A 140951-nucleotide genomic window follows, 5' to 3' on the forward strand; every position below is an offset into this window, starting at 1 on the left:
AAACATGGCCAAAGTGGGCTGCCCTTGTAGCCAGGGCTGTGGGTTGGGGGAGGCGTTGTGACTGGTGTCCAGGACAAGGGGCAGTGGTCCTAGGGCGGGGGGGGGGCCGGGAAGACTTTGGAGAAGAGGACGCGATGGAGTTGAGACTGAGAGGTGGGTGTGGATTTGCCGGACGGGTGGCAGAGGGCTGGGATGCCCCGGGCGCTGAGGCTTAGGCGAGCAGGGCCATCTGAGGGCAGCCTGCTTGGTATTGCTGGAGTAAAACCTGTGGCGGGAAAGGGGCGGAGGGACAGCAGCCAGGTTTCTGAGGGGCAGGCCTTTACCGGTGTGGGTTGGTGAGTGGAGAGGGACATTGAGGGTGGAGGTGGAGGATTGACAGCGCTTTAGCGGGTGGGCTGCACAGGTTTGAAGCTGGACAATAGGAGACAATACTTGACCCTCCCCTTGGCTCTGGATCCCCTGAGGCCGGAGTCTGGACTTAAGCCTTGCCTGGAAGAAGGGGGGAAATGGAGAAATGAGGGAGAGAGGATTCCAGAGAAGTCTGGATGCACGTTAGACAGTTGGGTGAGGGGTTTTAATTGGAGAACTCTCTGGAAAAGGATCTTTTTTTTGAGGTCTTCTCATCTTTGGCAGGCCTTAGAAAGCAAATTCTGAGAATTATCCACGTCTGAGTAAGCTCACTGGTGTCTCAAAATACTGAAATTACAAGAGTTAAAATAAAAATACCAAATTGCGTAATAAGCATAAGAAAGTCCAGCAAAGCTCTGATGTTGCCATTTTTAAAAATACCAGATTCTTTCTAGAGAAACTTTTTGTGCTGAGCTTGGCCTGTCTATGGTGTAGAAAGAGGCCTGGGAGGCTGCCACTTGGCCTGCCACTGGGATTTGCGACTGAGGCCCAGCAAGTAGCCAGCAGGGACTGTCCCCACGTGCAGCAACCCCCACCCCTACACACACACACACCGGGAACCTGCGAAACGGAAAGGGAACAGTGGGAACAGAGGCCAGTGCCGGGCACCAAGGCCTGGGCCCCGGGAGCAGAGTGAGGCACCTTCATGTACAGGAGCTGGATCTGGGTCTGCACCACTTCAGGTCAGGGAAAGTAGGACACCTGACAGACCCACGGGTGACCTGGCAGTGGCCACGCTGAAGGATCTCCAGCCATGCACGGAGGTCCAGGCTGTAGCTGCTGAAGAAGGACCCAGACCCCTCCCAGCTATGCCAGCTGAGGCCCCTCAGAGTTAGCTAAGAAAAAACTCTAAGTAGGAAGGGTTTTGGTCTATAACAACTTTTCTTTGGAAAAGGAGGGTCGATTCATCTTGTTCTGTGGAAACCCAGGATTGCCATGGCAAGAGTGAGGGTGATGACATTAGTGGTGATGCTTTGGACAATTTGAGAAATGAGGAGACTGCCTTGTATGGGTCTCTTCCCCTTTCCTAATTTTAACACAAAGCAAGGAGGAGAAATGATTCCAGCATGAGTGCCTAAGGGGAACAACACTCTTCCCCGACCCTTAGTATTTGCTTAAATAAATGTTTAACGTTTTGGGGATTTTGTTGTTGTTGTTGTTGTTGTTTTGGCTGAGTTGGGTCTTCGTTGCTGCGTGCAGGCTTTCTCTAGTTGTGGTGAGCAGGGGCTACTCTTCATTGCGGTGCGCGGGCTTCTCACTGCAGTGGCTTGTCTTGTTGCAGAGCACGGGCTCTAGGTGCGCGGGCTTCAGTAGTTGCAGCTCACGGGCTCAGTAATTGCGGCACGCAGGCCCTAGAGTGCGCAGGCTTCAGTAGTTGTGGCTCGTGGGCTCTAGAGCGCAGGCTCAGTAGTTGTGACGCATGGGCTTAGTTGCTCCGCGGCATGTGGGATCTTCCTGGACCAGGGCTCGAATCCGTGTCCCCTGCGTTGGCAGGCGGATTCTTAACTGCTGTGCCACCAGGGAAGTCCCGTTTAATGTTTTTAATAAGATTTCAGCTAAACCCAGCCAAGGGAGGGATGGTTGTGTTAAGATATTATGTTTCATTTCCTCATGAGTGACACTGATGCATTATAAATAGTTCTTTATTATGAGTTTATATACTGCCTGATACATGAAATACATTTCCTGTAAAATATTTAAAATAATTTCTGCTTATAAGCAACTTATTCGGATTATTGTTAAAATAACGTTCACATTCAAACCTTTCAATCTCAGGAAACCACTACACACACTCGGGAGGAACGGTCAGTAGTGCTGTTTACCATAGCAGTGTAAACGTTTTTCAGAATAAGGGAATGATTCTAGATTATCCGTGGTGAACAATAACTACCATTTTCTTATGCCAGCGGTGCTCACCGGGGGTTCTTAGATGCGTGAAAGGCACCACGTCTCTCCTTCCTTCCCTGACTTTAAGAGCTGCAGCGTTAAATAAAGCTGCAACGTCACACGCCCAGCCCTGCTGATCTTTCGGGGCGTTATGTGGCCAGTCTGCCAGCACCCCATTCACATGCTTTTCCAGAACGAGCCTTGGGCCTTGGCGGAGAGGCTAACGGTCCCACTCGCTAGGGTTCTGCTCATCACGATCGTCCTCCTCCTCCGAGTCAGCAGATACTCTCTTAATTCTCTGAAGCGCCGCCTTGATGCTCCTCTCCAGGTCGCTGGTGGGTTTATTGCTGGGGCTCGGGCCAAGGTCAGGGTGAACTTTCTTCAGTTTGACCCCTTGCCTTATGGCAGCCAGAATGTGCTCATTGACTGAGGCACGGGGAGGGGACAATGTGGGCGCTTGCACCTTCTGGAGAGGGGCCCTGTCATGCCTTAAGGAGGCCAGCACTTCGTCCATCGACCCTGAAATTGAGTAAACAGAGCAAGGAGTCACGAAATCAAACTCTTTCTCCCTGAGATGCCGAGACATTTTTGTACTCGTTAACAGGGTTAAGTCACCCATAAGTTAATGCCATGATGTAAACAAATCATCATCATTCCATTAAACAAATGCTTTGATTATCTGCTAGAGAGGTCAACCATCAGCTCCCTTTCTGAATCCAGGATAGTCTAATTGCTAATATTTTACCTTGACCACTTATTTTCCAGTACTTCTTCAAATCCATAGCAACTCCCAGGCACAGTCAAAAGTCAACACACCTTCTGTTAGGGTGGCTGTTTCTCAAGACACAGGTGTTATCATCCTTTTGTGTAACCCTGAAGATAGTTATGAATTCCTGGGGTGTTAAGTAATCCGACCCAATGTGCATTGACAGCTCTAAAATTGTATCTCCTCCATTTCCCTTCCCACTTAACAAAATTTTTTAACGTACCCCACTGTATTTCTCCAACTTCAGTCTTGGATATTAGTCAGTGATGACTCGTTCTGTGATAATGAAGCGAGTAGGTTTCCACACATGAAAAGGCTTAAAGCAAAACTTTAATCACTAGCTCAATGAACCCAGAGTGGGTGGCACTGGCACATTTCTCTGTATATAGTGTGTTTAATTCCACCTACATTACCCTGACGTAACTTACGTGCTCTACTTTTGAGGGTGTAAAATGCTGTCAAAACACAGATTAGATCAGAGTTTCAAGGCCTTGGTGAAGAGAAGCTATTTTTCACTCTGGCACCTTGAGACCCCTGCGGGGGTAAAATCTTTTACCTCCTGCTGGAGACCGGGGCATGACTGTAGCCACTCATCTAGGGATCTTCCATGTGAGACTTCAAGGTGAATAGTCATTTCTAGTTCAGAATTGAAAGGCCATGCCATGGCTAACAAAACACTTTGGATTTTAACCTATAACTTGTTATTACATTTCCCTTCTAGGAGTAACAAGACAGAGTTTCACCATCGAGGGCATTTTATTATTCTTTCCAGTGAACTGAGGCAGTGTGTGTGAGCTGATCAGGGCTTCCCACACTGTGTGGGCTACACCAGGCCGGGAACAGGGCTCCCCCCGCAAAGCCCTGCCACGTCCCATCTCTCGTCTAGGCCCAGGCACGTGAGCTCTCGCTTTCATTTACACGATGTTGCCACAGACCCCATGGAAATGGGCCTCCGGTCTCTACCTAAGAGTGTGCACATTTTCATTTGTACCTGGCTCCAGGTGCAAAGAAACCTTGAACTCAGAATAACTAGATACGCATTACCAGAACCACAGTTTGGAACTGTTCTGTTTGTATAATTCACATCACCTTTCACAGTCCCCTTGTATGTTCTAGGCAGAGGTACTCAGGCATAATCTTTAAAACAAGTGTACACAGCATTTCGATAGAATTTAAACACAGACACAAATACACTCCAGAGCAGTGGGCTCTGAGTCTGGGCAGATTTCAGCCCATCTCCTCCATAATCAATGTCTAAATCATAATTAGAATAATGAGTAGAACTATAGCCCTCATTAGACAGAGAAATATTCAAGTGTATTCAGTGTGCTATACTTGCAAATGCAAAAAGTGGTCTACTATTTTTTTGACTGCTTCATTTTAGAAAGATTTCCCACAGCATTTATCAAACTCAGATTTAGTCTATGCTAACTTTGCAATAAAAGAGTGATAAGGCAAAAAATACTGAAATATTTTAAGATTGTAGAGAGTTCTAAAAAAAGGTTTTGATTTGAAGATGAAGGTTCCTAAAGCTAGAACGCTCCAACCACCTAACCACCCCTGGTGAGCAGGGACACTTCGGCAGATTACCTGGGCAGGTAAAACTGTCTGAGGAACCACACGGGCTCTCAGCGGGCGATTCACACACTAGAGGATGCGGCTGATCATCTTTCGCTGAAGTCCTGAAGTGTAAATTCCGACGATTTGCAGATTGAGAAGAAAAGGGCGGAGCAGGGAGGGGCAGCGGTGGTGGTGGTGGTGGTGGTGGTGGTGGTGGAGGAGGAGGAGGAGGAGGAGGAGGAGGAGGAGGGGGAGGCAGTGGCAACTCCTCACTTGATTTGGAGTGTGTTTGGGCACCAACTGGAACAAAAGTCTGAACAGGGATGTTTCTAGCACAGTCTTCATGCTCAGGGGTTATCACGTTACTAACTTCAGATAAGGGAGCGCTTCTGGTTTTCCTAGAGGACGGATGGATCACCGCCGTCATCTGAGAAGTCGGCGGGGATGTCTGCCGGGGAAGTCCACTCGGCCGGTGTGGAGCCACAGGTTGTGGGCGAGAGCTCTTTAGGACAGAGCGACTTGGACATCTCTGAAAATGAAAAACTGTTGTGAGAAACTTGCTACAAACGCAAACTGTCAAAATGCTGAAGCTTTCTATAAGTGAACACTGAAGCATTTCTGTGCGTGGATTATTCTAATTCACAAAGTGGCTCCTTCTCACTTTGTACAGCCACCCTTGCTACTAAATCTATATATTAAGAAATAAGCATTTATATCCTTTCATAGAATACTTTCTCTGTAATAAAGATATGAAAGGATATATACAGATGAAAACATTCACCACATTTTTAGTATGAAAAATCAGAAACTTAGTATCAACAATAGATAGTTGAAAAAATTATGGTGAATTTAAAGTATTAGGCAGCCATGAAAAATCATAAGTAGTGCAAAGTCTGAAACATCCTTAAAAAGTGCAGATGATCTGGTGTTGAATGTATAACCAGGTAAAAAAACAGAGGTATGAAAAATACCAGCAGGGTGGACCTCAAAGTGACAGTTAAAACAGGAATTATGGATGTTTCTCTAATTTTTATGTTTAAATTTTATAATTTAAAAATGTGAATTAAAGAAGTTCTGATTAACGCATATATGTGAAATCTAGACAAGCGGTATAGTTGACTTTATTTGCAAAGCAGAAATAGAGACACAGACAAAGCAGAAATAGAGAACAAATGTATGGATACCAAAGGGGAAGGGGGTGGGGTGGGAGGAATTGGGAGATTGGGACTGACACATATACCCTATTGATGCTATGTATAAAATAGACAACTGATGGGAACATACTGTATAGCGCAGGGAACTCTTTAATTCACTGTGGTGTCCTAAATGGGAGGGAAACCCAAAAGGGAGGGGATATATGTATATGTATGGCTGATTCATTTTGCTGTGCAGTGGAAGCTAACACAACATTGTAAAGCAACTATACTCCAATAAAAATTAATTAATAAAAAAAAATAAAGAAGTTCTGGTCTCGCAGGTATAGTTTACTAAAGAAAAACCTAACCTTACAAAGACCTAATCTTGAGGGATGTATACTTCCATGGACCAAAAAAACTGCAACTTTTACCAATTTGAGGTCAACTCGTTCCAGTTTGTTGAGAGCTTAGGCAGTCTGATTCTGTCACCTGCATACCATCTTCACACTGTCTACATTTGAAAGTTCATCGCTGCTCTGACTAGTTCAGGGCGACGGAGCTGGACTTGCATCCCTGGAATCCCTTCCTCCACGCTGATCAATACCCTCGGGTGACAGCTGACCAGCAAGTTACTGTCCACCTGGCTCATCTGTGTTCATGTAGCCCCCCGCATTCATGCCCAGGCTCTCACCCAGGACAATCAGACTCTCTGGAGGTGGGGTCTGGGCATGAGTATGCTTTAGAAGCTCCAGAGGTGCTTCCGATGTGCTGCCCGGGTTGGAGAATCTCTGCTGTGGCTCTGACTCTGTATATCCCTGAGCTAAGTTGTGTAATCACCCTGAGCATCAGTTACTCATCTTAAAAGTGGTGATGATATCGCACAAGGTTGTTTTAAGAATTAAATAAGAATGAATGTAAGTGCCTAGCACATGCCTGGTATATGGCAGTGATCAGAGTAGAAAGCATATCAGGAAACAAGATGAAGTTGTAGGACGTGATTGATTCACTCCGGTGGCCCCTATTTTTCTTGTTGGTGTCACACAGTGCACCTTCAATACCTCATCCCAGACTTATGTCTGGGAGTGGGTGGTTTTCTCTTTTGGGTCATTATGAAGGTGTGTGTTGCAGGTGTGTGATGAGAACAGGTTTATGTTTTACATTCAACAAGTTTAATGTTACTTTAAAATAAGTATTTACTTTTTTTTTTTTTTTAAACCTATTCACTTTTAATAGGGCACAAAATTATACTTATATCACAGTGTTTCCTTGACCAAATTTTAAAGACTTCTTTATTACAAATGAGGAAACAACCAGCTAAATCTAAGGGCAATTTAACTATTTTCAGTTTTCCCTGCCAGCTGACACCATGGTGAGCAGAGTCACACCACCTGGTCAGGGGGGAGAGCAGCAACCCTAGTGTGCGGCAAGGTCAAAAACATCTTGATATTTCTAATATTTTTGTTTTTTATTTATAGACTACAAATAATGGCATTTGGGAAACATTTTATGTCCCAAATTATCTATTCCTAATACCTTATACTTTTCTCCTAGGATGGGTGATCTTCGTTTATTTCCCCAGACAATGCAGGCGAAGTGATTATTTCTAGAACTCACCTCTTTAAATGCTCTCAATCGTTGGAGTGTTTTTTGGCGTTCTTGGTTTATCCATTCTTTTTTCTTTTGCTCCTCCTCTTTTTTCTGGTCTCTTTTCTGTATTTAAACAAACACATATTTGTAAACTTCTCAGAAGTCCTGAGAAAGAGGGGGACCGTCACCTGACATTATTGCCTCCTCCAGCCCCCACGTCTGCTCCCCATGCTGCAGGGCCGGACTGCGCTGTCCCCTCAGGATCAAGGCTGACGGGGCAGTGGAGCTCCACTTTGTACAAACTTAAGCCCACGTGTCATGTTATGCAAATATAAAACATTTTTCTTCAACCACTCACCCTCTGAACGCTATGATGCTGATGCAAATATTTTATGCTTTCTTCAGCCTGTTGCAATCTGAGTCGATGATTTTCTTTGCAGTGATCCTGGGGGAATAATATAATTTCATAGATCTGTTTTTTACCTGGTTATAAATTGAACGCCACATGGTTTTTAATATTACCATGGGCTATAGCATAAAAGGTTAAAAGAAAAAAGCACTGCATTTGGGCTGCAGTATAAGGCATTTATTAATAGGAGTTATGGTGTGGCTCGGTGCTTCTGCCTTCTCCTCGGTCACGTGATACGGGGCGATGGGCTGCTTACGGGAATCCCTCCTTCCCGGTAGGAGGGCCATGGCTGGGATTTAGTGCTTTGAGAGATGAAAAAGCAAATCCTCCAACCAAGTGGAAATGAGAGGACATACAGGCAGTCCCACATTCCTAAGTGGGATGTGTCCTAAGGACCTGTTTCAATGCAATTATTTTAAACACATTTCCCCATAATGTTCTAAGTAATATCTCCAAATATACCTACATAACACATCCAACCTACAATACCTGAAAATTAAAAACTACATTTCAATTATGCTTAGCCTTTCTTACTATGTTACATTTTTTTATTTTTTAATTAATTAATTTATTTATTTATTTATTTTTGGCTGTGTTGGGTCTTCGTTTCTGTGCGAGGGCTTTCTCTAGTAGCGGCAAGCGGGGGCCACCCTTCATCGCGGTGCGCGGGCCTCCCACCGTCGCGGCCTCTCCCGCTGCAGAGCACAGGCTCCAGACGCGCAGGCTCAGTAGTTGTGGCTCACGGGCTTAGTCGCTCCACGGCATGTGGGATCCCCCCAGACCAGGGCTCGAACCCACGTCCCCCGCATTGGCAGGCAGTTTCTCAACCACTGCGCCACCAGGGAAGCCCCTATGTTACTTTTTTATGTAATCATGGAGTGTTTAAAAATTAAGAAAAAAAATCACTCACCACATATAAGGACTGAAATGAGCTGAATATTATCTGACTGATATTTTATAATCAACAATTCACAATAAAATTAATTTTAGCATTTATTATAGCTGATTAGAAGTTTCTACCTTTTGTGGTTTTTAAAATACCTGTATAAGTAATAGGCATTCAATAAATAGTTGCTGAAAGACTTAATTAAAATCTAAAGATGATGGCAAATGCTTAAATCCAAAAGGAAAAAGAATCTTTTTAAGAAAAACATTTTAAATGTATTTTAATTGTAGCCACTGATAGCTACATAAACACACACAAAATTTATCATTGATAAAAGCCTTATTTTCAGTACCTCTTTATCTTTCATAAAAGAAGAAACCCCCAGAAGGGGTAAGAAAAGAAGGCTGCCCTGGGCGCTCCTACCTTTCTGTTCCTGAGACGGGCTCTTCTGGCACAGATCCTGCCCCGTTTAGATTCCAGCTGCTGGCACTGCCGGCTGAGTTCCTTCACCTCCAAATTCTTATCATCCTGCAGCCCCATTACACGATCCATGACTTTAAGTTCCTCTGGATTTTCACACGGATCGTAATAGATAACTTCATCCTGTTTATCTAGAAACATATTAATGATTTTTTAAAAACATGTCTTATTATTAAAAATAATGCATACTTTTTTAATGTAAGGAAAGTTAAATATCCTTGTAATTATGAATAACATTTATGTATATATATGTCTATGTGTACACACATACACATACACACAACTTATATAGCTACACATATCAATAAACAGAATTCTTAGAGAAACTTTTCCATGTGATGGAAATATAATTTTAATGGCAACACAGTATTCTCAAATTTAAGCACTCTCTGTTGTTAGAATGTTCCAATGTTCTATTATTATCAATTTCACTGTGATGAACATCTGAATATAAATCTTTGTGTACATTTTTTATTACTTCCTTAGCAGATGAATATTTAAGGCTCTTGATGACTCCTGTCAAATCACCCTCCTCCAGAAAGGCAACTTACATTCTACCAGCAGTATATCATTAAGGTGCCTTAATGATATTTAATCTTAATTACATATTGATTTTTTAAAAATACATGCTAACTGTAACAAATTCAAGCCCTACAGAAGTACACAAAATAAAAAGTGAAATTTTCCTCTTCCTTCACCAACTCTTTGGCATCTTATTCCTGGAGGAAAACATGAACAGTTTGGCATGCATCCTTCCAGATTAACTTTTTTCTAATAGAAGTTTTTCCTAAATATGTAAAGTGCTTATAACGTGAAGCTACTGTAAAGTTTTTTGAATACCTAGGATTAAATTAAATGTTCAGGATCTATATGAAGAAAATAACTAAACTTGGAGGAACTTTAGGAAAAAAAAGACTTAAGTAAATGGAGAGACATACCATGTTCTTGGATGGGAAGATTCAAAATTGAAAAGACGACAATTCTCCCCAAATTATCTCTAATGTTAAGTGCAATCCCAATAAAAATTCCGAGTTTTTTGGGTTTTTTTGTTTTGAACTTGCCAAAATGATTCTAAAGTTCATCTGGAAGAATAAAGGAGTGAGAAAAGTCAGAAAATTTTTGGAAAAGTAGAGTAATGAGGGAAGTACTTGCTTTACCTGATACTAAAATGTACCTCCAAGGTACAATAATAGGAACAGCATGGTACTGGCACCAGAAGCCACTCACAAATCAGTGAAAGAAAATAACAATTCATAAATAGATCAAAACAAATATGATAATTCTGGATATGAGACAGGTAAAAGTCAAAGCAACAGGGCAAAATGTTTTTAAAAACCAGTGATTGGGACTGCTAACAATTTGGGGGAAAAAGTTAGATTCCTACCCCACATCAAAATAAATTTCACCTGGATTAAAGAGCCAAAGGTTTTTAAAAACAAAATCATAAGAATACTGAAACAAAACATAAGTAAATACTGATATAATTTTGGGGTAAGGAGGTATAACACCAAAGCAGAAGACTGATAGAGGTGACTTCATAAAAATTAAATATTCCTACAAGGCAAGAAAAAGCAAATGACAGAGAAATTATTTGCAACTTATGACAGATAATAGAATAACATCTCTAATATAGAAAGGGAATGTTCCAAAGAAAAATGGGCAAAGGCCATGAATAGGCCGTGAATAAAAGACATACAAATGGCCAGTAAACATACAAAATTGTGTTCAACATCACTTGTGATTAAATAAATGAAAATTAGAAGATGCCATTTTTTGCTCTCAAGTAGGCGAGAATTTAAGGAATAAGTATCGGGAAACAGCTATTTTCATAATCAGCTGATGGGAGCATCATTTTGTACAACCTATCTAGAGGGCCATTATGTAGAATGAAATTTAGAAATTTAGAAAATAATAGAGGTACAGAAAATTGCATATCAAATGATTCTTGTAGTGTTTTTTTTTAACAAGTACGTGTCAAAATGTAAAATATGCATTGTCCTTGACCTGATTCCATCTTTAGAAATTTATTCCAAGGAAATAATCTGTCATATACACAAAGACATGTGTAAAGGAAGGTTCTTCACTACAATGCTGTTCACAACAGTGAAAAACTGGTAATCCCGGCATGTCTATACAATGGAATACTATGCAGCCATTAAAATTTTTGATGGTTTTCTTACTTACTGAAATGGAAGAATGATTATTATGTATTAAGTGAAAAAGAGGTTACTGAACAGGATACATAGTTTTGGTTTAAGAAACTGAAAGATATTTATAAACATCAGCATACAAAAAAGGCTACAAAGCTATAGAGCCTAAGTATCTCTAAATGATTTAACTGGGGTAATAAATAGTTTCCCTTTGTTTTGCTGTGTGTTTACCAATGAATATATTATTTGAATAATAAAGTACTAAAGGGAAACTTTGTTAGAAAATTTCAGATATATTAGACAATATACAAGAAATAATTGATAATATGATCTGTATTTCCTTGAATGTGTAATTTAAACATATACATTTAAATATATATTTTACCTTTTATAAGTCTTTTAATAGAGTCCAACTGTGTAACAAGCAGTATTTCTTCATATTTTAATATCTCAAATTTAACCTCGTATAGTTCTAACTGAACTTCATAATATTGTATTTCTAATTCGTCTACAACATTTATTTTTTTTTCTTGTTCTGGAAGATCTTCCATCTTGTTTTCATGAAAAAAATAAGAGCAAGTTAAAATAATTAGTACATTAAAGGCAAACTTTACAAGCATTCAAGTTATTTTCTATTCCTTGTTCAATATCAAATATAAAAAAGCAAATAGAGAAGAAACACTTTTCCATTTCATTTAATGGGATAAAAATGCCTTCTTCAATGTTTGTCACAAATACCTTATCGCATCCCTGAAACATATGAAAACATTTAGGTTTTGAGAAAAAGAAATGGCAATGAGGTATTTACAAATGTTTTCTGCTTTAAAGTCATACTGTTACAGGAAAAAAATTAAGTGACTACGCTTCTAGGATGAAGCACCTCTTTGATTATTCTAAAATTGTGCTGAAAACACAGCTTGATTGATTTTAAAGTACTGAGTACTTGATTGATTTTAAAGTACTACATCAGTACTGAGCTTGATGTTATCATCAAGTGAATCCTACAATATAATATTTCACAAACAGGGACTTCCCTGGTGGTGCAGTGGTTAAGAATCCGCCTGCCAGTGCAGGGGACACAGGTTCGATCCTGGTCCAGGAAGATCCCACATGCCGCGGAGCAACTAAGCCCATGCCCCACAACTACTGAGCCTGTGCTCTAGAGCCCGTGAGCCACAACTACTGAGCCCACGTGCCTAGAGCCCATGCTCCGCAACAAGAGAAGCCACGGCAATGAGAAGCCCACGCACCGCAAGGAAGAGTAGCCCCCGCTCGCCACCACTAGAAAAAGCCCGCGCGCACCAACGAAGACCCAACAAAGCCAAAAACAAACAAATAAATATATATATATTTTAAAAAAATAATATTTCACAAACATTTTGACCAAAGGGAAACTTCATGGCCAACTTTCCACAGTCTGCAAATTCTTATCTACTGGAAGATGGTGTTGGAATAAGCGAAGAAAGGAAGCTCTTTCACAATGCCTGGAAAGAAAGATTCTACCTAAAATAAAAGTGTATTTTTAAAACAAAGTTTCACTTATCTTTGTCTCACCTTTCCCTGAATTTCAGCTCTTTTGTGATTTAAACACAACTCTTTGGCTCTCATGAGTTGCAGAGTCTCCCGAGCTAACATCAGCTTGAGTTTTTCTAACCTGGGAGTTGCTGTGGCCCAGGCAGCCTGACCAAATCTCTTCTCATCCTGTGCCATTTGTTTCTGCATTCCTGTTGTATTGTAATTAATAAAATAAAACATAATTACAACTCATTAAAAACAGAAAAATTTATCCTGAACTAATTCGTTGTTTATTGCCTCCCATGTTACCTGCAAAACATCCCTTTTAAAAGAAAAATTCTTGTATTTTAGTGACTTTTTATTGTCACAAAAATAATGCATGGTTATTGGTATAAAATTTTAGATAACTTCATTTAAAAAAAGAAAATAATAAATCATGAATCTCACTTACTTAAAGCAATTGCTTCTTACATTTTGGTGCGTATACTTCTAGACTATTTCTATGTTTAGCTAGACAGACAGGAAGATATAGTTTGACCAAAACAAACAAACAAAAAACCCCCCACAGGATCATCATTCTGCTTTATATCTTTTTTATTTCACTTAATATATCAGGGAACTCTTGCTATTCATAAAAATAGTTATAGAGAATCATGCTTACTGCTACACGGCGTTCCATTTTATAATGTACTACAGTTAACAAACTGACAGACAATAAGTTGTTGCTATTTGGGGCTACTATCAACAAATGATTTAAGATAAAAAGTCTTCACCCCAGCCCACAGATCATATGGTCTCATCCCTGCCTGTCTGCTGGCATTCTCTCCAACCACATTCTCCATTCAGGCATACCTCAGAGATAATGCAGGTTCAGTTCTCCAGACCACCACAATAAAGCTAATGTCACAATAAAGTGAATCACATGAATTTTTTGGTTTCCCATTGCATATAACAGTTATGTTTACACTGTACTTTGTGGTTTATAAGTGTACAGTAGCATTATGTCCTAAAAAAACATGTATATTTGAGGCAGGAGATAGATGGGCCCAGGCTAAACAGTTTCTCCCTGTGGACAGAAACTCTGTAATAGGAGAAACCTCCATAAAAGCAGGGATAATGGGGACTTCCCTGGTGGCGCATTGGGTTAAGAATCCACCTGCCAATGCAGGAGGCACACGGGTTCGATCCCTGGTCCGGGAAGATCCCCCATGCCATGGAGCACTAAGCCCGTGCGCCACAACTACTAAGCCCACGTGCCACAACTACTGAAGCCCGCATGCCTAGAGCCCATGCTCCGCAACAAGAGAAGCCACTGCAATGAGAAGCCCGTGCACCACAACTAAGAGTAGCCCCTGTTCGCCGCAACTAGAGAAAGCCCGTGCATAGCAACAAAGGCCCAACACAGCCAAAAAAAAAAAAAAAAAAAAAAAAAAAGAGCAGGATGATGGAGGAGGCTGGGCCCTGCCCAGATAAGAGATAAAAGACCACATATTCCTCATTCTCGAAGTCAAGGAGAACTTCCTGACTACACATGCACAGAAAGGCTCCTTGGAGGTCAAAAAGGGAGGGGGCGCCACCTCATAGTAAGTGATGTCAACCTACCCTAGGCCTCTAGAATCCATCTTGGCTAAGAGATGCGCACACACACAGGAGGATCCTGAGATATACCAAATACGGACTCAGAACCAGGCAAAGCAAGATGATCGGTCAAAGGAAACCCGGAAGAAAGGCCCCGTAAAAAGTTATCAGACTACCATGAGGGTGCGACTCTCTCTGAGCCCACCCGTGTGGTCTATCCACAGTCACTGTACTCTTTTTCCTCCTAATAACACTTTTACTTGCTTCACTACTTTCTGTCTCTATGTGGAAATTCATTTCTACACAGCTGACAGGCCAGGCCTTGTCACGGCCACTGGTCCCTGGTGGTCTGTGGCTAGGATTCAGCGTCCTCACTGACCACGGCCTGATCTCAATCTCTGGCCAGGGAACCGAAATCCTGCTTCAAGCTGCTGCAGGCTGAGGCCATCCGAGATCACATACATACCTTAATTTAAAAATACTTTATTACTAAAAAATGCTAACCACCATCTAAGCCTTCAGTGAGTTGTAATCTTTTTGGAATAATAACATCAAAGACTCACTAATCAACATATCACCATAAAAAATATAATAATAATGAAAAAGTTTGAACATATGAGGAGAATTACCAAAAACGTGACAGAGACATGAAGCGCAACTGCTGTTGGAAAATAGCACTTGCTGTTTTACAACAGACTTGCTCAATGCAGGACTGTCACAGACCTTCAATCTGTACAAAACATAATACCTGTGAAGTGCAGTAAAGTGCAGTGCAATGAAATGAGCTATGACATGAGGTGAGCCTGTACTGTGCTCCAGCCCGTGGCTTCCTCGTACTTGGCATACTTCCCAAGTTCCTCAGACTTGTCAAGCTCCCAAAAACCAGAGGGCCTTTGCAAATGCTACTCCTGCCTGGAACACTCTTCCCTCACTTTTTTGCTTTCTCCACTTCCATCTACCCTTCAGATATCAGGGCAAGTGCCACTTCTCAGAAGCCTTCATCGGCCACTCTGATTGGGCCTAATTTCTCTCTCCTAAGCTCTCAGAGCCCCATGTTTCTCTCCTTTATGTGGCTTGTTGCCACTGCCATTTTCCATGTGTTTGAATGAATATATAATTGATATAATTAAGATTTCTCTCCCTTCACCTGACTGTACAGTGGCTGTTTATGCTTATCCTTATATTGAATCCCCAGTACCTAAAAAATACAGAACCTGGTGCTTAAGAGGCACTCAAATGTTTTCCGAATAAAATGAAAATTACATGTATCTTAGTACAGCATTTTAAATTATTACCTGCTAATGCTTCTACTGTTTTTTCAAAATAATTCACTGTAATATCTTGAATCGAGACTATAGCTTCTTCAGCCCGTCTGGTCCATTCTTGGGCTTCCTTCTGCAGGGCAACTATCCTTTTAGGACCCAGACCATCCTCATCCAAGGACTTCTATAGAAAGAAGGGAAAGTTGTATTAGTAAAAGAGAATAGTAATGTAGAGCCATTAGGAAATCGAAAGGAAATTGGTCACATGGATTATTTCAGCTACTTTTATTACTACTACATAGTCAATTAAATTTCATTCATTCCTCAGTTCCTTACTGAGTATGAATAAGGCTCTAAGTGGTGCATCCTTTGGACGACAAAGGGATACTCTGGAGTATAAAGGAAAAAAAACCCTACTTTTACTTTGTATTACTCGAATAACTTTTCTAGAAGGGAATGCTGTCAAGTTATGTTTCTCTATTAATAATAACACACGATTGTTTGAATGAGATCTGTATTGTTAAGCACTCAGCAAACAGCCTGGTACATGACACTCAAGTGTTAGCTGTTGCTGTGGTTTCTTTTAGGGACATGGCAGGAAGCTTTTCAATAGTGTGATTCTTTTCTGAAGGGCAAAAGTAATACAATAACCTAAAACATGAATGATTGTGACATATACTATGTCATCTAGTATCTAATTCTTCTACCAAGCATGATTTAGTGACATAAGAAATATACCCAGGTTAGCCATCAGGGAAATGTAAATTAAAACCACAATGAGATACCACTTCACATCTACTAGGATGGCTATAATCAAAAAGACAGACAATAACAAGTGTTGGCGATGATGTGGTCAAATCGGAACCCTCATTTACTGCCGGTAGGAGTGTAAAATGGTGCATTTCTGGAAAACAGTCTGGCAGTTCTTCAAAAGGTTAAACAGAGTTACTGTAGGGTCCAGCATATCCATATATCCAAGAAAAATGAATACATATGTCCACATAGAAACTTGTACACAAATATTCATAGCAACATTATTCATAATAGCCCCAAAGTGGAAAGTTCCAAATGTCCATCAATCACTAAGTGGATATGTAAATGTGCTATGTGCATATAATGAACATTATTTGGCAATGAAAAAAATGAAGTTCTAATACACACTACAACATGGATGGAACTGGAAAACCTGATGCTACATGAAAGGAGCCAGACACAAATCATTCCATACGATATGAAATGTCAAGAAAAGGGAGATCTAGAGGCAGAAAGCAGATGGGTGGTTGCCTGGAGTTGGGGGGGAATGGGGAATGCGTATGGGGTTTCTTTTCAGGGAGATGAAAATGTTCTGGAATTAGACAGTGCTGGTGGTTGCAAAACTGAATATACTAAAAACCACTGAATTGTACACTTTAAATAGGTGAATTATATGGTCTGTGAATTATATCTCAGTACAGCTGTTATTTAGAGAAAGAAAAAATATACACAGGAAGTAAGACAATCCAAGTAATAGATTTGCAAAATAAGGAACAGAACAACTTTCTCCACAGGTTAGGCTGGCATGAGTTTCATCTAAACATGATACCACTTTTACGGTAGCCCGGCAGTGGCCATGAGTGCATGTGTGGAAGGATGGCCCAGTGCAGGGGGCAGAGATCAAGAGATCTCTCTGTTGTCTTCTGATTCCAGCTGGTTTAGAACCAGAGAAAGCTATTGAACCTCTCCACCAACCTTGGTTCCAGATTCATTTATAACACTGGAATGATAATGCTTATTCTAACTAGTGTTCCATGGCTCAATGAAATAAGAGCAATGACAGCATTTACTAAAGTTTAATTTACTGAATTACAATCCAGGGCCTTGCTATTTAAATTTTCATCCTATTTCTCATAAGTCTGCATGTGTCCTTAGAGGCTGAAAATAAGCTAAAGTAAATAAGCAACACATCAAAAACAAGTCATCACTTCCCTGGTGGCACAGTGGTTAAGAATCCACCTGCCAAGTGCAGGGGACACAGGTTCGATCCCTGGTCCAGAAAGATCCCACATGCCGCGGAGCAACTAAGCCCATGTGCCACAACTACTGAGCCTGCGCTCTAGAGCCCACGAGCCACAACTACTGAGCCCATGCACCACAGCTACTGAAGCCCGCGTGCCTAGAGCCGGTGCTCCGCAACAAGAGAAGCCATTGCAATGAGAAGCCCACACACCACAACGAAGAGTAGCCCCTGCTTGCTGCAACTACAGAAAGCCTGCGTGCAGCAATGAAGACCCAACGCAGCCAAACAATTAAAATTAAAATTTAAAAAAAAAGTCATCAGCAAAGAAAGTGTGTAACCCTTGAAAATATGCAGAAATCTTAATGTATTAAGACGACCGATGTAAAATGTCTTCAACTGAAATCAATTTAAAAAATAATAAATTCGATATATCTACAATGTATCTAAATATAGGGTAAACCCAAAGTGGAAACACAGATTGAATCTTCAATGCGACTGAAGAAATAGTATACGATAAAGGATAAATCTCATAAAGTAAAAATATAAAGAAAACGTACCAAAACAGCAAGCTTACATGAAGTTGCAAGTTCTCGCATATCCCTGAATGGCTGCAGTAAATACTGGAAGAACAGGGTTGCCGCAGTAACTAATTCCTGGTATGCTTCATCTTCCTCTCGATACACTTTCATTAATGCTACCATGGTGTTGGCTTTTTCATGCCCTTGAAGCACCTAGAAGGCAAAATGTAAATAAAGCTCACGTATGGACAGTATTTATAAGATCATACCAAACCAACAAAGCTAAAGAAACCTGAATGTTCTAAACTTTAATGCATCAATTTAAAATACTGATTAAACATGAAAATGCTATTGTTCTCCAACCAAAATGCCCAGTAAGAATGGTTAAATAAATCATGGTATATCCACAGTAGACTATTATTACTATAATCAATCATTCAGCACTGTGCTTTTGAAGACTGTTTAGTAACTGGGGACTTTTATAATAATAAATGGGAGGTGGAGGAGAACGCAGAGTTGAAAATTTTATCTCAACTATGTTTTCTCTAAGTACTCAGAGAAAAGGACCTGAAAAAGGCATCAAATAGGGTGTAGACTGAGGATATTTTTCATCACTTCTCCGACCATAAAGGTTTTGTGAGGATGTACTCCTTTTTTAAAAGCTCATAAGGACACAGAAATGCCTCCAAGTACTTCTCCAGCATGTCAACTCTCTTAATTCCCCCAGGTTAATATTGCCACCAAACCCCCAGCAGACTCATTTAGCATCACAAATGTGGCTCTAGCCTCTGCAGAGCGCTTCTTCTGAGGCAGGATAGAAAATAAACTGAGCATTTATAATCTAGATAAACTCATTTGGTAAGAAATTACCTTACCCCCCAGGAGAAGAGAAATAAAATCAAGTAATAGTATAGACTTTTTTTTTCCCAGTCAATATCCTTAAATTCTTCTATTTCCTTCCCTCCACTTAAGGATAAAGTGATCTATGTTCAGCTGACATTTTATCCAGGTGATAATACTAGGATTAAAAAAAAGTTTCCCTGAAAAATATTAAAACACATGAAAAAGTAAACTTAAGACAACTGATACTCTTCAGTCTTATTGCTTAGACTATTCAGAATTCAAAACATTCAGCTTCACTTTACATATACTAGCAATCTTGGCAACTGGTTTAATTCTAGAATTAATTGCTTTCCTGTTCTAAATATGAGCTGAGTATTAAGATGATCACATACACTTCCATGGATGCACTATATTTTGTATTTAAGCCCTCCCCGCCCACCTGTTCCACGTAAACAGGTGAACCACACAAGTGTCAATAGCTAGCCTAACAGTATGAACTATACTAGTGCCATAATACCTCTGAATGAACTTCAAATTGGGTAAAGTATAACTTTTACAATAGTAACATATATGTCAGTTTAAGGAAAAACCACTTCTGTCAGAAACCGGCTGTCTAAAAAATAAAAGTGTCTGATTCAAAATGATAAAGTTGGGCTTCCCTGGTGGCGCAGTGGTTAAGAATCTGCCTGCCAATGCAGCGGACACAGGTTCGAGCCGTGGTCCTGGAAGATCCCACATGCCACGGAGCAACTAAGCCCGTGTGCTACAACTACTGAGCCTGCGCTCTAGAGCCAGTGAGTCGCAACTCCTGAAGCCTGGGCGCTTAGAGCCTGTGCTCTGCAACAAGAGAAGCCACTGCAATGAGAAGCCCTCGCACCGCAGCGGAAGAGCAGCCCCGGCTCGCGGTAACTAGAGAAAGCCCGCGTGCAGCAACAAAGACCCAACGCAGCCAAAAATAAACTGAAAAAAGATAAAGTTGACTGACCTGAAACTGCCCTGTGTTTTCCTCACATTATAAAGTGAAATTGACCCATGAGAAGTGGGTGTATAAAAAGCTCATTCTGTATTTAGCTTGAGAGGATAAAATTAAGATTTTGAAATGTACCTGGATTGTTCTCTTACACCTCCCCTTCCTCAAATGAAGGCAGAGAAAAATCACTCAGATTAAGTACGGCGTATAATGAGAAAGGGCAAGCAAGAGGCATGTCGGGGTGTGGGATAGAGCACTAAATCTAGACTCAGGAGAGTCAGCTGGTTGTGGATATATGAGCCATATTTTTCTCTTAAACCCTTTTGTGCATTTGTTAATCCCCTTCAGTTCTGTAAGCTTACCACTCAAAAAATGAATTGTTCCATCTCTCTAATTACCTCTTTCAAGCTTAAAATTGCACTCATGTTGCTGCTGTTCCACACTGATGAAGACAGCTCACATCCTGTCGGCTGTCCACTTGACCGAGTCTTTATCACCTAAGAAACCTGTGTCCTAGAAGCACCTTCATCCTCTAAAATATTTTGTCTCCATTATCGGTCTTCCCTCATACACAGAACCTGTCACTGTTTACCTTCAGTCTGTGTTGTCATTTCCTACACGGATGGGATATTTCTAGTTTTGCTTTCAGTATTCTCTGGCACTTCCTGTCACAACAGCCAGCTCCACCAGCATCTTCAGGGGAAAGGTTTAAGGGCCTACCCTGGCTCCTAACTGCGATTAAACTTTGATTTAACTTAGTCCTCTCGCTATAGGCCCCGCGGGGCTTCCGCGGAATTCCCCTCGCTGCTCCCCGACAGGTGAAGAGCACCTGCGAGGCTGCGCGGCCCTTCCGCGCATCACGCTGTTAACCTGCTCCTTCCCCGCGCTGGTCTGCAGAAGGACCCCCCTCTTGCACTCGTCCCACCCTGGAAAAGGGCCCGAGGCTGAACCGAGAGGGAGAAGGACCGGGCGACGGCCCGGCGGGCGCGTACCTGGCGCAGCCGCGCCCCCGCCTCGTCCCGCCGCGCGCGCAGGGCCCGCTCCCGGAACTCGCGCGGGCTCTCGCAGTCGGCCGCGCAGCCCTCGGCAGGGAAGAGCGCGTCGCGCACCGCGGCGCCGCCGCAGCCGTCGGCCGCCTGGCCCAGGTAGCGCTCCAGCTGCCCGCACAGCTCCTGCAGCGCCGCCTCGCCGGGGTCCGTGCGCGCCGGCCATACCAGCGTCCACAGCCCGAGCCCCAGGCCCCAGGCCCCGCCGCCGCCCGCGTCCAGCTCCGGCGGCAGCCGCGGGAAGCAGCGCTCCAGCGGCGGCCACAGCGCCGCCAGCTGCTGGTGCGCGCCGCGGAGCCCGGCGGCCGAGAGCAGGCCTGCCCAGCTGGGCGGGGGCGCGGCGGCCTCGGACACGGGCTCGGACACCAGCTCGGGCCCGGGCTGGCTCCCCTCGCGCCGCCGCCGCTGCGCCGTGCGGTCGTGACAAGTCACAGCGAACTTGCCCTCCACGTCGTTCCAGGCCACGAGGAAGCGCAGCTGGTGCCGCTCGGGGTCGGCGAAGAGGTCCTCGCGGACCGGTACCCAGCCGTCCAAGCTGTCGGGTTGCTCGTCCTCCATGACCGCCGGCGGTCAGCGCCCGGAGGGCTCGGCTCGCCGGAGCCTGGTCTCCCTGCACCCCCAGCCACTGGACGGTCCGGGCCGCGTCATTTTTCGCTGAACTGAAATCGGCGTCAGCACCCCAGCTGCCACCACCCTCGGCACTTTTGATTGGCTGCCCACAGCCTGGGAGGCGTCCAGCACGCTTCCGGGATTGGTTGGGTGATAGAAGGGAGGGTTCGCGACAACCAATGAAAAGGTCAGAAGGTCGCCGCTCCGAATCAATCAATGTCTCAACCTCATCTGGAGCCGGGAATGATCACTCTTGCCTCACCTTTTCCACCTGTGTACACACTGACGTTAAAAAAAATATTTGTTAAATGAACGAGTTATTGTCTTAGCCTCCTACACTAAACTGTGAACCTCTTGAGAACGCAAACCCAGCTAGCTGACTTGGTCTTCTATTACCGGGGCCCTAGTGAATACATGGTTCCTGTGCTCAAGAATGGTGAGATCAAACATTCAATTAAACTTAATAATTATTTGTTGAGGGCCTCTAAGCGCCAAGCACTGGGTAGAAGCTTATTGGTATCAATTCAACAAGCTTTTATGGAATGTATGCTGTGGCCCTGTTTTGGGAGGCTGGGCGCGGAGGGGGCATACAAAAAACGTACAGTCCCTCCGTCTTCAAAGCATCCCAGCTCCCAACCAACATGTTTAAATACAATCTGTGTTCTAACACGTCATTTTAGAGATAAGGAAACTGAGACCCAGAAAAGAAACGTTTCTTAAGATACACAGACACTTAGGCAATTCAGACACTTCAGACCACCTGGCTATTGAAGACCTGTTTACGGAGATCAGGAGATGTAGTTTGCAGACAGGGATAGAGTGTGGGTTGGAGCTGAACCTGTTCATACAACAGGGTATAAGACAGCACTGGGCTCTACCTAGGAAATGTACAGTGTAGACTGAGAAATACAGTACATGTCAGCTCCCATCCTGTGAGAGCACTGCTAGAGGGTTAGTGGGGTTGGAGGACCGAGGGGGAGGAGCGAGAAGCCCAGGGAGCGGGGAAGGAGCCCTTCATCAAAACACGGTTTGTGAGGGCTTGATTCAGGAACTAGTGAAAGGGCTTCTGAAGTTTTTGAGCTGGGAACGCCAGGAATCAGATTTGTACTTGCTATTATGCCCAGGGTAAAACAACAACAACCCCCCTCGCCCCCCCCCCAAAAGAAAAAAAACAGGGCCAGGCTAAAGCTTTGGTTAGGGGCATCTCCACCCACCCACCCCAAGATAATCCCAAGGCATCTAGTAGCCTCTATGGAATGTAGCTTGAAGGTCTAAAGGTGCCTCTATCTGAAGGTTCCTCCCTTTAATGTCGAGGAGAGGTGGGGCTATGGGTTCTTGGATTCCCAATAGCTACTCTGGCTGTCACCCAGTCCTCTTGGAGAGATAACCTTCTAGCTGAAGTGATTTATTTTTCCTCAAACTATTTTTTAATATATCATTTTATCTAATATGATTTCTTATAATTCTTTAATAGTCTATTTTAATATCTTTGAATATTCTTTACAGTATGTCTTTACTGGTTTTGTTTTATAATCTTATCATTTCTATTAGTCTTTCTAAATTATTTGCTTTTTCAAAATGAAACTAGCAGGCTTTCTAATTATAAAAGAAATTTTTATTTCTTGTGAAAGGGGAATAAATGTATATATTCTTAGAAAAAATATGGAAAAGTATACGCCAAACCTAATAATTGTTGTTACCAGGATGCATGACTGGTTTACATTCACTTTATGGTTCTTTTGTAGTATTTGCTTTTTTCTAAGCCAAGTATTATATATTATTTTACAATAAAAAATAATTTTAAAAAGTAATAAAAGGTATATATAATTATTATAAAATGGGCATTTCAAAGATATAAAGATATAAGTAAAATAACTCAAAAAAGATAAACCCTGCTTTCATTTTGTGTGTGTGTGTGTATATGTATAAAATTATACTGTAATAATATTTTGCATACTCTTTCTACTTACAAATATATTGTGGACATTTTCCACATTAAAAAAATAGGCATTGGGCTTCCCTGGTGGCGCAGTGGTTGAGAATCTGCCTGCCAATGCAGGGGACACGGGTTCGAGCCCTGGTCTGGGAAGATCCCACATGCCGCGGAGCAACTGGGCCCGTGAGCCACAACTACTGAGCCTGCGCATCTGGAGCCTGTGCTCCGCAACGAAAGGCCATGACAGTGAGAGGCCTGCGCACCGCGATGAAGAGTGGCCCCAGCTCGCCGCAACTAAAGAAAGCCCTCACACAGAAACGAAGACCCAACAAAGCCAAAAAAAAAAAGTAATAATAATAATAATAAATAAGTAAATAAAATTTATAAAAAAAAAAAAAAAAAAAAAAAAAAAGAAAAAATATGGAAAAGTATACGCCAAACCTAATAATTGTTGTTACCAGGATGCATGACTGGTTTACATTCACTTTATGGTTCTTTTGTAGTATTTGCTTTTTTCTAAGCCAAGTATTATATATTATTTTACAATAAAAAATAATTTTAAAAAGTAATAAAAGGTATATATAATTATTATAAAATGGGCATTTCAAAGATATAAAGATATAAGTAAAATAACTCAAAAAAGATAAACCCTGCTTTCATTTTGTGTGTGTGTGTGTATATGTATAAAATTATACTGTAATAATATTTTGCATACTCTTTCTACTTACAAATATATTGTGGACATTTTCCACATTAAAAAAATAGGCATTGGGCTTCCCTGGTGGCGCAGTGGTTGAGAATCCGCCTGCCAATAACAGGGGGCACGGGTTCGAGCCCTGGGCTGGGAAGATCCCACATGCTGCGGAGCAACTAAGCCTGTGCGCCACAACTACTGAGCCTGCGCTCTAGAACCCGCGAGCCACAATTACTGAAGCCTGCGTGCCACAACTACTGAAGCCCACGCGTCTAGAGCCCATGCTCTGCAACAAGAGAAGCCACCGCAATGAGAAGCCCGCGTACCACAACAAAGGGTAGCCCCTGCTCACCACAACTGGAGAAAGCCCGCGCACAGCGACGAAGACCCAATGCAGCCAAAAATAAATAAATTAATTAATTTAAAAAATAAGTATCTACATCATTATTTTTAATACTTGCCAAAACTGAGCTGACAGTATTGTGATTTATTTAAAGAATTCTGTAGTGGTAGGAATAGATTAATTTCAATTTTCTGCCAGTATAGATAATGCTGTGGTGAACATTCTTGTACATATATCTTTGCATAATTTATTCTTTCAAATTGTTTGCTTTTGATATTTTATTTGGCTTCCAGTATGTTTATTGTATAGATACCTGGCAGTAACAGTATTTTAAAAATGAAATTTTGATTAAAGTTTCAAAAAACAATAGATGTAAAATTCTGAGATCAAATCACCACATGCAGACTTTTAAAGGAAATGGTCCAGAACCCAATTCATGCCCTCCACCAGTGGAAGAAAATAAAAAGAGATCAGAGTGAAGAAAAGAGGGTGTTTGAGAGGGAGACTGGTGGAGCGATTTTTCTGGAGAGAGCTATTGTTGGACTGGGGGGGAGAGTTGGAAGCCCCACCCTCTATCCCCAAGCCCAGTGTGGGGTCTTCAAAGGGACCCTTCAGGTAGCTCGCTGTATTTCCTGCAAGTGGGCCAATGGTGGCCTGAGGAGAAAGGATTGGCTGCTTTGGTGGCAGAGCCAGGGGGAGTGGCTGCATTGGAATTGTCTGCACCCCAGAGTTTGCCAGGACCAAGGATGGAGCCTACATCCCAATATCCAGATGTGGGCCAGCAGGACGACAGAGCCAGCAAGGAGTCACCTAGATCCTGCCTGAGAGAACCAGCTGCAAGGGTGAGGAGACCTCATTTGAGAAATCTCAGAGGTGGCCCACCAGGGCCTGGAGGAGGAGTGCAAGGGACCCCCTGGAATAGAGGGGTTCTCAGCCTGGTCATGGGAACTCCAGGGGAAAGGGCTCATCATGGTAAACCCCAGAGATATACAAAAGCTCAGAGAGACAGAGAGTGCTCTAAGCATCTGCCTGCCCCAGAGAGCCAGAAGCTAGCCCACCCTCTGTGGCATCAACTCAGATAGGAGCTGTCTTATCACCTTAGCGCCTCCTGCCCCTGGCAAACAAAACAGCAGCTCAGGGAGGAGGTGTGGGAACAAGAGGCCGACCTCATCCCCTCCTTTCCCAGGGCAGACTTCCAGCTACAGAGGCCTCAGCTGGGGAGGGGAGAAGATTTTGATGCTGGCTAAACTAAGTTTGACTTTGTTTTTAATTCATTAATTAATTAATTAACTTATTTTCGGCTGCGTTGGGTCTTCGTTGCTGTGCGTGCGTGCTTTCTCTAGTTGCGGCGAAGGGGGGCAACTCTTTGTTGCGGTGCGCGGGCTTCTCATTGCGGTGGCTTCTCTTGTTGCGGAGCACAGGGAGTAGGCGCGCGGGCTTCAGTAGTTGTGGTGCACGGGCCCAGTTGCTCCGCAGCATGTGGGATCTTCCTGGACCAGGGCTAGAACCCGTGTCCCCTGCATTGGCAGGCGTATTCTTAACCGCTGCACCACCAGGGAAGTCCCCTAAGTTTGACTTTTTAATTAACGTATTGGACTGTACATTCCCTTACTGAATGGAGACTATGCCTTCAAGTGACCCCAGGACTCTGTGTTATTACCTAAGAGGGAGCAGGAAGTCATGGGTGTGCTGGATTTTTATCCAGAGAGGGGAATAAATGAGTAAATGTTCAAGGAATAGTGGGAGAAAAAAAATTAAGTTGCATTTGATTACCTTCAGAGTTGTGCTTATTCAAAAGACTCTGGGAAAAGCCCCTCAGGCCAGGTGGAAGGTGCACAGCCTGGGGACTCTCAGAAGTCCTCCTTCTCTGCGTGGCCTGCAGCCACCCTCCTGCCCTTGCTGTGACAGCCCCCAGCCCTCTATTCATGACCATACATCAGGCCCTCGGTGGAGCCACCGGACTCCAATCCCCACAGTAAATGAAGTAACTCAGGGGACAGCATGTAACCTCTCCTGGTGACACTTGAGCAGTCAGCAGTGGGCAGGTCTATATTTGGGCTTTCACTCATGAAAGGCCTGTTGCTATTTGCAGCCGGAGCCAGCTCATGTTACCCTTGCCTTTGCTGCCCCACTTGTAGAACCCTGGGCTAAAACAGGCAGGGGTAGCCCGCAGGGCACACAGAGGTCACCGGGAGGGAAAGCCTGCTGAACGCGGATGCAGTTTTCTAGCAGTTATCCAGAGCCTCCGGGTTAAAAGAAGAATTTATGGATCCTTAAATTAACAGGCAAGTTTTTGGATAGGCATTCTTCGAATGCAAATTGTATATTAGAAGCTCAGTAACTTAGTACCAGAGTGTCAATGCAGTATCTTTCCTTTAGGTGAGAAGAGATATCATCTTAAATTACAGATGTGTACATTGCAATAAACAGTGCGAACATTTCCTGTGCCTTCTTGGAGCAAGGATTCAAGAATGTGGTGTTGGTACAGGACGTGAAAGCCTCAGATGCACATAGAGAGAGGCTGGTGATTCTTGCAGTGTGTCTTTAGGGTATTTTTAGTGCAGGGGTCCATTTGTTCGAACAGTTTGGAACCCTAAATGTTGATACCATTTGGCTATGGTATCGGGCTGATAAATACCTTTTATTTTAATCTGCGTGTGCATGCTGACAAATGATAATTTTATGCTTTGATTCAAATACTGAAAAACAGCTTTGTAATCATTTTTCATTTGTTATGCATACCCCCTCCTCCTATAGAAAGTTTTCAGGTGTGGGCTGTGCTGATTTGAACCATCTTGCAAAACTATACAGCTAATACTTTAAAGCAAGTTTCTTTAGCTGTGGCTCAGAAATTGCCAGGGGCTACATTGGTGAGCTTCTAAAATTGTAAGCAAAATTATGTTTGTGCCCTTATGGGCTCACTTTTGGGGAGAGAATTCACAGCTTTCAGTAGATTCTCAGGGATATCCATGACCCGTAAAAGGTTAAAAAACTTTTTTGGGGGGTGACTTTTCTAATTAAAGCACAGGAACACACCTCCCATATAAGACTTAGGCAAAAGTCTTTTTTTTTTTTAAACTATGGATCAACTGCATAGAGTAGAAGCTACCCAGCTAATATATTCGTTAGACTGTGATTTATTACTGTCTTTCTCTAAGCCTTGGCTTTACATTTATAAAATGACAATTTATTGTTAATATTCCTTTCTCCCCCAATTGTGAACATTTTTTTAAGACATGGAAAGAGTCTGGATGTTGAGGGGAAAAGGGAGTGTCAACTGTGGGGTATGTTGCAATACTCCTCCTTTGCTACCCAGGTCCCAGACCAGTTTGTGTTGGTTTATTCACAGGGAAAATGCTGGCGTGGAAGAATTTGTTCTTATTAGCATCTGTGCTCAGTGGTTTCCAGTCTTGTTGCCTGTTTAACGCTTTGATTTAGTGTTTCACATTCCAGCAACAGGCTGAAAGAGCTTCTCAGGATGATTTACTGCTAACACAGAATTCTGGTTTTCTCCCTTTTGGAAGCACATGGAAATGTGAGTGTTATTTTTAGCTGGGCTGCTCCTCAGCCCATAGGTGGTATGGTTTTGTGGGAAAATGGGTCCAGATGCAACTCTTTACCTGCCTGGGTTGAGTCCAGCACTCAGAACGGTGCTGGATACTGAGGAGCCCCAGATCAATCCTTGTTAAATGACATCGGCCACAGTAAGCCATTTTTCCTCACAGGGACTCAGTTTTGACATCGTAAATTCAGGAAATTGAGTTATATGCTTTCCAAGGGACCCTCCATCCTTAGAATTCACATCTCTGCCCAGGTCCCTTGGAAACTCTTGCTGTAAGAAGGGGTGATCTCATAGCCAGTGCCCGTGTCTGGATGTGAGGCTGCTCTGCTTTGGTGCCTTCTCGCATTTTCAGCTGTCTTCAAGGGACAGAATGATCCCACTGTGGCCACAGGTGACTCTACACTGCTCTGGTCGCTGTGAGTTTTCCCTTTCTGGCCCCAGCCCTCCCCCTCCATGAGTGATCAGGTGGGAGACTTCTAACCTAGCCCAGGTGGGAGATGCTGAGGTCCTAGTAATAATAGCAGTAATAGTAACAGTAACAACAATAACAGCAGCTAACGTTTATTGAAGACTTACTTTGAGCCATGTACTGTGCTGAGCATTGTACACACGTGTTGTTTCCTCTGAATGCCAACTTTATGAGGTAGAAACTATTAATAAACCCATTTCACGGACTCATGAAAGTAAGGCCTAGAGAGAGGATTTTCCCAGGGTTACACTGCTAGGAAGTAGCAGAGACAATGCAAACACAGGACTTTCTGAATCCAGAGCAAAGTGACCTCAAGGAGAGGTAAGGGGAGGGTGTAGAGGGATGTTACCTGGAGATTGAGGAGACAGAACCAGAATCAGAGTTAACTGGACATTAGTTAGATTTCGGGATGTCAAGGATGAGCTCCCGGTCTCTGATTTGGGTGCTGACGAGAGTGGGTTACTAATGGATATTAGGAACGCAGTGGTCCTCGTGAGGCTGTGACAGGCATGGGCCATGGTGGATGGGCGGGGAGCTCTCAGCAGGAAGAACAGCCTGAGCCAGGGCCTTGTGTGGGACTTACATGAAAGGATACTGAAGGAGGTCAGAAGGAACAGCAATGTCCACTGGAGAAGGCCAGGCTGTGTGGGGAGGTAGAGCTAGGATATGAGGGGTGGGGGATAACTTCCCTGATACCCAGGGGAGTTGGGACTTGCCAGCAGTGGAGCCCTCAGAATGCAGGACATGTAGACTTTCCACGTCCTCCTGAGCGAAGCAGCATGATGCTATGCTTACACTGGGCAGGGACTCTCCTGAGGAGAGCCATGGGACGTACAGCCAGTGGACCATAGAGACAAAATGGTTTCAAGGAGGATTCCTGCCTACAAGGTGACACTCAGGTGTGATACTGGAGCCACAGAGGGAAACTGTGTGATTTTGGCCCATGTGACCAGAGCCTGTGCTTTAAGAGGGGGAGGTATCCTGGGGTCCCAGGACAGAGGGAAGTGGTGTCTCTGAGAAGCTGTGCACCAGCCCAGATGGGTCAATCACTTATTCACTTGTCTGGGGCCTCTTTTCCACCAGGAATCATGTCTCGTTCATTGGACCCCCAGCACCCAGCAGTCCTGTTCTCTCTCTTTTTTCAAAAAAATATTTATTTTATTATTTATTTAATTTATTTTTGGCTGCATCAGCTCTTAGGTGCGGCACACAGGATCTTTGTTGAGGCATGCAGGATCTTTTCTCTCTCTAGTTGTGGCACGCGGGCTCCAAAGCATGTGGGCTCTGTAGTTTGCTGCATGCGGGCTCTCTAGTTGAGGCGTGCAAGCTCAGTAGTTGTGGAGTGAGGGCTTAGTTGCTCCACGGCGTGTGGGATCTTGGTTCCCTGACCAGGGATCGAACCCGCATCCCCTGCATTGGAAGGTGGATTCTTTACCATTGGACCACCAGGGAAGTTCCATTCCTGTTCTCTTGAATCCACCTGAATCCACACCCCTCCAGGCCCATGAATAGTCAGGGCCGGTGTCAAGGATGATGCCCAGCGCCACAGCCTCTGAACATGGTGGGGGTCACCTGTGATCTCTGTGTGGGTACAGACTCCCAGGTCACTCCGTGTTGCCCCACAGCGTGCTGGGGCAGGACTTCTGAGACTCTGGCCTGACCAGGTGGGGCCTGTAACACCCCTGGAGCAGAGAGAGCAGCCAGGAGCCAGGAGTGAATACAGGAGAAGTGCTCCTAAGCTCAGAAGACCTGCTGCTGCTGCAGGCCTGTAAGAAGCCCCTGGAAGCGTGACCCTCTCATCCTCTCAGCTTCTATTTCCAGATCTAATTGCCCTCCACCTCATTCCCCTCCCCTGCCCCCATGATGCCGTGCCAGAGCTCAAAGCAAATGTTCGTGGTGAGACACTACTTCTATGCAATGGGGTTCTTCTTCCCCCACCCCCAGCTTTATTGAGATATAGTTGGCATATAACTTTAAGTAAGATTAAGGTGTACATGTGATGATGTGATGCACATATTTATTGCGAAATGATTACCACAATAAGGTTAGTTACAGCCTCCATCACCTCACATAATTACCTTTCTTTTATGTGTGTGGTGAGAACGTTTAAGATCTACTCTCTTAATAAACAAATGGGACCTGATGAAACTTAAAAGCTTTTGCACAGCAAAGGAAACCATAAACAAGATGAAAAGACAACCCTCAGAATGGGAGAAAATATTTGCAAATGAAGCAACTGACAAAGGATTAATCTCCAAAATTTACAAGCAGCTCATGCAGCTCAATATCAAAAAAACAAACAACCCAATCCAAAAATGGGCAGAAGACCTAAATAGACATTTCTCCAAAGAAGATATACAGATTGACAGCAAACACATGAAAGGATGCTCAACATCACTAATCAATAGAGAAATGCAAATCAAAACTACAATGAGGTATCACCTCACACCAGTCAGAATGGCCATCATCAAAAAATCTACAAACAATAAACGCTGGAGAGGTTGTGGAGAAAAGGGAACCCTCTTGCACTGTTGGTGGGAATGTAAATTGATACAGCCACTATGGAGAACAGTATGGAGGTTCCTTAAAAAACTAAAAATAGAACTACCATACGACCCAGCAATCTCACTACTGGGCGTATACCCTGAGAAAACCATAATTCAAAAAGAGTCATGTACCACAATGTTCACTGCAGCTCTATTGACAATAGTCAGGACATGGAAGCAACCTAAGTGTCCATCGACAGATGAATGGATAAAGAAGATGTGGCACATATATACAATGCAACATTACTCAGCCATAAAAAGAAATGAAATGGAGTTATTTGTAGTGAGGTGGATGGACCTAGAGTCTGTCATACAGAGGGAAGTAAGTCAGAAAGAGAAAAACAAATACCGTATGCTAACACATATATATGGAATTTAAAAAAAAAGTTCTGAAGAACCTAGGGGCAGGACAAGAATAAAGACACAGATGTAGAGAATGGACTTGAGGACACAGGGAGGGGGAAGGGTAAGCTGGGACGAAGTGAGAGAGTGGCATGGACATATGTACACTACCAAATGTAAAACAGATATCTAGTGGGAAGCAGCCACATAGCACAGGGAGATCAGCTCGGTGCTTTGTGACCACCTAGAGGGGTGGGATAGGGAGGGTGGGAGGGAGACGCAAGAGGGAGGAGATATGGGGATATATATATATATGTATAGCAGATTCACTTTGTTATAAAGCAGAAACTAATACACCATTGTAAAGCAATTATACTCCAACAAAGATGTTTAAAAAAAAAAAAAAGATCTACTCTCTTAGCAACTTTCGAGGATATAGTACAGTATTGTTAACTATAGTTACCATGCTGTATATTAGATCCCCAGAACTTATTCATCGTATAACTGGAAGTTTGTATCCTTTGGCCAATATCTCCCCATTCCCCCCACCCCCCAGATCCTGGCAACCACCAGTTTACTTTCTGTATCTATGAGTTCAGCTTTTTCAGGTTCCACACATAAGTGAGTTCATACGGTATTTGTCTTTCTCTGTCTGATTCATCTCACTTAGCATAGTGCCCTCAAAGTTCATCTATGTTGTTGGAAATGGCAGGATTGCCTTCTTTTTACGGCTGAATAATATTCCATTGCGTGTGTGTGTGTGTGTGTGTGTGTGTGTGTGTGTGTGTGTGTGTATTTCTTTACACGTTCATCCATTGATGGACATATCTTGACTATTGTGACTAAAGCTGCAATGAACATAGGAGTACAGATATCTCTTCAAGATAATGATTTCATTTCCTTCAGATATGTACCCAGAAGTGGGATTGCTGGATCATATGATAGTTCTATTTTTAATTTTTTGAGGAACCTCCATACTGTTTTCCATAGTGGCTGCACCAATGTACATTTAGACCAACAGTGAACAAGAGTTCCCCTTTCCACATCCTTATCCACACTTATCTCTTGTCTTTTTTATAATAGCCATGCTAACAGGTGTGAGATGATAGTTTTTGATTTGATTTGCATTTCCCAAATGATTAGTGATGTTGAGCATCTTTCTATGCACCTGTTGGCCATCTCAATCTCTTCTTTAGAAAAAAGAGGTCTATTCAGGTCCTCTGCCCATTTTAAAATCAGATTATTGGGGGTTTTTGCTATTGGGTTGTATGAGTTCCTTATATATTTTGGAGATTAATATCTTATCATATAGATAGGTTGCAAATAGGTTACCTTTTCATTTTATTGATTGTTTCTTTTGTTGTGCAAAAGCTTTTTAGTTTGGTGTAGTCCTGCTTGTTTATTTTTGCTTTTGTTGCTTGTGCTTTTGGTGTTATATGGAGTTTTCCCCTATGTTTTCTTCTAGGACTTTTACGGTTTCAGTTCTTACATTTAAGTCTTTAATCCATTTTGAGTTAATTTTGATGAGTGGCGTAGGATAGAGGTCCAAGATCATTCTTTTGCATGTGATTATCCAGTTTTCCCAGCACTATCTATTGAAGAGACTATCCTTTCCCACAATGGAGTAATTCTGATTAGTTACACAATCAGACACACAGGAGAGTAGAGGCAGTATTCAGAGCCCCTTCGGACAGTAGGCTCTGATTGATCAATAAAGGATGTGGGGGCCTAGGATGGATCATAATCGGGGAGAAGGCAAAGTGGTGCTTCCACAGTTGTACCGTCCATTTGGCCTTGGGAACCATTTAAGGGAGACCTTGGCTAAAGTAAGGGCAATGTACATGCTACCCAGGAAGAATTAAGGATGCTTTGGGTCTGTTGTGTGTATTTGTGTGTTGTGTGTATTTGTGTGTATGTGTGTGTGTGTATAGAGGGGCTTCTTGGTCTAGCTCAGTATTAGTTTGTTTTTTTTGGATACAGACTCATAGTAAGGAGATGTGTCCTACTTCACTTGAAGCATCCCTAAAACAGGCTATGTTGGTGAGGACATTCCAGGACCGCCCAGCCAGGGTCTAATGGTGAGCAGGGTTCTTACCCGAAAGAACATCCAGGCTCTAGCCATCGTCATAAGTCCTGGATGCTGGGGGTAGGGGGCAAAGCACTAGTCCCAGAGCCTCTTGCTTTGTGATGCTGCCTCTGGGAGCAACCTTCATTCCTCCCTTCCCTCCTCCCAGGAAGTGGCCAGGTGTCCATGGACCTAGTGGTGGTCCAGGACACAGTGGAGCTAGTATCTTGTGCATCAGTCCTGCATCACCATCATACTCGGCCTCAGCAGACATGGCTGAAGCGATGTTTACCATTCTCTTCCACAGGAAGAGTTTGGGGGCATTAGAGAATGGGACTGAAGTTTTTCGGAACCCCAAGTGTGATGTGCCCGTCTTGGGGTTTCAGGAGTAAAGTTTCCTTATGGAGATCCAGACCCCAGAAACCAGTTTCAAGCAGGATGGGGTTAGGATAGCATCGTCTTTGTCCCCTAATAGCTGCTGGAAGTCTGCCTCTCTGTGTGGTGGTAATAGGGGAAATGGAAAAACAGCATCCTGTGGGAACTTCAGAGTGAAGGAGGGAAGAGATAAGATCCATGGGAGCTCAGCAGGGCCAGGTCCGTGTAGTCACTTGGCCACTGTCCCTGCCATGGTCAGAGAAAGCCATTCAGTTCTTGCGTTTTTGTCTTGTCATTGGCAAGAGCCAGGATGAGCCCACTGAGGGATGTGTGAGGGGCTTCCAAGGAGGGTCATGGCCATGATTAAATTGGGGGAGTGATATTTGGTGCAGAGCCCCAGAAGAAGAGATACAGCCGGGGACTCCTCCAAGTTAACGGCAGTGCAGGTCTCCACCACTGGGATCCAGAACCTCCTATTCTTGGGTTAAGCCTTCCTAAAATGGAGCCAGGTGTGGGACTGGTCAGTCCTCTGCTCTCCTCATCACCACCCTTAGCCTTTCCTTGTGGCTCACAGGACAGAACTCGGAGTGCCTGGGGGCAGGCAGCAAGAGGAGCCTGGCTGGCTGTCTCCAGGAGTGAGGACGGAGGTCTGGGCCAACAGGGCAAAGTGTCGTTTCTGACCAGCCTTGGATGCACGGCCAAGTTCTTTTCCCAAAGGGCATGGGTAGAAAAGCTGAGTCTCTGCAGACAGAGGCTGAGAAACAAGGATGAAACTGAAGGCCTATAGCAGGAATGTCCAAGGAGGGGACTGGAACCCAGAGAATCAGTTCAGGACCTCACAGACACTAAAGGCCAGTGTGCAGAGAGGCTGAAGAAAGTGGGCTCTCTGGACGTCTACCAAGGCAACGGGGTCTCCAGACATCTTCTAGAGTGGTCTATAGAGATGGTCACAGGTGTGTGGCTTGAGAGGGTGGATATCACACCGCACATCAAAGTAGAAAGAAGAGAACGTGACAGGCAACAACACCTGGGGGTGTCAAGTTTGAGGTGACGGGCTGTTCAGGAAGGCAGCTGCAGGACTTCCCTGACGGTCCAGTGGTTCAGGCTCCACGCTTCCAATACAGGGGGTGTAGGCTCGATCCCGGGTAGGGGACTAAGATCCCACATGCTGCACGCCGACCAACACCCCCAAAAAAAGGAAGACAGCTGCTCCTCTAGAGCTCTGCCTCCACCTGGGGGAAGATGAGGGCCAGAGACAAGGGTTTGGAGCCATTTTCAGAGAAGGGGACGTGGAAGCTGTGAGCGTGGCTGAGATCACCCGGAGCAGGTGGAGAGTGAGAGGAGGAACTAGATGGAAGCCTGGGGAATATCAGCGTGTGAGGAGCAGCTGAGGGAGGGAGTCAGCAAAGATTCCAGCAGGCAGTGGCCTGGGAGGAGATCACAGCTGAGCCAGGGGAGAAGGGAGGGCAAATAGGATTGAATGACACAGAGCAGTCAAGAGAGCTCAGGGCAGTGTCCATGGATTTCACAATTAGGCTGTCAGAAAATGTTATATTGAAAAGGCAATCAGGACTATCATGGCGGTACAGTAGTTAAGACTCCATGCTTCCAGTGCAGGGGGCACAGGTTTGATCCCTGGTCGGGGAAATAAGATACATGCTGCACGGCATGGCCTAAATAAATAAATAAATAAAACCCAGAACTTAGAAATAAATTAATTAATTAAAAGCAATCAAAAGTGGAAATAATGGAAAGAAAAATGAATGGCATTTTTTTATTATATAGCTTTAGAATGGTTATTGAAAGGACAGTCTCTCAGCGAAGGTCACAAAGTCCCTCATTGCAGAAAGATAAGCAAAGTCGTTAGGGGCAGCCACTGAACCTGACTTCTGTGCACAACTGCAGAGCAAGTAGTTAGACAAACAGCTGGCTGCTGGCTTTGACCCCAGAAATGGAAATTAAGAGAAGCTGTTTGGATCATAAAAGTTATGGCTAGGGAGAAAAAGTGCTGAACTGTAGCTTTAAAAATGTTTTTGCTGGGCTTCCCTGGTGGCGCAGTGGTTAAGAATCCGCCTGCCAATGCAGGGGACACAGGTTCGATCCCTGGTCCGGGAAGATCCCACATGCCGCGGAGCAACTAAGCCCGTGGGCCACAACTACTAGAGCCTACGCAACTAGAGCCCATGCTCTGCAACAAGAGAAGCCACCACAGTGAGAAGCCCGCGAACCACAACGAAGAGTAGCCGCCGCTCTCTGCAACTAGAGAAAGACCGCAAGCAGCAACGAAGACCCAATGCAGCCAAAAATAAATAAATAAATAATTTTAAAATTTTATTTTATTGAAGTATAATTGATTTACAATGTTGTGTTAATGTCTACTGTACAGCAAAATGGTTCATTATACATATATATTCTTTTTCATATTCATTTCCATTATGGTTTTTTTATAACATCTTTATTGGAGTATAATTGCTTTACAATGGTGTGTTTCTGCTTTATAACAAAGTGAATCAGATTCCTTTTAAAAAAAAGTTTTTTCTTTTGTTCTTTTCCTCAAAACCTTATTGCATATGTGTTGTGTTGGAAGAGTTTAGTAATATTAATGTTTGACCAAATATCTAGATATGGTGACTCAGCCAAGTTGACACATAAAATCACCCATCACAATGGACAATGGATTTAAATAGACATTTCTCCAAAGAAGATATACAAATGGCAGTATATGCATGAAAAATGCCCTACATGATTAGGCATCTGGGAAATGCAGATCAAAACCACAATGAGATACTACTTTATGTCTACTAGAATGGCGTAATCCAAAAGATAGACAAAACAAGTATTGATGAGGACATGGAGAAAGTGAAACCCTCATACACTGGTGATAAGAATGCAAAAACGGTGCAGCCACTTTGGACAAGACTTTGGCAGTTTCTCAAAAGGTTAATCATAGAGTTACCATATTACCCAGCAATTCCACTCCTCAGAATATACCCAAGAGAAATGAAAACATATGTCCACACAAAAACTTGTACATGGATGTTAAGAGCAGCATTTTTCATAATAGCCAAAAAAGTGGAAACAACCCATGTATCCATCAATTGATGAATGGATAAACAAAATATGGTATATTCCTACAATGGAATACTATTCAGGTATTAAAAGAATATGTTCTACAACATGGATGAACCTGGAAAACATTAAACTCAATGAAAAAAGCCAGATACCAAAATCACATATTATAGGATTCCATTTATATGAAATGTCCAGAACAGGCAAATGCTGGAGACAAAAAGTAGATTACTAGTTATCAGGGGCTGAAGGAGTAGGTAATGGGGAGTGACTGCTGGTTATGGGGTTTCGTTTGGGGTGATGAAAGTGTTCTGGAATTAGTGGTGATGGATGCACAACTCTGTAAGTATACTAAAAATACTAAATTATAAACTTCAAAAGGGTGAACTCTATGGTAACTTAATTATGTCTTAATAAAGCTATTATTTTATAAAGTATAAATGATTGCAAAAGATATCCTTTGTGGCATATTATAAATATTCACATATTCAAATAAAACTATTTTATAGCCTTTTTAAATTTATTCAGTGGAGTCTTAAATGCTATAGCAATTTGATATCCTTCCTCAACTACCTTTAAAAATGCAAGACCTCTTCTAAAACATTAGAAATTTTACATTGTTCTTTTTCCTCCTGAGCTAGTATTTCCATTTCACTTCTCAGAAGAATTTTGTCCTAATGTATTATTTCTCTATGCTTAGAAAGTCTTTAATTGATCATCTGTGATATTTCTCTACAAAAAAAATATACATCTATGACCTGAGATTTACATTTTTTTCCTTATTTTTCCTAGAATTATAAGTCTCTAAATAGCAACCTCTTTTTTCTTCTGGATTAATTTATCAATACAACTTTTAGTTGTATGTAAGCAAAATAACATAATACATTACACATTTTGACAAATAATTATTAAACAAAAAAAAGTAAAATGGAAATGCATTTCTTGATGAAGCAGATGGGGCTTTTTCCTTTTTTTTTTTAAGTTAATTTGTGTATCCGTGGATGAAAATGGTATATTCTAAAATGCAACAGGAATTAGTGTCAATTGTCTTTCTATTTTTCATATTGTAGATGTAAGCACTGAGCAGACTTGCTCACCTACAGAAGTAGATGGAAAAGGAAACTGCTTTTTTATAGCAATGCCACTCAGTTCTTTGAAATCTTTCTGAAATGCATGCCAAAAATTACATAGTAATATATCACGAAAAATCACTTTTAATCATGCATCAGCTGACACTTGATTAGATCGTCCTTCAATTTTGTTGAAAGCAAAGAACTGGAAACCACTCAGCTTAACAAAAAAATTTCTTACCCGTTCGATAATGTCATTCACTCTCTCAACATCGATACCAACATTTCAAATTGTCCCTTCATTTAGCCCACTGGAGGTTTTAAAATTCCAAAGCAATGAAATCTTACAGTGTAATGTAATATTCAGGATGAGTGAGAGGTATAGTTTTACCTTTCTAATAAAAAGAAGGGCTATTGGGTGGCGCAGTGGTTAAGAAGCCGCCTGCCAATGCAAGGGACACGGGTTCCAGCCCTGGTCCAGGAAGATCCCACATGCCGCAGAGCAACTGAGCCTCTGCGCCACAACTACTGAGCCTGCGCTCTAGAGCCCGTGAGCCACAACAACTGAAGCCCGCGCGCCTCGAGCCCGTGCTCCGCAACAAGAGAAGCCACTGCAGTGAGAAGCCTGCGCACCGCAATGAAGAGTAGCCCTCGCTCGCTGCAACTAGAGAAAGTGTGTGTGCAGCAACGAAGACCCAACGCAGCCAAAAATAACTAAATTAAAAAAATTATTAAAAAAAAAAAAGAAGGGCTATTGTGAAAAGATAACCAGCAGGAAGCCTCGACTGCTGGCTTATTTCCAGGCAGAGCAGCTCTGGGAAAGATTAAATATTATGCTGGACATCTGGAAACTGATACTCTTAAAACTATCCATGTCCGTGTAACCCCTGGAAAGTTTTTATGTACAGATGCCATAGTCTGAAGATCAATAGTTTAACTGCTACCCTTTGGAGAAGCCCAAATGTGGAAAAAAAAAAAAAAAAAAAAAGGAGGGAGAGAATGGAAAAAAGGTTATTTTAGGCTGGGACAGTGTATTGGTTGTCTATTGCTGCATAACAATTTATTCCAAAATTTAGTAGCTTAACACAATAAACATTTATTGTCTTGCATGGTTTCTGAGGGTCAAGAATCTGAGAGCAGCTCATCTGAATGATTCTGGCTGAGGGTCTCTCATGAGGCCTGGTGACCACTTTCTGCTGGTCCTCCTTATGCCTGCATAATGCTTCCAACTCTCTTTGCTCACCTGCTTGACAACCTGGCTCACCTGTGCCTTCACGATATAATAAAAAAAAAATCGATAATAAGTGTTGACAGGGATGTGGAGAAGTCAGAGCCTTCATACAATGCTGGTAGGAATGTAAAATGGTACAGCCACTTTGGAAAACAGTTTGGCAATTCCTCAGAACATTAAACAGAGTTACCGTTTGACCCAGCAATCCCACTCCTAGGTATATACCCAAGGGAGATGAAAACATATATGCACACAAAAACTTGTACACAAATATTTTAGCAGCATTATTTATAATAACCAAAAGGTGAAATCAACCCAAATGAAATGGGAAACAGTGCAAATCACCTGATGAATAAACAAAATATGATATATCCATACAGTAGAATATTATTCAGCCCTAAGAAGAAATGAAGTACTGACATATGCTACAAACTGGATGGACCTTGAAAACATTACGCTAAGAAAGAAGCTGGTCACAAAAGACCACATATCATACAATTCCATTTATATGAAATGTCCAAATAGGAAAATCAGTAGAGACAGAAAATAGATTCGTGGTTGCTTAGGGCTAGTGGAAATGAGGGAGTGTGGGTGGTGATAGCTAACGGATGCAGAGTTTCTTTTTGAGGTGATGAAAATGGTCTAAAATTGACTGTGGTGATCATTGCTCATTTTTGTGACTATACTAAAAAAACCATTGATTTATACACTTTAAACAGGTGAGTTGTATGTTATGTGAGTTATGTGTCAGTTGAACTATTACCAAAAAATAATATAACATAATGGCAGTTCTGTGCCGAGAAGCAAGCAAGGACTTTATAGTCCAACAGACAGTGTTCATCAAGGTCCTCCAAGAAGCAGGCACCAGATGAGATTAGATATACAATAATTTGATTAGGGGAAACTCTTGTATGAGATAAAAACGGGAGGAAGATGGGAAAGGCTGAGAGAGCTGTCAGACCATGATGCAAGTCTGACCCCGAGTGAAGGAGAGAAGGAATGAGGGTTTTGAGGAATCATCCTAACCTGCCATGTCCTCTAAGAAAGGTTTGGCAAGACTGTCAAGGAGTCCTCCAGCCAAGATTTGCCTCCAGAGTAGTTTTGTGTCAATCAGAAATGGATCTGCCTTAGTGTCCCTGCTACACTTTGTCATTGGATGGAAGACGCCCACAGGAAGCATGTCCTCCGTGCAAATGTGACGATGGCTTTCAGAGTGTAGCCAAAGCCCCTGGTCAGTTGGATATCTGTGGCCTCTATAGTTGGATATCTGCGAGGCACAGTCTTATGGCCGCCACACACACTAAGGTTCAAATCCCAGTTCAACAACTAACTAGCCATTGACCTTGCATAAGATACCCTCTCGGAGCCACTGTTTCCTCATCTGTAAAATGGGGATAACAGTAGTGCCTACCACATAGAAGAATGTATATAAACTGCCTAGCACAGGGACTTCCCTGGTGGTCCAGGGGTTAAATGCATGGGGTGCAGGTGCGAACCCTGGTCTGGGAACTAAGATCCCACATGCTGTGTGGCCAAAAAAAAAAAAAAAAGCTAAAAAATAAAATAAAGTAAAATAAACTGCCTATCACAGAAAAAGCACACAGTAAGTGCTCAATATGTGGTAGCTACTACTAATATTGTATTTACTGCTACTATTATTATTTCTTTCTAGATTTTGTGTACCTCCATTAAAATAGTGGACCTCATAGTCTATACATAGAGTACTCTGTTTATTTTACTTAGTATCATATAGTAAGTCTTTTTCCAAGCTATCATTTGCTCTCCCTAGTATTTTAAAGGCTACATTATATTCTACAGGGTGCACATATCCTACTTTACTTAACCATTCTCCTAATCGTTAGGGCTTTACAATTTTTTTTGGCTATTATAAAAAAAGGTTTTGGTGGACATTTTTATATAGAAATAATTTTTTCTGCTGTATTTGAGATTTTTTCCTTAGGGTCCTGGAAGAGGACTGTTAGGTTAAAGAGTGTGAACATTTTTAAGGCTCTTGATCCATGCTGTCACACTTGTTTTCCAGAAAGGTGGGGCCATGCATCTTCTAACCAACAACATGTAAGAGTACTCACTTCACTGGACCCTTACCCAGCCTTGGGTATCAAAAGGCAAAATGGCATCGACTTATTTGTTCTCTGTTACTCATAAGGACGAACTATTTTCCAAATGTTTTTGTACAAGTAATATTATATGCAAAAGAAATTATTTTGTAAATTCTCATTGCTCAGTAACCTACTGAGATTTTTTTTTTTTCAAGTATCACAATGTTTATTGATAGATTCAAGTATATAAAATCAGGGCATGAACATGAGATTTTTCTTTTCAATTAATTCATATAATTTGTTTAATAATAATTGCCTGAAACACTTCCTATTATTTTGCCTTTTGAGATTTTTAGGTTTTTTCAATGTATAGAGGTCATTTGTTAGTCAAATCAATTTATGTTTGTTTTTCTTTTTTCATAATTTCTCCTGTCTCTTTTAAGCTTAGGAAGCCCATCCTCCTGTAGAAAGCAAACCTTTCTTTACAGATTGTTTAAAGTGAAACTACAACTGAGCTGCTCAGATGATTTTTTTTTTTTAATTGTGAATAAGTTGAGCCCAATCTAATGACCATCTACTGCAACGACCTTCTCATAAATAGGGTTTTGTGTTCTAGGATCCAGGGTATCCACTAAGAACTGTCCAGGAAGAATCCTGCTTGTGCAGAAGTGCTGCCCAGAGCTACGATGGAGGGGGAGGCGGGGGAGGCACCAGGGCTGGGCAGGCCCGCTGCTGCCAAGGACTTCCACTTTCATCACACAGATCTGTACGACTCTGAAGACAGACTGCAGATCTTCCCAGAAGAAGACACTCAGATGAGAAGAGAAGTAGTTCAAGCCGAAATGACCAATGAGCCAAGAGAGCCCATGAAAGGGAAGGCTCAGAGAGACCTTGGAGAGGAAGTGGATGAACTTGTCCATCTGTATGGACTTGAAGATGATCACGAATTAGGGGATGAGTTTATTGACGAAAGCATGCCCAGAATAGAGGTTTCAGAATATCCTCCTTATATGATGATGGGGAGAGAGCCACTGAGGGAGCAGAGAGACTGGAGACTTAGTGGTGAGGCTGCTAAGGCTGAAGACCTGGGCTTCGGGGCATGGGGCTCGGCAGGCCAGTGCCAGGACTTGCGGGAAGCCTATAGGTACACCCACGGCCATGCCAGTGAGGAGTATGAGTGCTACGTTATCCCAGAGGAGGAGGACGAGGAAGAAGCTACCGATGTCTTCTGTGTCACTTGCAAAACTCCAATAAGAGCATCGGAGAAGGTTTTTGATGAGCACAAGGAGCACGAGGTGACCCCGCTCAGTAAAGCACTGGAAAGTGCCAAGGTAAATAGATCGCCTCAGTTCTCCTTTCTCTTGATATTGCATTTGAATCTCAAGTATGTAGGCAGGGAATAAATCTAAAATGCCTTCTACAAAAGAGAGAGAGAGAGAAAACATAGCATTAATGTCTTCTTGGGATCCTTTGTTTGATAGGATGAAATTCACAAAAACATGTACAAATTGGAAAAGCAGATTATTGAGATGGAAAATTTTGCAAGTCACTTGGAGGAGGTTTTCATCACTGTGGAGGTAAGAGCACGCTTGATGACCCAGTCAGATACTCATTGCTTCCATCAGCTGTGTTTGGTATGAATTAGGGAATCTGTTTTCTTGGAACATATGGTGTCAGTACTGCTCCTCTTCCCTCACCCCTCTTTCTGCCCTCCTGTAGCACAGTGGGCACGTACCTGTGGAACTGATTACCTGGCAGCATTCCCTACTGAACTATTAGCTGTCATGGGCTGGGTCTTCGGTGTCTTTATAGCTCTGGTCCTACGACAAGGTAGGACTCTTTCATGGGCCAGCCTGATAAGGCATTGCAAGACACCCATCCTGTCATTGATAAGTGTTCTTTTCCTCGGCTGTTACCTATTTCTCACAAGATCAATAAGTTTCTGTGCCTGTCACCAAACATGTCATGGTCCCCTGGGTGTGCCTAGTAGGTGTGAAGTCTACTGCTGTGATGCCAGCATGCAACCTAGCCATCCAGATGAGGTAGCCCAGAAATAAGGACCAGAGGACTTCCTGTGACCCCTCTCTTCATGTGGATGTTCTCATTCTATTAATGCAGCCTCAGATTGTATCAACAGGAGCAACTCATATGAATGAACTAAGCCCTGGGCCCCCTTCCCGTGAAGCTAGACTTTCCTCCCCACCCCCAATCTTAAAAGGGAGGGCAGCTATTCCACTAATTCCCTATGGAAGGCACAGAGAAGGGACAAGAAGCCCTTCCACATCTAAGCATAGGGTGGTGGGTGGTAGGAGGGCAAGTATACAACAGCCAGGACAGAACTCCCTACCTTCTGTACTGCCAGCTCACTCTCAGATCAGAGCAGCTTCACCCTCAGTGAGGACTCTAAGCTCTTCCTTTTACACTCAACACTGGTGGGGGTCACCTACTGCTTTTCCCTCTCTTCCACCATTCTGAGCAAGTCTTAGAATGTGTACACAGTAGGTGCTCAGTAAATACTCCCTGAATGATTGATAAGAGCCTCTTCTTTGGAAATGTCTCTGTTATCTAATAAGGATGGTGTAAATCAGAACTCACAGAGCTCTCCTGGGCTTCCAATCTAATTTAGGGGGACCAGGATTTGATATGCTTTAATTAATGTTTCTCATCCACTGCGTTCCAGGATTAAGTACTGGCACAACCTTCTCTCTTCCTTCCTGCCTTTCCTCATCTATTAGGCAGCACCACCCGGCTTATTCCCCTTCCCCTGCATCTTTTTCTTAGTTGATATGAGAATCTGTGTGATCCTGATGTTTGTATAATCCAAGCATCAGGGAGTGGAGGTGAGTGTCACAAGATGTTGAGAGCTCAGGAGGGAAAGATAGGTGGGATTCTCCCAAGGCAGACATCTCCATGTTAAGGTCCAAAGTTCCAGTGGCAGGCTGACTCATCACTGGCAATCTTCCTGGTCCGTTGTCATGGTGATGGGAGGTCGCTAAAACAGAAGTGGGTGGGGTATGGGGAAGAGGATTGCAAAATGCGGCCAGCAGAGAAAGCAGTAATTCTTGTTAAGATTAGTGCTGGGGTTCTAGATACTCCTGGTCCTAGATACCCTTTTGTCCACCTCAGCACCCTGGCAAGCGATGTTAAGACAACAGGGAGGGACTAAAACATCTCTGGATAGATACATTTTCATGCCCCAAATAACTCTGTAGTCAACATACATGCAGTGAAATGATGGCTGAGATCAACTATTTCTTGCAGGAGAATTTTGGAAGACAAGAAAAAAACTTTGAGTCACATTACAATGAGATCTTGGAAACACTTGCTCAAAAATATGAAGAAAAAATACAAGCTCTAGGGGAGAAAAAAAAGGAGAAGCTGGAAGCCTTGTATGGACAGCTGGTCAGCTGTGGAGAAAATCTTGAAACCTGCAAAGAACTGATGGAAACAATAGAGGAGATGTGTCATGAAGAGAAAGTTGATTTCATTAAGGTCAGTAATGAAGTGAAATGAAATAATGAACTGAAATGACAATTATGATTAGAGTAGGTTAGATTGTCCCCTCTCTGCCTGGAGATGTTGGAACCAACTTTCACGGTCAGCATCCATTTGATTCCACTGGATGTATCACCATGATGATACATCCTTTGTCTCTCTGCACAGCTTCGCCATGAGTGGCTGAGCAGGCTCATACACAGCTGACCCTTCCCGCCACCATTGCTCAGCTAACACCAGAGTCTTTGTTCCTCTGTCCTGGTTACCCAAAGATTTGTGCCCTCATCGTGAAGTGGGGCAAAAACGGTGCTCTGAGGGGACTTCACCGGTGGTCCAGTGGTTAAGACTCCACCTTCCAATGCAGGGGGCACGGGCTCGATCCCTGGTTGGGGAACTAAGATCCCACATGCCGCAGCCAAAAATTAAAACAAACAAAAACAACAAAACAAAACAAACAAAAAACAGTGCTCTGAGACTTTTCTGGCCATCTCAGACAGCCTCCTGGAGGTCTGGGGAGAAAGGTCTCTAGGCTAAAAAGGCACCTCCTGTTTCCCAGTTACAAGTGCAGCCATTATACATCTCATTTCATAAGCTCAGACATGCAAAAACAAAAAGAAAAATCCATCTCTTGATACTCTTGAAATCCACTTCAATTTGACCCCAAGTCCCCATGTAGCCAGACTGTGGGAATTTCAAGCTCAGAGATGGGGTCTCCTTTCTTTACAAAGTCCCACAGGAATATGGGGCAGCAGTGGGGTCCAGGATGTGAGGGAGGGGCCCTCAGCCTCCAGAGCTTCCTAGTTACCAAATACGGCCTTTACATTGGCCACGCCACAGTGGTCCTTCCAAGCCCAACAGCGCCTCCTTCCTGCCGTACTTGGGGTGGCGAGGGAGCTGTGACCCAGGCTGGACAGCAGGTGGGCAGGCACCATCAGAGCCCTCAGTACTACTCAGACCTTTTGAACCAATGGTTCCTCAATATCACTGTAGCTCAGTGACATAATCCAGAATGTAGAGAAAGCGATATATATGAAGACGTCGTCTCTGTTATTTATGACGGTGAGAAATTGGAAACAACCAAAATGTCCAACAGTAGAGTGAACGATGGAGTTCCTATTCAATGAACTGTTACACAGTCTTTCAAATTGATGATCCAGAAGACCATTTGTAACCTGGAAAGTGCTCACATAATGTTAATGGGAAGAAACTATACAGGTGTCATAAGAGTCATTTTTGTTAGGGCATGGGACATGGCTGATTTTTCTCTTTTACTCATTTCCGAGTTTTAACATATGTTTATATTATTATATTGTTTGAAAAAGAAATTTATTTCCAAATTCAATTCAATATTTTTTCTCTTCTTTTTAGGACGCTGTGGCTATGGCTGACAGGTAATACTTTTGTTCTGACATGTATTTTCTTTTTCGGTTTACCTCTAGATATCCAACTAGATATCAGTTCCACTTGGTTATATGCTCCCAGTTTCAGCTTTTGTGTCTGCCCCTACGAGTAAATAGCACTGGCTTTGGAAGGACAGTATGGGATCACAAGGACCCTCTAGTACCAAATCTTAGAATCTCAGAGCTGGAAGGGAGCATATGATGAGGCCTAGCCTGCAAGCCCAGGGTCAGATTTCCTCTCTGAGCCCCTCCTTTCACCAGGAGGAACAGAGATCATCCCCAGCATCCCCCAGCTGGGCCAGGACCCAGACTGTGTGCTGCGGAAAGCATGCACGTTATAGAGTCAGACTGGAGTTTAAATCCTGCTACCCCCATGACCTTGGGCAAGTCCAATCAGTCTAGGACCCACCTTCCTTACCTACAAACAGGGATAGCTTTATGGGAATAAAATCAGACAATGTCTGTAAAGCAACACGAACACTGAAGCTTAATAATATAAGGGTTAAGAGCATGAGTTTTGGCAAAAGACAGACATGGTTACAAATTGTGCCTCTGCTACTTACAAACCCTGTGATGGCCAGGAGCAGGCGCAGAAGACCCAGAGCCCCGGTCCATGGTCATCGACTTGAGGGCACTTGACCATGTGGAGAGGGAGCCCCAGAGAGGCTGTATGTCTTTGGGGCCTGGGGTGATGTGGGGTGGGAACTCCCAGGTCAGCATTGGAGGATCTTCCAGAAGGTGTGGATCAGGGGCTCGTAGGTGGACATCCTCCCGCCCCCTACCCTCTGACATGACCCCACCCCTTCTCCTCTCCTCAAAGGCGTGAACCAACTCGCCCATCCCCGTGGGTGACCTCGTAGGTCAGTCACTGAAGCGATGCCAGAACGCAGCCCGCAGCATGTTAAAATAAGGAAATAAAAGTTCAGCCAAGCGGCCCTCATTGCTTATCACTAGTGACCCCCGAGGAGAATGCCCCTCCATTCTCGTTAGTGCGTCTTTTTATACCCACAGACTCGGAAAATTCCTGAAAACAAAAACAGATGTGGAAATCTCGGCGCAGCCTGAATTTGAAGACCAGACCTTGGACTTCTCTGATGTGGAGGAGCTTATGGGCTCCATTAACACCATCCCAGGTGCGTATCTCACTTGTGTGCATACTTCACACTGGTTTCCCTGAGCTTTGAGTTAGAAACTTTGATGGCTAAAAAAAAATCATAAAGATTTAGAAACAGGCATTTTCCCCCCACCAGCTGCATGAGCTTCATGGTTTTGTCCTTATGGCTTGTAAGGGTGAAAACAGAGGCTGACCTTCCTGGGGTAAATACCCACCCTCACTCTCCAGGGTGCCAACATCTGGCCCCAGAAAGCCTAATTTACTCCAAGCAAGTATCCCAAATTTTATTTCCTCGACTGTTGTATTTATGTTCCTCCCAGTTGGCTGTTTTTAGCATAGGGTTAAGAGATGGGCTTTGGAATCCTATGGAGCTGATGAGAATCCCAGCCCTGCTACTTCCTAGCTGTGTGACCCTGGACAACTTACCTAACCTCTCTGAGCCTTGGTTTCCTTGTCTGTAAAATGGACATAATCATGACTCATGGGGACATGGTGGGAAATAAATAAGGTAATGTATGTACAGCACGTCACATGGTGCCAGGTAGCTCTTAAAAATCTTATTGTGATAACTTATTTTTAAGAATACTACAATTTAGCTTTTATTGATTGCTCACCTTTCCTTTCTCACCAACACCCAGCAACATTCTGAACAATGTTTTGTATATCATTTTGGGTTTTTCCTTTATACAGATTTTTTAAAAATAAAAATGGAATTATTCTGTTTTGTAATCTGCTTTTTTTTTTTAGCAAAACAATTGTGATGAATATTTTCTCACACTGATAAAGTTTTCTACAACATCACTCTGATGGCTATATACCTTAATCTGTTTACTTAATCCTCAACTGTTGGATGCCGAGACGTTTCTAGGTTTTTCACCATTATAAACCATACTGCAATGAATGTCCTTAATTATAAATCTTGGAGGCCATTCTTAGACTCACTGGGTCAAGGGGAGATTTCACTGAGCTATGAAGTCCTTTGTATGGTCTAGGGATGGTGTTGCCCAAGTAATCAGGCCCAGTCTTTTGGAAGGAAAGGCACTATCGCCCAAGTCAGCACTTGAGAAACATGGAGATTTTTCATCACCCTCCTGCGTCCAGGTCCCATGTAGACCATCATCCTCCTGCTTCCACCTGGAGCCATCCCTCTTCTTACTGCATCCCCTAACGGGGCTGTTCTCTGCAGGGTATAGAAGGGCATCTTCTGTGCATCCTGAACTCCATCATGTGGAGATACATGTTCTTTCTCTTCTCACCTTTGTCATGTTAGGGTCTTCCAGCCCCTAACCAGCAAGGAAAGGCTGAGTTCATTCCTTTAAGTCTTACCTGGACTGAACAATTTCAGAATTTGAAAATAAGGATGTTCTTGAAAGCTTGGGATGGAGGGAGGTGCTGCCATTGGAGAAGAATTATGGAAGAAAAACAAGGAGTGTTTCTTGGTTGTAGGTGAGCCTGTGTGGGGCTGGGGGAGGCAGAAATATTAACCTACAGAGAAGAAAAGAATTAACTCAGTAGATGGACTCTAAAGAAGTTGGTTCTGAAAAGCACAATTTGGCCAAAAACAATCTTCTCTCATCATAATGAAGGAGATGGTTGTTGGATGGGTCCCCCAGAAAAAGCAAAGCATCCCTGTTGAAGGCTTCTTTCACTCCTCTGTTCACTCCAGGGCTGAGGGCAGCAGTGCTGTGGTCCTGGCTGTCCTGCCTCTTTGGATGGCGTGGAAGGGTCAGAGGACCCATCCCTAGGTCAGGACTTAGAAACCATACCCCAGCCTGAATCGCTGTCACCAACCCCACCTCCTCTAGCTTGTGTGGATTGGTCAAAGCAGGAATGGACATACCGGCTGCTTCAGGCTCACGGTTGGGGGGTTTGGCCTTCCCATCCCTGTCCACTCTGGGCTGCCTCTTCCACCTCCAAAGCCCAAGGATGCATTGAGGGATCGGTTGTCCTGTAAAAGGGGCCATTCCCAATCCATACCTCTACTTAAGTCTCCTCATTTGTTTTTGTTTTTCTCTGTTTTCCTTTTCTAGCTCCTTCTGCTCCAGTGATAAACCCACAGGCCCCCAACTCAGCCACAAGTTCCTCAGTCCGAGTGTGCTGGAGCTTATACTCTGATGACACCATAGAGAGCTATCAGCTATCCTACTGGCCAGTGCAGGACAGCTCGCCTGGGAAGGACGGAGCAGGTGAGGCTCTGCCAGGAACAGAACCACGCTCCAGAACAGCTAAGGCCCCTCAGAGGCCAGGGCCCTGCCTTCCTGGAGGTTGGGAAGGTAGAGATGGGATGAACCTGCACACCTGGCTCCTTGGAGCTGTCACGATCTGGGAACTACACAGAGGATGGGATGCAGGCAGGTGAGCATGGCAGAAAGGAATAGGAAGGCAAGTTGGGGCCTGACTGGGGAGGATCACAAGGCCAGGCTAAGGTATGTGGAGTGTATCTACTGCTGTTGGGTCAGAGTTGTCCTTGGGATAAGTCTCTGGCTGCACTGTGTGCAAGAGGGGTGGGGACACCCCTCCTTGAAGAGGCCCAGCTGGACTGGCTGGGCTCTAGCCCGTCCTGGCATGTGAGCGCGGGCTGGCTCTCCTCAGAGCAACCCTGTGTTGGGAGAATCTGGAGGGTTAGTCTGCAGACTCCCATGGGGGCTGAGGGGGGTTCTGCAGCCTGGGAGGGCTGCTCCTGATCTGATCCACATTCCAAGATGGAGCCAGCTGCTGGGAATGGCCCCCAGCCTCCACTGTGGGCAGCTCTTGGCCCATCCTCTTCCCAGGGAAATGGAGCTGGCAGGCCCGGGGTTAGGGCTGAGATATCTGCCTACCCACCATAGTAGATAAGCCAGTCTCCTATTGAGAAGGGAGAGTCAAGAGAGCAGAGGAGGGGACTTCCCTGGTGGTCCAGTGGTTAAGACTCCATGCTCCCAATGCAGGGGGGCATGGGTTCAATCCCTGGTTGGGGAACTCAGATCCCACAGGCCGCATGGAGCAGCCAAAAAAAGAAAAAAAAGAGAGAGAGAGCAGAGGAGCCCCAGTTGAGCATCTGAAGGAATCAGGGATTAGGGCCAGCCTGGCAGGGCCTGTTCTGTGTGCATGGGGTCAGAGTGAGATTGCTGGATCTCCATTTTATGGATGAGGAATCTGGGACCTAGAGAGAAATGAGCTGTCTGTGGGGACACCGTGAGTTACGGCAGAACCAGGATGAGAATCAAGTCCGCAGGCTCCCTGCCCAGAGCCTTTCTCCTTGTACCAGGTCATGCAGGTGGAGGGTTCTATGTGCCGAAGGTGAGGATGGTTTATCTGCCCAGGGATTTGTAAGGAAGGGGAATCCTTGAGAAAAGTAAGTTTAAGCAATGATGAGGGAGAGTGAGGGTGGTCAGAATAAGGATTAAAGAGGGCGTGAGGGGGGCCGGGGGAAGGGGAGATTTGAAAAGGGAGATTGAGGACCAAAAAGTCAGATCTGATCGATCAGTCAGTTTTTGCCACAAATCAACCCTGTTGGTACCCTCTGCAGAAGAGGCCATTGTGTTGGGGCTTTGTCCTGGGGATCAATAAAGATCTTTAATGGATCACTTTGTTATAAAGGAACTGATATCAGAGAGTGGATTAATGACTTATTACTGCCTTTCAAGAGTCTGGGGATGTTTGGACGTGTATCAGTTAGCTTTTGCTGTGTAACAATACCCCCAAACACACACATGTACACAACATATTGGCTAAAAATGACAAATATTTATATTCATTCATTTGTTGGGAGGGGCAGAACAGGGGTAGGAAATTCAGAGGTACAAACTACTATGTATAAAATAAATAAGCTACAAGGCTATATTGTACAGCACAGGAAATATATCCAATATTTTATAATAACTTTAACTGGAGTATGATCTATAAAAGTATTGAATCATTATGTTGTACACCTGAAACTAATATTGTAAATCAAAGGTACTTCAATTTTTAAAATGACATTTATCCAAGAGTTTGCATGCCACAACTAAGAAGCCCGTGTGCCACAACGAAGATCCTGTGTGCTGCAGCTAAGACCTGGCACAGCCAAAATAAATAAATAAATAAATAAAATTTAAAAATAATGGCATTTATGATGTATTATAATTCTATGAATTGGCTGGACAGTTCTTCTGGTCTGGGTCAGCTTGGTAGGGCTGGATGAGCTAGGATGGCCTTGCTTATATGTCTAGGGCCTCAGCTGCAACGGCTGAGGCCTCTGTCCATGTGATCTCATCCTCCAGGAGGCTGGCTGAAGGTTGTTCCCATGGAAGTGGAAGCATTCCTGGCAGGAAGAGGACAAGGCCCCTGTGCACCAGCACCTCCCAAATCTCTGTTTGTACCATGTTTGCTATAGTCCCATTGGTCAAAGCAAGTCACATGGTTAAGCCCAGCTTCAAGGCATAGTGGGAAAGACCAGACCTCTCAATGGAAGGATCAGCCGAGTCACGCTGCCGAGGGGCATGCATACACAGATGGGAGGAATTGGTGGCCAGTTCTGTATCCATTACAGGGGAAATAGATTACAGCGCAATGAACTTGGAGCCAGTTGGCCTATTTTAGGGTTGAATTCTTGTCTTTATTTTTTCCCCAGCGTTTACGATGACGGTCAAAGAAACATATTGCTCAGTGACAAACCTTGTGCCAAATACCCAGTATGAATTTTTGGTCACAGCTCAGAACAGGGCTGGCCTCAGCCCCGCCAGTGAGTGTGCAGTGTACATGACAGGTAAGGGGGCCATTTGTTTCTGTAGCAGGACCTTCACTGAAGGGGACACAGAGTCACGGCTTTCTTGACGTGGCAGGGCTCTTGATTTCACCTGGAAGGGCAGGAATAGCTTTGCATTTTTTTCTTTCATTTAATACACCAAATCTATATGCCTGATATGGCAGGGACAATTTCTCACAGCTGGTCTCAAAATATCAGAAAACGGCGGGGGGGGTGGTGGTGGTGGTGTGATGAATTGGGCGATTGGGATTGACATGTATACACTGATGTGTATAAAATTGATGCCTAATAAGAACCTGCAGTATAAAAAAACAAACAAAACAACTAATACTAAACTTTCATTGGGTTATTTGTATGGAAATATGTTAATATAAATGTTTCAGACATTACATGAAATTTCTAAAAATCTTATATGTTCTGGTATAATGTTATAAGTAATAATCCTAGTTATTACTTTAAAATGTATATCTCAGAAATAACTAATTTTCTTGTCAACTGCATTATTATGAACTTTCATCAAATCTTTAACCGTGGTCATTTTTAAGTCTTTTGTCATTTACAGACAGTTCTGGGTGTACTCTGATGATTTTGCAAATATGTTCCTATAAAAGGGTTTCATCTTCAAGAAATTCATGGAAAAGACTCTGACAAGTACAGGTTTCTGGTAACTGACTGTACTGCTGAACTGAATGAATAAGCATTTTCAGAACTCTAATGAAAAACTGATGAACTCATAAAAGTGCTAACAAAAGATCAAGATGAAAAAAAAATTAATTACATGGGACTGAGTGAACTGATGAGGATGAGTATAATTTTTGTGACTTTCTGTCTGAATTAAAAAAAAAAAAATCCCACAAGGACTGAGAGGCAAAGAATATACAAATCAATTTTCACTGCAAAGTAAAGGAGCTGTTACAGTGGAGGATTACTGGACTGAATGTCAATATTATGACATAGTATGAGTGTGTTTCATGTTTGGTAATTGCAATCATTGTTGCTTTTTTTGTGGTCATCCATGTACAATGCTTGGTGTCAGTCTATTTATCTCTTGTAAAAAAAAAAAAAAAAGTTCTGCTCTTGGACACAGTACCATTTGAACCTTGCAACCAGCCTCCATTCCAGGAACATCTGAAAGGGATTCCCTGGTGTCTCAGTCCATTTGGGCTGTTATAACAGAATACTACAGATTGGGTGGCTTATAAACAACAGAAATTTATTTCTCATGGTTCTGGAGGCTGGGAAGTCCAAGATCAAGGTGCCAGCAGATTCAGTGTCTGGTGAGGACCCTTCCTGGTTCAGAGGCAACTGTCTTTTTTGCTGTGTCCTCACATGGCAAAAAGGGGCAAGGGAGCTCACTGGGTTCTCTTGTATAATAAACCCCTTTGACCCTCATGACCTAATCACTTCTCAAAGACTCCAGATACCATCACATTGGGGAATAGGTTTCAACATATGAATTTGGATGGGGACACAAATGTTCAGTCTATAGCTTTCTATTGCTCTGAATCTCTTGTAGGAAGAGAGTGCTTGTGATGTCTGCCCATGCTCTGGACCACAGGGCTGGATGTGAACAGGTTTGTTCATCTCTCCCTTTCCCCTGCATTTAGCTCCTTGTCCCCCCATTATAAAAAGCAAAGAGATAAGGAGCTGTGAAGAGGCTGCGCTGATCTGCTGGGAGTCTGGGAACCTGAATCCTGTGGACTCATACACGGTGGAGTTGACCCAGGCAGAAACGCCGGGAGCCTCGGGCGTAACTGAGTGAGTCATGAGGGGCGTTGGCTGGGCACGAGAGGCCTTGACACGGTGACACAGCTTAGGAAATGTGTGGAGTCTGGAGAGAAGGTCAGAATTTGTGACACACAGGAACCCTAATTTTAGGTTGCTTAGTTTTGTGAGAAATAGCTGGAATGCTACCATTGAAGGTGAATGATGGATGAGTGAATAAATGGTAAACGTCAGGTTTGCTTTCTTAGCCCAGCCAAGGTTTACCATCATTCATTCAACAAGTATTGAGAGCATAGGTGGTGCCTGGGCGTTGGTGAACCAGACAGACAAATTCCCCACCCTTACAGAGCTGACAGCCGAGTTGGGGGAAATAAACCAAAACCAAGAAAACAAATGCTTAAAATACACAGTGCTATGAAGGGAAAAGAAACTCAATGAAACAGGGAATGCGGTGGAGGTGGGGGCTTACTTTGGAGAGAGTAGACGTCTGAACTGAGACCTGATGCATGGGAAGGGCTGAGGCCTGAGACAGTGGATGGAGGCAGCACCTGGCCCCTGGGCAGGCGTGAGCTTCCTGTACTGGAGGAGCCAGGAGACCCGCCTGGCTGGAATTTAAGAAGTAGAGAGAACTGTGAGAGGCAGAAGTGAAAGAGGTTAGATTTCAGTGTACAAAGAACATCGTGTCCATGGTAGAAGGCTGTCTGGAGGCTCACATTCCCCTTTGGTTGGCAGAGATCTGGAGAGGTTCACAGATAAAAGAGGGCTGGACTCAGTGACCACAAGGGCCTGCAGATCCTACGAATCTACAGCTGTGTACAGTGGAGGAAACATGGATGTACCTCTGGGTTACAACCAGGCAGTGCAGACGCTTGTGGAAGGGGAATGAACCAGGCAGCCCGGTACCAGCCACCAAGTCCCAGGGGCTGCCCTGCTGTGTACCTACCCAGCTCTGGAGAAACGGAAGAGAGGGGTTTGGTGTCAACAGATTCTTCCATGCTAAATTCAGGGCTTGGGCCCTGGCCATCTATCCCACCCACCCATTTGCCCCAGGTAGAATCCATATGTCCACAAGCGCATCAGGGCTGCTGACCTTGGTGATCTACTTCTGGGGATCCTCAGAAGCAGGGCAGTGAGTCCAGTGGTCTGGCCACCTGAATGGTTTGGATTTCCTTTGCAACTTGTGCTGATACTTTAAGGGCGCCTGATACCTGGGACAAGCCCATTATGATTGGGGTCATCAGAAGGCTGGTCAGTGACCTAGGTGATCTGGGATGGTGCTGACTCTCCTAGTATAAAACTAATCATGGCATCCTGTTGCTCTGGAGAAAAGACAAAATTCCTTCACAGGCTCTGGCCCCTTCCTGCCTCTTCAGGTTAACCACACCAGCTCTCCCTCCTCCTCCAGTCCCAACCACATTGGTCATATTTTAGTTCCTCCTACTTTCCACGCTTCTTCCTGCCACAGGGCCTTTGCACATGTTTCTTCTATGTAGGAGACTCTTCTATTCTCTTTTTATCCAATTACCTCCTCGTCATTCTTCAGAGTTCAGCTCAAAAGTCACCTCTCCCCTACTATACCTTCTATAGTACACTGGCAACTTGTCATGGTTACCATCTTATGTTTCTTCCAGTGATGGCTTGAGAAATGCCTCTCTTCTAGACTGTAAGCTCTATGAGGGCAGGAACTACATTCATTTTCCCTAGGGCCTCCCTATACAGTCTCTGGAACCTAAGGTGTTTAGTTAATACTTATTGAATGAAGGGACTTCCCTGGTGGTGCAGTGGTTAAGACTCTGCACTCCCAATGCAGGGGCCAGGGTTCGACCCCTGGTCAGGGAACTAGATCCCACTTGCATGCCGCAATTCAGAGTTTGCATGCCACAACTAAGGAGCCCTTGAGCCGCAACTAAGGAGCCAGCGAGCTGCAACTAAGGAGCCCGCCTGCCGCAACTAAGACCCAGCGTAACCAACTAAATAAATAAAATAAAAAATACTTATGGAATGAATATGTAAAAGTGCCCCTCTGGCCAGAGCTATAGCCTCAGAGTGACCTGGACATCCTGGCCTCGCCAGGTGTGGGTATTGTATCTGTAAATGGGCATCACCCTGAAGGCTTCTCTTTCCCACTGAACTGAAATGGGGTTGGCAGCTGCAGGAGTACAGACAGTGGCAACCATGGGCTTGTAGTCCTGTATTGTACCACTTACATAAATTGGATTATTCCCAGTAGGTAGCTGCCCTCAAAGAGGTTAATAGCAGTGGGCTTCTGTGGGCCTTTCAGCTCTAGCCAGATCATTTGTTCATAAACACAGACTGAGAGCCTGCTAGGGGCCCAGTGCTGTGCTTAGGTAAGTGGTACTTGACCCCTGCCCTCAGAGAGGTTGTGGCCCTACCAGGCAGACTGAGACACACTGGATTCAACTGCATGCATGCCCCCGCCATGCAGCGTTAGACAAGGTGCCTGGGACAAGGGGTGGGGAGCTTGGAGGGGAGAGAGCCACAGACAGAAGGGATACAAAGAAATGAGAAAAGTGGACCTGAGTGGGAGGGAGCACTGAGGGGGTCAACACTCCTGCCTGCACCGCTGCTGGAGGTCAGAGGACAGGGGCGGCGGTGGGGGGAGTTAAAAAATCCCTGCTTTGAAAGGGAGGTCTGGTGCTTGGGCCTGGCTGCCCCGGCCCCAGGGTGACTTCAGCTGCCTCCTTGCCCAGGTCTGTTGTGGGCATCCCCACCTGCGAGTGCCTGGTGCAGCTACAGCCCCGGCAGAGCTACACCATCTACGTGCGAGCCCTCAACGTGGGGGGCCCCAGCGCAAGGAGCGAGCCCGCTACAGTCCACACCACAGGTCTGTGACCCCCACCGCATACTTTCTGGGAGCAAAGTGACCCCCTTGTGGCAGACCCAGGGCTGCTATGACTTCATTGTTAAATCGATAAATGTTCACTGATATGAGCACATGGCAAATCAGGCTGGGAAGGGGCTCAGGGGTGATCAAAGCTCTGGGGTCCCATTTTACAGAAGGGGAGACCAAAGGCCCAAGTCATACAGCAGTGGGGTGGCTGAGCAAGCATTAGAACTCAGGGTTTTTCTCCATGCCCTTCAGGTGGGCTAGAGGCTTGTCACACTGGACCTGGGTGGCCCAGAAACCACATTTCACACAGGCTGAACACCACCCCTGGGACGTGGTCTTTATGAAATTCCCAGGAAGAGCCATGGGCCATGGATTATCTCCCTGCTATCGGCCCAAACATCTCCTTACCCACAGGCCCAAAGTAGATCCAGATGCCTTAGTGGGTGCCCACATCCACATCCAGCTCCCCCCCCCACCCCCGCACTTGCCATCAGCACATCATAGAATTGTCACATCTCATGTTTAAGTCCTGAGTCAGCAGAGATATCACTAGAAACATTCCATGCATCTCCTGCTATCCCAGCACTGCCACGGCTCTGGGTTCTGAGCTTTGCTAAGGTGCGCTAAAGCCAGGTGGCTCTTCCCACACCTCACAGAGCAAGCCCAGCTCAGGCCAGCTGCAGACTGGGTGACAAGCAGGTAGGAATCAGAAGGAGGGAGCCTGGGCCCAGGTCTCAGGGGACATCGTTCCTTTGGCTGGGATCTTTCACTGAGGGATGTAGGGTCATTTTGTCCTCATTTCCAATACCAGGAGGAAAGGTATGCGATTAGTCCCCACTTATGTTCCTTCCACAGAGATGCGAAAAACAAGTTACATGGCTGCCGAAGGCGGTAGGGGTTAGGGCTGGGATTAGGACTCAGGTTTTTCTTTTATATTGTGATGGAACTTTCCTTTGGTTGACTGGCATTTCTAATTTCTTGTGCTGACTTGGTGTTTTGAAATGTCATATTCTGGCTGTTTCGATAAAAGAGAACAGAGCAAAAGGTACAGCCAGCCCTTGGTTATTGTTGTCTCTGAATTCCTTTGTTCAAATAATTTGTTAAGAGTGTATTTACAAAAACCTTAAATAAACATGAATCGGCAAAAGACATATCTATCCGTTCAAAAAACGATCCTTGTTTGGGCCTAGAGAGCAGGCAGTAAGGGCCATGCCTGTCAGCTGCAAGGTGGGAACCTGCCTCCCCCTGGTCCGTCCGCTCAGGTAGCAAATGAAATTTCCAGCAACATCGAATTGTGGAAATAAATGTGGACAGCTTGGGGCTTCCCTGGTGGTGCAGTGGTTAAGAATCTGCCCACCAATGAAGGGGACACAGGTTTGATCCCTGATCCGGGAAGATCCCACATGCCACGGAGCAACTAAGCCCGTGCACCACAACTACTGAGCCTGCGCTCTAGAGCCCGTGAGCCACAACTACTGAAGCCCGCACGCCTAGAGCCCGTGCTCTGCAACAAGAGAAGGCACCACAATGAGAAGCCTGTGCACCACAACGAAGAGTAGCCCCCGCTCGTTGCAACTAGAGAAAGCCCGCACACAGCAACGAAGACCCAATGCAGCCAAAAAAGAAAAAAAAAAAATGTGGACAGCTTGTGGCGAGGCTTGAAGTAGAATTTGAAGCAATGAACATGACAGAATGGGAGCTGAGGAGCTTGACTAAGAGACAAGGATGGAGAATGAGTTACTATGTCCCTAAACAAAGGATTTTTTAAAAAACTAATTTCTTATTAAACCCATTTGGTACCTTTTTTTTTTTTTAATAAGCAGATATTCATTTTTAATTATTTATTTATTTATTTATTTATGACTACGTTGGGTCTTCGTTTCTGTGCGAGGGCTTTCTCCAGTTGTGGCAAGCGGGGCCACTCCTCATCGCGGTGCGCAGGCCTCTCACTATCGTGGCCTCTCTTGTTGCAGAGCACAGGCTCCAGACGCGCAGGCTCAGTAGTTGTGGCTCACGGGCCCAGTTGCTCCGCAGCATGTGGGATCTTCCCAGACCAGGGCTCGAACCTGTGTCCCCTGCATCGGCAGGCAGATTCTCAACCACTGCGCCACCAGGGAAGCCCGGTACCTTTTTTTTTGATGTGCTTTGTTTTAACCATGATTTGGAGAGGGTTACAATCTCCTTCCTCTCCCTAGCTGCCCTAATTGAAAGTTGAATGTGGAATTTTGCTAACCTTTGTCAAATTGATCGTTAAGAATTCCCTCAATTGCTATTCCCCTTGGCAAGTAGGTTAGAAATTCCTGTTCACCAGCAGGTATTTACAGCCTCCCATTTAAGGGCGCAGCCACTGGAATCAGAGGGGCTTGGGGTTCGAATTTGAGTTCTGTCATCTGCCAGCTGACTCCTCAACCACCCTGCACCTCAGTTTTCTACTCTACAAGATGGAAATACTAACCCCTGGGTACTCGTAAGGAGTGAATGAGATAAGAGTTACCACTTAGCTCAGTACTAGACGCACAGTAACCCCCAACACATGTTAACCGCCACCATTATTAGCATGAGGGTCATTACCACGCAAAGTCCAGGCTCAAGTGTATCGTGCAGGAAGCTAAGCCGGCCACGCGTGGTGAAGCCTCGGCCCGCATGGAGCGCAATGTGGAGAAAGCAGAGGAGTGACTGGCTGTTGGTGGGGGGGATGTGTCTGTGTGCTTCCTCCCTTCGCAGGCAGCTACTTTCACCTGAACGTGCACACCCGCCATCCCTGGCTGACCGTTTCTGAAGATGGGCTTACAGTAGTACGGAGTGAGAGGAAAGCCCCCGCCGGGGAGCCGCTCCCCAGCGACACCCGCTTTACCAGGTACTGTAACAGCCCCTCACCCACCTGAACAGTCTGTGAACCACCCTAATACACGCTGTTATTCGGGTAAAGTTGGATTATGACAGATGCAACCTTGAAGGGGGCTTCAGGCTCTCACTCCTAGAAATGAGTGAGGGGGAGGGGATGGTGGGGAGGGGAGGCTGGGGAGAGGGGAGTAGGGGTCTGGCTGGTGCCGGCAGAGGAGGCGTGTTGTGGTCTCTGAGGTGGAGTCCTGGGCTCCCAGGGCTGGAGGGTCACACTGTCAGGCCGTGGGAGAACAGCAAGGGCCCAGGTCCCCCAGTGCTTGGCCCAGAGCTCTCTCTCCCATACTGTGACACTATCTAACAAAAGCCCTGGTGAAAAACCAGCCCAAAGCCGGTGGAGGGAATGGTGGTCACGCTAGTGCACGACCGGAGAGAGAGCCGTCCATTAAAGATGCGCCTTGTCTGCCTGGATCTGCGCTATCTCCAGAGCTTAGTACTCAAGGTCAAAATGATGTATTTGTAACTCATTTCTTTCCAAATGCTCAAAGAAGACTTAAAATAGGGGGCAAGGGACTTCCCTGGCGGTCCAGTGGTTAAGAATTCACCTTCCAATGCAGGGGGTGCATGTTCGATCCCTGATTGGGGAGCTAAGATCCCACATGCCTCGTGACCAAAAAAAAACCGAAAGAAATAAAGAAAACAGAAAAAATATTGTAACAAATTCAATAAAGACTTTAAAAATGGTCTACATCAAAAAAAAATCTAAAAGAAAAAAAACGGGGCAAATATGCCCTACTGAAATAGAAAAATCACAGCGATGGATAAAAAAAAAAAGAACACAGCTTAACTTCAAGGGCTAATTTCTGTTTCCAAGATTAAACATTAAACACAGTTCTTAGCTTCCTGGTAATCAGGATGAAAAGAATTCTCAGTGGGTTGGTCTTAGAGTCAGGAGGATCTTATAAGGAAGAAAAGGACTCTCTTAGGGGGGCCAGAGGGGCCACCAATGGAAAACTGCATCCAGCCTCCCTGCCTGGGTCCTGGACTGTCCTGCAGCCGACACTTCCTCTGACACTCACTCCCTGCTGGCCTTCTTACTGCATGTGTGTTACATACCTACTATATGTAAGTGTTAGCGTGTGACAGCAGAACAGCACAGAGTACAGTGGAACACAACTTTATCCTTTCCTGCCTCTGCCCACTCAACCCAGGGTTGGGGGGCACAGAGAGGATTAAGAAGCAATAAAGTCCTTACCTGCGTTAAAAAAACAGAATGCAACTGATCAAATCTTTAAGATCTTATTGGCTTTTTTTCAATAATTCATGAGTTGGGCAGCCTCTAATCTACAGCATTTCTATGGTGGGTCTCCTTCATACGTGGTCCTCTGAAAACGCACACCTTTGACCAGGCCACTGCTACTTCACTCTTTGTGTGGATTATAACACAGCTCTCTGGGTAGACACAGCCTCAAGCATCTTCAGCTTCAACCCTTTGGTGTTGCACTAAAAGTTGCAAAACCAGTTTTTGGCCACGTCTTTTACAAGTCCTGTGTAGGTGGTCCAGCATCTCATATTGTAATATGGGAGTACTTACCACCTACTGTTCTGGTCTTGGCTTTTGGGGTTCCAGCCAAGCTGAGGTAGAGTCCCATTTTAATATCCTGTTACCAGTACATCTGTTGCCCCATGAAACAACGTGCTGTGTGCTGGGGGTAAAGAGACAAAGATAGTCCCTGGGCTTCCCTACTGGCGCAGTGGTTAGGAATCCGCCTGCTAATGCAGGGGACACGGGTTCGAGCCCTAGACCGGGAAGATCCCACATGCCACAAAGCAATGAAGCCCGTGCGCCACAACTACTGAGCCTCTGCTCTAGAGCCCAGGAGCCACAACTACTGAGCCCATGTGCCACTACTACTGAAGCCCATGTGCCTAGAGCCCATGCTCCACAAGAGAAGCCACCATAATAAGTAGCCCGTGCACTGCAACAAAGAGTAGCCCCCGCTTGCTGCAACTAGAGAAAGCCTGCACACAGCAACGAAGATCCGACACAGCCGAAAATAAATAAAATAAATAAATTTATAAAAAAAAAAAAAAAAGAAGCATGGACAAGGCATCGTAGGAGCCCCAAGGAGGGCTTCTGGGAGGGGCAAGGTCTTGAAGTATAAAGAGTTCTCCAGAACAACAAGGCAAAAAGTGCCTTGTACCTGTACCAATAATGGAAGCCAGAAAGATCATGTGTGGAGAACTACAAGCAGTTTAGTGCGTCTGCAATATGGGGTCCCTAATGGGAAGAGGTCAAAGATGAGGCAAGAGGGCTTCCCTGGTGGCGCAGTGGTTGGGAGTCTGCCTGCCAGTGCAGGGGACACGGGTTCGGGCCCTGGTCTGGGAGGATCCCACGTGCCGCGGAGCGGTTGGGCCCGTGAGCCACAATTACTGAGCCTGCGCATCCGCAGCGGGAGAGGCCGCGATAGTGAGAGGCCCGCGCACCGCGATGGGGAGTGGCCCCCGCTTGCTGCAACTGGAGAAAGCCCTCGCACAGAAACGAAGACCCAACACAGCCATAAATTAATTAATTAATTAATTAAAAAAAAAAAAAAGATGAGGCAAGAAACATGCATTATGGTCCAGTGCAAAAAAAAAAAAAAAAAAAAAAAAAAATTTAGATTTTACCATTTAGGTGGTAGAAATTATTGGTAGAAAGATATGATCAGATTTATATTTCAAATTGAAGTGTGAACTGGGGAGTGAGGGGGAGAGGCAGATGGGGAACAAGGAGACCAGAAGCAAGTGCTGGCCAGCTCATGAACCTCAAGCATATGGTTCCCTCAACCATGCTGTGTTGTTAGGTTTCAGTCCCTTTCTTTTTTTTTTTGGCCACGCCTTGTGGCATGCGGAATCTTAGTTCCCCAATCAGGAATCGAATCCACACCCCCTGCAGTGGAAGCTCGGAGTCTTAATCTCTGGACCACCAGGGAAGTCCTCAATCCCTTTCTTTCATCATGAACAAGTGAACCAAACCTTTTTGTTACTATGAAAGCCCAATCACTGAAAAAAGCAAACAGAGCCTTTTCTATTGGCTTTTCTCCTCCTCACCTATGACCAGCAGTGTAATAATCCTCTTCTAATCTTCAGCATCAGTCAAGTGAGCTTTGAGAGTTAGGGCTGTGCTGCTTTACAAGTGGGTGTTCAAACACCTGCCTCCACACTTCTAGACCACCTACTGACTGACCCCAGCAGTTGGTGTCACTCACCTGCACAGCCGGGCTTGGGTCACCCCAAATCACAGATGCTTCCACTTTCTAAAACCAGGTGTGTTGCTGTCATGGGAAACCTAATTCCAGTCCGAGGGCGCCATTACTGGGAGGTGGAGGTGGACGAGTGTTTGGATTACACGGTGGGTGTGGCCTTTGAAGATGTCCCTAAACAGGAAGACCTGGGAGCAAACTGCCTCTCCTGGTGCCTGAGGCACACATTTGCATCATCAAGGTAAGGTGAAATCTGGATACCCAAGATTAAAAGGTGCTTTGATAAGAATAGAGCGAGAGGTTTTCACTAGTAGTAACTAAGGCCCACGTTATGTTTTCTAAAATACGCTAAGATATTTCAGGACTCATTTCCAGCCCCCTTCCCTAAAGTCCAGATGGAAAGAGAAAGCAGCTCTGGGTACTTCCAATAAAATAGCTAAAATTCATGGAGTACTTATTCTGCGCTAAGCACTGTTCTACACTCTTACACATACTATCTCGTTTACTTCCCATAATTGTATTATCCCATTTTAAAGATAAGAAAGCTATGCCCCACAGCAGTTCAATAATCCACCCAACAGGGATTCAGAGCTTGGATTCAAACCCAGGCAGTCTGGCTCCAAAGACAGCATTCTTCACCACTAAGTGATTGGTTTTGCATTTATGTTCAACTTCAGTGTTACTAAATGAAGTTTGATTTGAAGCCCCAATTCTATCTTTTTTAGTAGATGTGGGCAGATGCTTAATGGTTATGGTTAATTCCAGTTTGCTTCTACCGCTAAGCATTCTGTCCTCTACTGGAGTAGTTCCATAAAGCTGGGAAAATCCATGAGGCCCAGGCCAGCAGACATTTCAGACTTAGAAAGCCATGGGTGCAACCACTCTCCATCTCAAAAATTGCAAAAATTTTTACCACACCAGTTACCCAGCACCGTGGGTACTATGGGGCCTCTGATCCTCGACTTGCTGAATCCTATTAACGTTTCATCCAATGTTTTGTGCCCAGGAGCCTCCATCGTGGTTAGTTAAATGTTGTCATGCCCAAGCAAAGGTGAGAAGAGCAACTTTCCTCCTGTAAGATATTAAGACTAAAATCGGCTCTGCTAAACCTCAGACCCAGTTTGAGGAATGAAAGAAATCCTGTTCACTGAGCCACGTACTGTTTTTGGATATTCTGCCTGAACTAAGACTAAAAAAATCAGTCTCCTCTCCTAGTCGGTTAAGAACAAGGGGCAGGGAAAAACTGAAGGAGCATAAAGGACGAGGAGGAGTCTGTGTGGAGTGGGAGAGGTGAGGTTAAAAGACAGAAGAAGGTGGGAACACAAGACAGAGTGAAAAAGGAAGGGCGAAAAGCAGAGTGCCAGAGCAGAAGTTTGTAGTCCCACCCTGGAAAGATGTCCGGGGAAGGGGGGGTGGTGGTGGTGGTATGTGTGTGTGTCTCTTAACAGTGGAGGACTCGTATTTTTTGGTTCATAGTCTTAGACTCTATTGGTGGTGAGAGGGAAAGTAGAGGGAACGGCTCATTCAGTTTCTGTTGGCTGCTCAGTTAAGAAAAAAACAAGGTGAACTGGGATGGAAAGAGGCTGGTTTGTTCCGACACATGTGGATCATATTCTAAGCGTTCATCCCAGCCATGTGGACCAGCATGCTGGCACACAGAACTTCAAACATCCATAGGGGGCAGAGCTAGGAAATTCCTGTGGCCAGCTTTGGTTTCAGCCATTTTCAAAGCACAAAGGAGAAGCATCCTCCCTTCATGAGAGGCTGCTGGTGCTATATAATACTGAGTGGTGACAGGCCCCCAGGTGCCCCGCTTAGTTTGAAAGTTTAGGAAAGGGATGCCTCAGAGTACTTGTGCACAGATTATACCAAAAGGCCCAATTTATTACATGAAAGATCATGAGGTTTCCTGTTTCAAATGTCTTTATTACAAGGGATTTACACATCTGAACCTTGAAATCCACATTTTTAAACGTATTTCTATACAAATTTTGATTCAATATGAGTTTATGATACTGTATGTTAAGTTTCTGCAGTTAAGTGGCTGCTCAAAAACAGAGTTTTGAAATATAAGTTTCTTAGGACACGTTTTAGAAAAGAGATACATAGTTTGAGAAATGGCCTGTTACTTTGATAGTCATTTAATAAAAGAAAATGATATAATCATAGGAGTATTTGAAAATTGAAATGTTCTGTAAATAGCCCATCTACAGAATTTCTGAAGCTTTGTTATATCAACATTTAATCTTTAGGCATAAGTATGAATTTCTACACAAGACGACTCCAGATATAAGGATAACGGTTTCCCCAAGGAAGATTGGCATTCTATTAGACTATGAAAATTCAAAATTGTCATTTTTCAACGTGGACATTTCTCAGCATCTGTACACGTTCAGTTGTCAGCTTCCCCAATTTGTGCATCCCTGTTTTTCTTTGGAAAAGCCTGGATGTCTAAAGATACACAATGGCATTTCAATGCCAAAGTGCGTCACTTTCTATTAGACCATTCTGATGCCCAGCTTCCTGTCTCTCTTCCGTACCTACCCCTCTCCCAGCCACTCACGCCTCAGTTGCCTGAACTTAGCATTCAAGCACCATGCACCCAGCCCATCATTTATGGTTCCTGTTATTATCTGCCAGACTGGTGTGCTGGCATTCATTTCACCTGACTTGGATCCTGTGTGCTGCCACCTGTGTGATGCTAGGTTAGTCAGTTCTGGCTGTAAAATGAAGGCTCAGACTAAATGAACTCAAAGGTCTTTCAGGTTGTCAAACTGTATTGGTCTATCTGTGTATATGCAAAGTATCTGAGTCCCCAAGGCCTACAGAGCTTGGGGGAGAAGGAGGGAAGAGATACATAAGTGTTAGTGGCTCCAGCCACCCCAGCACTTGTGACATTTCATTAGTCAGCCAAGAACAGGCGTAAGAAGGCAGGAGGCCACCCACAAAGAGAACCAGGGAAGCCACGTGCCGTGCTCAGCAGCCTTCTCCTCTCCCGTTTTCCCAGCAGTCAGTGGCACTCCGGGGAGGTTTCTCCCACCGAACACTGTTTCTAAAAACCTGGTCCTCTCCCTCATGGTACTTACCCCCTTTAATTTTGAAATGATCTTTGTACCACCTAATTCCATGAAGGCAGGACAGTATCTGTCTTGTTCATCACTCAATCCCCAAGGGCTAACACGTGCACACCAAATATTTGTTTCATCCAGCCACTGCTCTTCGGCCTCTCACTGCTCTCCATGTGAGGGATGGCAGGGCTTGTTCAAACTATAGCAGAAGACCTATTGCAGGAGAGGGACAAACCTGAGGGGAGGCAGTATGAAGGAAGAGAGGGGCAACTGTGGCTAGATGGCAAGACTGGTAAAAATGCAACATTACCTACTACTACATGCTTCCTGGTGTCACACAGCAGCCTACACATAAATAATAATAAACGTGTTGCTTTCACTATGTGCACGTTTGGGGTAGGGGGGCTAAGGTCTGGTAAAAAATAGACAACATTAGTTGCAACTGATTCTAGGAACTGTCCTATAATGCAAAGAGAACCAGATTTGAAATCGGAAGACCTGAGTTTGATTGCTATTTTGTAGCGACTTTGCCTTACGACCATTGAAAAGTCACATTATCTCCCTGAGCTTCTGTTTCTCTTTAAACAAAGAGAAAAATAATACTTGTCTTATAGGATGGGAGATTTAATGACAAACATGAGAATGCATAACAGTGTATGACATATAGCAAATGCACAACAATCTTTGAAGAGAAAATATCAGTCCACCAAGTGCAAAGCTGAGCCCTGGTAGGAGAGGTGGTCTCCAGCCAGCACCTTTGGGCATCCTGCCTCACTGCTCTCATGCCATTTTGTGACCTCGATGCCCAGCTCCCTTGGCTGCATTTCTGGTTCTCCAGTTCAAGTTTCCAGTTGCCACTTAAAGCTCTGCACACACAGCATTTTCATGCTTACCAGTCAAGATGCAGAGTAAATGACTCCACCTGTAAAGCAATTCTCAGGGACAATTTAGTATCGTGCCCTGTGGATGCTTCTCTAAACATATATGCCCCTGATCTCATCACTTAAAGTTTTATGTTAACTGAAAAATCTTTCACTTTAAAGATTTTCACTTACATGTTTCCCAGTACACTCAAAGTCTGACACAAGGAGAACCTCTTGTCTCCTATCTCAAAACTCTGCCTATTGGTATAAACAGAAGTTCAGATTCTTGAATTCACAACTCAACTTGACAATCTTAAAGCTCGTTACAAACACACACACACACACACACACACACACACATCCCTCTGCCCTGCCAACCTGGATCACTACCCTTATATAAGGAAGATACAACCAAAGCAAGCACAGAGATGGTTCAAGTTACAAACAATTAAAATATATATGTGTGTATTATCAAAAATGTTATCAGCTACTAAAAAAGAAACTACTGAGTAGGAAGTAGGACATCACAGATAAAGTAAGTTTGAATTCAGGATTCTAATAGGCTTTATTTCACATGTAATGTAACATGGATAAAAACTAGGCACCTATAAGGTTCTAATAAAATTTTATTTGATCAAGAAAAAAATGGTGTAGAAATAGCTTTGATTTTTAAAATCCACTTAATCTAAATAAGGCAGATGACCAACTTCAAGCATCACAATTATTCAGCATGAAGAACCCTTCTTTAAACATGTTTCTCATCTTCCACAAGAAAAAAAAAGTCTAGAAAAGAACCAAAACAAAACTTTTGTTTTTTGTAAAATATTCTAATTCCTTAAAATGCCAAGAACAATCTGCTGGAACTAAATTTCAATAAGGGGCAGGATTTACCTCAAGGCCATGTTCACCTGCAACCTGCTGATAAATCTGTTAAAAAACAAAACAGAAAAAGATTTTTTTTAAAAAAATCAGACCATTGTAGCCACAATCCCTCATACTGGGCAAAAGATACCAAAATCTGTTCTTTTCTTAGCTTTACCTATATCACTTTATAACTCTTGAGCAAGTTATTAACATAATCTTTGGCTTCCCCACCTTAACAAAGGGGAAAGAGAATATGTAAAACCACCATAGAATCCTGGTGTAAACTAACACGGTTTAATAATTCAAAATACTCAGAATTTAAGGCACCTTTATTAGATGAGATTGTAAAGCTGGTTAGAGACTTGGGATACAAAATGACACTGGTTTCTGGTAAAATTAAACTGCCTTTCATTTGGAAAAGTGTATGTTTAATAATTGACTTCCTGCTGGTTCAAACAACAATATGCAATCACTTGTACACATGCAATAAAGTAATTTCTGAAGCACGTGCTTGGTCATCAGTTTGCTCTTCTCATCCTCCAAAATGTGTTAAAATCTTACGTGGCTCACACAGTGGCAGCTGCCCCCAGCACAATTCACCATGATGTGGCATTCTGTAAATGAGACTAGGTTGGTCTCTATCCAAGGTTTAGCTACCAGAAGACTTCCTGGGGCTTCCCTGGTGGCACAGTGGTTAAGAATCCGCCTGCCAATGCAGGGGACATGGGTTTGAGCCCTGGTCCGGGAAGATCCCACGTGCCGCGGAGCAACTGAGCCCGTGTGCCACAATTACTGAAGCTCGCACACCTAGAGCCCATGCTCCTCAACAAGAGAACCCACCACAATGAGAAGCCCATGCACCACAACAAAGAGTAGCCCCCGCTCGCCGCAACTAGAGAAAGCCTGCACACAGCAATGAAGACCCAATGCAGCCAATAATTAATTAATTAATTAATTAATTAAAAAAAAAAAAAAAAGACTTCCTGGACCCTATGAAGACTGTATTACAGGAAAGGTCCTCTCCTCCACTTTCCTAACCAACTTCTCCAACTTCTAGTCACCTTCCTATCAATTAGAGTAAGATACTCATGGGTTCACTATGTCTTTCTTCACCCTGACTCATCTATAAATTCACTACTCCTATTTTCTATAGTAAGACAATGGAAAGTGTATAATTGCTGTTGGTAGATAAGTAGGTCTTGAATTCATTTTGCAAACAAGACCTGTTCTATCTACCTTTTCATTTAGGAGGCTAAAAGCAGAGTCAGCTTGACTTCAAGGACTCTATTTTCTTAGTCTCCAGAAGAACATGACAAGTCCAGCTTTTAAAACACTGTCCTCTAGCATGTCAAGATATTGAGGGAATGGTAATCTATTACTTTTATAACTTCAAGCTTTAAGAGATTTGAACTCTTACATATGCTTGCTTCATGGCAACCAACGCTTAATGAATCTAAATGCAAGATAACAGTTTGTGGGCTTCCCTGGTGGCGCAGTGGTTGAGAATCCGCCTGCCAATGCAGGGACACGGGTTCGAGCCCTGGTCCGGGAAGATCCCACATGCCGCGGAGCAACTAAGTCCGTGCACCACAACTACTGAGCCTGCGCTCTAGAGCCCGTGAGCCACAACTACTAAGACTGCGTGCCTAGAGCCCGTGCTCTGCAGCAAGAGAAGCCACCACAATGAGAAGCCTGCGCACCGCAACAAAGAGTAGCCCCCGTTCGTTGCAAATAGAGAAAGCCCGTGCACAGCGAAGACCCAACGCAGCCAAAAAAAAAAAAAGATAACAGTTTGTGATTTGCAAAGATTGCACCCGGTCAGCATCTTTTCTGTCAGTTAGGAAGTCTCCCGGAAGGAGCGTAACCATGAGTTGGGCACAGCTATGCCCCAAATTAGTAAAATGTCCCAAATATTTTAGAAATGCTACTGAACAGGGGCTAGTTCATGTCTTTCTACTTCAGGGCTTATTTTCTGCTATTCCCCAATCCCAGAAAAAAAATTAAGCCCGACTAATTAATTGTTTTTTCTTCATTTTTCCCACACTTTGACAGATTCAGGTTTTTCTGCTCTATTTTCACCTCACTCAAATCCTGGTAGAATTAAACTATCATTTATTTGAGTTATGCAAATTCAACTAAACAGCTTGCAGCTGATTAAAACAACATGCAGTCACTCAGACATAACCGATAAAAATGTTTTTATAGAATGAACTTGGATTCTAACCTTGCTGTCTCCCCTGTGCTCATTCCTAAGCCTAAATGTGGGTCTCTTTGAAAGCAGCTTACGAGATGTCCGTATATTCAAACAGACTGGACTGGAGACAAGAATATAATCCATTCACTGGGAAAGAATCCAACCAACAAAACTGAGCTTTCCCAGCTATGCATTTAAACAAAGCAGGAACTTAGTTTTTACAAATGGATTTACTGAGTACATACATCACTTCTTGGTAAAGCCATCCTATTATTCGGCCACACAGAAAGATTTCTACCCTCTGACTTCCCTTCATATTCCAAATACCCATCCAATTAAGGGGGAGGGCGCAGTGACAGAGAAGGAAAACAAGAGAAGCACGATCCAAAAATAAGGATAGAGCTCTGGAAAAGACACTTGATAGTGTCTTTTGTACAATTTATAATTTATAAACCAGCCACAGATTCCTGGGAACCCGGAATGGATGCCACCCCCCCACCCCCGGCTCCTTGCCCACCCAAGTAATGCCTGTATAAAAGTTACTTCTTAGAAGCATTGCCTAATTCCTCCCTCTCCCAGGTTAAGTTCCACATACTCACCTCCTTCAGAATACTTAAGGGGCTATACTGCCACCATGACCTGTGTCTACTCCGCTTGACTGTAAGCAAATAAAAGGCAGGAACTGTGCCTTCATAATCTCTGAATGATCAGAACATGGAAACAACAGTGTTCTGCTTTCAAAGAGCTCGTATATCTGAAAAGAAAAAGGAGACATCAAATTGTCTTCCAAATTAAAAGAAAAGCCTCTTTATTAGAAAGTAGCTTTCAAATATGCGTGTACTGGTAGGAGCAGGGGGAGTAATTCTCAACCTTTCTTCTGTTCCAATACACCTGAGGGATCTAATACATAATCCTATTAGTTAGCAGTGCTCCACGGTGACTTCTAATATGGGCAGAGTGGGAGGGGCTTAGAAGAATCTAGGGGGTGGGGAAGATGTGTGTGGCCTAGAAAGCTCCTCCCCATCACTGCAAGAAACCTTTGACACATTTAATAATATAGTTTTGACTACTCTTAATTAAGAGAGCCCAAAGGTCTACAATATGTTTACTTAAAATGCTCTGAAACATAAATTTGGTTCATATCCTCTGGAGGCTGGTGAGTGGAAGTTACCCCCTTGGCCCTGAGCTTGACATACATTCTGATATGTATCACAGAACAGGACTCTGGCTCTCTGCTGGTCTTAGAATCTAAGACTTTGATGGAGGAAGTTATATGCCGTTGAGGTAATGAAAAATTTAGGGACTTACAAAGATCACAGGCGATTCCTTCTCAAATGTTGTGTCCTTTTTTTTTTAATACTTTTTTTTTTTTTGGCTATGCAGCGCGGCCTGTGAGATCTTAGTTCCTCGGCCAGGGACCAAACCCGTGCCCCCTGCAGTGGAAGCATGGAGCCCTAACCACTGGACAGCCAGGGAATTCCTTCAAGTGTCTTTAAAAAAACATTTTATGGGAATAGATGTCCTCACAAGTGATACAAAGTAACAATTACAGTAGCTCAATGCCAAACAACAGCTCCACTCCCCGAGACAAACTTGGCCAAATTTTTTTTTTTAATTAATTTATTTATTTATTTTTGGCTGCGTTGGGTCCTCGTTTCTGTGCGAGGGCCCTTTCCAATTGCGGCAAGCGGGGGCCACTCCCCACCGCAGCGCGCTGGCCTCTCACCGCCGCGGCCCCTCCCGCTGCGGAGCACAGGCTCCAGACGCGCAGGCCCAGCAGCCGTGGCTCACGGGCCCAGCCGCCCCGCGGCATGCGGGATCCTCCCGGACTGGGGCACGAACCCGCGTCCCCTGCATTGGCAGGTGGACTCCCAACCACTGCGCCACCAGGGAAGCCCCCTTGGCCAAATTTATGTAATACCCGCCGAATGAAAAATCAGAAGGAGGCACTCTTCATTACTGAAATCTCATCCTTTCCAAAAAGTTGATGGCTGGCTAGAATTTTCAGAGAGTGGGATCCTATGTTTCACTACTTTAAAGCAGAAAAATATGTTCCCAGCCCTTCAAAGAACTTCAAGCCAATTTCCCCAAAATAACCACATATAACTGTCAAAGATTTCTGCTAAAGAGAAGGCGTTTTAAACACCAATTACCTACTTATGTAATAACTATGAACTCAGTATAATTCCAGTAGAAATTATAGAAGTATAAGACTGTCCCTGTTATTCCATTTTTAAGGTGATACTTCTGCTCATCTCACAATCACTTGCTACAGCAATCATCTGTCTACATCATCTAAAATGTTTTTGAAACATTTGTATAGAGCAGTTATTCTTAAAAGTCTGGTCCCTGTGAGGGCCCCTGAGATCCTTTCACTCTAACAATAGAATGTGTGCTTGTATATTCTTGTGTTTAAAGACACCTCTCAGTTTTAATTTCTAATACCATAAATATTGATATATATAACACACATAAATGAGAGCTCTTTGGAATCCTCAATAATTTGTAAGGGAGTCCTGAGAGCAAAAAGTTTGAAAATAATTTATATAGAGTAACAGTGGGTCCCTCACAATGAACATCTAGTTGAATGAGTTCCTCAGTAGAAAGACTTCCCCTGTGTGATGCTAACAGTTTTCAATATTTGCTAATGTTCAGGTTGTTTTCTAGACCTCTTAGGCTTACCCACGTTCCTACAAGACATTTCCACCTAATAATATGGGAAAGATGAGAGAGATAATGCACAATACTTTTAAACAGCACGAGCACTAAGTGCAGTATTACTTACACAGACAGTTGAGGTGTGACTGCAATGCCCTCTACAGCATCTGCCCTGGACTTGCGGGCAACTTACGAGTTCTTTATAGCTAGTTTCTGATTCAGACAGTGTTTTGAGTAAACATTTCCACAGATTGTTACAGTAAATATTCATAGTGAGAACTCAAATAATAAATAGTTAGTGATAAGTCTTCCAAGGTGAGCATATATCTATGAACACCAGGCTTTTCTGTGTAAAGGTATGTAACAGGTACGCAGTTTCATCTTCACGTTTTGTTACTACACAAACGTTCCTGAATAGGAAATGATAGACGCATCTACATCTATAGAGTATCTAAAATGTAAATAAATGACAGTTCTAACTCCTAACACATAGTGACTTTGCCTGTGATGGATTCATACTGTACCTAAATGTACAACACCACCCTCTTCACTCCTGCTCACTTCCCCCCAAAAAGACTTGTTCAGCAATCCAAAGAGATGGTATGGTGTGGAGGAAAGAATTCTGGGTTGGAAATGAAGAAATCTCACTTCTAGTCCCATCTCTATCACTAACAACCTGTGTTACTTTCAGCCTGTCTCCTCTCAAAGACTGTGCTTCAATTTAAGATGAAAGGAGGGGGGACTTCCCTCGTGGCACAGTGGTTGGGGATCAACCTGCCGGTGCGGGGGACGCGGGTTCAAGCCCTGGTCCGGGAAGATCCACATGCCGCGGGGCAGCTGGGCCCGTGCGCCACAGCTACTGAGCCTGCTCTCCGGAGCCTGTGAGCCACAACTACTGAAGCCCGCGGGCCTGGAGCCCATGCTCCGCAGCAAGAGAGGCTGCCGCACTGAGTAGCCCACGCACTGCAGGGAGGAGTGGCCCCCGCTCGCGCAACTAGAGAGAGCCCGTGCACAGCAGGAAGGACCTAATGCAGCCAAAAACAAACAAAAAAAAAATTTTTTTTTAAAAAGATGAAAGGAGGGGTATGACCTAGACAGTTCTGTTCCACCTCTAATACCAAATGACTCTGCTGGCCGATTCAGGAAGCTTAAAACTTACCAACTGTGAGTGTACTTTTTCAAATTAATGCAACAGGCGCTGCTGCCTCAAGCAGAAATCATCGATTATGAAAGTCTGGGTTTGTATAGACCTTCACGTTGCATACCTTATGCAACACAGGATAGCGCCCAAGGGAAATTTCACCTACTGAATTTTTTTCTTAAACTTCATTCTGAGTGTGGATTTCTCCCTTCCACATCTATCCCCACGACAGCTCCGTGAGCTACCAAGCTCGTTTTTCAGACGAAGTCCAGAAAGCGGAGAACAATGAGTTAGTAATGAGACCTAGGTCCCGGTGGCGCTGACACGGCGACAGATACACCGACCCCTCACCTCTACTCCGGTTCCCCTCCGCGTCTCCTGAAGCCCGACACTCCAGCCAGCCTGCCTACAAGGACGCTGTTGTCATCCGCCTCGCCGGGTGGCCGGAGATCGGCCTTACTTTACGCGACAGAAGACGCCTGCTCTCCAGTGTCCGATCTCGGGGGCAACTCTTTTCTTCTTCCGGCGGAAAAGAGCTCTTTCCGCTTTCCGGGGCGCCGGGAGGAAGTCCCGCCCCACGCAGTAGCGTGAGGTGGAGGGTCGCGTCGAGGCGCCGCGCGCAGGCGCGAAGAGAATTAAGCGGTTGACGCTTTCTGGGAGGGCTGCTGTACGCCCGGTAGGGTAGTCTAGAAGAACTGGGGACGCGGGTTGGGGGAGGGGTGTGTTTGTTGCTGGGTCCACGGCCGGAGAGGCCTGGGAGTCGTTCAGTGGGGCTTGAGAGAGCGGCTTGGAGACTCCATCTATTCAGAAAACAACACACTCCTCCCACGGGGATCCTCCGGGGAATCCTGGCCCGCTACCCCCCCAGCTGCCCCTCTTTCTGGCCTTGCTCCACCTGCCCCTTGCTGTATTTAGTTTCTTACTGTCTTTCGTTTATCTGTGTAGCCCCATATCTTGTCGCAATAATGGCTACCATTTGCTGAGCGTTGGCTGTGCATCTCACAGCAGTAGCTCATAAGCGCCTGGTAATTCTTGATTAGTAGGACTGTTGAAGCTCACTCATTCCTTTACCACCGCCGGGATTGAGGGCCTATGTAGTCCTGGGCTGGTCTATGGATATGGCAGTCTTTGGGTTGGAAAGGTAAATTAGAAATTAAAATTGCTGTTGCCTTAGTTTCCTAGGGCTGTCATAACGGAGTGACACACATTGGGTGCCCTAAAACAACAGGTATTTATTTTCTCACAGTTCTGGAGGCTGGAAGTCCGAAATAAAGGTGTCAGCAGGATCATGTTTCCTCTGAGACTAGGTAAAACCCTTCCTTGCCCCTTCTTAGTTTGTGGTCCAGCAATCCTTGGTGTTCTTTGGCTTGTACCTGCCTTCCTCCAGTCTCTTAACTCTGTTCTCTTGTGGTGTTCTGTGTCTCATCTCTTAAAAGAACACTAGTCCCGTTGGATAAAGGGCCCATCCCACTCCAGTATGACCTGATCTTAACTAACTACATCTGCAATGACACTATTTCCAGATAAAGTCACATTCTAAGGTCCAGGAAGGACATGAATGGGGTGGGGGTGGGGGGAATGTGACACTGTACAACCCAGTATAGATGTCAAAGAGCTTAAGAAGTAGGCAAGCCAAACGCTGACAATAAATAGCTGTAGTACAAGTGAATTCAAATATAATTTCATTGGATCTGAGAAGTTTTCATGGACATTTGGGCTATCCCCTTGATAGGTGGGTATGATTTGGATGTGCCATCATAGACCATCATAGGCAGCATGCTAGGCAGACAGACATCACAGACAAGCACAGGTTGGAATGTAAAAAGAAGTTAGGTTAAAGCAGGAGGGATCTTGAACGCAGGCTGGAGTTTGGAGTCTGTTCTGTATGTAAAATGAATAAATTGAGTGCAGGGGGGTTGTGCTTTGAAGATTAATTAGCAGCTTGGGCCAAACTTACTTTGTGTTACTTATTCCAGTTTAAGAAGTCGTAAACCCTATCCCCTGAGCATATCCTGTGCTTTTTCATCCTGGTGTCCCTGATCATGCTGTCCTTTATTCCTGGAATGCTGCTTTCAAGCTGCATGATTTTTACTTGTTGATTTTTTTTTGTCATGGAAATTGTGGTGTGAAATGAGGTGGGGGAGGAGAGTTGTTCAACTTACTTTAAAAAAATTTTTTTAATTGAAGTATAGTTGATTTACAATGTTCTGTTAGTTTCAGGTGTACAGCAAAGTGATTAATATATATATTCATGTATTCTTTTTCAGATTCTTTTCCACTGTAGGGTATTACAAGATATTGAATATAGTTCTCTGTGCTATACAGTAGGTCCTTGTTGTTTACCTATTTTATATATAGTAGTAGTGTGTATCTGTTAATCCCAACCTCCTAATGTATCCTTCCCCCCCCTTTCCCCTTTGGTAATCATAAATTTGTTTTCTATGTCTGTGTCTATTTCTCTTTTGTAAATAAGTTCATTTGTATCAGGTTTTTAGATTCCACATATAAGTGATATCATATGATATTTGTCTTTCTCTGTCTGACTGACTTCACTTAGTATGATAATCTCTAAGTCTATCCATGTTGCTGCCACAAATGGCGTTATTTCATTCTTTTTTTATGGCTGAGTAATATTCCATAGATACATGTGTGTGTGTGTGTGTATATATATATATATATATGCCACATTTCTTTATCCATTCATCTGTCAACAGGCATTTAGGTTGCTTCATGTCTTGGCTATTATAAATAGTGCTGCTGTGAACACTGGGGTGCATGTATCTTTTAGAATTGGAGTTTTTGACTTTTCTGTATATATGCCCAGGAGTGGGATTGCTGGATCATATGGTAACTCTATTTTTAGTGTTTTAAGGAACCTCCAGACTGTTCTCCGTAGTGGCTGCACCAATTTACATTCCCACCAACAGTATAGGAGGGTTCCCTTTTCTCCACACCCTCTACTGCATTTATTATTTGTAGACTTTTTAATGATGGCCATTCTGACCTGTGTGAAGTGATACCTCGTTGTAGTTCAACTTATTTTGTATTGTTAGCATCCCCCTGATAGAAAAACCTGATAAATACAGCACAAGGGGAAGAAAAAAAAAATGCTAGAGACCAAACTCACATAGATACACAGCTCTAAAGTAAAATATTAGCAAATTCAGTCCTGCACTTCATTTGGAACAAGAAAGCACTTATGAAATGATTTAATATTAGAAAATCTGGGACTTCCCTGGTGATCCAATGGTTAAGACTCTGCCCTCCAACGCAGGAGGCATGGGTTTGATCCCTGGTTGGGGAACTAAGATCCCACATGCTGCGGGGTGTGGCCAAAAACTGAAAAACAAAAAGAAAGAAAAGAAAATTTGTTGCTATAAATCATTTGTATAGTTTAGAGGTTTAAAAATTGTATGATCATCTCAACTGATAAAATGTTTTCCTGAAAAAATTCAGTATCTACTTAGAACACTTTCAGCAAAATGGGAATGGATAAATAACAGTTGACAAAAGGCACCATAAATCTATAGTAAATATTGTACAGAACGATGAAACATTAGAGAAATTCCCATTAAAGTCAGAGAAAAATGGATACCCACTTTCACTGCTAATTTCAACGTGGTGTTAGGTTTTCTAGCCAACGCAACAAAACAAGAAAAAGATAAAAAAGATTAGGAAAGGGGGGCTTCCCTGGTGGCGCAGTGGTTGAGAATCTGCTTGCCAATGCAGGGGACACGGGTTCGAGCCCTGGCCTGGGAGGATCCCACATGCCGCGGAGCAACTAAGCCCGTGAGCCACAATTACTGAGCCTGCGCGTCTGGAGCCTGTGCTCCGCAACAAGAGAGGCCGCGATAGTGAGAGGCTCGCGCACCGCGATGAAGAGTGGCCCCCGCTCGCCACAACTAGAGAGAGCCCCCGCACAGAAACAAAGACGCAACACAGCCAAAAATAAATAAATAAATAAATAAGTTTTAAAAAAAAAAGGGATGAAAAGACTTTGCAAATATTTGAAAAAAAAAAAGATTAGGAAAGGAAGAAGCAAAAATATTATTTTCAGATGATGTGATTTTCTCTCTAGAAAATGCAGGAGAATGAAATGACAAACTATTAGAACTAATTAAATGGTTCAGCAAAGTGGCTAAATCAACATATAAAAACTTAAAATTTTCTTATATACCAGTAATAAAATAGAAAAAAAAAGGAACCTATCAGAATACACTGAGCAAAAGATGTACAAGACTTTTATGGGAAATATGAAATATTATTGAAAGACATGAAAGACTTAAGTAAATGGAGATTTTCATGTTCCAGGATGAGAAAATTCAGTGTATTAAAGATAAAAGTTTATGACAAAAATTTTTGAAACAGTGCCTATCAAAATACTGATAGGCTCTTCAAATAACTTTATTTGGTCAAAGTATATTATTCTTTTGATACACTCCTAAGTGCCATTTATTGATATTTTATTTAGAATATATCTCTTATTAGTGAGATTGGTATGTAGGTTTTTTTGGTACTATGTTAATTGTATGTTGGTATTTAAAATTATATGAGATCCCTTAAAATAAATTAGGGAGCATTTCACATTTTTCTATGGTCTGAAATAATTTAAGTAACTTTAGAATTATCTGCTCTTTTAAGACTGAATAGAGAACTTGGTTGTGAAACTATATTACATGAAGCATTGTTATATGTGAATTTTAAACAAGGTGTCTACTCTCTTCTATGATAATTGAATTACTCATCTTTTCTACTTTTTCTGGATCAATTATAATTTATACTTTGCTTGGAAGTCATCCATTTCCAGAAGGTTTTTCAAATTAGTTGTCACTGTGTTAGACATAGAGTTCTCTTATGATTTAAAAAATCTGTTCTGCACATGTGGTTGTTTACTTTTCTCATTCCTAAACTCACATAATTTTGCTTTCTTTTTTTCTAAGTCAGGCTCACAAGGGATTTGTCTATTTTGTTGAACTTGTCAAAGAACCAGCTTTGGAGTTTGTTTTTCTGCTATTCTATTTTTCAATTTTAGTTTTTGTGATAATTCTTCTTCCTACTCTCTTTTGTTTTGTTGTTCTTTTCTAACTTCTAAATATGGATCTAAGATTATTTTTTTCTAAGTGCCTTCATTTTTAATCTTTTGTTTTTTGGTTTTGTTGTTGTTGTTTTTTATATGTATTTATTTATTTTGGCTGCTCTGGGTCTTAGTTGCGGCATGCTGACTCTTAGTTGTGTCATGCATGTGGGATCTAGTTCCCTGACCAGGGCTTGAACCCGGGCCCCCTGCATTGGGAGCGCGGAGTCTTACCCATTGGACCACCAGGGAAGTCCCTTTAATCTTTTGTTTTTAATGAAGACATCTTAAGGCCATAAATGTGCCTCTGAATACAGCTTGTGTTGTGTTCTATAGCTTTTAGTTTAAAGTATTCTCTTTTTCATTCCTCTTTACATATGTTGTAATTTTGCTTGTAATTTTCTCTTTGATCCAAGGTTTATCCAGGACTTGGTATCATTAAAAAAATTTTTTTTTCAATCATCTTTTTATTTTTTCTAGTTTTATTATGATCAGAGAATTAGGTTCTGTACCTTTTATTTTTTTTATTTTTTTAAATTTAATTTAATTTATTTATTTTTGGCTGCGTTGGGTCTTCATTGCTGTGCATGGGCTTTCTCTAGTTGCGGTGAGCGCGGGCTACTCTTTGTTGTGGTGTGCGGGTTTCTCATTGGAGTGGCTTCTCTTGTTGCCGAGCACGGGCTTTAGGCGTGGGGGCTTCAGTAGCTGTAGCTCGCGGGCTCTAGAGCGCAGGCTCAGTAGTTGTGGGGCACGGGCTTAGTTGCTCCGCGGCATGTGGGATCTTCCCGGACCAGGGCTCGAACCCGTGTCCCCTGCATTGGCAGGCAGATTCTTAACCACTGCGCCACCAGGGAAGCCCAGTTCTGTATGTTTTAAATTAAGGTTTTCTTCTTTGTCAAGAACATAGTCAATGTTTACATATTCCATGGACATTTAAAATATGCATATTTTCTACTTATATTTGGAAAATTCTGTGTTTCTATTACATCAGGTGTATTGGTTTTAGTATTCAAATTTATTGATTGCAGAATTCAATTCTCTGATATATTTCCTAGATCAATCTAATTCTAAAAGAGGTGTGATTGAAAATTCCAACTTAAATGTATTTTAAACTAGTTTTTCTTGCATTTCCAAAAGGTAGGTTTATGTATTCAATTGCTATGTCTTTGGTTTGTACAGGACTATGACTGCTCTATCCTTTCTGTAAATTGTGCCTTTCATAAATTAATTTTTATCCTATTTAGTGCTTTTAATTTATATCTAACCAATATACCCTTATCTGATGTTAATGTTACTGTTCCTTCTTTCTTCTCTTTACCTCTGTCTGATTTCTCATGGCTTACCTCTTTATTTTCAGTCTTTCATTTTACTTTGTTTCATTTCTAGTAAAAACAAAAATTATAGATATAACAAATGAGCAATCTGAATTTTTCTTTTTCACCTAGAGAGTTAAGCTACCATGCAGAAGCCAGCTATTGTGATGAGCAGATCATCAGATCCACGGTGGCTTAGAGTTGGGATACTTTGCTGTTGCAAAAAAAAATTTATATTAAGATAAACAGTAGTTTACAGTTTAGCTTGTGATATCACTATTGTAAAATATCATTAAGTACAAAAAATAGCCTAGAAATATAGCCATCAAAATCTTGACAACAGACTTCTCAGGCTGCTCAGTAATAAAAAACAAATGAACTATTGTTAGGATTATTTACATGCTATATGGAATTGACCAAGGACCAAAAGCCTGTCATCTCCTTAGCTAGAAACAGTGTACCAATGCTCACAACCCCCTCCCCTTTATCTCAATACATTTGGTAGCTTGATGCTATAAAAAAAACACCCAGCTAACTCCTTTTAGATATATTTCTGAAAGGAAAAGGGGAGATGAAGAAAAGTCTCAAGTAGAACAGCCAAATCAAACAGAATTGCTAACCAGTCAGGACTTCCTTGTGACTCCAACAGCTGCACATGTGTGTCCTCTAGTGCCAGGTAAATGAGCAGGACTGCAGGAGCATAGATGCTCCTGATAAAGTGACTGGACATCTTTTTCTTCCTCTTCTTGAGTGGCTGTTGCCCACTATGAACTCTCATAGTAAACTAATCGGCCCCCTGCATTCTATTCCTTTCCAATTGTCCACATAAATGGAAACATCTAGACTCACTCACAGATACTATGACCCCTGAAGACAAAAATCTGGCTTTTTAAAAAAAACTCTGCACCCTCCATATCACTTAGCTTTGAAAAGCCATCACCCAGACATTGTTGCTGAATTTGAAGGGACAGAGAGTTATATGAAGAAAACTTCTTGAAAGTCCTGAAAAACAAAAAGGAAGGCTTAAATGATGGAAAGGTGCATCAAGGCCTTGAACATGAGGATTCAATACTATAAAGATGTGATTTCTCCCGAAGATACTGCAAAATTTTTTCTATCAATTACTCTCACTTTATCAATTACTCTCATTACGCTCATATCAATTTTCCAGGAGAACATTTCACTTTCCCCTCTCTCTTCAGAACTCTCCCCACCTCCTCGATTTCTTATTGATAATATAGAAGCAACCAGGAGATAACTTCACACTCTCAGTCCTCCCTCTGCCCCCATTTGCCTACCTTCCCAAATCTGTCCCATATAATCTCTCCCGTTAGTGTGGATCAGTCTGGGCTCTTATTTACACCCAGTCCCTCCATCTGTGAACTAGATTCCGTCTCTTCTCAACCACTCAAGGAGACTGTGATCCTGCCATTCTTCCTCTCTTTGAATTGTCCACTTTTCCCTCTCTACAGGATGATTCCCGTTAGTTTACAGATAGATTATAATAACTGCTGTCATTTACTAAGATATCCCTCCCTTGACCCAATATCCTATTGCAGCCCCTACTCCATTTCTCTGCTTTCATTTACAGCAATACTCCTTGAAATTATAGTTCATTGTCTTTATTTTCTCATCTTCTATTGTCTTTAACCCCCTTCCATCTGATTTTCATCCCCACCATAGCAAACCATTCTTGTTATGGCTCCCATAATCTCTTTTTTTTGTTTTTTAATTATTTATTTATTTTTGGCTGCATTGGGTCTTCGTTGCTGCGCACGGGCTTTCTCTAGTTGCGGTGAGCGGGGGCTACTCTTCATTGTGGTGCACGGGCTTCTTACTGCGGTGGCTTCTCTTGTTGCGGAGCACGGGCTCTAGGCACGCGGACTTCAGTAGTTGTAGCACACGGGCTCAGTAGTTGTGGTGCACGAGCTTAGTTGCTCTGCGGCATATGGGGTCTTCCTAGACCAGGGCTTGAAGCCGTGTCCCCTGCATTGACAGGCAGATTCTTAACCACTGTGCCACCAGGGAAGTCCGGCTCCCATAATCTCTTAATCTTGACATTGAAAAATGTCACAGACAATTCATGGTCCTTATCTTATTCCTTTTCCCAGCAGCATTTGAAACAGCTAATCTCTCTCCCACTTCCTGATGTTCTCTTCAGTTGTTCCCAGGGCACCACACTCTCTTCGTTTTTCTCCTACCTTGCTGGCTGCCCTTTCTCAGTTTCCTTTGCTTAATTCTCCTCCTCCTTTTCATCCCAACCCTTAATCTTAGAATACCCCAGAGTACAGTCCTTTTTCCTTTCTACACTGACATTCCAGTTGGTTTCCTCCCATGTAATGACTTTAATCGTCTCTATTTTAGTGCACCTCAAATTAACTCTTTAGTCTTGGCAGTTCCCCAGAACTCCACACTCATACATCCAGACATTAACCTCACTTCTCCAATTGATGGGTTTTTAAAAAAATATTTATTTATTTATTTGGTCTTAGTTGCGGCTCGTGGGCTCCTTAGTTGCGGCAGGCGGGCTTAATTGCGGCAGGCGGGTTTCTTAGTTGTGGCTCGAGGGCTCCTTAGTTGCAGCACATGGACTCCTTAGTTGTGGCATGTGAACTCTTAGTTGCGGCATGCATGTGGGATCTAGTTCCCTGACCAGGGATTGAACCTGGGCCCCCTGCATTAGGAGTGCGGAGTCTTAACCACTGCACCACCAGGGAAGTCCCTCTGATTGATGTTTAATACATATCTCAAACTTAACAGGTCTAAAATTAAACTCTTGACTTCCACCACTCTCAAACCTGCTCTTCCCCTAGTATTCCTCATCTTATGATACCAGCATTCACCCAGTCACTCAGTCCAGAAACTTTGGAGTCATCTTTGATGCCTCTTTTTCAGACACATTCTACATCAAACCTATCAGCAAATGAGTTCTACTTTAAAATATATATACTGAATCTAATCACTTTTTTCCCCAAATATAATTACTAACCTAGTCCTAGCTACCAACATCTTTGCCTGGATTGCTGGCTGAGCATCCTAACTGGACTCTCTGTTTCTACCCTCATCTCTCTCTACCACACAGAAACCAGAATAATCCTATTGAATCACCCGTCGCTCTCCTGTCCCAAACTGCCCAGTGACTATTCATCACACTTTAAAATAAAATCCTATGTCCCTACCATGGGCTGCAAGGCCCAATGAGATCTCTGCCCCAGTCTGCCTCTCCAACTCATCTCCTACTACTGTCCCCTTTGCTCTCACCACTTCAGCCATTCTAGCTTTCTTATTCCTCAAATATGCCAACTGTGTTCCTACCTCAGTGCCTTTGTACTTGCTATTCTCTCTGCCTGGAACTACCACCCCCTAAAATGTATGTGTGACTTGCCGCCTCACTTCATTCTGAGGTAGGGTTACCAGATATAATGCAGGATGCTCAGTTACATTTGAATTTCAGATAAACAATAATTACTTAGTATGTATGTTTTGAATATTTGTTATCTGAAGTCCAAATCTAACTGGGTGTCTTGTATTTTTATTTGCTAAATCTGCCTTTTCTGGAGCTTTTATTGTTTTAGTTCATGGAAGGGGCTGCCTGTTCCTGGCTCCTCCCTCAGTCTCAGCTTTCCCACTGGCACAAGCCTGTGCCTCAGGTGTTAAAACCCAATCCCTAAGGCATATATTTGGTTCAGTTACTTTGTGGATCACAGGGCTTCAGTTCTCATTGTTGTAGCCACTTTATTTAGGGCACCTGAATATTCTCTCTGAGCAGGACCTTATGGGGCTTTCCCCCATAAGGGGGGACAGACACCCCCCCCCATGTATTCCTGCTACCTCTTGTTTGTAGAAAAACTTTAGCCTCCTATGCCTTCCCCACATTCCAAAAAATAAATTTAATCAGAGAAGTGAGAAAATGCAGAAACAAAAGAAAACAGTCAAGCAAGACAAAATAATAATAGTTTAGCCATTAAACAAAGTCAAGGACCTTTAGTTCTTCCTCGAGGTCTATAGATAATATTCTGAGCCAAATCCTTTGAGCTGTTTTGCAAATGCTGAAACCCCCACCAGGTGGAAGAAGTTAACTGTATGCTGAACACAAGCACATAGACCCCAGACCGGTTGGAACCAGAAAGTTTATGATGTTGACTCCCAATTACCTCACCATCAACCAATCAGAAGAATGTCCACAATTGATCACGCACCCCGCAACCCCCCTCCCTCACCCTGTCTTTAAAAACCTTTCCCTGAAAGCCATCGGGGAGTTTGGGTCTTTTGAGCATTAGCTACCAGGACACCTTGCTTGGTGCCCTGCAATAAATGCTGCATTTTTCCTTCATCGCAATCTGGTGTGATAGATAGGCTTTACTGTGTTCCGGCCAGCAGATCCAAGTTTGGTTTGGTAACGTGTACATTATATATACATACACATACACACATATACACATATGTTTTAATATATATTTATTTATATTTATATAAAATAGAAGCAGTTGGGATATATATATATATATATATATATGTATATATTGGAAGCAATCAGGACAGAGAGGGAGAGAGAGAACCACCTCTCTCTATATATATATTTAAAGCCTTCTGCTTTCAGGCTGAACTATGTGTTTAGTTTTTGGGTTTTTTTTTTTTTACTATATTACTTTTTAAAAAAATTATTTATTTATTTTTGGCTGCGTTGGGTCTTCATTGCTGCGTGCGGGCTTTCTCTAGTTGCAGTGAGTGGGGGGCTACTCTTCCTTGCAGTGTGCAGGCTTCTCATTGTGGTGGCTTCTCTTGTTGCGGAGCACAGGCTCTAGGTACGCAGGCTTCAGTAGTTGTGGCACGTGGGCTCAGTAGTTGTGGCATGCGGGCTCTAGAGCACAGGCTCAGTAGTTGTGGCACACGGGCTTAGTTGCTTCGCGGCATGTGGGATCTTCCAGGACCAGGGCTCAAACCCGTGTACCCTGCATTGGCAGGTGGATTCTTAACCACTGTGCCACCAGGGAAGCCCTGTTTTTTTTTTTAATATTCATGTATTTATTTACTTATTTGGCTGCACTGGATCTTAGTTGCCACATGTGGGATCTTTTTAGTTGTGGCACGTGGGATCTTTAGTTGTGGCATGCAAGATCTTTAGTTGCAGCATGTGGTCTCTTAGTTGTGGCATGTGGGATCTAGTTCCCTGACCAGGGATCGAACCCGGGCCCCCTGCATTGAGAAAGTGGAGTCTTAGCCACTGGACCACCAGGGAAGTCCCTGGTTTTTAAAAAGTATTGTATCTAGCATTTTGGTATGTATGAAAAGGGAGATTTCATTTCCACATGAGTTCATCCTGCCATCTTGTCCCATAGTTGACAATTAATTGATAATACATCTCCCCACTGCCACTCATTCCATCTCTATTTCTGTGTCTATTTCTATGTCTATCCTTCAAAGTTCATTGACCTTCAATGTGTGTCATCTGTCTCCATCTCTCTTCTGCATAACCTTGTTAAGATTACATATACTGATTAATGACACCGAGGTCTAAATGTACAGGCAGCCCCTCACATCATGTTTATGATTTCAGAGTTTACTTTGGCAAAAACAGTTTAGCATATAGCTGGAATTGTATTCTAAGGAGTCACAAGGAAATTTGCGTGGAGTCATGGATTTTCCAGTGGTAAAGATTATGTTCCTTCTTTATATATTTCAGGTGTCCTGGGAAAGAACTTTGTAATGATGAAATAAAATCCATATTTTATGGCAAGATGAGAATAATTTAAACATAAAATTTTTCTTTGCCCATTTGGGCATCCTCTCTTCCCTTTATTGTGTGTTGTGCATCTACATTAACCAGACCCCCTTAGGAGATAACATTCCTCCTTAATCTTGCAAGGGGTCACAATGACCCATGACCCACTGCTCACTTTATATGTGTACATCTGGATTGTGTAAACTGTAAATGATACATCATTTGATGTATAACCCCCTTTGTCTCAAAAACTTATATAACTGTGCTTTGACCTCTAACAGGTGGAACAGTCCTCAGAGATTTCTCAAAGACTCTCAGGTTATAATCTTCAAGTTGGCTGGAATAAAATTTTCCATTTCTTTCTTAGTTCGACTATTGACTTTTTTTTTTTTTTTAAATTGACAGTAGGTTCCTAAAGCCCAGGTCCACTATCTCTTTGCTTTCCCTTTTTCCCTGCCAGAGATCACACCCGCCTCTTCACACCCTACCTGTAGGCTGCCCACCTAGTTCTGAGTTATCAGGAGTGGATGGGGTCAGAGGCCTTGCTAGGGCTCTTGCAGTGGAGGGGAGAAAGATGTCTCCTTTTACTCGAAATTAGGAAGCCGGAGGGTGAGCACAATAAGGTTTGCGAACAGGAAGCAAAATATTTCCATCCACCTTAGCTCTGGTCAGTCCCCCCAAGGATAGCCAATTGGAAGACAGGATTTCCAGGACCGGAAGCGCAAGGGCCAATCAGATCGCGGCCAGGCGGCCCTTGTCCTCTAAGGGCCTTCCCTCAATTTCCCCGGTAAAGAAGGTCCAGGTTAGAACCAGCACTGGTTAGCTCGCTCCCTGGGCTTTTCTTTCTCCACATCACTGCCTCCTTCCCTGATCAAGTGGTAAGTTTTGAGCCCCTCTGATACACCTCCCTTTCTTCCTCCTCTATAACTTATAGAAGTTCGGAGTCGTGAAAGAAACCTTAGCATCAAGGTCGAAAGTCTTGCTTTACAGATAGCAAAACAGAAAAGCAGAGTGTTGTTATCTCTACTGTCTTACCTGCGTGAGCTTCGTGGAAACTCCCATCATTCGTTATCTGTACATTTTAATCGGTGTTTGGACTCATTTCTCTCAATGCTAAGCTAAATCTGAGAGCAAGAGCGACACCTTGACGGGAAGAGGAGGTGATAACAGGTTTCCCGTGTGACGAATACAGGGAACAACTCCTGGATGCTTGGTGTGTGATGGTTTTTAAATCAATTCAAGACACCTGTGTAAACATAAGGGCGTTAGGGAGACAAGAGAAAGGAGACCCACTTTGACAGCAGGTGCGGCCAGTACACTGGAAGAGCATTCTTGGGTGAATCACTTAAATGCGTCATGTTAAAGAAAGGGATGTACAATTCTCGGCAAGTGCCTCCTCCTGCCTCACCTCACCTGGACAGTAATAATGCTGCAGTGAACATTGGGGAACATATATCTTTTCTAATTAGTGTTTTCTTTTTCTTCAGATAAATACCCCGCTAGATCATATGGTAGTTCTCTTTTTAGTTTTTTTGAAGAACCTCCATACTGTTCTCCATAGTGGCTGCACCAATTTACATTCCCACCAACAGTGCATGAGGGTTCCCTTTTCTCCACATCCTCGCCAACACTTGTCTCTTGTCTTTTTGATAACAGCCATTCTAGCAGGCGTGAGGTGGTATCTCACTGTGGTCTTGATTTGCATTTCCATGGAGATTCGCGATGTTGAGCATCTTTTCATGTGTCTGTTGGACATCTGTATGTCATCTTTGGAAAAATGTCTATTCAGGTCCTCTGCCCATTTTTTAATCAGGTTGTTTGTTTTCTTGATTTGATGTGTATGAGTTCTTTGTATATTTTGGATATTAACCCCTTATCAGATATATCATTTGCAAATATCTTCTCCCATTCTACTGATTTAATTTCAGCACTAGTTTTAACTTTCAGGAGGTTTTGTCCTTTGCTACTCTTTCATAACATCCTGTTACTGTTTTAAGGGTGCAGTTTTCTCACTCCGTGTGTGTGTATGTGCATGTGTGTGCGCACATGCATGCATGTCCACTGTGTTGGCACCCTGATCTCAGACTTCTAGCCTTAAGTACTGAAAGAAAAAACTGTCAAGCTAGAATTCTTTACCAATTCTATACCTTCTTTCAAAACAAAAGGTATACCAATTCTATACCCTCTTTCAAAAGCAAAAGTGAAGTAAAGACTTTCTCAGACCTATTAAAGCTAAAAGAATTCAGCAGCAGGAGACCCTCCCTACAAGAAATATTAAAGGAAGCCATTCAGGCAGGAGGAAAATAACACCAGATGGAAACCTAGATCTACTCAAAGAAATGAAGCACATCAGCAATGATAATTACATGGATGGGTATATGTTTTCTCAAACAGAACAACCTCTTCCTAGGAAGAGCTATTCTGTTCTTATGACACTACATAACTGAAACAAAGAAAGAGTTAAGATACTATATTTTTCCAGTTTCTGCTTGGAATTAGATATGGATCATTCCCTCCTGTGGTATAACTCCCTTGACTGAGCAAGAACATCTGGAAAGTCATTTCTGTGACTTTAGCCAACAGTTTGTTAGTCATTATCCATTTCTTCACTAACCTGGAGTGTACATAGCAGTAGGAGGCAGATTGTTTTCTTAATTTGTTTTCGATGTTTCACCTCATTTGTTTCTGTGGTTATGAAACGAACAAATTCTCTCTTCACTCTGAGATACAAAATTTAAAACTTTGGTTCACCAAAAGTTTTAAAAATAAAGGTGAATTTGTGAATTGTGTAAGTATCAGAATTAAAAGCAAAATTTTCTGCTTAAACTACCACTTAGGAGCAAATAAATTGTGTACGTGTACTATAAGCTCCTTTATTGATCCCAGGTTTGTCTTTTTTTGAGATTTTCATAGGCTTCTCCATTTCAGGCTCACATATGGCTTTATTGCTTACTTTCCAAACTTCAGTTTGGTCATTTCTCACCTATATGTGTCTTCATTGTATGTTTGAAACATTGAATGTTTCATTTATGGTTACATACAGATAGAAACTCATAACCTTTTGAAGAAACCAGTTTATGGCAATAATCTGTGATAAAACACTATTTTAGAGGAAAAGTGGTTCTTATTTGTTACAGCCTGTTTGTTGGTTGGGCAACCAACCAATTTAGCATTCCACTGCAGGCAGGAACCAGCTGTGGGGTGGGGAGAGTAACATAATCAAGAGCAAGGGATAAACAGGTCCACTATGCTTTTCCTAGGCTGTGGGAAGGGTCAGTTGGTGAAACACCACCATCTTGTCTGGATACTATGAGAGAAGTCCCACCTGGCCACTGGGGAAGATAGGTGATAGACAAGATAGACAAGAAAGACATTGGTGATGATTTTCCTGATGTGAAGACCTCTAAATGTATTCCCTCAGGATGACCCTGAATAAAGATGAGAGAAGGAGCTTTATCTGTAATAAAACAGGAGTGAAACCTTGTAAAGATGTATGTTCTGTTCTCTCAATAGCCTATCAGCCAAACAAACTGCAGTTCCTCAGTATTTTACTCATGGGGTTCAACTGTCAGAACATCAGGGGTCTGGTCTTGATTGTGCCTTTTGAACCTTGAAAAAGACCACTTAAAATCATTCTGTCTATAATGCTTATCTGTACTTGTTTTGAGAGCATCAAATAAATTGTTAGAGCATTTTGAAAGAGTATAAAGTGAACACGAATAAAGAACTAGGGTGGAAGAAACCTTAACTCTCAACCTACTTCAGTTAGGAAAGGAGAGTTGAAAGGATGCCTGGGGACAACCCAATTAAAAGGATTCTCAAGTATCAGTTACCTCGATCTCTTTTTATGTCCCCAACTTTTTATTCTGCCTGCTACCACCTTAGTTCATATTCATCTCTTAATTATTCTTGTGCTCTCACCCAGCCACCCCAAAAAACCTGCTTACCCTGTCTCCATTATCCTTCACACTGCTCACTAGTTATTCTCTAAAACTTACCTAATTACAAAGTTCCTATGGCTTAGAAACCTTCGGTAGCTCCTCAGGGGACTACAGGATGGATCAAATTCTTTCCACAGTATATGAGGTCTCTTGCAATCTACTTTTCAGGGTGTTTTTTTTTTTTTTTTTTTTTTTGGCTGTGTTGGGTCTTCGTTGCTGCGTGCGGGCTTTCTCTAGTTAAGGTGAGTGGGGGCTACTCTTCATTGCGGTGTGTGGGCTTCTCATTGGCGGTGGCTTCTCTTGTTGCAGAGCACGGGCTCTAGAGCGCAGGCTCAGTAGTTGTGGCGCACGGGCTTAGTTGCCCCGCAGCATATGGGATCTTCCCGAACCAGGGCTCGAACCTGTGTTCCCTGCATTGGCAGGCGGATTCTTAACCACTGTGCCACCAGGGAAGCCCCTTCAGGGTTGTTTTAAACATTAAGTTTATATAATGTCTGACACATAGAATTCAATATATCTGGCATAGTGAAATAATAATAACAACAACAGTAGCTCTAGGCTAAAAATTCATTGAAACATTTCCTAGACTGAGGACCTTAGGTTTCAATATCTAAAAGAAAATACCTACAGAGAAAGACCATTCTTATAAACCCGAGAAACCACTCTCTTGAAGGCAGCCTTGGTGAAGGGAGCAGGAGTCAAGATGCATCTTTCACTTTGTTTCCTTCCCCTTTCTCCATGAAGTGCTGATACAGTCCCAGACTGTAACCTCCAAGGGAGGTTGGACTGTGCCTTTTATTTGTTTTGCCTTCTACTTCTTTTTCTTCTCCTACTGTACTAGTGAAGGAAACCAGACTATGTCACCTCAACACATGCCACTTTGGTATATTGATGATTTTGAATGAAAGGCAAGAAGAAATAGTAGGTGTAAGAAGGACACTCTGACCCTCCTTTTCTTTCTGAAAGCAGGAGCTAAAACTCCCATGTGAAAAGTACTTTCCCTGTACCAGAAGGAAGGAAGACATTCTTGTCACCAGAGATGGGGAATCTGGGGCTGAGAAATCTATACAAACAAACCTTGTTAAACTAACCCTTATCTTCCTAGTTACTTCTTGAATGGAAAAATTTGCTTTTCCTCCTGTGTGATTCTCCTTTACTCTCACACTAGTACCACGGTCACAAAACTTCTGACAACAGATTGTGTGGGATTTTGCCCACACCAAGCAATTCTTTGAAACCAGCTGGGTATCCTACAATTTAACTCAATTCTGACACTATCTAACCGGAGATAGCTTCAGATCCCACAGGTTAAGGGCTTAGTCCCACAAGACTGCCCCCATGTTAGATGCCAACCTCAAGTACTAGGTCCCCAGGTTACCTACAACTTCTGTCTGACTTGGCTATAAATTGGAGCTTCCCATGACCTCCCCTATCTCCACCTTGGGTTCATTTAATTTTTAGAATGGCTCATAAAACTCAGGAAGACAGTTTACTTACTACTGTAAAAAATTAATAAACAGAAGGGGGAGCTCTTGTGCCCTGTAATGGAAGCTGAACCCAACAGGAAGAAAGCCGGCTCTTCTTTCCTGGCAAGGACTCAGCCAGTGAAAAGCCATGGACTCTGTTTACTATAGCCTTCCCAACTTCCTTTTCCTCCCTCCCAATAAAAGCATCCTTCTTCCCTTGCCTTTTGAGAACGTGCATGTGGCTCTCCCAGGATTGCAGACCTTGAAGTTCTCTGCGGATCCTAAATAAACCCATCTTTGCCTGAGAAATACCTATTTGCAGTCTATTTGTTTCAAGTCAACACCGTTTGTTATAAAAGGATATGATAAAAGATACAGATGAACATCCAGATGAAAAAGATGCATAGGGCAAGGTATATGGGAAGGGGTTCGGAGCTTCCACGCCATGTCTCTCTGGGCATGCCACTCTCTCAGCACCTCCATGTGTTCACCAACCTGTAAGCTCTCTGAACTGTATACTTTGAGGATTTTTAGGGAGGCTTCATCATGTAGGTATGATGTATCATTAACTCCATTTCCAGCCCCTCTCCCCTCTCTGGAGAATGGGAAGTGAGGCTGAAAATTTCAAGCTTCTAATCATGGCTTGATCTTTCTGGTAACCAGCCTCCATCCAGGAGCCCACCCAGAGTCACCTCAGAACAAAAGACACTGCCAGCACCCAAGAAATCCCAAGACATTTAGGAACTGGAGCCAAAGACCAAATATTAGAACAAAAGATGCTCCTAGTGCTCTTATTACATAGGAAATTACAAGGGTTTTAGGAGTTCTGTGCCAGGAACCAGGCGCGGAGATCAATTTATGTATTTACTATTATATCAGACTTCTTCACCATTTACTATCCTGAGCTCAAACCCCTTTGTCTTATCAATTTTTCACAAATTTATTGTTTCTTTGTCTAAAAGGTATAAAAGCTTCCTGCTCTGGTCACTTCTTTGGGTTTTCATTCTCTTGTGAAGGCTTCCATGTACATGTGAAGATTTAATAAAATGTGCACACTTTTCTCCTGTTAATCTGTCCTATGTCCGTTTAATTCTTAGGCCCAGCCAGGGACCCTACAAGGGTAGAGAATTTTTTCCTCCCCTGTACTAGCTAATACCTTCAGTACAATGTTGAATAGAAACAGTAATAGCAGACGTCTTTGTCTTGTTCTAATTTTGAAAGCCAGCTGTATTAATTTCTGAAGGCTGCTAATAACAAAGTACCACAAACTGGGTGGCTTAAACAATAGAAATTTATTGCCACACAGTTTTGGAGGCTGGAAGTCTGAGATCAAGGTATCAGCAGGGTTGGTTCCTTCTGAGACTGTGAGGGGAGATCTGTCCCATGCCTCTTAACCTAGCTTCTGGTGGTTTACTGGCAATCTTGGTGTTCCTAGCATTGTAGACACATCACCTTAGTCTCTGCCTTCATGTTCAGAGAGCATTCTTTCTGCGTCTGTATCTGCTTCTGTGTCCAAATTTCCTCTTCTTATAAGGACACCAGTTATATTGGATTAGGACTCACCCTAATGACCTATTATTAATTTAACTAATTACATCTGCAATGACCCTCTTTATATAAGGTCACATTCTGAAATACTGGTTAGGACTTCATCATATGAATTTTTGTGGGACACAATTCAACTTATAACTGAAGCTCTAACATTTTGCTATTAAATATATTTGCCATGATAACCTTTATTAAGTAAGTTCTCTTCCATTCCCAATTTGCTAAAGGTTTTTATCATAAGCAGATGTTAAACTTCGTTCAATGTTTTTACATAATTAACAAGATTTAATATATGGCTTTTATTCTTTAATCTAGTAATGCAATGATTTATACTGATAGATTTCCTAATATTAACCCATGCCTGAATTTTGAGAATGAACCCAACTTGGTCATAATTTTTAATACATTTCTTGATTCAGTTTGCTAATGTTTTAGAAGATAGCTTTTCACATCTATGTTCATAGGAAGGATTGACCCATAAGGTTTTGTTTGTTTGTTTTTTGGGTTTTGGGGTTTTTTGGTACTGTCATTGTCTGCTTTATATATTGTTACAATAGCCTCATAAAATGAAGTGGAGACTGTGACAGATATTACTAGTTGTTTCAGTTTGGGGTGATAAAGTTCTGGAGATGGATGGTGATAATTGTCGCACAACACAAGTGTGAATATACTAAATGACACAGAACTATACACTTAAAAATGGTTAAAGTGGTAAATGTTATGTTATGTATAATTTACCCCCACACACACATACACACAAAACCAAACCCACAGCTAACATCATACTTAATGATGAAAGACTAAAATCTCTCTAAGATCAGAAACAGGACAAGGATGTATGATCTTGCCAACTCTATTTAACATAGTACTGGAGGTTCAGGCCAGGGCAGTTAGGAAAGAAAAATAAATAAAAAGCATCTAGATTGGAAAAGAAAAAGTAAAACTGTCCCTATTTAAAGGTAATGTGATCTTATATCTAGAAAATACTAAAGAATATCCACAAAAAACTAAATAGAGCTAATAAACAAGTTCAGCAAAGTTGCAGGATACAAGATCAATCCACAAAAATCAGTTGTATTTCTATACGTTAACAATGAACAATCTTAGAATGAAATTCAAGAAACAATTCCATTTACAATAATATCAAAAATAATACGTAGGATTCATTTTATACAGGGAAGTGCAAGAATTGTATACTGAAAACCACAAAACATTGTTGAAAGAAATTAAGAATTAAATAACTGGAAAGATATCCAATGTTCATGGATTGGAAAATTTAATATTAAGATGGTAGTTCTCCCTAAACTGATCTACAAGTTCAACACAATCCCTATCAAAATCCCAACTACCTTTTAAAAAAGAAACAGAAAAGCTGATCCTAATATTCATATGGAATTGCAAAGGACCTTAAATAGCCAAAACAATCTTATATAAGAAGAATAAAATTGAAAGATTCACACTTCCCAGTTTCAAACCTACTACAAATCTACAACATTTAAGACAATGTGGTGCTAGCATAAGGATAGACATATAGATCAATGGAATAGAATTGAGAGTCCAGAAATCAACCCATACAGCTTTGGTCAATTGATTTTCAATAAGAGTCTAAGATCATTCAGTGGGAAAACGACTATTTTCACAAATGGTGCTAGGATGACTGGATATCCACATGCAAAAGAATGCAGTTGGACCTCTACCTCATACCATATACAAGAATTAACACAGGGCTTCCCTGGTGGCGCAGTGGTTGAGAATCTGCCTGCCAATGCAGGGGACACGGGTTCGAGCCCTGGCCTGGGAGGATCCCACATGCCGCGGAGCAACTAGGCCCGTAAGCCACAACTACTGAGCCTGCGCATCTGGAGCTTGTGCTCCGCAACAAGAGAGGCCGCGATAGTGAGAGGCCTGCGCACCGCGATGAAGAGTGGCCCCCGCTTGCTGCAACTAGAGAAAGCCCTTGCACAGAAACGAAGACCCAACACAGCCATAAATAAATAAATAAATAAATAAATAAATAAATAAATAATAAAAATAAAGGAATTCCTTTAAAAAAAAAAATGAACACAAAGTGAATAAGAGGCCTAAATGCAAAAGCTAAAACTAAAAACTCTTAGAAGAATACATAGATATAAATCTTTGTGACCTTGTATTAGGCAATAGTTTCTTAGATAAGACACCAAAAACACAAGCAACAAAAGAAAAAATAGATGAACTACATCAAAGCAAAAAACTTGTGTGTGTCAATGGATACTATCAAAAGAGTGAAAAGACAATCCACAGAATGGGAGAAAATATTTGTAAACCATATATTTGATAAAGGTCTAGTATCCGTAATATACAAAGAATTCTTACAACTTAATAATAAAAACACAACCTAATTAAAAATGCACAAAGGGGGCTTCCCTAGTGGTGCAGTGGTTGAGAATCTGCCTGCCAATGCAGGGGACACGGGTTCGAGCCCTGGTCTGGGAAGATCCCACATGCCGCGGAGCAGCTGGGCCCGGGAGCCACAATTACTGAGCCTGCGCGTCTGGAGCCTGTGCTCTGCAACAAGAGAGGCTGCGATAGTGAGAGGCCCGCGCACCGCGATGAGGAGTGGCCCCCGCTTGCCGCAATTAGAGAAAGCCCTCGCACAGAAACAAAGACTCAACACAGCCATAAATAAATAAAAATAAATAAATAAACAGAATTTTAAAAAAAATGCACAAAGGTATTGAAGACATTTGTCCAAAGATGGTATACAAATGACCAATAAGCACATGAAAAATGCTCACCATCATTAGTCATTAGAGAAGCAGATCAAAACCACAATGAGATACCACTTTACACCTATTAGGATGACTGTAATCAAAAAGACAACAAGGGTTGGCAAGAATGTGGAGAAACTGGAACAGTGCTGATAGGAATGTAAAATGGTGCATTTGCTTTGGAAAGCAGCTGGATAGTTCTTCAAAAAGTTAAACATGGAATTACCATATGACCCAGCAAGTCCACTCCTAGGTATATACCCAAGAGTAGTGAAAACATAAGTTCAAATAAAAACTGGTACATGAATGTTTATAGAAGCATTATTCATAATATTCAAACAGTGGGAACAACCCAAATGTCCATCAACTGATGAATGGATAAACGAAACATGGTATATTCAAACAATGGAATATTATTTGACCATAAAAATAAATGAAGTACTGATATATACTACAATATGGATGAATCTTGAAAACATTATGCTAAGTGAAAGAAGCCAGACACGAAAGGCCACAGAATATATAATTTCATTTATATGAAATGTCCAGGCTAGGCAAATCCAGAGACAAAAAGATTAGTGGTTACTAGGAGCTGGGGGAAGGTGGAGAGGAGAATGAGGAGTGACTGCTCGGTGGATATGGGATGTTTTTGGGGGGTGATGAAAATGTTCTGGAATTAGATAGTGGTGATGGTTGCACAAACTTATGAACATACTAAAAACCATTGAACTGTACACTTTTAAATGGTGAATTTTATTGTATGTGAATTCTATCTCAATAAAAAAGGTACAAGACTTGAACAAACACTTCACCAGAGGGATTATACAGAAAACAAGTAAGCACATGAAAATATGTTCAACATATTAAGGAAATGCAAATTAAAACTATTGTGACCAGAGAAGCCCAAGGAGATATGATATATATGTAATATGTAATTGGTAATATGTAATTTGGTATTTAGGATGGATGTATGTAATATGGCATCTAGCATGGAATCCTGGAACAGAAAAAGGGCCTCAGCAAAAACAAGTAAGGAAATCTGAATAAAGGATGGACTTTGATTAATAATAATGTATCAATATTGGTTCAGTAATTGTTCCATGTGGTTCATACTAATATGAGATGTTAAAAAGGGTTAGTTTTTTGGGATGGTGTAACTGTTCTATGTTGATTGTGATGAATCTACTAGTGTGTTAAAATTCATATAAATGTACAACAAAAATAGCCAATTCTACTAAATGTTAATTTTTTAAAAATAAATTTATCTATTTATTTATTTATTTTTGGCTGCATTGGGTTTCGTTGCTGCATGCGGGCTTTCTCTAGTTGTGGCGAGTGGGGCTACTCTTTGTTGTGGTGTGCAGGCTTCTCATTGCGGTGGCTTCTCTTGTTGCGCAGCATGGGCTCTAGGTGCATGGGCTTCAGTAGTTGTGGCACGTGGGCTCAGTAGTTGTGGCTCGTGGGCTCAGTAGTTGTGGCTCACGGGCTCTAGAGTGCAGGCTCAGTAGTTGTGGCACATGGGCTTGGTTGCTCTGTGGCATGTGGGATCTTTCCGGACCAGGGATCAAACCCATGTCCCCTGCATTGGCAGGCGGATTCTTAACCACTGCGCCACCAGGGAAGTCCCTAAATGTTAATTTAAAAGATAAAATTAAAAATTATTTGGAGCAATCAAGAGCCAACAGAACCTGGAGTGAAGAGAACCACACTGGATGAGGTCTGTCTTTCCAAAGCTTTCCCCTTAGGGCCCTCCCCCATCTGTACAGTGTGGTGTGGCTAAACCTCATGCAGAAAGCCACAGAACTTCTTGGCTTAAGACATCAGTGGATAAATTTCAGGGTGGAGCAGCTGGAAACTGAGGGGGGAATACACCAGAAAGGAGGTATCTACAGAGAGGGGATCCCCTAAATCTGCACATAAAATTCCCACAAGGGACTCCCCTGGTGGCACAGTGGTTAAGAATCCGCCAGCCAATGCAGGGGACACGGGTTTGATCCCTGATCCAGGAAGATCCCACATGCCACGGAGCAACTAAGCCTGTGTGCCACAACTACTGAGTCCTCGTGCCACAACTACTGAAGCCCATGCGCCAAGAGCCCATGTTCTGCAACAAGAGAAGCCACCGCAATGAGAAGCATGCGCACCACAACGAAGAGTAGCCCCCGCTCACCACAACTAGAGAAAGCCTGCACACAGCAACGAAGACCCAACACAGCGAAAAATAAATAAATAAAATAAATAAATTTATTTTTAAAAAAATCCCACAAATCCTTGGATAACTCCTTACTGCACATCCACTGGGTGAGACTCCAAGGAGCCCAGTGGAAAGCAACAGCTGAAAGGGAGATATTTCTGCTGCTGTGTACTGCAAGAGAGACAGAATTTGTAGTTTGATTTCCACAAATTTAAAGGGGCTTGGTAAATGCCTTTAGACTGCCCACTGAAATAACATAGGGGCTATGCCTTAGAAGACTATGGGGCAGGACTAAGGAATTCACCCTAATAATAATGGTGAAACTTAAACAGACTCACCATAACAAAGGGTTGAACCAGAACTCCACAAGCTTCAGGTCAAGTTCAAGCTATTAATTTGACTGCTTGCTAATACAAAAATCAATGTTCTTCAGGAGAAGATAAAAGAATCCATAATCTGTACAATGTATCATCTCCAATGTCCATTGTACAAATTTTAAAAATCCTAGACATGCAAAAAAGGAAAATGTAGCTCAACATCATTAGAAAAGTCAGACAATGACAGTAGATACCTACACCACCCAAATGTTGGGGGAAGAAAAAAACCTTTAAGCATTTATTATAAATATCTACAAAAAACTTTAAGCAAAAGATAGTCATAACAAATAAGTAGATGGAGAATCTTAAGAAAGAAAAGAAAATTATACTTAAAAATAGAAATTCTAAAACTGAAAATAAGTAAACAAATAAATGACTGATTTTAACAGCAAGTTGAAGTTGTGAGAAGAAAGGGTCAGTGAAAGTAAAGAAATACCAGGAGACATCTCAGTCAAAAGACTGAGAATAAAGACTGAAAAAAAAATGACATATCAAACAATATTAAGGTGATGGTATTAACTGGAGTTGGAGAATGAGAGGAGAGAGAAACCAAGGCAGAAAAATGTGAAGAAATAATGGCAAAAATCCCCGAATTTGGTAAAGACAAAAATGTATATATTCAAAATTCTCAGGGCACCACAATGAGATATACATGAAGACAACCGCTCCTAGGTATGTCATAGTCAAACTGCTGAAAACAAATATAAAATCTGAATAGTGAAGATAAACAATACATGACATACTGGAGAACAATAATTTGAGTTTTCTTTGATTTTTCACCTGGAACTATGAAGGTCAGATGACAGTGGAGGAAAATCTTTAAACTGCTGAAAGAAAAAGATTGTTAATACAGAATTCTACATCTAATAGGATGAATGAAGTTGAAATAAAGTTATTTTCAGATAAAAGAATTCATCTAAGAGAATTCATCCACCAGCAGATCTGCACCACAAGAAATGCTGAAAGAAATTCTTCAGGCTAAAGGGGAATGATATCAGGGAAAATCTTAGACCTTCATGAATGAATGAAGAGGATCAGAAATGGTAAATATCTGGGTAAATATGAAAGACTCTTTTCTTCCTACTTTATTTAAAATGCAGGACAGTTTAAAGCAAAAATTATGACATCATCTTGTGGAGTTTCTAATGTGTGTAGATATGATACATATAACAAAGCATAAAGGATGGGGCAAGGATTGTAGTAAATGGACCTATTTGGTTACGAGACTTCTACATTTTATGTGACATCGTACAATATCATCACTAAGTAGATTGTGAAAACTTAAGTACATAGTTACATTGCAGTACTAGAGAAACTACTAAAATATATACAAAGAGGTACAGCTAACTGTCAATATGTAAAATGAAATTCTTTTTTTTTTAATTGGGTGAAATTCTTTAAAAAAAAAATTGAATATGCCCAAAGAAGACAGGAAAGGGAGAAGAAAGGAACAAAAGTCAGAAGGGAAAAAAACAAATAGTAGCTCAAAATCCAACCATTATCAGTTATTACATTAAATATCTATGGAACAACAAATGGTTCACTTTAAAGGCAGACATTGCCAAAATGAATAAAAAAGCAAGACAACTATATTCTGTCTACAAGAGATGCACTTTAAATATAAAGACACAGATAGATCAAAAGTAAATGAATGGTAAAAGATATAGCTACAAATAGCATAATATCAGATAAAATAGACTTCAAAGCAAAAATTATTAGCAGAGATGAGGAGTGACATCCATAACCATAAAGGTTCAATTCATCAGAAAGACATAACAATAATCAAATGTTTATGTATCTAATAATAGAATTTCAAAATCCACAAGGCAAAATTTGACAGAATTGAAGGGAGAAATGGACAATTAATCCCTCTATTAATTCATTGAAAAACTACACAAGAAATCAGTAAAGACATAGATGATCTGAGCAACATTATCAGCCACCTTGACCTAACTAATATTTATAGAATACTGCACCCTAAACATGCAAAATGAACATTTTCAAGTGCACATAGTATATTCACTAATATAGACCATAGGTTAGTCAATAAAATAAGTCTCAACAAATTAAAAGGAACTGAGATCATCAGAAGTTTGCTCTCTGACCACAATAGGGTGAAGATGGGGCATCTGTGTACCCTGGAGGCCAGTAAGGGGAGAAAGGTAGTTTCAGATTGCAGGCACAAGTGGCACTGCAAGCACAAGCGGGTATGGGGTAGGGACTGAACACCAGGAGGAGGGGAGAGGGGTGGGTGAGGGCACCAGTTACCCACCCCAGGCCCCAGCTTTACGGTCTCTGGCTGCCACCTGTCCCCAGAGCTGCCAGGAGGAGGGAGTGCTGCCATCAGAATGGCCCAGGTGGTGATGCTCGGAACAGGGCCCCTGGGTTTCCGGCTTGGCTCCTTTGTCTGCCTCAGGGGCGGACAGCTAGTCTTCCCTGCTCTGGCCACAGAAGGAGAGCACCTAGCAAGGTACGGAGGTGACGACTGCAAATCAGCTGCTTGGGCTGGGGGCTAGGATTCAGGTGGGATCACTGGGCCAAGGTGGGGGTGGGGACCAAAGGTTTTGTAAGGGAAGGAAGGGCCAGCCCAGGGTGTGCTGGGGGCTCAAAGGAAGGGTCTGCTCTGCCCCAGTGGGGAGCCCCAACCCTTGTTCTGGCTGGAGATGGCCGGCTGAGAGCAGTGACCCCAAAACCTTGCTTCCCACAGAGGAACCCTCTGTCCAGGGCTAGACTGAAGGGGGACAGGAGGGGTTAGGCCATAGCCACACCACCAAGGGCCACCACAATGACCCCACAAGCCCTGTGCTCAGTGGTAGGACCCTACTGGGTGAGGTCCTTCGGGGACCTCTGGGGGAAGGGCAGGGCCCAGGGCCCCAAGGAGACTGCCTGTCACCCCACACCCAGTTGCAGGGCCACCCTCACCGCTGTTCCTCTAAAATTCTCCATCAGAGTGAAAGGAGAAAGAGATCAGGTCCCCAGTGAGGACCCCCAATGGGATGGGAAGCATTTCAGGCCAGGTGCCCAGAGAGTGGGATGCTCTGTCCCCTGGGCTCTTGCTCACAGCTCCAGGACCTCGCTCCTTCTCCTTTCTTACAAAGAAAACGGCAGCTCAGCTCAATGAAAGCCAAGGGGAAGGTCAGGAAGAATACAGGGGGTCAGTAATTCCTGGTGGTGGGGTCTGGGGAAGGGGGTGCTCGTGTGCCAGCAGCATGAGGGAGGCAGGTACTATACAGTGGTTAAGGTCATGGGCACTGGAACCAGACCGCCTGGCCTTGAATCCTGGTTCCCCCACTTACTAGTTTGTAACCTTGGCAACCTCTCCAAGCCTGTTTCCCTTTCTGTTAAATTGGAAGGATAACAACAGTATCTATTTCATGACATTACTGTTAGGGCTAAATGGGGTTTTAGCACAGTTTCTGGCAAGAAATATCATTATGGATGGAGCCCCACGTGTAGGCCTACATCCCCTATCTGAAGGGTCATCTCCTCATCCAGACCCTGACTCAAAGTCCAGGGGCCCAACTGATGGTGGCCAAAGTGTTCACCACTGGGGAACTTTTCAGAGGGAGAGTCAGGGGTGGGGCCCTGCTCTCCAGAGCCTTCCCAGCTGCGGGATTTCCTAAGAGCTCTGGGGCAGGGCTCACAAGGAGGCAGCCAGTTTCTGAGGGCCCATTGTTTTTCTCCTCTGAGATGAGAAAGACACTTTCTCCCCACCCCTCCTCCCTTGACGCCCAGCTCTGCATGCTCAGGTGCAGGCCAAAGATAAACAAATGCTGCCGGTCTCTCCTTGTCTTGCTCACAAAGAGTTCTCAGTGCCTCCCAATGGTCCTGTGATGTCCAGCCTTCCAAGCTTATTATCCCCAATTCACAGATGAGGAAGTTGAGGCCCAGAGGGAAGAAGTGGCTTATTTGATGTTCCATACAGAGAAGTGGCACAGCCCGGACTTGGTCTCCCGGTCCTGTATCCAGTATTGCAACAGACTCATGGGCACGCCAAATGCATAGCCACACATTGACGCACAGACAGACAGTCCCACATGCACCGTGCACAGCCTGAGTGGGGAGAGGCCAGAGGGGCAGTGGTTTGGACCCTCACTCCTCAGGAGCCAGGTGGTGACAGCTGTTTGGTTTTTTTCCCCTCCCTAGATAAGCTTCACATCTCAGGTAACTGGAGCAGAAATCCTCAGCTTATCTTTTCTCCAGGTCGGGTTCCTGCTGCCCCAGTAGGGGCCAGGACAGTCCACTCTCTTCCACAGCTGTGACCTCTTCTTGGCCTAGTGGGTATGGGGGGAGTGGGAAGCAAGAGATGCTGCTGGTGAATTTCAGGAGAGTGTGACCAAAGTCCAAAGGGCTGTTCACATGACTGGGTCCTCCCTGTGGTCTCTTGAGGTCAAGAGAGATGGGAGAGGGGAGACCTAAGCCTAAGGTGACCAACTGTCCAAGTTTTCCTGGGTTCTTGGGATGTAGGGTTTTTTATTTTAAAACCTGGAAAGCCCCAGGCAAACTGGGATGAGTTGGTCCCCTGAGTCTTCCACAGCTCCCAGTTTGTGAAAATTGAGATTCACTCCGTAATATGTAGAGGATACTATGGACTGGGGCCAGGAGGGAAGGGAAGGGTCAGGGACAGGGGAGGCAGGCCCTACTTTCACCCCCTTTCCCAGGCTCTCTCTGAGACCAAAGCTCAGGCACAACCACACAGGCCATCCTCCCAGGTCCCAAAAGCCCTTTGTTCTCAGTAAAGATAGGAGAAACCTGAACTAAATGTATTTCTCACTTCCTTATAGAGGAAAAGGAGGTAAGGGAGGTGACTGATGTTTAGGTCAAAGGGCACACGAAAGAGTCATGCAGACATACATTAAGCTGTGTGCACTCCAGCAACGTGTAACTTTTGGAAACCTGTTTCTTTATCCTGAAAATGCAGTTATGTACCCATCTTGTGGGATTGTATTAAGCATCAATGAGCAGCAGCTTAATAGATGTTGGTGGCTGAGATTGTGGGAGGGTCTTTCTCCTCTCAGACTTGGCAGGAGATGCCTGTCTTGGGTCTAGATCTCACCCAGGTTTCTGTTTCTTTCTTTCTTTTTTAAAAAATATTTATTTTATTTTATTTATTTTTATTTATTTTTTGGCTGCATCGGGTCTTAGTTGCAGCATGTGGGATCTTTCATTGTGGCAAGGGCTCTTCATTGTGGCACACGTGCTTCTCTCTAGTTGTGGCATGTGGGTTTTTCCTCTCTCTAGTTGTGGCATGCGAGCTCCAGGGTGCATGGGCTCTGTAGTTGAGGCACGCGAGCTCAGTAGTTGTGGCGTGTGAGCTTAGCTGCCCCGTGGCATGTGGGATCTTAGTTCCCCAACCAGGGATCGAACCCGTGTCCCCTGCATTGGAAGGCAGATTCTTTACCACTGGACCACCAGGGAAGTCCCCCAGGTTTCTGTTTCTTCAGGACTTCTGCTCATCTCAGGTTCACATGCCCCTGGTGTTGCCTCCAGGGAATGGCAAGATGGGAGATGACTGGGAAAGGGGGTCCTAAAGGAGGAGGAGGGGAGGGGAATGGCGAGGCTGGAATTTGAGATGAGAAGAAAACGTTGGATAAGGAGGAGGTCTCAACTGCTGGAAACTGAAGGGTGGCTCAGGGCAGAATTTATCCATGATATCCAGGCCTCTGAAGTTCCTCAGCACAGGGAGGCATGTGTGAAGTATCGAAGACATTCACCTCAGGCTTAGCCCCAAGCCAAGTCTCCCTGAGCCCTGGGTGGCCCATCTGACCCAATGATCAGTGGCTTCTCCCTCATCCCAGCCTGCAAACACACGGTGGTCTGGTCCATTTCTCCTCCCAGGCCCTGATTGGGGCAGTCAGCACCATTAAGTTCTTCCTGTCTGAGGCTTTCCTGGGTCAACACTTAGAGGCCATGGAGCACCTGAGCCAGGAGACCTCTTCCTGTTCAGGCTGATGTCACCCACTGGATGCTGGTGCAGGGCCCACGTGGGCATGTACTGCAGCCACAGAGAGATCATCCACTTTGAGGGTGAGTATCTCATCTGGAACGCAGGCCTTAGTCTTCGAACAGAGGCTGCCCATCAAGCCCAGCTCCACCAGTGGGTGGGCCTCACGGGGATGAAGACTGCAGGTCCCGAGCTCATGGTGTGAGTCTCTGAAGACAGGCACTTGGGCACCCAGGGTATGGGGGTCAGGGCCACGGGATCTTGGGAGATAGGGGTGCAGGCTGGATCTTGGGGCTGGAGTCACAGGACCTAACCTGGCTCTGATCCGCACTTGTCTGGTGATCCTTGCATGCAAGAATCCTGGTGGCCGCGGCCCGCTCATGTTTCTCGGCTCCTGTGAAGGCGTTGTGTCCAAACAACGGCAGCGACTGCTGCTGCGCTCCCGCTCGCTTTGGAGGGTGCTGCATAGACAGGGTGGCTGGAGCACCGCATACGCAAAGCCTTGGACGCTGACCCACCTCCCTATCACCCCACGCGTAGCAACTGCGTGAACTCTGCACTGCACTGCTCGGCCTAGAGCCCAACCTGGACCCCCTACAAATAGCCCGGAGTCCCATTAGTTCAGTGCACACGGCCCAGCTACCCACGCAGGACCCCACGTCACCTCCAGAGCCAGTTAACAAATGCAGCTAACCAATGCGTTCCTGGAAAATTCAGGCCCTCCCTCCCCACCCAGGCCACGTTCTTCAACCTCAAGATCCACTTTCCTCTGGCAGACCCAAAGCCCCTAGAAGCAAACTAGGCCTGCTAACTCATCAAGGTTCTACTCCTCTGAAACCCTTTTGGGCCCACTCCAGGAAGATCCCAGCTCACAGATACTGGGCACATCTATTTACTTCAGCCTACTTCAGCCAGGTGCTGCCGTGGTCCTGGTCAGTCCCTATTCCCATTTTCCAATGGAACCCACCTACGGAGCCAAATTCCACCTTTCCGGCCCCGCCCATTTCCACCCAGGCCCACCAATTCTGGTTCTGGAGACACCTGTGTCCTAGTCTATAGATCAAGACTCAGCCCTATGGACCCTTCCACACTCCGTATCCAGGCCTTCTCACCTTCTCCGTGAAGTCCAGCCAAAAGACCCCAGCTATTCAACCTGATGCCCCAAAGTCAACTAGAACCCACCCCTTCCCCCAACCCAGTCACCACTTTCCCTCTGGATCCAGGCCGTCTTTCCTTGGGGTACCTTGGGGGAGGAGCTGAAGGCCTCACATGATCCAAGAGTCTTGGCAGTCACACCAGACCCTAACCCACCCTCTTCCCTTCCCCTTCTTTCCTAGGTTTCGGTGGATGTGGACTTGACCGTGGACTAGTCATGACCTCAGGCACTCCTGGGTGGGCATGAGGGCTTCAGAAATGGTCATTAAACTATTTTCCAAAGCTGAATTCGGGGTTCACATTCCCCTCTATTCTGTCCCCATCTCTCTACATCTGCATCTACATCTACAGCAGCATGCTGTAGGCTCCTTGGCGCTCTTGGACCAACCTTCCTTAAATTCCAACATCTCCAGGAAACCCTTGTGCACAGCTTTCTCTTACCCCTCCCCCACCCCCGCCCTTTCCTTCCACAGCGTGGGTGAGCATCCGCGCTAGTATCTGGGATGAGTGGAGCCCCTAGAGGCCGTTCCACCGAGACCCGGTGGTCAGTGGTAGGTAAAGACGTTCTGCATCCCCAGAAGGCTGTCCCATAATCAGTCCAGCAACCTCCACCCACCCCCAGACCTGGAGCTGCATCAGTCCCTTTAAAGGACAGGAACCTTCCTTACTGGGGGGTGGAGGGATTTCCGAGGGATTGGGGCGGGGCCAGACTGCTACACCTCCCCTCCTGCTCTCTCCGCGGACACGCCCTCCGCTCCGCAGGCGCCGGTACCTTTAAGAATCTTCACGCAAGCATCTCTGATTGATAAATCCGGGCGCAGCCTCTGCCACCGCAGGTTGCGGCCTCTGCGGAGCCCAGGCCGCGCAGCCGACCTCGCCTGTCCGGCCTGCGTTCCCTTCCTCGGTCCCTGCCGCATCCCGGAGGCGCCGCGACCTCCGCAGCGAAGCCCGAGACCTCCCCTGCCGCCCCATGTCGGCCGCCCCCGCCTACAGCGAAGACAAGGGCGGCTCTGCTGGCCCCGGGGAGCCCGAGTACGGCCACGACCCGGCGAGCGGCGGCATTTTCTCCTCCGACTACAAGCGGTGAGGGAGCCGGCCGAGAGGGTGGCTGTGCCCGGGCCGGCCTGGAAACATGCGGTCCGGTACCATGGACAGCGCCCAGGCCAGTCGGCAGCGCCCAGGCCGGGCCCCGGCGGCGCTCACCGGAAGCCTGCCCAGCCCCCTCCCGCCGCGGTCACGGGCCCTCGCGACGCCCGTCCCCCACGACAGCATCCCGCCGTGAGGGGCCGGCCGGGGACCTGGGAAGGGGGTCGGAGGCTGGTGGGGGATGGGCCAGCCGTCTCTCTTTCTGGAGGACCAATCCTCCCGCCCCAGGTGTTTCTCCTGTTAGTAGGTTTGGATTACAGGTTCTCCGCCTTTTTTCGCGTGTGGCGAATTGACGCCAAAATAACGTGGGGGAGGGGTCAGAACCGGCGAGCTTGAGCCTGGGGCCTGTCCAGGAAGGCCCGTCCTGGAATAGACTCAGAACCTCAGGCCTGGCCCCTCCTACAAATCCATTTTCCCTCATTCTGGTTCCCATGTTCTCATCCCCATCTCCCATCTGGCTCTCACACTCTTGCTCCCCACATTGCCCCATAGTTTAGCCCTACCTTAACTTCCCACTCTTTCCTTCCGCCTTTGGCTCATTCGTTCGTTTATTCGTAAATTTTGAAACAAGCCTTTTTAAGGGCCTACTGTGTCGAGTCTCGTCCTAGTCACTGTGAATGCAGCCATGAACATGAGACAGTCCTTGTCCTCAAGTTGCTCTAGAGGGGGGCACAGGGAAGAAGCTGTCAGTGACAGTTCAGTGTAGTGGGGGCTGTCAGAGCGGTGAGAGGAGCTGGTCCCTGTGCCCGGAGAGAAGGGACAGGGGAGATCCAGGGATGCTTCGGGCAGAGGAACGAGCTTTTAGCAAGGTGTGGACGTGAAAGAGAGCCAGATCACAGGTTTTGTAGGTGCTAATACGGTGAGGGCAGAATCTCTGTGCAAGCCACCGGAATGACCAGAAATGAAGGTGGGGAGATGCCAAGGTCGGGGGGGGCACTGAAGGGTTCTAAGCAGGCAATAGCAGATTTGTATTTTAGAAAGATCCCAGGCTGGATTGTGGAGAAGAGATTGGAGGGGTGCTGGATTCAGCAGGAGACAAGTGAAGGGGGTTGAAGTTGGGGGGGAGGACATGATGGTGGCCTAGACTATGGGCGAGGCACAGGACTTGAGGGCTATTTTAGCTGGTAGAAGCCACAGACCTGATGATTAACTGGGGGGAAAGCTAAGAGGAAGGGGCTGGGAGAAGATAAGGATAATCTCAGGTTACTAGTTCTTGTAACTGGATAGATGGTGGTGCCATACCAGATAATTGGACATAAAGACATTACAAGCAAATATGTGGAAAATAATGGCTTTTGACATGCTGAGATTGTAAACTCTGAGGTATAATACATTCAAGTCTAGTAGGTAGCTGGATGTTAGGATTTGGAGTCCAGGAGATTATTATATATATCCATCAAAGCCACAAAAGGAAGCCAAGAGAACCTAGGGAGCATGTAATATAAAATGAGTTCAGACAGGGCACAAGTAGGAACCCTGAAGACATGGAATTAAGAGTGACCAGAGAGCAGGGGGAAAGTGTTTCAAAGTAACTGAGAAAAAGTAAGCCAAGGGAAGGAGGAAAAATAAAATGTAGTTTCAAGAAGGAAGCGATCAGCAGTGTCAATGCCCATTGAGGTCAACTCAAACAAGGAAAGCAATCATGACCATTGGCTTGACAAAGAGCAGGTCAACCCCTTTCTGCTTTACTCCCCACCTTCTGCCCTGCGAGAATAGTTCTGGCAAAGTCAGAAGAGGAGGGGCTAGATTATTTTTCCCCAACATTCTATGATGAACAATTTTAAACATACAGAAAAGTTGAGTGAATAATACAATGAATGTGTGCCCTCCCCATAGATTCAACCATTGTTGACATTCTGCCATATTTGCCTTATCTAACCATCTGTCTATATTTTTGGCTGAACCATATAATTTGTAGACATCATGGCTCCTCAGCCCTAAATTCTAATCAGCATGGGAAGCCAGATTAAAGTGAATAGAGGAGTGAAGAGGAGGTAAATAAATAAAACACAATGGATGGGAATTTTGCTTTCAAGAAGTGTGACTGTAAGGGGGAGAGAGGGAAAGAGTTGCCAGAGGAGAACATCAGTTCAAGAAGGTTTGTTTATTTTATGTTTGTTGTTATTTTTGTTTGTTTATTATTAGGATGGGAGAGCCCAGAGCAAGTTTAACTGCTGATGGGAAGGAGCCAGCCGTGTGGGAGAGGCTGAAAGGAATTGAAGGAGAGAGGGGAGGGGAGGCTTACCGAGCTGGGTGGGAGGATTGGCCTGGCCTCAAGGAGGACCAGCTCTGCCCAGAGGGAGGAGGACAGGAGAGGAGAGAGTAGATGCAGATTCTTGGGAGCTGTGGGGGATTTGATCTAAAGCCTTTATTTTCTGTAAGAAGCCAGTAGTGAAGCTGCAAAGGCAAGGCTGTGGGTGGGAATTTGAGGAGCATCAAGGGGGTTTGAAATACAGCAAATAAACTAACCACTCCTGGCAGGGTAGGGGTCGAGGGGACAAGAGGGCCAAGGATGTGAGTAAGGAGCAGATTGGAGGGGGGGACCTGGGGGGCCTAGGCCAAGTATGGAGGAAGTAGAGATAAGAGAGTGCTGATAGGAAGGAAAAAATCAAGGAAATGGCCCTGGAAAGACAGGTGAGGATCAAGATGGTTAGGGTCAGGGTGAGAAGGGGGTGTACAAGATTTCTGAGGAAGAGCTGTTCTGAGGAGGCAGAGGTCCAGTTGTGGCATGAGAGTGGAGGGGAGGGATGCCCCACCTCTGTCTGGATCAGCTCTCCTGCCCCCTAGTCCCCTGCCTGGAGATTGGGGGTTGGCCCTGTCCCCAGTCCCTGCCCTCCTCCCCCTCGTGAGTCCTTGTCTCTGAGCAGTGAAGAGGAAACCAGAGCCTCCCTCCCTGCCAGTGTCCAGTTTCTGAGTTTCGGGGCGGGCCGTCTGGTGACAGTGACAGGCATCCCCAGCTCCCTGGTCAGCTCAGTCCCATTTCGGAGCAGGACCTGGTGCCCAATGCAGCGATTCCTGCAGCTCCCAGGGGCCGTGGTGAGGCCAGGGGGCAGAGGGGCTTGTGGGGCTGATCAGGAGGCTGCCAGCCCTGTGCTGGCCCCTGAAGGGGGGCCCCCACCCTGGTACCAGGCCCTGCAGCCGGAGGAGCTTCGGTGGCTGCCGGCGCCAGAGGAAGACACGACCCCAGAAGCATCCCTGGAAGGACCTTGCCTAGAGCCTGGCCAAGGCCACAGCCAGAGGCAGCCACTACGGTACAGAGGGGCCCCCAGAGACCCTCACCCAGACAGCCAGGAAGGCAAGGCGTGGGAAGCTGCCACTCTCAGCCAGGACCCATTTAAGTTCCACCTCCTCAGCAGGAGGACTGGGCCGGCATTTAGGGTCTAGGTGGGAAGGGGGGGTGTCAGGGGCACTGTATGGGGGACTGAGAGTTTGAGTTGGGGGAGATAAGCCTAACTCCCTGGAAGCTCTGAGGGGAAGAGGATAGTAAAATATTTGAGGGTGGAGTAAAATATTTGACCTTTTCCTCCCCCCAGGTCCTAGGTAGAGTGGGTTCTGGGTGAGGTTTGGAGACAGGATAAAGCGTTTGGCCACCCTCTCCTGTCTAGTGGGTTGGAACTTGGGTTGTGAGGGGAGGGAGGAGAGTGGATATCAGGCGAGATGAGTATGTCTGGCCTCAAATGCCATGTTTTACCCACCAGCTGGCTCCAGTGCCCCCCACCCCAGAGAGTCCCTCAGGCCAGGCCAGGGGTCAGGTCACAGTGAGAGCAGTATAAGGGGATCTGACTACGGGAGATTAATGTTTCATGGCCTTAGAGTGTTGCTGTGTATCTCTCCCTTCTTCTCCCTCTTGGGAACATAAGCTGGTGGGAGTGAAGATGAGGGGCCCAGGGTGGTTACGCCCTAGGAGGGAGCTGCTGTCTGTCAGGGGGCAGCTGACAATTCTACCTGTGCTATGTCCACTATGTCCCCGCAGTCCCTCCGCTCCCTCGATTCCCCTCACCTAGGGCCCTAGAGCCTTCAGGAGCCTGGAAGGTGTGCACTAGGCTGGGTGGGTAGGAGAAGTGTGGGTGCCACAGCACACGCCCTGAGTGTGTGCATTGGACACGGGCCTGTGGCATGTGTCAGGGTGGTGAGGACACCCGGGTGCGAGGAAGCCTGCTTTAGAGAACTCCCAGCGTTAAAGGGGCTGGGCAAACTCTGACAGGTCCCCGTGAAGTCACCCCAGGCTGACCAGTGAGGACGCCCACCTGACCCCTCAGAAGGCGGTCAGAGGATCTGTGAGGCTGGAGTATTTGATCTTAAAAGCCTGTATTTATCATGAAGAATCTCAAATGGGAGCCCACGGGCCATTTTGGCCAATGAGACTGGAGTAACTCAGTCTTGTCAAAAAGGTGTATGTGTATGTGGTGTGTGTGGTGTGTGTGTGTTTGTCGAGGGACGTGTGTGGGGTATGTGCATGTCTGGATCAGGGGGTGGGGGGAGTCGTGGTGGATATGTGTCTGTGGGCGTCTGTAGGGATTTGTAGGTGAGGTGTGTGCGTCCATAGGTGTGTGGGTTTATGTGTTGAGGGTGTGTTTTTGTGGGAAGTGTCTGTATGTGTGGTATATGTGTCTGTGACTGTGTGTATTTCTGTGGGGATTGTGGGTGTGTGTCTGCAGGGGGTTTTGTGGATGTGTGTGGGTTTATGTATAGATTGTATGTGTCTGGGGGTTGTAGGTGTGTCTTTGGGGGTCTGGGTATGTGTATGGGGTGTAGGTATGTCTGCGGGGAGATGTGGGAGGGTATCGCTGGTACCAGTGTTTGGTGGGGATGGTTGGGTGTGTAGGTGTCTGTGAGTGTGAGTTGGCTGTGTGGGGGTATGTATGGAGGTTCCTGGGGGTGCAGTGGTGTGCGTATATTGGTGAAGGTGGCACCCAGCTCTGTCATTCTTCCCACACCCTCAGTGCTGCCCAGGCCCAGGTGAATGGTCTGTATCTCTGTCTACAGCCATGTGTCCTGAGTTCAACACACCTAGGAATTGACCACCTGGTTTGTGTTTAGGAGGGTGACAAGGTGGTTGTCTTCTGACCCTGGCTTGGCCATAGGGAGTAGAAAATGTCCTCTGGTTTGGGGGGACATCTTCCTGAATGGAGGACTTTTGATCGTTTTTTTTTTTTTTTTTAATTGAAGTATAGTTGATTTACAATGTTGTGTTAGCTTCTGATGTACAGCAAAGTGATTCAGATATATATAGATATATATACATATATAATTTTCATATTCTTTTCCATTATGGTTCATGACAGGATATTGAATCTAGTTGCCTGTGCTATACAGTAGGACATTGTTGTCTATCTATTTTATATATAGTAGTTTATATCTGCTAATCCCATACTCCTAATTTATCCCTCCTCCACACCCTTTCCCCTTTGGTAACCATAAATTTGTTTTCTATGTCTGTGAGTCTGTTCCTGATTTGTAAGTAAGTTCATTTGTGTCATATTTTAGATTCCACGTATAAGTAATATCATATGGTATTTGTCTTTCTCTGTCTGACTTACTTCACTTAGTATGATAATCTGTAGGTTCATCCATGTTGCTGCAAATGGCACTATTTCATTCTTTTTTATGGCTGAGTAGTATTCCTGAATGGAGGAGTTTTAGATCAACTTGAGTGGGGCTGGACATCTTCTCCTGCCCTCATCTGACAGCTAGCAAGTCCTCTGTGTTCTGTTAAGCACTCACACATTTCTGCAAAATGCAGCCCTATGACTAGGTGCATGTTATGTCAGGTTCTTTTCTTCCTCTTAGCATTTATCACTTACTCATTTCTCAGCATCAGCACCAGTCACACTTGCCTCTTTATGACTATTATCATGCTCTTCCCCCTCCTAATATTGCTACCTCCAATTTCTGGTTTTCTATTGCTTCTAAATGTTTCACTTCTGTGACTAACTTTGCGCACACTGCTTTTTAATTCCTACCATTGGTGATACCTCTCCCGGCTGGGTTCTCATGCCTGGGTCAAAGCTACGGATTATCTGAGTATCATCTGGGAGATTAGAGAATGTACAGTTCTCCATACACAACTGCTCATCACATTTTGGAATTGCCTGGGCAATATATGAGTGCATCAGTGGTCCCACTGCTCTATCAGCTGTGTGCAGACACAGTTTTCCATGGGGTTATTCACACTTCTCTGTTCACTTCTTTGACCACCAGCCCCTGGACCTCTGAGTATGGTTGGGCAGGTTGTTCACTGCTCAAGGGCACATGGCCAAGGAATACCAGACAATGCTCCACTCACTGAATGGGGAGCAGCAGCACAGGGCTGTGTCTACCTGGCGGGGCAAGTGGATGGCAGAAGGGCCCCTGACAGTGAATACTGAATATATACCCTAAATTTATATCAGTACTTTACCTATTTTGAATATTAAACTTTTATTCACCATATCCCAAATATTTTCCTTTCTGTTGCTATTATGGGCTGAATTATGTCCCCCTCAAATTCATATGTTGAAGTCCTAACTCCCAATATCTCAGAATGTGACTGTGTTTGTAGATAGGGCCTTTAAAGAGATAATTAAGTTAGAATGAGGTCATTAGGGTGGGCGCTAATCGAATATAATTCACCTGTTATAAGAAGAGGAAATTTGGACACAGAGACCCACAGAGGGAAGACCATGTAAAGATATAGGAAGACAGCCATCTACAAGCCAAGAAAAGAGGCCTCAGAAGAAACCAACCCGCTGACACCTTTATCTCAGACTTCTAGCCTCCAGAATTGTGAGCAAATAAGTTTAGGTTGTTAAGCCACCCAGTCTGTGTTACTGTTATGGCAGCCCTAGCAAACAAATACAGTTGCCTTGGTTTTTTTTTTTTTTTCTTAAATTTAGTTTACATACAAAAGTTAAAAAAAAGAAAACCCTAGTAATAATAATAAAAAATTATTATTACTGATAATTTTATGACCTTGAAAATTAAAATTTCCCCCTCTTCCATATATTGAAATAAATTAACTATTAAACAAATATGGAATTAATTTTGGTGTGAAATATATGTACAAGTTAAATTCTTTGCTACATAGCAGTTGTCCTGACAGCATTTATTTCAGAGGAGGAAAATTTCTTTCTCCCATTGGTGAGTTATTTGTTCCTAATGTATCAACTTAGATCCATTTGTGAAATTTCCCCCCTATGACTCTTGACTTTCTACTTTTAACCTGGTACCATAGGGCTTTTATCGTTGTCATGTTGTTTTGTGTTTTGAATTCTGGTAGGGGGAGTTGTCTGTCATTGTTCCATTGTTCTCTTGTTCTCCCCCCAAAATTCTCTGGAGTTCTTACCAATTGATTTTTGTTTCTGGATGAATTCTGTAGTCACTTCAGGAAGTTTGACAAAAGGCCTCCATTGAGATTTCAGTGGCCATTGTATGAAATTTGTGTATTGGCTTGGAGACTACCTTTATTCCCCTCCGTCATGTGCAAGGGGTTATTTATTTAAATCATCATTTACCTCTCCCATTAGGGTTTTATAACTTTCTTGAATGACTGTTGAATGTGACAGGTCTGGCCTTTGTGGTAAGACCACCTCAACAGACTCTGGAGAATCTAGGACGAGTCCAGTCCTTGGAATCAACTCAGTCTGTGGGGTCAGGGCCTGGGACCACACTCGGGGCGGGACAAGGGCATCTTGCTCTTGTTTTGACACCCACCTCCTTTCCACTGGCTCCAGGTCCTTCTCATCTATCCAACTGGCCATTTCCTGGGAAGTGTCCCTACCTTTCCCACCCCAAATCCATCCTATCATCTCCTGGCTGTATTAGTTTCCCAGGGCTGCTGTAACCACAAACTGGGTGACTTAATAGAAATTTATTTTCTCACAGTTCTGGAAGCTAGAAGTCCAAAATCAAGGTGTCAGCAGTGCCATGCTCCATCTGAAACCTGTAGGGGAATCCTTCCTTGCCCCTTTCTAGCTTCTGGTAGTTTGGCAATCGTTGATGTTCACTGACTTGTAGAGGGATCACTCCAATCCTCTGTCTTCACAAGACGTTCTCCCTGCATCTCTCTCTTCACAAGGCCATCTTCTTAAAGAACACCAGACATATTGAATTAGGGACCAACCCTACTCCAGTATTACCCCATCCTAATTACAGCTGAAACAATTCTATTTCCAGATAAGGTCACATTCTGGGTACTTGGGGTTAGGACTTCAACATATCTTTTATGAGGGGGACACAACTCAGCCCATAACACTGGCTGGCCCACATGCTCCTTGAGACCCTAAGTCCCCTGATGTGTATTTTACCACCTTCCCTTCTGGTCGAGTCCTGCTTTCCCTGCCCAGGTCCCTTCTTTCTGCCTGGATCCTACTGATTGATAGCCCCACCCCCACTGCTGTGCTCTCAGCTGACCTCTTGTGTCTCCCACCAGGCATGATGACCTGAAGGAGATGCTGGACACCAACAAGGATTCCCTCAAGCTGGAGGCCATGAAGAGGATTGTGGCGGTGAGGGGGGAAGGAGGGGCCTCCCTTGGGCGAGGGGCCTGGGGGTCAAAGAGCAGCTCTCCTTGGCTCCTTGTGGACCTTCCCCTAATGACAGCTGGCATCCTTCTTCTCCCCCTACCTTGACCCCACCACCCAGATGATTGCCCGGGGAAAGAATGCCTCAGACCTGTTTCCTGCCGTGGTGAAGAACGTGGCCTGTAAGAACATAGAGGTGCGTGCTACACGGTGAGGGGGTCTCTCACGCCCACCTCCACAAGGAATAAACTGGAGCTGGTTGGGGGTGAGGAAGGGAACAATCCAGGCCGTGGGGGGGGGCCAATCTGCTCAGAATGTTCCTGGTCTAGGAAAAGACACCATCTAGATGTCCCTGAACTAGATGTGGATCAGAGCAAAGGAGCCAGGGTACACCCAGGATGCTTTCCCCATGGACCACAGCCAGCTGGGGTGATGACATCTCATGGGGTGGGGGCACCAGTCCCTGCTGAGAAACCCACTCCCCCCCAGGTGAAGAAGCTTGTCTACGTGTACCTGGTGCGCTATGCTGAGGAGCAGCAAGACCTAGCCCTGCTGTCTATCTCCACCTTCCAACGCGGCCTAAAGGTCAGAGGTCTCCGTTTGCCTCCCTGGGGTCTGGGCCTTGTGGGTGCTGTATTGGAGGAGTGAACCCAGGGAGAGGTCTGAGCATGGGGGGACAGGCTCTGGAGGCCTTTTCCTACCTGCCTAAAGTTGGGAGAGTCAGAGGAGGCTGTGATGATGGCTGCCTCAAACGTGAACCACTTGAGCCCCTGACATTGGCCCTCACCCCCATTGATGTAAAGGGATTGAGGCCCACAGCCAGGCAGAAGTCTGCCTTCTTAGGACAGGGTTGTGTGCGGGGAGCTGCTGACCTGGATTCCTCACCTCTGGGTGTCGGAGCCTTGGCACTGGCAGGTTCACCTGGTCTGGGTATCTGTGGAGAACAATGGCTTTGGAACCTTTTCACCTGGAACTGGGTAAGGAGGACAAAAGGGTTTATTGAAAACAAATGAGCTCCATGGAGAGGAAAACCACAAAGTTCACCAAGCAGGAGAGCAGCCTCAGATGTGGAGACTGGGTTCCACGGTCAGCACAGAGAACATAAAGATAAGACCATTCCATTTTCAATAAGTTCAATACAGCCAATGATTCCTTGAGCATTGGAACAAATTGATTCCTCTGTTTAGCACCAGAAGAAGTAGTTGACTTGTCTCAGATGCCCCAGTGTATGTAAAATATCCACCTTTAAAGACCTAGATCACATTTGTTGTGGTGAAATGCTCTTTGAGGCAGGCAGAAATTGAAATCACCCAAGGGAAGGGACAGTGGGAAGATTCAAGTCCCTTAGAATTCAGTGGAGGGACTTCCCTGGTGGCGCAGTGGTTAAGAATCCACCTGACAGTGCAGGGGACACGGGTTCGATCCCTAGTCCAGGAGGATCCCACATGCCGCGGAGCAACTAAGCCTGTGCACCACAACTACTGAGCCCACATGCCACAACTACTGAAGCCGGCATGCCTAGAGCCCATGCTCCACAACAAGAGGAGCCACCGCAATGAGAAGCCCGCACACCGCAAGGAAGAGTAGCCCCCACTCGCCACAACTAGAGAAAGCCCGCGCGCAGCGGCGAAGACCCAACGCAGCCATTAATTAATTAATTAAAAAATAATGCAGTGGAGGCTGAATCCCCCCACACTATTTAGACTGAATATTCTCACCTTTTGTTTTGTATATTAAATGCAGGCATGATAGTCTCCACTGGGTGGTTTTCTGGCTAGGATAAGATTTCTCCTGGGTAAAGAAGGCAACATCACTGCTGTTCTATTCTCTCTCCAATCAGACTCTGCAGCTCTGATTACAGCCATTAACTCCTCTAGTCTTTCCACACGTTTAGTTCAAATTCCTGTGAGAGGGACTCTGAAAGGTCCAGCTCATCTTTTCATGTTCAGCTGATGCTGTAGGCTGTTGAGCAGACTGAGAGTTGACTGCCAAAACCCGGGGCGCGCGTGCCCCTGGTTCAATCTGCTCTGGCCAGCAGGAGGGGATGACGGAGTCTGCTTCTCTGAGGTGGGGCAGAAAGCATGGGCACTTGCATATACCATTCTTTCATTCAGCAAACACTTGGGTATTTCTATGCCAAACACTGTGCTAGGTTATTTTTAAAAGTCAAAACCAGGACTTCCCTGGCGGTCCAGTGGTTAAGACTTCGCCGCGCTCCCAGTGTAGGGGGCACAGGTTCGATCCCTGGTTGCGGAAGATCCCACATGCCAGGTGGCATGGCCAAAAAGAAGTCAAAACCATACAATCTATTTCTCAGAGTGGCTTGACTCGGGGTTAAATCATTTTTTAAGAAACATTCTGGAAATTTTGCACAGATTTTTACATTGACCTGAGTTTCTACAGTCTGCCCCTTTTCCCTTTTTGGAAAACCAGAGCTCATTTAGTCCATCTCAATGCAATGATTTCTCTAGAACAGTGGTCAGCAAACTTTTCTGTATACTGCCAGGTGATAGTAGTTTAGGCTGTGCAAGCCGTCCAGTCTCAACCACGCAACTGCTCGATTTTGCCCTTGTAGTATGAAAACAGCCATAAATGAGTGGGCATGGCTGGGTTTGCATACATTTTTATTTATAAAAAGGGCAGAAGACAGATTTGGCCTGGGGACTGTAGTGTGCCAACCTTTGCTCCAGGACATCTCTGACAGGTCATCTCCAGTGATACAGACCTCACTCCTTCATAAGGCAACTTGCTGCATCTTAAGACAACTACAACTGGTTTTTGTTTTTGTTTTTGTTTTTATTGAAGTATAGTTGATTTACAATGTTATATTAGCTTCAGGTGTACAACATATTAATTCGATATTTTTGTAGATTATACTCCATTTAAAGTTATTATAAAATATTAGCTATATTCCCTGGGCTGTACAATATATCCTTTCAGCTTATTTAGTTTATACATAGTAGTTTGTACCTCTTAATCCCCTACCCCCTGTTGATTCTCTCCCCCCCTCCCCCGGTAATGACTAGTTTGTTCTCTGTATCTATGAGCTGTTTCTGTTCTGTCATACTCATTCCTTTGTTTTATGTTTTAGATTCCACATGTAAATGAAAACATACCCAGGATGTATACCCAGGAGTGGGATTGCTGGATCATATGAAAGTTATATTTAAACATTTTTGAGGAACCTGCATACTGTTCTCCATAGTGGCTGCACCAATGTACATTCCCACCAACAGTGCACGAGGGCTCCCTTTTCTCCACACCCTCTCCAGCATTTGTTATTTGTTGTCTTTTTTTTTTTTTTTTTTTTTTTTATTTTTGGCTGTGTTGGGTCTTCGTTTCTGTGCGAGGGCTTTCTCTAGTTTTGGCAAGCGGGGGCCACTCTTCATCGTGGTGCGCGGGCCTCTCACTGTCGCGGCCTCTCTTGTTGCGGAGCACAGGCTCCAGATGCGCAGGCTCAGTAGTTGTGGCTCACGGGCCTAGTTGCTCCGCGGCATGTGGGATCTTCCCAGACCAGGGCTTGTACCCGTGTCCCCTGCATTAGCAGGCAGATTCTCAACCACTGCGCCACCAGGGAAGCCCGTTATTTGTTGTCTTTTTGATGATAGGCATTCTGACAGGTGTGGAGTGATTACAGCTTTTTTAAAACCATTATATTGTGTTGAAACCTCCATCGCCATAATTTTTAAAAATTTATTTCAGGCTCACAGAAGGCATAAAGAATAATATAATGAATATATACCCAGCACAAGAAATGAAAGATTTATCAAACAGCCAAAATCCCCTATGTATCTTCTCCTGCTTATTATTCATATACATGTATTTATTCTTTTATTACTTATTAATGTATTCCTAAATAATGTATAATATTGTTTTGTAAGCAGTATCTTATATGTGTTCCTCTAAAACTCACTTTCTTTTTGTTATTACTACTGTTAGGGAGGGCTTTCCTGCACATTAGAACCAGCCTTTTCTGTCAGCCCAGGCTGAGGCTGTGTTTGCTTTGCAGCCCACTAATGTTGGCTCAATTCAGACAAGCCTCCAGTTGGCAAACAGGTAATCTAGGTCTCCCTATATCCTGTCTTTATGCAATTGGTTCCTTGAATCTCCTATGAAACCCTACTATATTTCATTTTATAAGTTTAGCACAGGATCCAAGCCAGGGTGGGTGATTCTGAATATTAATTTTGTCCGCCTGATTTTGTGTCTTCCTCCAAGATGCTGATAAGCTATTCAGACCAGGGCAACAGACCATGAGTCCCATATATCATGCTTCCAGGATAACACTCATCTGTTAGTAAATCTTCCGCAAGTACCGCATTTTACCAAATTGTGGATCCACCTAACTGCAATCAGCTGGTATTTTCCCATCTTGTTAGGAAGGATTTTAACAGCAAAAAAGTTTCTTAACACCTTTCATGTGCAAAGGGCTGTGGTTATCCAGAGATAAAATAGACATGAATTCTGCTCTTAAAATGCTTACGTATTAAATGAAACAAAAGGCCTACATCAAAAATGGTAATCCAGGAAATGCCATGAGAGACTCCCACAAATGCTTTGCTGAAATCAAGATACATAGTGTTAATAGCTACCAGCCTAGTTACCCTAGCAAAAAGGAAAAGGGATTTTGGGGGATAACTTCCTGTGAATCCGTAATCATTTCCAAATAAAATGTTAAATAAAAAAGGAAAATAGGTTTTAGCAGTGGATGTGATATGATTTGACTCACAGACTCCTGCTTTTAAAATAAGTGCTTTGAAACCATCTGTTTAAAAATTAATTCCAGAATTAAAAAAATCCAGGGAAATCCAGGGATTACCATAATTTTCACCTGTAATTTTGTGGCTCTTCTCTTTCTCCATTTTAGAAAATCAGGGTAGCATCTACCCTTTAGTGTCCCAGCACCTCTCCCACTGTCCACCGTCCTCCAAGATTAACGGTAATTTACAGCTGCTGCTGCTTTTGTAATCTCCTGATTACAATACACTGTATCTAAGGCTCTTCTCAGGTGTCTATAGGATGCAATAAGAGCAAAGAGGAGGGGCTTACACACCTATTCTCTCTTTTTTTTTTAAAGCAATTAATAATGGTGTAATACCATTTTTGTTTCTTTACTTATTTAATTTTTAGCTGCATTGGGTCTTCGTTGCTGTGTGCGGGCTTTCTCTAGTTGCGACAAGCAGGGGCTACTCTTTCGTTGTGGTGCACGGGCTTGTTGCGGTGGCTTCTTCTGTTGTGGAGCTCGGGCTCTAGGCGCGCGGGCTTCAGTGGTTGTGGCTCACGGGCTCTAGAGCGCAGGCTCAGTAGTTGTGGCGCACAGGCTTAGTTGCTCCGCGGCATGTGGGATCTTCCCGGACCAGGGCTCGAACCCGTGTCCCCTGCATTGGCAGGCGGATTCTTAACCACAGCGCCACCAGGGAAGCCCCACACCTATTCTCTTTTAAACACTGTGGAGGAAGAGGAAGAAGAGCAGGTTTGAGAGGTTGCTGGGAGAGAGGACTGTAAGGATGAACTCTCAGAAAGGGAGACCAGTTTGCATTTGCTGGCAGTCCCCTCCAGCATAAACACAGACACCCTCCCCCTCCACACACTCCCCTAAGGAACAGGAGGTGTTTCAAGAACTTTAGGTGTTCTGAAAGTTTGCCATTCTTCCTGAGAGTGAAGCAGCCAATGCCACATACGTTCAGGTGTCAGATTTCTGCAGCAGGGCCAAGAGTCGGCGCCTTCAGGCAGCTACCCCCCAGGTACCCAGCACTAGCACATCATCCAAGCTCAAGAGAGGAGGCAGGGAAGCAGGAGCTGGTGGTGACTAGGGACAGTGAGTTCCACAGGTGTGGCCTCTGCCCTCAGGCCACCTGCTGCCCTTTCATGGCTCTGCCTCCACCTCTGCCCTTAGGACCCCAACCAGCTGATTCGTGCCAGCGCCCTCCGCGTCCTGTCTAGCATCCGTGTGCCCATCATTGTGCCCATCATGATGCTAGCCATCAAGGAAGCTGCCTCGGATATGTCGCCCTATGTGCGGAAGACAGCTGCCCACGCCATCCCCAAGCTCTACAGGTATACCCCAAGCCCCCACCCACCCCTGGCCTCTCCCAAGTCTTGCAGGCTGCTTTTGGTTTTGTTTCTGGTTTTTTTGTTTTGTTTTGTTTTGTTTTTCTCTTCAGATGATTCAGGGCAGTTTGGGGAACTGACAGAGTTGGAGGACATTGAAGGCAGTGGCTCACACCTCTTTATGAATAGGGTTGGGGTGAGGGAGGTTAGCACAGCTTGGGCGGATATTGGGAAGGCTGGAGATGGGGGAGGGGCAATCCCTCTCAACAGTTTCTCTCTCAGTTTGGATTCTGACCAGAAGGACCAGCTGATAGAGGTCATTGAGAAGCTTCTGGCGGACAAGACCACGGTGCGTATGTGGACACACAGGGACGGGTGGTGAAAAGGAGCCAGGCAGAGGCCCCTCTGTCCTTCTGTTCATGTGCTCTTGCCTCTGTCGGTTCCCCAGCTGGTGGCGGGCAGCGTGGTGATGGCCTTCGAGGAGGTGTGCCCAGAGCGCATCGACCTGATCCACAAGAACTACCGGAAACTCTGTAACCTGCTCATCGACGTGGAGGAGTGGGGCCAGGTGGTCATCATCAGCATGCTCACCCGCTACGCCCGCACGCAGTTCCTGAGCCCCACCCAGAACGTGAGTGGCCCAGACCCCCAGGCGGGACCCCAACCCTCGCCCTAGCAGAGTGGATAGGCGGGTCTCCGGGAGGAGGTGCCCACTGTCCCGCCTGTCTCCCCCTCCAGGAGTCTCTGCTGGAGGAGAACCCCGAGAAAGCCTTCTATGGCTCCGAGGAGGACGAGGCCAAGGGCCCGGGGTCGGAGGCGGCGGCCTCCACGGCGCTGCCGGCCCGAAAGCCCTACGTCATGGACCCCGACCACCGGCTGCTGCTGCGCAACACAAAGCCGCTCCTGCAGAGCCGCAGCGCCGCCGTGGTCATGGCGGTGGCGCAGCTCTACTTCCACCTGGCGCCCAAGGCGGAGGTGGGCGTCATCGCCAAGGCCCTCGTGCGCCTGCTGCGCAGCCACAGGTGTGCGCCCGCCCCGCCCACGCCTGGGGGCCGGCTCGTCCCGCTTCCCCCCGGCCCAGAGCGCCTGACACCCTCCGCCCCAGCCCACCTGCTCCCCGCCCAGACCCCAGTCCTGCCCTCCTCCCGCTGGTGCCCTCTCCACACCGGTCCTTTCCTCCCTCCTATTCTGCCCACCTCCCTTCTCCCGACCTGCTGCCCCAGCCGAGGGGCCCAGGTACCTCTGACCCCTCCTCTCCGCAGCGAGGTGCAGTACGTGGTGCTCCAGAACGTGGCCACCATGTCCATCAAGCGCCGGGTGAGCAAGTGACCAAGGCCTGCCCTCGCAGTCCGAGGAGTGGCTTCTGCGGGGCTAGGGGTACTGGGGAAAGGCAGGATGGGGGGAATGCCCTGGCTGTGCAGAGTGTGGGAAGGAGAGACCCCAAATGCAGGTGGAGAAGCAGGGCCTGGATCCCGAGGGCCGCTGAGGGAGGAAAGCCTGATGCAGAAAGACCGGGTTAGATCTGAGGAGGAGGGAAGAATCAAGGACTAGAGGACAGTGAGGGGCAGGAAGGATGCTGGGTCCTGGGTCAGGAGAGGAGGAGGGGCGCTCTGGAGGAGAAGCAGGTCTCAGGCTGAGGTGGAGCTCCCTGGGGCTGCCTCTCTCGTGCCAGGGTATGTTTGAGCCGTACCTGAAGAGCTTCTACATCAGGTCCACCGACCCCACCCAGATCAAGATCCTGAAGGTGAGTGATGGACAGACGTGCCTGTGGACTTTCTGTCCCCCACCCCCATGACCCACTTGAATATCCACAGTGGCCACCTTGGTGCCTGCCTGTTTCAGGGGCTGAGCCCACTGTTGCTCCCGCCAGAAGTGTTTGCTCAGGAAGCCAGACTAATGAGAGTGGGGGGACAGGGTGAAGGGAGCTGCCCTTTGCCCAGTACCTGTTATACACCTGCCACTTTTCACATATGAAGTAATTTGATTTTCATAATCACCTCAGGAAGTGTACATTATCTCTATTTTATAAAAATGTAGACTTAGGGAGGTGAGGTAACTACCGAAGGTCAGGTCCGCTGACTCCCAATTCATACTTTCCCTTGGGACTTCCTTGGCGGTCCAGTGGTTAAGACTCCGTACTTCCAATTCAGGGGGCTCGGGTTCAATCTCTGGTCGGGGGACTAAGATCCCACATGCTGCGTGGCGCAGGCAAAAAAAAAAAAAAAAAAAAAAAATTTCATACTTTCCCCGCTGCAGTCTCTGTCTTCTACCTACAGTGTAATTACCCTCACACACCTACACCCTCAGGCTGTCGTGCAGACATACCCCCACAGAAAAGGCTGCAGGAGCCCATACCCACGTTCCATCCCTGCTCTGCCTCATTATTGAGTAACTTCCTTCAGCAACAGTTAATCCTCCTAACCCTTCTGAACACCTATTGTGTGTCTCACGGCTGGATCTAGGGGTATCTAGGGGTACAAGAGAGAACAAACCAATTAGGCACCCTGCCCTTGGGGAGCTTACAATCTAGCTGGGGTGAGGAGGAGACATTGGGCAGCTAATCACACAGCACAGGTAAAAATCCATTTGCGAAATAGGATGTAAAAGGAAAGTGCAGAGAGCTGTATGAGCATAAACAGGTGGACCTGATCTAGTCTGGTGTCAGGGAAGTTTTCCTTCAGGAGGGGAGGCTTGAGCGGAGGACTGAGACATGAACATGAATTCTCTAGGTAAATGCAGGGACAGGAATGGGAAGAGGTGCTCCACACAGAGGAAACAGCATATGCAAAGGCCAACAGGAGGGTTGTGACTAAAGACCTGTGTGACTGGGGCATAGAGGGTAAGGGGGAGAATGGTGGGAGATCAAGGACTTATAGACCATGGAAAGGATGTTGGTCTTTATCCTAAAAGCAACTGGAGGCTTTAAGTTTTCCTTGAAGGTAGAGAGGTGACATGATTATACTACAAGCATACTCTGTCAGGGAGTCCATTTAAGAAGCAAACTGGTCCTCCTGCATTTTGGATAAGTTTCATGATCTGTCAGTTCTCTCATCAATCTAAGGATGATGCAGGGCTGTCCTGCCTGAGGATTGTTTTCTGGTTGGTGAAGTGTGTGTTTGGAGCGAAGGTTTATGAAAGCACAGAAAGCCCACTGGCCACCCTGCCCATTTTCTGACTCCCTGCAGCTGGAAGTGTTGACTAACCTCGCCAATGAGACCAACATCCCTACTGTCCTACGGGAATTCCAGGTACGGGCCAGGGGCCAGCTTATAGTCAGAGAGGCCCACGAGACTTGTCCTGCAGCTCCTTGTGCTTAGTGAGAATCGACCTGGTGGGGCAAACCTTCTCTTAAAAGCCCAAAGTGGAGAAACTGTTATTTTACGTCCCCTCCCAATGCCTTCTACTGGCTTTGGGTTAGGGAATCACTGGGTGACGGGTGAGGCTGTCATTCCTTTTCCCAGAGTTTAGTCTCTGACATGATGAGTCATTGAATGAGGGGTAACAGCTTTCTGGAAGGTCACCCTCAAGCCTGCAGAGTCACTGCCGAGTCAAGTCTGAGGGATCACTACCTTCCGGGGGTCACTCTGTCGTGGTGTCCACAGACCTACATTCGCAGCATGGACAAGGACTTTGTGGCAGCCACGATCCAGGCCATTGGGCGCTGTGCAACTAACATAGGCCGAGTCCGTGACACCTGCCTCAACGGCCTGGTGCAGCTGCTGTCCAACCGTGATGGTCAGTGTTTGTCTGCATGTCCAACTTTGATGACTAGTGGGTGCTGCCTGCATGTCTGACTCTGATGGCCAGTGGGTATCCACCTGTCTGTCCAGGAACAATGTGTGTTCATCTGTCTGTCTGCCTCAATTAGTATCCAAGTGCTCCCACGTCTCTGAGGGCCACTGGAGAAGTACAGGGGGTTGAGGAACAGAGCCAAGGGGCTGGGGGCATTGCAGGTGTGCCTGTTCATTGTGTGTGGTCATCTGACTGTCCCGGGCTCTTTTCCTGTCCCACAGAGCTCGTGGTCGCAGAGTCAGTGGTCGTCATTAAGAAGCTGCTGCAGATGCAGCCAGCACAGCACGGAGAGATCATCAAACACTTGGCAAAGCTCACAGACAACATCCAGGTCAGGGAGTGACCCCGTTTCCTTTCCCAACCCAATGTCCTCCCCATGATTTTAAGACCCTATAATTAAACACTAGCCTTAATAAAAAATCAACTTCCAAACCTTCCCTACTGGCTCGAAAGGTCTTCAGGTGGGAGGAGGGGAAAGATGAGACCATGTGACCCTGGTTCTCCTTCCCTTTGGGGATCCCTTGCTGAGCTCCAGCCTGTACCACCACTCAGGTTTTCTCTAAAGTTCTGGCCGAGGGTGGCCAATTGACTAGTCCTGTGTTTTTGTGTCACACTGCCAAGTTGAAACATTCAAGCAAAGGCATTCCTGAAGATTCAGGGAGAATAACAAGGCAGTAAAGCATTGAGGGTACAATGGATCCAGAAAATCAGTCTTTTATACTAAACTGTGACTGAATTTGGGGCTTGAAGGCTCTGCCCATGCTAATGAAACCCTAGGGAAGAGGGGAGATGCTGCCCGGGAAATACCCAACCTTTAATCTCTCTCCCATCACCTCCCACCCCCATTTCCAGAGAAGCCCACGATACAACAGGCCAGCACAGATGGGAGGAGTGCCGATTCCCTGGCAGACCAGGTGCCCACCCACATTCCCACGTTTACCCCAGACCTGACTCCTCTCCCACACCCACAGGTGCCCATGGCCCGAGCCAGCATCCTGTGGCTCATTGGCGAGTACTGTGAGCACGTCCCCAGGATTGCACCCGACGTCCTGAGAAAAATGGCCAAGTCCTTCACAGCCGAGGAGGACATCGTCAAGCTGCAGGTCATCAACCTGGCAGCCAAGCTCTACCTGACCAACTCTAAGCAGGTACAGATTGAGAGATGCCTCCTAAAACACTCTGGGCCCCAGAAACAGCCCAGACAGTATTCTGTGGGCCCTCACCAGGTAGGCATGAACTTCAGCACCTCTTTTTTTTTTTGTCACTTTTTTTTCTTTTTTGTATTTTATTTTACTTCTATTAATTTTTATTGGAGTATAGTTGATTTACAATATTGTGTTAGTTTCTGCTGTACAGGACGGTGATTCAGTTGTACATATATCAGCACCTTTTTCTGAAGGGGGAGTTCAGGACAGGTGTCTGGTCTGCCCAGGTGACCAGTGTTCCCCAGTGTCCACAGCTACTCCAGGGCCCCAAGGGCCTAGTAGGGATGGTGACCACTGTTGAAGAGGCTCTTCTATGGGGCTGTGACTTCCAGTCTGGCAGTGGGTGTGTCCCTACCTGCTGCCTTTGGAACACTGGGGCCAGGGGGAGGGCCCAGCAGTGATAGGCACTGATGGGAGAATATGTGTCCCAGGAGATGTGGTCTCTGCTTCCTCCCAAAGCTTGGTGATGCTTCGCCAGTCTATGCCGGGGATGAGAGGGCAAGTCTCTGCGCAGGCTTGGGTGGTATTGGCAGCCATTGCCATTCCTAAGGTGAAAGGTTATGAGAGGCACCATAGCCAAGGACATGGCTCAACTAAGCTGGAATATCAGGATATTAAAAACCTCTTGAGTGTCCAGCATCCTCTGAGATGGTCCCACGAGATTCTGCTAAAAACAAAGTGTAATGTGCAGAGCTTCTCAAGGTACTGGGGACACCAAGCACCCTGACAGTTCCCACACTCAGTTAAGTGAGGCAGGGGTTGGCAAACTACCGCCCATGGGCCAAGTCTGGCCTGCTGCCTGTTGTTGTAGATACAATTTTATTGGGACGCAGCCACGTTCATTCATTTGTTTATTGTCCGTCGATGTTGTCACTGCGATAGAGTCCATATGGCCTGCAAAGCCTGAAATAGTTACTCACGCCCTTTATAGATAGAGCTTGCCAACCCTTGGAGCAAAGCATCTGGGCCATACCCTGTAGATTGTGACATCCCTGCTGGCCTGAAGGTGGCCTCTTTGCCATCCCATGGAGTCTTTGGATGGTGGCACTTGTGCGTCTTCTGTGGCTCCTTTGATCCACGGTGGCTAGAGTGGGCCCCAGGGCTGCAAGCTGGGGAGGCAGGGCCATCACATGCTGGGACTCTTGTCAGGAGCTGGAAAGGACAGCAGTTGTGTAGAAGCAATGAGGGGCTGGATCTGTGGGTGTCAGTATTGTGGGAGAAGCAGATTGGAGACAGAGAAGTTACAGGGAACACCACTGGAAGCCTTCAAACAAATATATGTGTGCCTCCTTTATTCAAATGGGAGGAAGGAGCAGGTGGGAGGAACATTTGAATAGATGAAGCAGCCTGGGTGGGTAGCCACCCGGGTAGAGGGGGCGTCTGAAAGGCTCAGGACTGAGCCAGAGTGGTGCTGTTGGCATGTTTTCATTAGCCTGGGTGCGCTCACGTGGCATTTCCCCAAGTTGTCACTGTTAGCTACATGCACATTTATTCATGAATTTATTTAACATGCATTTCCCGAGTACCCACTATGCCTGGCACTGAGCTGTGTCCTGGGGTGATGACAGTGAGCGAGACATGTTTACTGGCCTGCAAGTGCTCATAGCCAAGTAGAGGAAACAGCACAAAATGCAGAGCAATAAGGGCTGTAGTCAGGGTTGTCACAGAGAGCTGTGGGTGTATATATAGCTGAACGCCTCTCCTAGGCTGGACACAGGGGTCCCAGCCCCCATCAGGCCACCCAGAGTAGGCTGTTCAGGCAAATGGAACCTCCAGGCACCCTTTACCCTAAGGCCAGTCCTTCCAGGCATAGGCCCCTTAGAATGGTTCTTTGACTCAATAAAGGGAGCTTTCCTCCTTTCTACCCTCCCTATCTTTCTCTCTTCTTTCTTCTCAGCCTGTTCTGGGAGTGGTGGAGGAAGGGGAATTCTTGGCACACTAAGAGGGAGGTGGCCTGGATGTGTCCATGTCCATCCTGGCAAAACAGCAATGATACTTCCCCCATCCCAGTACCAAGGGTGACATTCTGGACCTGCCACAAGGCCACAACAATCCCAGCCATCCCTCCCACCTGCTGAGCCATCCATTGCATGCCAGATTCCGGCCCAGGCTGAGGCCAAGGAGATGAGGGTCCAGGCCTGGATGCAGCACTGACTGGCTCCTTAACCTGGGAAAAGTCACTTAATGACTCTGATTCTCCTCTGTAGATGGGGGCAGTAGCGCCCACCTCTCAGAAGGGTTATGGAGTTTACATGAGGTAGTGAAGCACCTAGCACAGTATTTGGCACCAGAAGGCACTCCATAAATGGTGGCTACCACTGTCATTTTGTGACAGGTTAGACTAGGTCAGGATCAGGGCAGAAATTGAGATTTGGGGTCCTGGGATATGGCTGCCTTGACTGCAGGCTGTGAACCCCATATGACTTCAGCAAACCCATAGGCAGCTGCAGTTTGCTCTGACCTCATTAGGACCTTCCAGGGAGGATTATGGCCTCTGAGACCCCTGGGCTGCTCAGAATCTACTCAGAATCTACTATGTGGGTCAATGGGGCATGAGGGCAGCCCCTGCCAGGGGGATTCCTATGTGTTCCCCCTTTCTCTTTTTATCACCTAGTTCCCCCCAGGTGATGGAGCCTAGAAACTGTGAGGTCTAGCAGAATGTTCCAGACCTTCACTCACTCTGGCACCTCAGGGTGGAGAGATTGGCCCAGCCTGGACTAGGTGGGGTAGGAGTGGGCCTAGGGCAGTGGGGACCACACACCTGAGGAAGAATGGCACCCAGGGCCAACAGGGAGGTTTCCAAAAGGGCAAGCTCTTTTGCTGGCCAAGTCAGTTGTCAGAGTTGGCGTTGGGAGTCAGGGCTGGGGAGGTGGGAGAAAATGCAGGGTTTGGCGCAATGACAGGTTGGGAGGGAAAGTCATGTGGAGGCAGCAGTGCTTGGAGCTGTTGGCCAAAAGAATCTGGTGCATGGACTTCCCTGGCGGTCCAATGGTTAAGACTCCGCACTTCCACTGCAGGGGACACAGGTTCGATCCCTGGTCGGGGAGCCAAGATCCCACAAGCCACGAGGCATGGCAAAAAAAAAAAAAAAAAAAAAAAGAATCTGGTTCAGAGACCTCCTGTGTCCCCACCCTCTGTGATGGCTGCTGACCCACTTCTTGTCCCCCAGACCAAGCTGCTGACCCAGTATGTGCTGAGTCTGGCCAAGTATGACCAGAATTACGATATCCGAGACCGAGCACGCTTCACTCGGCAGCTCATCGTCCCTTCGGAGCAGGGTGGGGCCCTCAGCCGTCATGCCAAGAAGCTCTTCCTGGCACCCAAACCAGCCCCAGTCTTGGAGTCATCCTTCAAAGGTGGGAGCTGAAATCAAGAGTAACCTTCCTGGGGGAAGGGGAGAATTGGCCAGCAACCCGGTCCCAGCCCTTCCCTCTGAGGTCTCAGTCTCAGCCAGGTACCAGCCTTCGGTGGGCAGGACTTCTGGAGAAACGCCAGTCCTGTGCCCCTGGCCCAACCCTTTGCCCATCCTGCAGCATCCAGGGCTTGCTCTTTCACCCGCTCACAACCACCACCAGCATCAACTCACCTGAGTCTCTGCCCTCCCAGGCAGGATGGGCTTCTGGTTTCTCTCCTCTAGGGCTCCCCTTTCCATCCTACTCCCTGAGCAGGCACTGTATGTATCAAGATTTTACCTACCAAGGGCCCAGGAAGGCAGGAAGTAGAACTCCATACAAAGGACAGCTGTAGGGACTTCCCTGGCGGTCCAATGGTTAAGACTTTGCCTTCCAATGCAGGGGGTACAGGTTCGATCCCTGGTTGGGGAGCTAAGATCCCACATGCCTCGCGGCCAAAAAACCAAAACATAAAACAGAAACAATGTTGTAACAAATTCAATAAAGACTTTAAAAATGGTCCATGTCAAAAAAATCTTAAAAAAACAAAAACAAAGGAGAGGTGTATGTTTGTAAGTGTCCTGAGAAAGCGGCTGCCAGCCCTCACTGGGCTGTCACTGGAGGTCAGCCCAAACCCCCAGCCCCAGGCCCGCTGCCTTGCCTCTTCTCTCGGTCTGGTCTCCCGTGACAAGGGCTCTGAGAGACGCAGGAAGGGGAGGGTCCCCCAGCTGACTCTCTGGACCCAGGAACCTACTCAGGAGGGGAACTTCCTTCACAAAGCTTGGTTCTCCTGCGTGTCTTTTTGTTCTGCTTTAGCTTTCCCTGGACCACAGGAGCAAGGAGATTCTGAGGGATGGGGCAGATGTGAAAACCTCCCAGGAAGAAGGGGAACGGTCCCTTTCTCCTCCCTAACACCATCCCCACTTACAAGTCTCTGGGTTGCCCTCCTCTGGCTCTGACTCCCTCCTGCTCGCATTTGGACTCACCCCCTCCCCACGGAGTCCCCAGCCTGACCAGACACACCTCCCTGCCCTTTGACCCAGCCTGGCCAGCCTCTTACTCATAGTTGCTACCCTCGCCCCAAGTAGGCCTCCTTCCTGAGCCTGGCTGTGCAGCAGCACCACCCCCGTTACCCTGGGAGAGAAGCCACACCCGCATCTCTGCTTCCCCAGCAGGCACCAGGGCAAACAGGCAGCAGCAGCTCTGGGCCCAGAAGCCCCTCCTGCCCTCCTCTGTGGTCCCAGCTCCCCCCACCCCTCAGCCCTTGCTCTAGTCAGCCATACAGTCTTTTTTCCAGCATGTGGGCCTGGAGATTCAGTCAGGGCAGAAGAGCCATTAGGGGACACGTCCACCCCTCTCTTCTGTCTAGCTAGGGAGTTCCCACCGGAATCGCCACCCAGCCCCACCTAGGAAACAACTCCCAGGGCATTTCCTCACTGCCACTACTGACTTGATCTCTCACCCCGTCCCCAGACCGGGACCACTTCCAGCTGGGCTCACTGTCCCACCTGCTCAATGCCAAGGCCACGGGCTACCAGGAGCTCCCAGACTGGCCAGAAGAAGCCCCGGACCCATCTGTGCGCAATGTGGAGGTCAGCAGGGGTGGAGGGTGGAGCTGTGTGTGGGGAAGGACAGACAGCAGGGAGCCCTGGGAGTGCCAGCCCGGCCCTCCTGACACTCTCCCCGCACGCAGGAAGAAGATCTCTCCCTTGTTGAGACCCATGTGGGCCTGTTGGGCGAATACACCAAGGTCCCCCCGCCCTGTGTGCTGTGTGCCCTCTGCTCCGTGTGCAGTGCTCTCGCCCAGCCTGCGCTGCCCCCGCCCCTCCCCCTTGTATGCTGCACCCCTGTGCCTTCCCTACACTCTGTTCCTTCCTGCTGGCAGTGCCACTCTGTGAGTGCCTCCCCTCCATGGACAGGGTCCCTTCCCTCCCCCCATTATTCCCTCTTGGGGACAGGACCAGGCGGGGCCCCGAGAAGAGCTAGGGTGAAAGATAAGAGGGGCTTGTGCTTTCCTTCCCCCTCCCCATCCATGATTTAATGACTCCCCGCCCCCACCCCACAATCTCCAGGTACCTGAATGGACCAAGTGCTCAAACAGGGAGAAGAGGAAGGAGAAGGAGAAACCCTTCTACTCAGACTCTGAGGGAGAGTCAGGGCCCACAGAGTCCGCAGACAGCGGTGAGGAGATGGGCAGAGCTGGGGCCCTGTGCTCCTGCCTGTGTGTGTGCCTTGTGGCTGACTATCTGGTGCACGTGTGTGCTCCTGTATTAGATGGTCATGTGTCCAAGGGGGTGTGCACCTCCTTGTGTGCACCTGTATGTGTGCTTATGCACTTGAGGATTGCACGTCCCAGATGTGTGTGTGCTTGTGTAGGTCTTCTATCCATACGGGTCCATCTGTGTTCCAGTTGGTCTGGTTGGCGTCTGGGGCCGGGAGCAGGTCGGGGGGTTGCGGGGAGAAGAGGTGAGTTTGCTGCTTCAGTGCAGAGTCTGAAGCTGGGTGCCCAGGGCTCCCCGGGAGGCCTGCACACAAGGGAGGGAAGCCTGAGACAGTCCTTCCACAGACCCTGAGTCCGAGAGTGAATCGGACAGTAAGAGCAGCAGTGAGAGCGGCTCTGGGGAGTCCAGCAGTGAGTCTGACAACAAAGGCCAGGATGAGGACGAGGAGAAAGGGAGGAGCAGTGAGAGGTAAGATGACTGGGCGTCTTCAAGGCTCCCCCTTGGAAACGAAGGGCTGACCCTCAGCCTTAGCCAGTCTCCTAAGAGCCCCTGAGCCTCCTCATGAGCCGGTGGGGCCTACAGACCCCCTGGTCTGCTCACGTGATGGCTGCAGGAGATCTCTGCGTGGGGCGCAGCATGAAGAAGCAGTCAGGGAAGGGGCCCGAGCTGGCACAGGCCGGTCTAAAGCTCTCACTGCGACCCAGGCATAGGAGCTCAGGTGTGGAGTCCACTGGCCCAGGCTGCCCACCCTCACCCCCAGTGTTCAAGGCTTTCCCTGCTCTTCTGTGAGGCAAGAAGGGGTCATCCAGGCTGGGCCCAAGCCCTGTTTGCCCCCTTTCCTCCAGTGAGCATAGTGAGGAGGAAGGTAAGAAGAGGAAGATGAAGAAGAGGAAGAAGGTGCCAGAGGGACAAGAAGGCGGCTCATCCTCAGATGAGGGCAGTGATTCCAGCAGCAGCTCGTCAGAGTCTGAGATGACATCAGAGACAGAGGAGGAGCAGGTGGAACCTGCCTCCTGGAGAAAAAAAACAGTGAGCGCCTTGGGGCAGAAAGGGGATGGGCGTATGGACCGGGGCCCTCCCCACCCTCTGGGCCAGGCCCAGGCATCTCCCCATAACCCAACCCCGGGCCAGGGTACTCCCCTTCCTCACTCACATCCCACTTTTCTCTTCCAGCCTCCCAGCAGCAAAAGTGCCCCTGCAGCCAAGGAGATCTCTCTGCTTGATCTAGAGGACTGTGAGTTTGGGTGGTAGAAGTCACAGGGGGAAGGAGGCCTGGGGAGTATGACTTAGGAAGGGCCATGGGCGCTCTGGGCTAGGTTCCTCGGGGGTTTGGGGTGGGAGGAGCAGACAGAATACATCTTTGGGCCTGAGAGGGCCGCAGGACATCCTCTCCAGGTGTGGGGCTGGGGTCAAGGATGGCTGTCTCCGCGGAGCCGCCAGGCTGCCACGTGCCTCACTGTCCGTGGTGCTGAGCCGTCTGCTCCCTAAGCCTTGGGCTCCTGCTCGATCCAAGCCAATTCCACTTTGCCTCTCCCTCGTCATAATGTTTCCCATATACTCCCACAGTCACCCCTCCCAGTGTCCAGCCTGTGTCTCCCCCCACGGTTGTGTCCACCAGCCTGGCTGCTGACCTGGAGGGCCTGACGCTCACAGACTCCCCCCTGGTGCCCTCGGTGAGTGGGATGGGGAGGGACAGGGCTGGGGCAGGGACACATCTCTGTGCTGCATCCTATGGTATGGATTTGTGTGAAGGGGGTGTGATGGAGGGGATGGCTTTGAGCCTCCGTTGCTGTGACCACAAGTAGGGACAAGGCTGGGATGGGCTCTCGCCTTGTTGTTCATTTCCATACTTCCCTTCCTCCTCCTCCCCTCCAGCTGCTGAGTCCAGTGTTGGGTGTCGGGAGACAGGAGCTGCTGCACCGCGTAGCTGGAGAGGGGCTGGCTGTGGACTATACCTTCAGCCGCCAACCTTTCTCTGGGGACCCCCACATGGTGGCTGTGCACATCCACTTCTCCAACAGCTCTGATACCCCCATCAAGGGCCTACATGTGGGCACCCCCAAACTGCCCGCTGGCATCAGCATCCAGGAATTTCCTGAAATCGGTGCGGAAGGGCCTGGGACGTGGTGGAGAAGGAGGCTCCTGGGTGGAGTTGGTCTTTCTGTGGTTTCTGAAGCCCCCCCCTCTGTGCCAGGCCAGGGTCTAGGCTATGGGGGTATGGAGATGGCATCTAACACAATCCATGGACAAGACAGACTAGGAAATGAGCAAGTCAGTATCAGGGCAAGAGGTGCTTGAGCCTTGGTGGTTTCAGCACTGACTTAAATGGGGTGAGGGTGAGTGGGGGAAGGGTGTTTACATTTCAGGAGAAACTCAGGAACAGTTTCTCCAGGGGCTCAGAAAGCCAGGATTCCATAAAGGAATGGTCAGCTCTGGAAGTGGAGGGGAGAAGGGGTCAGGGTTCCAGACCTGTCAGGTGATGCTGTCTTTCTCTTCCCCTTTCCCTGCCTCACACTGCTGCAGAGTCCCTGGCACCCGGAGAATCTGCCACTGCTGTCATGGGCATTAATTTCTGTGACTCGACCCAGGCGGCCAACTTCCAGCTGTGGTATGTTTCCAACTCATGGAGGAGTAGGAGGATGGCTAGGGAGAGGTGGGGTCAAAATAAACTGGAGCTGGAGGTGGTGTTAGGTGGGGCTACATCATGATCTGGTGTGTCTGGAAGGCATCCCAAGACCTCAGGTCTCTTACCTCCCTCTTCTGCTGCCTCCAAGCCCTCCCTTCAGACACAGTGCGAGGTGAGGGGAGAGATGCTGGCCTCACTCCCTCTCCCTCTGTCTCCTCCTACCCTTCCCAGCACCCAAACCCGACAGTTCTACGTCTCCATTCAGCCACCTGTTGGGGAGCTGATGGCCCCTGTGTTCATGAGTGAAAATGAGTTCAAGAAGGAACAGGGTGAGTGTTCCCTGGAGGTGGGCAGGGAGGGTGCTCAGGACCATCCACTGGGGCTCATTCAGCTCCACCATACAGTCATGCTGAGGGAGCCTCAGCTCCTGCAGATGGAGGGAGGCCTCACAGCTTGTGGCTCCAGCAGAGGCTTCACAGAGCCTGGGACACTTCAGTGAGGCTCTGGAGACAGTCTCAACTCAGCCAGGCAGAAAATTCTAGGCCAGAATTCCAGCTGGGGGAAACATTATGAGTAAGTGTTAGTGAAAATTTACAGGAAGAAAGGAGGGGAGCAGTTTGCTTTAGGGCATAGGAGTCCTTAGCAATGGTGAGTAGTGAAAACAAAGCTGAAAATATGTTTGGTCTAGTTTCTGGAAGCCTTGAACGCGATACTAAAGGATTTCGGTCCTAAAATTTCAGAGCTGGAAGGGGTCACAGAGGTTATTGGGTCCAACTCCATTGTTAGAGAGGTAAGGACTGTAGATTTCATTTTCCTAGCAGTAGAGGAGCCATTGAAGTTTTTTGAGCAAAGACAGGGCCAGGTTCAGACTTCTGCTTCAGAAGGAGAAATCTGGCAACATTTACAGCTAGGACTGGAATTGAGAGAATCTGCAGCAGGAAAAAGAGGCAGAACAGCGTAAGTGGGAGGCAACATGGGGCTCCATGAATCCTGGCTTTAAGTTCTGAACCTGCCACTTGCTTGGTATGTGACCTTGGACTAAATTGTGTGCCTAGTTATAAGGCTATTGCAATAGATCTGATGAGAGATGGTGAGGACCAGGATTAGAACTACAGCAAAAAGAATGAGAGGCTGAGGTGGGGGAGAGGGAAGCCATGGGCATTTGCCTTAAGAAAGCGGAGAGGGAGACATATAAGCTGGCTCTAGAATGTCTGGCTTAGATAGTAGGGAGAATGGCAGTGCCGTTCACCTAGACCAGGGGTTGGCCAACTTTTTCTGTAATGGGTCATAAAGCAAATGTTTTAGGCTTTCTGGGTCATGTGATCTCTGCTGCAATTTGCCGTTGTAACCCAAGAACAGCCACGTGTAATACATAAATGAATGAGTGTGGCTGCATTCCAATAAAATTCTATTTATGGACACAAATTTGAATTTCATATAATCTTCATGTGTCATGAAATATCTATCTTTGATTTTTCCCCCAGCACTTAAAAAATATTAAAAAAAAAACAAACCACTGTGAGCCATGCAGGTGGTAGGTTGTATTTGGCCTTCAGGCTGTAATTTGCCAAACCCCTGATCTGGAAGAAGGAAGAATGGATTGGGCAAGGGAAAGGGGGGACGATCTTGGACAGTTTTGGAGAGGCTGCTTTTGAAATACATTTGGGAAATTCAGGAAGAGGTGTTTAATATGCAACTGAAAATATGGGTCTGTGCCCAGGAAACACTTCTAGGCCGGAGTCAGAAGCATAGAGGTGATAATTGAAGTGAATATGAGTGAGATCACCCTGGGAGAGAGATGGGTGGGAAGATAAGAAGGTCAAAGACCTTGCTTGAGGAAAACCTGCTTTCTTCAGGAGAAAAAGGAGGGGAGGGAAAAGAGAAGGAAGAGTGAGAGGTGGGAGGAGAACCACGAGAGATGAGGAGGTTGAAGAGTGCCTTGGATGGTCTGCAGGCCAAGATGACCAAAGACCTTCAGATCCAGCAGATAGGAGGCTGCTGCCAACATCAGAGAGAGCGGGTCATCGCAGAAGGGGGGCAGAGGCCAATTGCAGTGGGTTGAGGGAGACCAGGGCTTGGGGAAATGGAGTCCTCTTTGGAGGACCTTGGCGGTCATTGGGGAGGGAGACACAGCACTAGCATGATGACGTATCTTGTTTCTAGAGAGGACTTCTTAGGAACGAGGAGACTTGATATGGAGAGACTAAAGGTACAGGGACAAGAAAATGTCACTAGTTAGGAACGGAGGGCATGAAAGCGACAGGAGAGGGATGTCCGTTCTGAAAAGGAGGAGAAGAATGGCGGAAGTAGCAGAAGGAGGAGAGAGAGGCTGAGGAGAAGGTGGGCAGGAGGGCAGACGGAGGAGCTCGCATGGCTGGGAAGAGCGTGTGAGTGGAGAGGAGAGGTCAGACCCGTAGAGTGAGGGTTTCTTGGGACGCTGTGAGTGCTTGGGGACGCGACGAGTCCTGGACAGGTTTGGAGCTGTTGCCACATGTGAAATTAGGGGTCCACCTGTGAGGGCTGCATGTGACAACTGGACTCTGGCCTGTCGGGTGAGTACCAGCAGCAGCCACCAGTGATCTCTTTGTGAGGACGCAGCCTCCAGGAGCTGGGAGAGAGCTGCACCTGGGTTGGAGGGCCAACCAGGAAAGACTGAAAGGTGGAGGAAACCTCTGAGTACTGACTGGCCACTCCCAAGGGGCTGGTGGCCCAGATGTCTGACCATGGGGAAGCACCCAGTCAGTTTCTGCTCAGCAGTATGGATAGAGCCCTGGGTGGGGTGGGAGGCTGACCAAGGCTCCCTGAGGGAGGGCCAGGTCCAAGAGGGAAGGAGCCCCTCCTCAAGACTGGTAAGGGAGATTCAGACCTGCCCCACCTGAGTAGAACCTGGTGAGGGTGCTCAGTGGGCGGACCCAGTGGTACCCACCGTGACCTTTGCCCTCATCATATCCTCTGCCCCCAGGAAAGCTGACGGGCATGAATGAGATCACAGAGAAGCTCACGCTGCCAGACACCTGTCGGAGTGACCACGTTGTGGTGCAGAAAGTGACTGCCACTGCCAACCTGGGTCGTGTCCCTTGTGGGACATCTGATGAGTATAGGTACTGACCACCAGCAGGGGGACGAGATGGGCTCTTGGTCCTGATTTGAAGGAGGGGCCCCATGCCTCAGGGTTGAGCTCATTCCTCTACCCCCACCTCAGGTTTGCAGGGAGGACGCTGACCAGCGGGAGCCTGGTCCTGCTGACCCTGGACGCCCAGCCCACTGGAGCTGCCCAGCTGACAGTCAACAGTGAGAAGATGGTGATCGGCACCATGCTGGTGAAGGACGTGGTACAGGCTCTGACCCAGTGAGCCTAAGTGCTGTGACCTCTTTGACCGTCACTTGTCCCTCCCTCGTGACATCTAGGCTGTTAGCCTCTCTGTCTCTTTCTTTCTCTCTCTCATATCAGACTCCTCATTCCAGATAGCATCCGGGGGTCCTCTCTCTCTCTGGTCATGACCAGGCTCCCTCCCAATTCTCCTCCCCGTGGGTTCCTTAGTGACCTGTGCAGAGGGAGATGGCAGGGCTCCATTCAGTCCTCCCAGCTTTGTGTAGCTATTTATGTGGCAAAATCTCAATAAAATGTCTTCTCCCTAGATGCTGGCTCACCTTTCCTTTCTTCTGGGTTCTGCCTAAGGGGGTTGGCGGGGGGGCGGGGGAAGAGCTCCGAAGAGTGACTGTGTTTGACCCTTGTGAATGATCACCACTGACCTTCCAGGGGAGGCTGTGACTGACTCTCAGAGGTGACTCTGGTTGGACCCCCAAGATGACCATCTTCAAGTCTTCAGGCATCTCTGTGTAAGAGACATCTGATCGGGGATGGGGAGGTCAAGCTGGAAGAACTCCCTGGTCCTTTTTTATGAGCCTCTGCAAAGATGCCTCTTCGACATCTGGCAGTCCCTTTTGGTTCCCCTCATGGGCCCTTGGGAAGGAGAACTCATAATGTGGGGAATTCCCAAACGTAGGTGCAAGGTTCAAAATATGTCAACTACATCTAGATATGGGGCCTAGAGCCCCACCTAGCTGGGGAGATGACCCACCTGGCCATCTTGGAGAAGGAAGAACAGGAGATGGAGACCCGTGCTTCTCAAACTGCCGTCCATCAGATCACCTGGGGGTTTGTTATGCAGATTCAGATGGGTAGGTCTGAGGTGGGGCCTGAGATTCTGCATTTCTAACAAGATGTCAGCAACTGATGCTGTTGCTCCATGGACACACGTGAGTGGTGAGGATGTAGAGCCTCCACACCTGGGACAAGCCTTCTAGGGGTGGCAGTGAGGGTCAGGGCCCCTCCCTGATACCTTTCCTGGTGAGGAAAGAGGCTGAGCAGCAGTGGTTCCTAAAGGCGTAAAAGGTGTTCCATTAGCATGTGTTGTGCCAAAAGAAAAAAGTTTGTAATCATGTAAATTCAGGAACCGTGGATTGGAGTACAGGAAGTTTATTTCCCACAGGCCTTCTCAGAGCCTTTATTATGCTAATGTGCATTGTGACCCCCACCCCCACCCCACCACTCCTTCTAAGAAGGGCTACAGCTCACAGTGTTACCCCTACTTGGTTTTGACCTTGGGATGCCTTTGTCCCAGGACACCTTGATTGACTGTGTTACAGGATGCACACTCCAGTGATAGTTTGAGACGTGGTGCCTCAGCCCTGATCCTCCATAACCAAGACTCTAGTTTCTTGACCACACCTCCCCACAGCCCTGTCACTGAGCAAGTCTGCTTAGAGAAAGACAGGGTGAAGCAGGTGTGGCCCTCTTCTCAGGGAAGGAGAACAAAGGCAGTGCCAGGGGACAGCCCTGCCTCCGACTCCGGGGACTTGCTGGGCTCTGTGGCACCAGACAGCAGCTGGGGCCGCTGCTTCACTGAGAGCCTTGGGGCCCCAAAGTCTCCCTGGGATCACTGTTTTTGTCGCTGCAGGTTCTGAGATGGGACTGATCCACCAGTCATGGGTCACTCGAACAGAGGACTTGTTCTCACTTGTGTCTCTTAACCAGTACTGCCTGCAACAGAAGAAAGAAGGTGGGAGAGATTTTCTAAGGAATTAGAACAAGGACCATCAGAGAATTCTATTTTTAAAAAATTTATTTATTTATTTATTTTTGGCTGCGTTGGGTCTTTGTTGCCGCGCGCGGGCTTTCTCTAGTGGCGGCGAGCGGGGGCTACTCTTCGTTGTGGTGTGCGGGCTTCTTATTGCAGTGGCTTCCCTTGTTGCGGAGCACGGGCTCTAGGCGTGCGAGCTTCAGTAGTTGTGGCGTGCGGGCTAATCAGTTGTGGCTCATGGGTTCTAGAGCGCAGGCTCAGTACTTGTGGCGCATGGGCTTAGTTGCTCCGCGGCATGTGGGATCTTCCAGGACCAGGGCTCGAACCCGTGTCCCCTGCTTTGGCAGGCAGATTCTTAACCACTGCGCCACGAGGGAAATCCATCATCAGAGAATTCCTTACCAACCGGGACTTTGCAGCAAAGGCCCCAGAGTGGATTCTGTAGGAACCAGAAGTATATACGGCATGAACTCTAACATCCCTCAAGGAGCTTACAGCCCAGTTTCCCAGAACCTCTTGGAAAGGGCACCAGGATCTCCAACCCTGAGTGAGAGTCCAGAGCACGGGAACCTTAGTCACAGCCCTGTGTTGGTTTCTCTGGAACGTGTCCCAGGCTGTGGGGTTAGCAATAACAACCCTTCTTAAGAAAATGATTCTCGTGCGTGGGACTGTCTCAGGGGAGAGGCAGGAGGCAGGAGAGCGAGGTGTAAGTAGGGAGAGTCCGAGTCAGCAGCTGGTCGGGAGAAGGAGCCCAGCTGGGAAGCCTGGAACTGCGGAAGCAGGCAGAAGTAGCAATCTTCAACCCAGGACGGGGAAGGGACCCCATTCTCTTCTAGGGAATGGTCTGCGGGGAGAAAACCTCAGTCAGAGGGGAAGGGAGAGTAGCTGCCCCAGCCTCAGCCCAGCCCAGCCCATATCTTCCTGGACTCTAGGTCCATGGCTGAACTTTCCACAGCCCTGCCACGTCGGCATCCCCAAGTGAGTCTCTGCAGGGATAAGACAGGGCCTGCCCGGAACACACTGGTGAAAACAGATCAGACATACAGGACCTGAGGGGGACCTCACTTCTCTCCAGAACATTCTTCTTTCCAACCCATATCATAGCCTGTGTTTTCTCACTGATCCAAGTCTCTGCCACTGTGGTCACAGGCCTCCTGGATCTTAATGTGTCCCATGAGGAGCATTGAGGGGCAACCATGGAGCTGTGGGATTCATGTGGGGCCCAGGACCTCAGAGCAGACTAGGAAGGGCTCTTAGGGCTCTGCTGGTGCACAGGGAGGGTTCGGGGGAGGGGGCCAGAAATGGACAGAAGCACGGGGACTGGCACTGAGGCAGAATGTGCCCCCGGCAAGGGTCAGGTAGAGCATTAGTGAGGACCCAGGAGGTCCAGGTGTGGTCTGAGCCTGACCACAGGCCTGGACAGGTCAGAGGACAAGGAACACAGCGAGGGGCTGAGAACAGGAGCCCAGTCCAGGACGGCTTCAAGGTGGTGCTCCAGCAAATGGCTAAAGGGAATGGCTTCAGTTTTTGGCCAGGTTGCTGTAGCTGGCTAGCTGCAATGACTGGGGAACAGATCCATCTAGGGATACTAAGGAAGCCACTACAAGGACCCCGAGTGGGCGGCATTAGCTGTGCCCGTGCCTGAACCCCCCAGCCTGTCAGCCCCAGGGCAAGCCCCTGGCCTAGTTCAGTACCTTCTGCTGGGCATCTTGAAGGTCACCTCTCAGCATAGCCTGCAGATCAAAGGGATGGGTGTTGGGTATGTAACTTGCTGTGACAGGATTTTCCCTGGCCTTACTGGGCAAAGAAGGAAAAATAGGAAAGTTCTGGACCCCCCCCCCTCCCCCCCCCCCAAGACCTGGCTCCTGGACAGCCAGGATCCTCACCACCAATTTCTT

The 140951-nt window shown here is 45.7% G+C and overlaps 3 protein-coding genes, 2 long non-coding RNA genes and 2 other non-coding genes across 11 annotated transcripts; 3 read left to right on the forward strand and 4 right to left on the reverse strand.

Annotated features, from left to right (window-relative positions):
• Positions 1-2033: 2033 nt before the first annotated feature.
• Positions 2034-23077, reverse strand: WHAMM (WASP homolog associated with actin, golgi membranes and microtubules). Its single transcript, XM_036842689.1, has 10 exons — positions 20944-23077; positions 18178-18351; positions 15658-15808; positions 12824-12993; positions 11655-11820; positions 9063-9250; positions 7703-7789; positions 7372-7467; positions 4652-5150; positions 2034-2814 (listed from the first exon to the last, which is right to left on the reverse strand). Exons 1-10 carry the CDS (start codon positions 21553-21555, stop codon positions 2516-2518), a joined length of 2442 nt encoding a protein of 813 aa, XP_036698584.1. The 5' UTR covers positions 21556-23077; the 3' UTR covers positions 2034-2515.
• Positions 23078-26720: 3643 nt separating this feature from the next.
• Positions 26721-67477, forward strand: FSD2 (fibronectin type III and SPRY domain containing 2). Its single transcript, XM_036843273.1, has 13 exons — positions 26721-26864; positions 41985-42699; positions 42850-42945; positions 44630-44860; positions 46232-46254; positions 47275-47396; positions 49408-49563; positions 51969-52103; positions 53711-53861; positions 56540-56673; positions 59404-59536; positions 62830-63006; positions 65018-67477. The coding sequence occupies exons 2-13, from the start codon at positions 42055-42057 to the stop codon at positions 65265-65267; spliced, it is 2253 nt and encodes a 750-aa protein (XP_036699168.1). The 5' UTR covers positions 26721-26864; positions 41985-42054; the 3' UTR covers positions 65268-67477.
• On the reverse strand, positions 67305-74075 carry LOC118890427. 4 transcript variants are annotated; one of them, XR_005018739.1, is made up of 4 exons: positions 73905-74075; positions 70354-70508; positions 69785-69875; positions 67305-68174 (listed from the first exon to the last, which is right to left on the reverse strand). It is a non-coding gene; the product is annotated as an uncharacterized LOC118890427 (long non-coding RNA). The 4 variants fall into 4 exon arrangements; XR_005018741.1 differs by having other exon boundaries at positions 67305-67623; positions 69785-69901; XR_005018738.1 differs by having other exon boundaries at positions 69785-69901.
• LOC118891549 lies at positions 68737-68863 on the reverse strand. The gene has a single exon (XR_005019105.1).
• A 77-nt stretch (positions 74076-74152) lies between the features above and the next one.
• LOC118891104 lies at positions 74153-75114 on the forward strand. The gene is made up of 3 exons (XR_005018901.1): positions 74153-74229; positions 74594-74694; positions 74800-75114. It is a non-coding gene; the product is annotated as an uncharacterized LOC118891104 (long non-coding RNA).
• A 7470-nt stretch (positions 75115-82584) lies between these two features.
• TRNAR-CCU lies at positions 82585-82657 on the reverse strand. The gene has a single exon. It is a non-coding gene; the product is annotated as a tRNA-Arg (tRNA).
• Positions 82658-105775: 23118 nt separating this feature from the next.
• Positions 105776-137596, forward strand: AP3B2 (adaptor related protein complex 3 subunit beta 2). 2 transcript variants are annotated; one of them, XM_036845091.1, is made up of 26 exons: positions 105776-106117; positions 114591-114666; positions 114803-114877; positions 115171-115266; positions 120578-120738; positions 121015-121081; positions 121181-121363; positions 121471-121754; positions 121995-122049; positions 122405-122476; positions 123918-123980; positions 124335-124467; positions 124746-124855; positions 125496-125672; positions 128899-129085; positions 130595-130713; positions 131194-131302; positions 131688-131811; positions 132189-132372; positions 132517-132577; positions 132910-133016; positions 133219-133447; positions 133867-133951; positions 134201-134298; positions 136932-137070; positions 137172-137596. In XM_036845091.1, exons 1-26 carry the CDS (start codon positions 106005-106007, stop codon positions 137320-137322), a joined length of 3258 nt encoding a protein of 1085 aa, XP_036700986.1. In that variant the 5' UTR covers positions 105776-106004; the 3' UTR covers positions 137323-137596. The 2 variants fall into 2 exon arrangements, with proteins under 2 accessions (XP_036700986.1, XP_036700987.1); XM_036845092.1 differs by lacking the exons at positions 105776-106117; positions 114591-114666; positions 114803-114877; positions 115171-115266 and adding an exon at positions 119547-119620.
• The last annotated feature ends 3355 nt before the right edge of the window (positions 137597-140951 follow it).

The sequence above is a fragment of the Balaenoptera musculus genome, chromosome 2 (genome assembly GCF_009873245.2).
Source record: "Balaenoptera musculus isolate JJ_BM4_2016_0621 chromosome 2, mBalMus1.pri.v3, whole genome shotgun sequence".
NCBI classification, from domain to species: domain Eukaryota; kingdom Metazoa; phylum Chordata; class Mammalia; order Artiodactyla; family Balaenopteridae; genus Balaenoptera; species Balaenoptera musculus.

Coding starts and splice junctions, on each gene's coding strand:
- WHAMM (XM_036842689.1), bottom strand. CDS start 21,555: ATGGAGGACGAGCAACCCGACAGCTTGGACGGCTGGGTACCGGTCCGC. Junction 15,809..18,177: donor CATGTAAGCTTGCTGTTTTG/GTACGTTTTCTT, acceptor TTCTTTCTATAG/AAGTCCTTGGATGAGGATGG. Junction 11,821..12,823: donor GAGCTGAAATTCAGGGAAAG/GTGAGACAAAGA, acceptor CATGAAAACAAG/ATGGAAGATCTTCCAGAACA.
- FSD2 (XM_036843273.1), top strand. CDS start 42,055: ATGGAGGGGGAGGCGGGGGAGGCACCAGGGCTGGGCAGGCCCGCTGCT. Junction 49,564..51,968: donor GCCTGGGAAGGACGGAGCAG/GTGAGGCTCTGC, acceptor TTTTTTCCCCAG/CGTTTACGATGACGGTCAAA. Junction 53,862..56,539: donor GGAGCCTCGGGCGTAACTGA/GTGAGTCATGAG, acceptor CTCCTTGCCCAG/GTCTGTTGTGGGCATCCCCA.
- AP3B2 (XM_036845091.1), top strand. CDS start 106,005: ATGTCGGCCGCCCCCGCCTACAGCGAAGACAAGGGCGGCTCTGCTGGC. Junction 121,364..121,470: donor TCCTGAGCCCCACCCAGAAC/GTGAGTGGCCCA, acceptor CTCCCCCTCCAG/GAGTCTCTGCTGGAGGAGAA. Junction 122,477..123,917: donor CCCAGATCAAGATCCTGAAG/GTGAGTGATGGA, acceptor GACTCCCTGCAG/CTGGAAGTGTTGACTAACCT.